The sequence below is a fragment of the Sorex fumeus genome, unplaced genomic scaffold, assembly GCF_029834395.1.
Source record: "Sorex fumeus unplaced genomic scaffold, SorFum_2.1 ptg000037l, whole genome shotgun sequence".
NCBI lineage: Eukaryota > Metazoa > Chordata > Mammalia > Eulipotyphla > Soricidae > Sorex > Sorex fumeus.
In genome coordinates, this window is record NW_026606094.1 from 62,266,866 (window position 1) to 62,411,044 (window position 144,179).

Genomic DNA, 144,179 nt, shown 5'->3' on the forward strand with positions numbered 1-144,179 from the left:
GGAGAGAGACAATCATTTTCTCCCAATCTGCTTCTGCTACCAAGGGATCGGTTGGGAAGATTGGAGCTGATAAAGTCTGCCACGAGCTCCTGTGTGGCATGCACCAGAGCCCAGCCAGCCCTACCAGGTGACTTGATCCCTGCCACCTCATTTCTCTGGAAGCCATGGACTCTGGCTGGAGAGAGGAAACACTCTTTGCAGGGAAGGAAAGTTAGTCCTAGGCCTTACAAGAGTTTTCAAGTACCTTGACTTTTCTCGTAGAAAAGAATTTAAGGCGTAGACAAGCAGTGAAATGAAAACAGATTTTTTTATTTGGAGGGTTTAGGAAGGGGAAGGAGGGACAGAAAGTGGGAGAGAGTAACAAGCTCAAGAGAAAACACCGGCTTCTCTAAAGGCGAAGAAAGCCCCTACATACATAGGCATTAGATACAAAAGCATGAAAGTACACACATCTCAATAGGGGAGATGGGGGAGAAACATGTACTCCACCACGTGGGCACAAGCGCACACCAGCTGGGGCTGGGGCATCATATGCATGCCCTTCTTTCTTCAAGGTGGCTTTTACAGGGTTTTCCCCAAGTGGTACGACCCACATGGGGCTTTCTAGCTAGGTAAAACGCTATTGCTAGAGTAGTTGCAAAGGGGTTGAGTTGGGTGTGGTCATGGTCTTCATTGATATTCATTTCCTGACCTTTGTTTCTGCTGGAGCTTCTCTTTGGTGTGGGGGTGGGGGGTAGGGAGGTGGATCCAGCCTTTTCTTCCGGGCCAGCACCAGGTAAAGGTCTTATCAGGTCTCAGTTCCTGTGTTCATAAAATGGGTCGGAACAGCCTTAGGGCTAGGTGGTTTTACTACTCCCTAGGAATTCGCTGCAAATGCCAGTTCCAGCCTAAGTTTTCGATGTCCGGGTTTATTAAACAGACACTTTCCATCCACTCGGTTAACAAAGAGAGAACAGGAAGAACAGAGAGAAGTCTCCTACTTGTTTTTGGAAATCCAAGTACGGAGAAGGAAACTATGAAATAAGCAGGGAAAGTCCCTCATATTTCACCTTGACCTGGCTGGAGTGTGGTAAGAGGCAAATGCCCTATCGCGCTGTTCCGAAGAGCTCCTGGAAAAGCTCCTGGAAAGCCTAGCGGTCAGACGGCACTCCGGGGAAGCACTCCTGCCCCTAGAGGAAAACCAGAGCCATCACCGGGGGGCTCAGAAGGAAAGCAGAGCCTTCTTTGCAATCGGGGTTCCCTCCCTCTGCCTAAGGTGTTAACGTCAGGACCCTATCAGGCGAGCTACTGCCCCGCCGGGTAGGGGGTGCCCAGTCTAGCAGCCTCGTCCGCTCGCACCTACTGCTCTGCTCTGCGAGCGAACAGGCAAAAACACCGCTCCTCTAGCCCAGCTTCGCCGCCCTCAGGAACTTCTTTGTTCCGTTTACGAAAGAAGAAGGTGCCGCTTAAGGTCAAAGACCGGGCTTACTAACAAAACCCCGGGGCTCCCCCCAAAGAGCCCGGGGAGAACAGGTCCTCCAGCAAGGTTTGGCACTGATGCTGTCTCTGAACCGAGAAGCCCCGAGAAGTCTCCGTCCAGCAGTGCGGGGGGACAGCTCTCCCGGACTCACCCAACTCTCCAGGGGTTGGGGACACGCCACACACTCTCGGGCCCGGGGCGAGGGTGCGCTCCCAACTCTGGAAGCGAATCGGACGGTGCGCACCCCCGGAACACCGCGGGTGGAGGAATCGCGGGCCGGGGACGCGCTCGGTGCGCGGCGGCAGCTGCGGGCAGCGAGGACCCCCTGGAACAAAGGCCCCTGCAAACGCCCGGGATCGAGGCAGGGGTTTGGGCTCAGCTGCCACTAGCGCCGAGCGGGTCTTGCACACCCGCCAGACCAGCAAGCTTTGGGGGGTGCGGAGGGGGAGAAAGGGTTAGGGTCCGGGCGACTCCGGGGGCGCGGCGACGCCTCGGGACTGCTCGGGAATGATAGGAATAGCACTTCTCGGAGCCAAGAGGGCAGAAAAAGAGCTGGAGTGAGCAAAACAAAGAGCGAGTGTGGGCCGCGGTGACTTCATGCCTTACCAATGTCCCGCCCACGCCCGGGCTGAGCTACGAGCCAGCGCCGCGGGCTCGCCTGCAGGCGGTCTGGGCAGGGCGCTCCGTAGCGTGGGGCGGTTTCCTAGCAACCCGCTGCCCCGAGCGAGCCCCGCTCACCCGCACGCACTTTGGGAGCCCCCCACCTCCAGGGCTCCGGGGTACGCCTCCCTCGCCCCGGGCCGGCCTCACCACCCTCACATCCTCGCCGGGTGCACCCCAGAACGAACCAGCTTGCCGGGGGCTCTGCACCGTAAGACGCCCGAGAAGGAGCTCACTAGGGCCAAGACCCCAGCACGCAGTTCCCGCCCTGAGAGGCTGGGCTCCTGCACTCCCCTGGCAGGGCTCGCCGTGCTGCGCCCCACTCCCAGCCGATCCGGGAGTTGCGGTGCCTAGCTGCGTGTCTGCACGCGCTGGAGGGAGCTTCTCCGGCTCTCCCGGAGGCGCCTCCACCCCCTGGCTGCTAGCACCCCGCGCTTCCTCTCCAAGACCTTGCCGCTTCGACTTGGCCCGCTGCACAGCTGACCAGGCTGCAAAAAAGAGGCAACTCGGTGGATCTGACCCCTGCCCACCTGTGGAAGAAGCTCGCACCGACAGATGCGCTCCCGACTTTTCCCCCACCGTGGGCCTCGCGGGCGTCCCCTCCCACCGAGGCAGCCGCTCCAGTGAATGTCCTTTAGGCTGGTTTTTCCCCCAGCTTCGGGCTTTGTTTGGGTTTGATTGTGTTTGGCTCTGCGCTAAGCTGATTTATGCAGCAGAAGCCCCAACGGCTGGGGAGAAACAAAAGCTCTTTTCTTTGTCCCAGAACGGGCTGCGGAGCCCTCGGTCGCGTCGCCGCCGCCCCGGGCCACTGGCCGTCGGAGGAGGCGCTTCTCGCGGAGATCTCGGGAGCCTCCGAGCAGAGCTGGGAGGGCCGAGCGGGCCCTGAGATGCAGAGCGGTGCTCGGGCCGGCGTACCTGCACCGCCAGTGGGGAGCCGCGGGAGCCGCCTGCCGGGCCTGCGGGAAACTTCCTAGCGACTCTCGGCCCGCGGGCCCCGAGGTGCGCCCGGGCGGCGCGAGCGCGCATCCGGAGAGCCGCCGGCCGGCGGGCGCGGTGCGGGCTGCTGTGCATTATGTGCCGCTTGGACCAGGCTTTTTTTACTGCCGCATTTGTCTGCCTGCAAAACTGCCGCCGAGGTCCTGCCCCCTTCCTCCGGGCGGCCTGGGTGTTTTCAGTTGTTCTTGGACTGGGCCAGAGTGGTAAGTGGTTTTGCTTTTTCTTCTGTCTCCTTCTCTTTCCCCAAAGGTGATGGGACTCGGGAAGAGAATCCCGGACAGGTAAGTCAGCCGCCCAGGGCCCTGATAACTGCAGAGGGGCGTTCTGTGTGGTGTGGCAGCGCAGATGGCGCTCTGGAGGCCAAGTGTCAAGTATTTCCGCCCCTTGTGACAGCAGTAACTGCTCCGGGGTGTTGGGGAAGTAGTAATAAAATGAAAATTTGGAACTGGGGGTGGGGTCGTACTGACAGAAGCCAATTCAGAGTTTCTGCTCCATCCTTAAAGACTTTAGGTCCTGGGTGGGTGCCTTGAAGACACTCCTCATCTCTCTAGATTTGAGGTCTACTTTCTACCTGCATGTATTTGATTCTTCCTAGGCTGAGGATGTCTATATGGGAGTGCGTCTTTTAGTTTTGCTTCCAAGAAAGAAAAGAACTGTAGCATCCAAAAGCACCCCCAAAACCCATCAAAGTGTTCAGCATGAATGAGCACTAAATACACTCAAGAAACATATATATTTTTTTAGGACACTTTTTGTTTTCAGGTTAAAAATTATTCTTAGCGAAACTGGCATCTCCCTGAAATCTCTCTCTTAAGCTGAATGCTGAACCAGGATTGGTAGTTTTGCATACAGGCCAGCTACTTCTCTCATAATTTAATTTCGAGAGATGATGCTTTATCAGGTGTATTGGCCTCACCTATAAGATGACACTAATAACACAGGTTCTCCCAAAATCACAAAGAAAAGCTGCTGTCACATAATGTATTGTCAGAAAAGTTGTTCTGACAATATTAATTATTTGCAAATATACGATGTCAGCTTGGGTTTGTTCGCAAATAGTAAAATATAGAGCAATAATAGTAGTGATAATTACTTTAAAGTGAGTTCTTACTGCTTTTCAGTATAGGCCACATGTTTATTTTTGTCAATCCAATGATTGTTGCCACTCTTTTTAAAAAGTTTTACATTTGCTGTATTTGGTCATCTTAGCTCTTGAACTCTATTGTAGCCCTTCTCTTACTGGTTCAAGGAGAATTCTTACTGTATTTTAAAATAAGATTTATTCCTATGCTGTAAACTGATGGGTTAACTTTCTGCCTGAAGCTAATTGAGTCTAGTAATAACCTTATATATAATTATTCATGTAAACATACAATTTTGCAGCAGTTTGTTTGTTATAGATTTAGCTGTCAATATTTGTTTCAGTGAGATTTGCACAAGTAAAATGAGAGCAATCAGTACATTTTTTCTTGTGGCATTTGGGGGGCCTATATATTAATTTCAAAGTAAAAGAAACTTAAGACAAACAAATTCCTTGTTCATTATCAGTAATCTTTTAAATAGAATGAACAGATTTTCCACCTGGTGCAGTTCCATCCTGTGTTAACAAGTGACATTTTGAAATTTAGTTAACACGTACATATGAGTAAAATGACCAAAATTGGATATATTATCCCCAATACAGAGGCAAATATCCAACGTGTCTTTAGAATTTGTTAATAATGATGATTTTTAATATTCATTGTGCTTATAAAGATTAGATATGTTCTCATATTCTAGCATTGTAATTCAAATCAGTGACTCCTTTAGTTTGAAGCAAGTACTATGAATGGGCTCCCTTGCACCTGCAGTTTTGAAAAGGGAATGCTTATCTGAAATCAGAACAAGGCATCCTTTTCCCAGTCTCTGTCAATATACAAAGGTTTTTGATGTATATTGGTCTGCATTGCAGTTAAAAACATGCAAAAAATTTAAATTATAGCCAGCACAACTCAGAAAATTAGAGATCAGCTTAAACTGTTGTACTTTGGTGATAGAGCTACAAATCTCAAATTATATGTTTTCACAGTGCAAATTAGATGCTTAAAGGGGAATAGAAATTTAGGTATCAATTACAATGGAAATCTTGTTTCTTTGCTCAGTAGTTTACACCAAGAACAAGTTGAAGGCAATAAAGCCATATAAAAGAAGCTGTAAACTGAAGAAGAACTTATGTTTGGGTTTAATTTTTGAAGTAGATTTTATAGTTTGCCAATATAGTTTAAACTTTTAATGATGATTATGTAGTGAACAGGCAGGGGTGCTGTTAATATAATCTGAATGTTTTTCTGACCTCGAAAAAATGATTGGGGTTGGTTTTTCACCTTTACCTGGTGGAAATTAACGGCAATTACAGAAACAATAATACTATGGTTAATGGTTAATGTGTTACTGAGATATACTAAAGAATACCTAACGGTTAATATTTGAAGAGTTAATGATGTAACACTATTGTTTCTATCTTTGCTAGTTTTTAAGGTCGTTAGTATTTTTAATCTATAGTGGGATTGAACATTTTAAGAATTTATTTTAAAAAGTAGTTGAGAAATTTTTTTTCTGTTCATAATCAACTATTTGTATAGAATAACTTTACCTCAAAACATTCTTCATAAAGTATACTGAAAAAAATCTTCATAGTTACTTAAAAACTGAAAATATAGCTAAGTGAATGAAAGCTTCATTAAAAAAAAATCCAGCTTTCCAGAATGAGTATCCAAATTAATTATATCTTAAAGAAACAGAGAAATGACCCGATTAGTTGAAAACTAATCTGTGTTTGCCCGTATGAAAGCAAAGTACCTGATAAGATTTTTTAAATGCCAGAAAAATTTCTGTACCTTCAAATAGCACCTTTTTGAGTTACCAAATTATCAGAAATAGTATCATTTAATGTAGTGAGCATGTGCTGGCCATTTGTTTCTTTTAATTTTTTAACCTTATATCATGGAGCCATAGCACAGCGGTAGGGCATTTGCCTTGCACGTGGCCAACCTGGCCAACCCAGGTTCGATTCCTCTGCCCCTCTCAGAGAGCCCGGCAAGCTACCGAGAGTATCTCGCCCGCAAGGCAAAGCCTGGCAAGCTACCCATGACATATTTGATATGCCAAACACAGTAACAAGTCTCACAATGGAGACGTTACTGGGCCCGCTCAAGCAAATTGAAGAACAACAGGAGGACAGTGGACAGTGACAGCGATATCATGGAAAATGTCAAACACCGTGATGTAAGTAAGGAATTGCCACACACCCAGAATGCAGCTTCGATACTAATAAGTCAAGGGCAAGTTATGCCATGTTTTTTACCCACAAAATTCCTCTTCTTCTCTCCAAGTAGATTATTTTGAATCACTTTTCACATATCATTTTTATCTTAATGTAATCAAAATAATCAAACATGGCAATGAAATGCAGTGTCATTAATCCCAAAGCATAATATTTTAGCTGATATTTAGGACCATAAGAATATACACAGTATTTAAATGGAGAACTATGAAAGTGAGAGTGGCAAGGAAAGACAATGAGTTTTGACCGTTTACTTTCTTCCTACTATGACTCCATTAGAAATATTTTTCATAGAAGTATGTATATGTAGCAGCTTTTGGGTATACTTGTATATGATAAAAAATGAACATGAATAAATATACTTCCCAAGACAAAATGGGAACTTAGCTTAGTGGAACCAAAGAAGATATACTTTGTTTGAATTTCAGTTTTAAGGTTCTCCTGAGTGCAAAAGAGACCTTAAGCTCTCTTGTAGTATCAGTTTTCTTTTTGGGTCATTTTTAGCATACATATATCTAGACATACACTAATCTTCATCTTCTATATGTCACTCCAGTCTAAAATCCTTTAGAGCATGTTTATATTTGCTGTTTACCAAGGGTGACAGCACCTCATTTTCCTCACCTCATCTTTGAGTTGGCTGCCCTGAAGCCTGCTTTAGTACCCTGCTGTGACACCACTCTGTCAGGACCATGATGATTTAGGGGCAGGAGAGGAGGTCAGTGAAAGGGTGCGGAGTTTTAGCAATATGATGAATAAATTACAAGGGTGAATAAGTTACATTGACAGCAGTTAACCACATAATACAGCAAGCTTCATAGATACTGGAGAGAAAAGCTTTAATATTTCCGTCATGACAGTAACAACAAAATGGAAATTGTGTGAGGTGAAGAAAATACTAAGTCACTCTACTATGAAAAATATTTTCCATATATGCTATATGTATTGTGTGTGTGTGTGTGTGTGTGTGTGTGTGTAATGTCATCACATTGTATACTGTACACAATTTCGTATCAGTTCAATCTCAGTAAAGCTAGGGAGGAAAAAAAGCTCTCCATGACTTCTCCATTGTAAAATCTGATGACTTTTTTTAGCCTTTATCTTACCTGACCTATCCAGTCAATGAGCTGACATTGTTGACCGTTTCCTTTTTACTTTTGGATTCCTAGGCCTACTTTCTCTTAGTATGAGCTCATATTCCATGTGCGCGTATCATCTTTCCTAATGCCTCAACCTCCAAATAAAGAAGTAGCCCAGGCATCAATCCTTGATCTGTTTCTTCTCAATATGCACTAAATCATTATCATCATCAGGAGGATTGATTTACTGTTGAATCTTAAATACCATCCATTCATCTGCTGACAACTTTAGTCTTAACCTTCAGACTTACTGATCTCAGAGGGGACCACAAACTGACTATTCAACTTTTCTACTGTATGTCTAAAGGCAAAATCAACCCCCAGATATTCCAAACTGAACTTTCCCTTTTATCCCTTAGACTTGTTTGTTTTACACTCTTTATCATCTCTGTATATGATAAGTTGGTTTTCCAGTAAGTAAGTTTAGGATAACCTCCACTCTCATAGTACCCTTGATTTTCCCCTCATGTTTATCATAAATTCACTGCTCCCACAATTACACTCCCAATTACACTCTGGTCCATGCCCTTTTTTGCTTGACTTCTTGAATGCCTGCTGAACTGACTTCCTTGCTCTACAATACATCCAGACTTACTTTAAAAAAATGTGTCTCACACTTGCCAGCCCTCCACTCAGAACTCTACATGGTTTCCCATCTTTCTCAGATGGAAGATCAAGTCTTCACATGACTTTCAAGATCTGGCTGTCCTTCTGACCTCCCCTTCTTCCCGCCCTTCTATCTCATCTCTCTTAATCCCAGCATTGGCCCTTGTGTTTCAGATTCAGTAAGTACAGTCCTGTCACCAATCTTGAACACACTTTTCCTTTGCCCAGAATGCGCTTCCATGAGTTACCTTGCTGATTTTAGTTCTCTATTCAAATATCACTTCATCAAAAAGACTTCTTTGTCTTTCTTATCAGAACTATTTGGCCCACTTAGCTTGCTTCTTGTTCTTTTATAGCCCTTAACATTTCTGGTATGTAATATATTTGTTTATTGTTTTTCACTCCTTCCAACCCAGCATCAAAATGAGATTACTGCTTATGAGGGAAAGTACAGTGTTCTATTTCCAGCTATGGAAGTGCCAGCTATGTAAAAACTCTTGATATACTCTGTTGAACTAATGAAAGAATTCACACATATGTCTTTTCCACTTTATCACCAGTTCATTACAAGATAGGGCTTTTTCCCCCTAGCAGTCTGTCTTGTCTTTGTAACAGACAAGTTGAAGAGTCAAGTTCTAGTATATTTATTAAAATATAAATTTTTTTTCTAAAATAAAAACAGAGGTATTTCTGCATTTAGAATGCACAGGCAAAATATTAGTTATGTATAACCATAATGTCATCCAAGGTTTATTGACATAATCCATTATAATCGTAGTCTTTCCAATTGCGTAGAGCCTATTATACGTTATCTATTAATCTAAATTGTCAGGGTATAAGTTAAATTCCTTACGTTCCTTAGCACCATCATCATACCCAGGCCATTTTACTAACCACTACAATGGGTGTCTGAGGGCACTGTTTTGATCTAAGGCTGCTTTAACTTTAGGTTCCTTTAACTTTAACAGATAGATCTTAGTCCTATATAGAGACCATCTAGTTTTCTTGAAAATTAACAAACTACTTGCTTTGTGGCAGTCTTTCTTATTTCTCATTACTAAGCAAAGATGTTTAAAGCATTTTTCTGGAAAATACCCAATAACATTCACAGTCATTCTAAATTTTATTTTCTTGGTTTTATAAATCTCTGTGAGTAGCTGATAGAAAAATTACTAGTAACATTCTTGAAGCTTGACAGATTGACATAAGGAAATTTTCTTTTGTTCTGTTTTGTTTGGGGGCCACACCCAGGAATGCTCAAGGGTTACTCCTGGCTCTCATTCAGGAATTACTCCAGGCAGTGGTTGAAGAACCTGGATGCCAGGAATGGAACCTGGGTTGGCTGCATGCAAAGCAAGCACCCTACCCACTGTACTATCTCTCTAGCCTTTGAATAGTTTTATATGTTCATTTTTATTATAGTCAGTCTTATATTTCATGCACTCTATATTTTTGGGACTTCTTGGTCCTCAAAATTCTAGTTCCTATTTCAACCAATTCTACACATTTAGAGCAGTTTTGCAGCATGAATCTCCAATTATATATTAAGTGCATTCTGGAAATTAGATATTTATTAGTAAAGAACAGAAAAGTAACATTTCATATTAAAGAATATTGCATTTTACTAAATTGAACAATTAAATTCTGAACTGCCTATGTAGGTCACATAATTGTTAATCTCCAGAAATGAAACTTTTCTAGTTGTTTAATAAAGATGTTGTGTATGTATAGTGAAAAGAAAGTAGTGTAATGCTCATTTAATTTATAAAGACCTGAGTACCTGTGCCATACACTGATATAAATGATTAACCATATTATTTAATCAACATATGGAAATTATAAAAAGGTATATTTATTTTCCCTATTTTAGAACTGAGGAAACTGAAGCACAGAGAAGTCCAAATAACTCACTTACAGTTACCTGGCTACTAAGTAGAAGAAATGGAATCCAAACTACTATTTTGCCTATTGTCAAACTATTTCTCAAAAGATTTCTGGATGTTCTAAGTTACACATTCACTATGAAAATCAGATACATTCCTTCCTTAGGGGATCCTAGACTTCTGCTTGTGGCTCTGTCACACTGTTGCTTTCACAAAATAACTTCAAATGCCAGGACAAAGACTTGGCTGGTTGGCTGGGGGTTGAGGGGGGAGGGGACCAGGGGGATGCTGGGAGAGGGGTTGTCAGGGAGGGCTTTAGTTAAAACATCCCTCCTGTCATAGCCCCCAGATACCCTCAACTCACCATAACTGCACCTTACTGTGGTTGTTTTAATATCAGATTGAGAAAAGGAGGGAAAATAAACAATAAATGTGTCTTTATGGAAGTCATCCATAATGAAACTAACCTACTAAGCTGATCAGAAGTGCTCAAAGTGATAAAATTATGGTAACACGAGTTAGACTATTGATTAGCCTAGGAGTCATAGCATTCTAGCTATTGTAGCTACTCTATTATAATTTAATTGCCTAAATTTAACATATTACTGTTAAACCTCTTACCTACAAATGTTGACTAAAAGGTATGTTTGTGGCTGTGATAGAAATACTTGTAGTGGTTAGTTAAATTTAGTAGTATTAACTATTTAGCTATGACATGTCCAATAAATGCCAGACTAAAGGCATAATGCTATGCTTCGGAAAGATTTTCTTTCTTTTTTTGCGTGTGGTTTTCTAACTTTGACAAAAAGGGTTAATTGTTCATCCACATGGAGTGGAGACTTTTGAAAGCAGTGGCGGGTACACTGGTAACCGATGCAAAAAATTTTTGAGTGAACCTGATCTTCCGGCCTTCTGAACAACCCTATGTGAATACATTATGGTATAATCCTTATTCCTTTGGCCCAGAAAGCTTTCTTTTGAGCCTGGAATCCTTGTGCACATCTGGAATTCCCATCTTCTTCGTGGCAAATTTCCAGCTCTCTATGAGTGCCCAAGGGACACACTCCTTAAAGTCCACTCCGTGTATGCGCTTATGAATGCCAAAGATGTATTCTCTGGTCAGCACCTCGCTGAGGGTGAATGACCTCTAGTCTTTCTGTGACTTTTCTTTGTGGGAGCCATTCTGTGGAAAGGAAGAGTGTGAGAAATTGTGTCTCTCCAGCTAGAATTTTGGTACTGAGACATCAAAAACTCAGTTCTGAGCACTGGAATACAGCAGAGAACAGTCACATCCCTACTCTTGTGATATCCACATTCTAAAAGAAGAGGATAAATGTATGTAGGGAAATGTATGAGAGTAAATGTGTTATATGTATGTTATATGTATGTAGGCCTATGTGTATACATATGTAGATATATGTATATGTCATAGAGATGATTAAATAAAATTGAAAGTGAAAAATAATGCAGAGTGAGAGAAGGGACGTGAGGGACAAGGCTGTTATTATATATAGGTCAGAACAGAGATTTGAATAACTTGACATTAGGCTTAATTTTTCTTTATCTAGTCCACTTTAGCACTTCCCACTTTTTCTTATAGTTTAGCTCCTCCTGAGAAAAGGGGGAAATGGCCTCCACTCTATGAGCCTTCTAACTACTTTCCAACATTTTCTAATACTTGCTTACGTTACCGCTAAGCTTAGAACCTTTCACAGTTCCCATTGTCTTATGCTCCTCCACGGACCTTATAAATCTATACCAGAATGTTATGCAAGGTTCTCTGTTCATCCCTGTCCCAGCATGTACCTGGGACCTCCTTGAGAAAAAAATATGTTTCTATGGTTGCTGTGTTTCCAGTAGTATACAGTAGTTCCTAATAAACTATGTATAAATTGCTCAATGAATAAGGTGTTAAGTTTCTCAATAGGCAGCTAAATAACTAGCCTCTATTCAGATCTAACCTACAACAGAATTTTAGTTTCCTAAAACATTAGATTTTGGGGCTAACTCTTGCTGGCTCAGCCTCTGACACTACATAGGGTTCCCTGAGAACAGTCAAGCGAGTTTCCAGAGCACGAAGCCACAAGCAAGCCCTAAGTAAGGTCAGGTGTAAACTTAATGCACCCCACCACAGCACACAAAGCCCCAAACCCCATAACAATGGTTTCTAACAATTATAAAAGTTGTTACTATTTTTTCCATTCAATTCTAAAAAGCAAGCACCTTATTCCATAGACAAATGTTTAGCAAAGATCGAAACAGAGATAATGCTTTTCATTGTGTTTTGCTTTCAAATTTGTAATAATTTTAACTGCTGTGAATTATATATTCAAATAAAAATGATCTCGATCCTTTGCTATTTAGATACTGTTTACTTTTTTTTTCTTTTTTAGATTATGTACAAGGGGCTGGAGTGATAGCATAGCGGGTAGGGCATTTGCCTCTCATGCGGCTGACCCAGGTTCAATTCCCAGCATCCCATATGGCCCCCTAAGCACCGCCAGGGGTAATTCCTGAGTGCAGAACCACAAGTAATCCCTGTGCATCACCGGGTGTAACACCCCCCCAAAAAAAAGCCAAAAAATACAAAAATAAAAATAGATTATATACGAATAGGGATTTATAGTCACTTTAAGCAAGTACTGGAGAAAAGTAATGAAAAGACTAGTTAACTTTTCTGAAGTATTCTTTGTATGCCAGGCAGTCTTGGACTTACAGCACCGAATTATATTATACCCTTTAATAACCACAACTCTCTGAGGTATAGATTCTGACTACTCCCACTTTACAGATATTCAGACTAATTTACATGGACTGTGGATAACTTTTTCAGGCTCACTAGCTGACATGTAAAGAAAACATAATTCAAACCTGTGTGGTTTCAATCACCGCTCTCAGTCACCATTCCAGATTATCTCCCTGGGACCTGGGACGGATGCCACCCTGAGCCCCGCCCCTCCACAGAAGCAAGGAGAACCTGCTGTGTATTCTGAGCAGTCTTCAACTCCCCTCTAGACCATTTCCACAATTCTCCACTTAAATAGCCTCAAGTTGTTTTCAAGGCATCCTGTGGCTAGACCATCACCATCTCTAGGCTAAACCCTGTGAGAAGGGAAGTAAACAGGGCCTGCAAGTGCAGGCTGATGAGAGGCAGTTTACAATGCAGAATAAAGCGACAAGTGAAAGAGAAGAGAAGCAGATTGAGGGCTGGAAGAGTTGTGCTTCAAATACTGCCAAGTTTCCAATCAGAAGTCTAACGAGGATAAGATTTTAAATTCAGACCTTGCCTCCTCGGTATATTTTTCAAAGTAAAAACTGTAACGTATTTTACTCAATGATAATAAGTGATAGCAAAATGGGTTTCTCTTTGGTTTTATTCAATAGTTTCTTAGCCTGGTTTTAATTATAAAATAATTTACTGCCCACTACTATTTTTACTCTCATTCCTGTTCCTGAGAAGATTGGGTTTAGACTTGTCATATAATTGCAATATTACTAGTGGAGATAGTTACAAACAATGAAAAATGCTAACACTGAGAAGGAGAACTAGTTCATGTCATAGTCATTTTTTTATGTTTGTAAATAAATGCCTTTTGGTAAACACTTGGATGTATACTGAATATGTGAATTTATAGATTATATTGAATTTTATTTTCTTGCTAATAGTATTATGGTTAAAGTTTAGTGTACACATATCTTAAACTTAGTTTAAGTTTTTATTTTTCCTTATTTATATAAAGTTTGTTACAGAAAAGGATATTTTATTGACATGAATTACCTAAATTTGATTCGGTTATTCAGCTTACATATATTGAATATTTAAAATGAATGAATCCATATTATAAACATTGCCACACTGCCTTCAGGAACTAAATGGACTGCTTTTCAAATTTAAAATCAGTCTTAATGTGAACTCCTTTCTATTTCCACAATAAATTAATATAATTCTCTTACCAAAGAAAAATATAATAAAAGTCAGAATGGTCTCCATTGGGATTTTTTAATTTAAACAGTACTACTTTCTTGTAAGGAAACTACTAATATTAAATAGATATAGTAAAATTAACTTTCTGGGTTCTTGAAAAGGTTCCCAACAAAAATCAATTTATATTTAGATAAATGTTCTTTTTCTCTTTCGACTTCATCAATGAGACAGCCGTTACTATTATAGCACTTACCAAGATGTGTTTTATTTTTTCAGGTGTTTTTGTTGTAAATAAACCAAAACATAAAAAGTTGTGCATTTGTCAAAAAAAATCTGCTGTTATTCCATATTAGTACTGATACACTTTGATTATTCTAGAGAATTGACCTCCGAATCATAGGTCCAGTTAGTGTAGAATAAGGAAATTAGAATAAGGAAGCAGAGATGGTTGCCAAGGACTAGGTCGAATTTAATTCCATGGGAGAGACTAAGTTTAGAATTTGAGAGAAAGCTTGATAATGAATCCAGGGAAATCGAAGATTTAAAAATATGTCAGCTCTGAAGAAACTTGCTAAACATTCTTGTTAGTTCTGTGAGGCATACACTGAATTTTTCCGAGGCATGTTTTTATGATTCTTTTTCTTGTGGTTTTGGAGACTTTCCTTTTAGTATAGAAAAGGCTAAAGATTTAAGCTACACCAGTAGTAAAATTCAGTAGTGTTTGAGTTACTATCCCTCCCTCAGATACATATGGCACCAGCATCCTATCTTTGGAAGGGAACCCCATCTTCCCAGGTACAAACATTTCACCTATTTCAACAATAGATATATTTAGTATAATTCTCTAAAAGCTATTACATCCACTGGGCAGGAAAAAAAGCTGGGCAGGAAACCTCATCCTTATGAAATAAGAGACTTGCCATTATCCTGCAAAGGGGCTTTAGATTATTAAGAGTTTACTTGAAGAAAATCTTTAAAAGAAAAATTTTAATTTCTACACATCTGGGCTTACAGGAGGTATCTTAAGTGGGTTACGGAATGTCTTTTGGAATTTTCTGCTCAAGTGTGGATAAGATGCCAGTCCTGTAAGGTATTCATTGACTGCGGTAGAACGAAGAATGTAGGAAAGTTTTTGGGTGTGCAGGATTTGCTGTAGAACTGGCTGTTCTAGTTGGAAACAAAGAAGTCATTGTAGCAGAACTGAATTATTGGCAGGAAAACGACCTAGATGGTCGTTCTTAGTACAGGGCATACCTCCTAAGGTATGCCTTTGCCCCATTGTCTTTGTGCATTTGGTTTCAATTTTTATGGTGAATTGAAGACAAGAAAACCAAAATTTGTAAAACAAAACTCTCTAGAAATGATAGATGGGGCTCAAGTTCAAGGGAATTTATCTGGAAGACAGCAGCTTAGAAAAAAGAAATTCAAGAGTCTGTTTCAGGCATTCTGAATTTTGGTTAAAACCATTGAATAACAAGCATCTAGAATAAGACTCATAAGGTGAGGATCAAGGTATATAATCTTAGTGCCTTACCTCTATGTTGGCAATGGAAATCCGAGGTTTACAAAAAGCTGTTAGTATCAGCCCCTCATTAGAGGAGGTAGAATGTTTAATGCCTCTTGAAGAATCTAAGGTCACTGGTATTTGGTAACTGATGAGGTCAGCTATAGGGATAGGGGTCAGGGAAGAGGACTCCTGAACACATTCCCACACCCTGCTTAAGGCAGCAGGGCACATCAGGAGAGTGGGGTCCGTGCTGTTTGCTGGAGTAAACATGGTATTGATATACATTTTCAGAGCTGACCCTTGGCAATGAAGAGGGCAGCTGAGCGTTAATGCTGGAGGACGCTGCTTTCTGAGAAGAGGGTAGAAGACTAGCTTATTGGGTCATGAACTTTTAGTGGGTGCAAAATCGGCTTATGAGAAAATTCAGATATTAGGGTTTAGAGACCAGTTCCGCTCTGAAGAGATGTATATATCTTTGAAGTTTTTGCTTGTGACTAAATTACTTGGCAACTTAAATAATGGTTTGCTATGACTGGGATCAAACCCAAGACCTCACATATATAATGTTTGGTCAGTTCCAACTATTCTGGATATTCTAACTCTTTTCCCTATAGATGGACTTTTTAAATACCGCCCACATGGCCTGGATTTTTCTTCTTTTACATAGGATGATTATCAATTCCTGTGGGTTTAGTTTTTTTTAAACAAACAAAAATAATACAATGTACGGGATCAGGGTTTTCTTGGCCTTCACCCAGTTAAATGTTTTTATGCCTCTGCAAAAGAGTTCAAGGTCCAGAGTACACTAAAATTGGACCACCAAGCTGTCACAGCAGCCGAGAACTCACTAAATCAGGAGCCTATTTTAGATTACTTGTTAGGAATCCTTATTGATAACAGGAAACTAAATACACAAGGAAATGTCAAAAAATGCAGAAGTACTAAAGTTTGGGAGTCCACCTTTCCAGCATAATGAATTTCTTGTTAGTAATTTAGGTTTCCAAGAATTTTGCCCTTAAAAGCACCTTTTAGGCCTTTTTTTTTTCCTTTTTGGATGACACCCAGCGACGCTCAGGGGTCACTCTTGGTTCTGCACTCAGGAATTCCTCCTGGCAGTGCTTGGGGGACCATATGGGATGCTGGGGATCAAACCCAGGTCAGCTGCGTGCAAGGCAAATGTCCTACCCGCTGTGCTATGACTCCAGCCCCCCTTTCAGGCCTTTGAGGAAGCTGTATACTAAGTGGTCCAGGATGGTCCAAATAAGTTGGAGATTAAAGGCAAGTTATTGGGGGTTGCCAGGTACAGTGATCCTCTTCAGCCAGATCTCAGAAATAGGGGATGTGATTCAGTAATATAGTGCCTGCCTTGCATGTGTGAGGTTCGGGTTCAATCCCTGGTACCACCCCCCGCCCCAAGCCCCACCGTACACACTCATAGGAAAAACCATAGGAACACTGAAACTGCCAACTAATTCCAGATGCTGGGAGAACATGATCATTAACTTACACACCCATAATTTATTTGGGGGAAGGTCTTTTATTCATAAACTTCCCAAATTGTTGGTGTACAAAAAGTGAAGTGTGGTGAAAATAAGGATGCTTTAAAAGGCAAGAAATTAATGGGCATAAAGTGAATGCTGCAGGTAAGAGCATAGAAACCATTAATTTGGGAATAAAACAGGCCAGGAGGAGTAGGTTAACTGGGCAACATATAAGTTTCTGTGTACTCAGTGGATCTCTGAGCAGGCGAAAAAACACATCATTGCCTCAATTATGGTGAGGGAGGAGCCCCTGTACCCACTCAAATATAGTCCTATTTGATTGTCTATTTAAAAAAGTAGCCTGAGGGATTTTAGTAGAAGTACAGGGAGAATGAAAGAGCTAGTTAGTTAAGTATTAGAAGATATAAGAAATATGAAGTCTAGGGGCTGGAGCAATAGCACAGGGAGTAAGGTGTTTTCCTTGCACGCCTCTGATCCGGGTTCAATTCCCAGCATCCCATATGGTTCCCAGAGCACCACCAGGAGTAATTTCTGAGTGCATGAGCCAGGAGTAAGCCCTGTGCATAGCCGTGTGTGACCCAAAAAGCAAAAAGAAAAAGAAATATGAAGTCCAAGGGGTAAGATGGGTACAGAATAGAGGGTTTCAGTAGGAAAGATTAGCCCTGGGTGTTGAATACTGGGGATGGTTTTATTTCTGTCTGGGTTGCTGCTATTTCTTCATCTTTGACACACATGAATAGGCTCACTCAATAGCAGACCAACAATACTGTGAGATTTGAACAGACAGCATGTACTCAGGAATCAGGCAGAACAGAGATTCATCTATTATATAGTCAAAGGACCTGGCCAATTCCTCAAAGAAATTTTCTCTCACTTCTTCATTTCCTCCTTGAAATGACATCTTCCTGTTGTTTGGTGCTATAAAAACAACCTTGCATGTTCCTTTTCAAAGTACACTTATTAGGGTTCTGTCATGTGTCAGTTTTTGCTGTTATTCTAACATATACAGGGAGATAGCCCTAATCTTTAATTGAAGTAAATTTGGTTTATAAGACTATGTTTTAGGAATATGATTTTACTTTTCTTCTATATATGTTACTACATCACACCCATTGTCAAAAGACTGATATTTCTTCATCACATTTCATTACACCCCCTTGCTGCTTGGGTCACTTCAGTTCTTATGGCCAGAGGCCATGAGTTTTTATTTTGCTTTGTCTGTTACTTTTCTTGGCTTTTCCATATCCGACATACGATTGAGATCATCGGGTATTTTTTCTTTTCTTCTAACTTATTTCACTTAGCGTGGCTTAATTCTGTTCAGTCCTAGTGTCACAAAAGTCAAGATTTTATCCTTCCTTACATCTGAGTAGTACACATACCACATATACACACAGACACACACACAGACACACACACACACACACACCACAGTTTCCTTATCTACTCTTCTGTTGTTGGGGACTTAGGTGTTTCCAGATATTGATTACTGTAAATAGAGCATTAATGAACAGAGATGTGTTTATATTTTTTCAAATTAGGATTTTTAAGTATCAGCTAGCTACTTAGAGTAGACTTCCTGAAACATTCACATCTATTTTGAGTTTGAGCAATCTCCATGCTGGTTTCCATGAAGAGCCTGCACCAACTGGACCACCAGCGACAGTGAATGTTGAGGGTCTATTTCCCTCCACACTTCTACCAGCCCTTGTTCTGGCCTTTTTGATGGAAGCCATTCTCATTGGTATGAGGCCATACCTTTGTCATTTTTATTTGCATTTCCCTGAAAACTATCTAAGATTACCACTTTACACAGTGCCGTGGTTATTGTGTAAACACAAAAAGAGCGGGCAAGGGGACGGCAGCAGCCTATGTCTCCCACCGCCGGCTTTCGGTAGTCTCAGGCCATTTCCCCACTCCAGGGAGGTCAATGGCAATGGGCAGGCGAAGAAAGGAAGGGCCAGGCTGGTTGGTCTTGGTAGCAGTTTATTACATGGAAGAAATGAATGTCATAGAGGGCCCAGGATCTCTCAAGCATGTGCTCCCCAGGTAATCTCAGGCCTGTGCTCCCCATTCTCTCAATTCTCTCAAACATGTGTTCCTCTAGATTCAGCCTGCATCCCCATTCTCTCAGACCTGTCTCTTCGGTTCTCTCAGCCCCGTCTTCCCAGGTTCTCCAAAGTGCGTTTTCCCTAAGAGCCCCGAAAATCTCCTTATATAGATCATGGTACCTCTAAAGGGCTCAATACAGTGATGTCATCAAAAGGAGGCTGCAAAACATATATTGTTTCTTTACATCTGCAGGCCAGTACTTTTGGCGGGGAGGGGGGGGGGGGAGGATACAAAACCAAGACTAAAACCTTTCACAAGCACTTTCACAAGCTACAAGCACTTGGATTTGCATCCCAAAGATCAGTCTGCTATAGCTTGGAATCTACATCCCAAAGAGGAGTATCTGAGCTTTACATCCCAAAGACTAGGAAGAGCCTGGAATCTACATCCCAAAGATCAGGCCTGGCTAACACCTGAGATTTGTGAGAAAAGGAAAACTGCCTCTTACAATATACTGAAATTATTTACTGAAGGCAGTTTGAAGGGGAGAAATGTTCAGCCTCATCCAAACTAGTCAGGACACATGGGAAAGCTGCTTCTAGGACGGATTCTCATTTAGCAGATCAACCCACCTTAGAACAGAATGCCCTGGGTGTGTTTCTCCTCTCCTTGTCCAACAAACATATAACCATATGTAATATGAATCAATTTGTATGGACACAGTAAGAAATACTTTAAGCTTATAGAATTGCTCTCCTAGGGCCATCTCGATCTCAGACTGCAGTGCTCAGGCCAGATAGTCCTTCCTATCCCTAGCAGGGCCCTAGTCTCGTCGTTACTTTTGGATCACGACAGCATTTGTCTATGATCAAACTCCTAACTTATAGTTAAGAATCGTGGCACTTTGGCCTGGCCCATCTTGATGCCAGGGTAGCAACTAGCTTACCTGCTTGCCCTGGTTCCATCCAGTCCCTTGTCGGGACCCTGCTTTTGGGGGTGCTAGGAAGTGAGGGCAACTGAGGCTTAAGTTGAGAAAGCAGATGCCCGGGAGTGAATAATATTCAAAACCAATTAAATCCTAAGTTACAAAGCATAATATTAATTGTCTTCCTGTATCTATACAAAAAGGACATTGCATTAAACTATCCAAAAGACATAGGGAGAGGAGAAAGGCAATATTAACTTACAGTATAAGTTCAGTGTCCTAGAAGGATTTGACCTTACAAATTAACAGATTCTGTCTGATTGGGAAAAAACTGATTAACTGGTTGGGGAAGAGAGCATGGAAGTGATTACAGACAAACAAAGGAATGGAAGTGACTCGGGAGCGCTGTGCTGTGATGAGTGTAACCTGATAAACCTAAGTTCCTTGTATTCCAACAGTTATAGCCAGTGATAAATTATTAAATCATTCAAGGATGGATAAACGTTATACAAATAATTACAACTTCAATATTCCTTATGAAGCAGAGTTTTCTGCTTCCTTTTTCCAGATGCCAATATCATCTTCTCCTTTGACCACATGAGAACCTATCCATTCTTTCTAATCAAGACATATTTTTTGTTTGTTTTGTTTTATTTTATTGAATCACCATAAGATAGAGCATTACAAAGCTGTTCATGATTGGTTTTTAGTCATATAATGTTCCAACACTCATCCCTCCACCAGTGTAATTTCCCAGCACCAGTGTCCCCAGTTTCCCTCCCACTCCCACATCCCTCAAACTACCCCACCCCCTCCTGCCTCTATGGTAGGCAACTCAGTTCTCTCTCTCTCTCTCTCTCTCTCTCTCTCTCTCTCTCTCTCTCTCTCTCTCTCTCTCTCTCTGTCTGTCTTACTTTCAACACTCAGTTCATGTCCAGAGTGATCATTCCCAACTAATATTGTCATAATGGACCCTCCTCTGTCTTAACTACCCGTCACCCCCCACACCCTTGTGGTAATATTCAACCATTGACCAGTCCTCCTGGCCTGTTTTCCCTGGTCTTGGGTATTAGTTTCATAATTTTTTTAAATATCCCACAAATAAATGCAGTCATTCTATATTTGACCCTTTCTTTCTGATTCATTTCATTCAGCATGATATTATCCAAGTCCATCCACTTATAGGTAAATTTCATGACCTAATTTTTGCTAATAGTTGTGTAGTATTCTATTGTGTAGATGTACCATAGTTTCTTTACCCAGTTGTAATTAAGACAGAGTTTACTAATATTGATATAGTTCATGAGGTAAAAGAACAATTATAATAAAATCCTGGGCACTTAGGATCAATTTGAAAGGTGATATTTAATTTCATATAAGTCATTCATATTTTACCTCATGAATATCATCTTAATATCCATAAAATTTCCTATCTTAAAAGTTAGAACACTCAAACTATTAAATTTGAAGACTATCACAGTTTTCAAACCAACAAATCAAAATGTATTGTTGAGGACTTATATGATGCATTCGGCATTATGGTGGTTGTAGGTAAGGAGAAGAAATTAGAAGTCAACTATGTAGAATAGCTGTGCCTGAGGAAGTAGGTGAGTATACAATGTAAGATAGTAATTAAGAGATAAGGCAGGTGATCTGGGATTTTTTTAGTGCTTGTTGGGCTTTACTATTATAAGCAGAAAGGACATAGCTCAAATGTCTATTAATGTCAAGAGGGACTTAAAAAGCTCTTCCAGGGGGCTGGAGCAATAGTACAGAAAGTAGGTCATTTGCTTTATATGTGACTGACCAGGTTCGAGTCCCATATCCCATATGATCCCCGGAGTACCACCAGGTATGATCTTAGTGCACAGAGCCAGAAATAAGTCCTGAGCACTCCAGGTGTGGCCCCCAAAACAAACAAAAAGCTCTTTCAGATATCAATACTTAGTTTTAATCTTTCCTCTACTTCAGACAAGATTGAAGATTTCAACTACTTAGATTTCACTATACATATGATTTGCCTTTTTTTTTTTTGGCTTTTTGGGTCACACCCGGCAATGCACAGGGGTTATTCCTGGCTCTGCACTCAGGAATTACTTCTGGCAGTAGCTCAGGGGACCATATGGGATGTTGGGAATCGAACCCGGGTCGGCCACGTGCAAGGCAAACGCCCTACCCGCTGTGCTATCACTCCAGCCCCTGATTCGCATTTTTAAGTCACATCATATTCCAAGACAGTCACAAAATGCATAAATATGGCATACAGATTGTGTGCCATGTATGCTACCTATGCTACCAGTATACATGATTTCGTCAATGCGTAGTACTCACGTTGTTTTTAGTTATTAGCAGAACTGTTGACGAGCATATGAAAACAGGAAGAACAGAAGCATAATGAATAATTTATCAAGTGAATAGACTAGGGTTAGCAAAGCACAACATTCAGGGGCAACCTGCTAAACAAACAGTATGGTATCTGAGTGCTGGAGAGCAGTGCAAGATGCCAGAGAGAGCAAGTGCAGTAATAGGACAGCCCTCCCCCAGGAAAGGATCTGAACTCTGCTCCAGAGCGGACTGACAGTAGGCACCCTAGGGAAAAAGTTACCTAAGAGCACAAACTCATCAAAAAGAGGGAGCACATAGAATGTCATTTTGGTCAATGCCGAAGGACATTAACTCATTTCCTCATTCATCAGATGGACACCAAGGCCTGAAGAGAGTACAGTGAACAAAAAAGACAAAAATGCATGTCCTCATAGATTTAAATCCTAACAAGAGGAGACAGAAAACTAAAATGGAATGTGAAGCATGTCGGAAGGTACTACACACACACACACACACACACACACACACACACACACACACACACAGATAGCTAGATAGGAAAACATATATATATATGTGTACATATATGTATATATACAGATAGAAAGACACACATACACACAACACACATATTTACAGATAGGAAGACATGTACAGACAGATATATAGACAGATAGGCAAAAATAAACAGAGAGGAAGAAAGAAGTGCTGGAGAGAGATGTGACAGGTGAGTATTCCTTACCCCTTTCTGTGTTCCTTTTACTGCAAGGAAGGACTAGACACAAGCAACTCCCAGCTTACCCTCATACCTTCTATATATCTTGTCAAGTGTCTGCCTTCTCCCTTTGGATGTGAGATCTAAGCTAAGTCCCTATACTTGGAAAGCAAAGTAAAAACAGTGGCATCTGTCTTGATATATTGCTGTAAGGGAGGAGATAGATACAAAATATACAATCAATAGTTTCTAGATTAAAACTTTAATCTAGTGTTAATCAACAAACATATATTTCAAATATCTGTTATTTGATTATTGTTTAAAAGCCTTATAAATGTGCCAGAGAGAACATAGAGGGGTTAGGGCATTTGTGTGCATACCACCAATTCTGGCTTAGTCCCAACACTCTATGGTTACTCAAGCACTCCACTCACTCCTGAGCACAGAGCCAGGGATACTCTCTGAGCACTGCTAGTTGTGGCCCCCCAACTAAAAGCAAAACATAAAGCAAAAGTCATATGAAATAGTTGTATAGGCTGTCAGTTCTACCAAGTAATAGTCCACATAATATTTTTTTTTCTTTTTTGAGTTATACCCAGTGATGCTCAGGGGTGACTCCTGGCTCTGTATTCAGGAATTAATCCTGACAGTGCTCAGGGGACCATGTGGGATGCTGGGGTAGCCCATATAATTTAAATAGCAATTTTAAGTGAACTCTATTGATATAAGGTTTTAACAAATCAAAAGATCTGTATTAGAGCTCTATCACCACAAAACAAAGTGAATGCATAAAAATCATGCAAAATATATACCTTAATTTCCCCAATTTTATTTATGCCTCATGTTGACAATGTGAAAACACAGAATGTAAGAGATTCTGCATTCTGAGAGACATACCTACTATGTAGAATTTGGTGTAAGCATTCAAAATAAATTTCTTGTTTTGCGGTTTTTGTTGGGCAGTGGTGCGGGGAGGGGGGCACATCCAGCAGTGCTCATGAATTATTCCTCACTCTGTGCTCAAGTAGGTGCTCAGGGGAAATTATGCAGTGCCCTGAATTGAAACAGGATCAGCTGAGTGGAATGCAAACACCTTAACCTCTATACTATCTCCACAGCTCCTCAAAATAAATACTTTTTTGATATTTTGAGATAGTTTTGACAAACTATCTCAAAATATTCCCCTAAACTAACAGACTTGTATCAGATAAATATTCTCTACCAATCATATCATTTTAATGAGTACTCTACCTTTTCAAGTATTTTTGCAGCTCAGTGGATGAACACAATCCGTAAAGAAGGGAAAAGTTTCTTCTACTTTATCAGCAAGGAAGAAAAACCTCAGCAAAATAAAACTCATGAAGTCAAGGTCAGACAATAAGCAGAGTTAGGACAAGAACAAGTTGCTTGCATCCCTTTTCCAAATTTGGCATCCAGGGAAGAACTGGAAATTCACAAATGCAAACACCATTTCAAGTGCTTCTGCCTAATTAGCATGCAGCACTGTGCTTTCCTCTGGCAAAACTTTGGGGAAACACTGTTGTAAAAAGGCGAAGAAAGTGCCAACCATTCTGATTCAGGCACTCTGTGAGACTTGGTGGGAAGTCAGGCTGGGACTTTACTGTTAAGATTCAAAGTTTCCTTGTGCATAGAAATAAAATGAACCTCTGAAAGGGCACTGAAGTACTTTGGGAGGTCTTTTGGCACTGAGGATCGAAAGTGATCGTACTAGGGAAAATCAAACATTCAAATCCCTAGTGTCACTGATGATAGAAGTAATGACTTTCTATTTGTATGAAACAATTATCTTGGGCTACATGGGAATTATTATCAAGTCATCACTTAAGAACTAATCATAATTTTAATTAGCAAGAGTTTTAAATGATTCTTTGGTATTAATCATAGTTTGGGGATAGTTTGTCTTATATTCCACAGAGGACAGTGTTTTAAGAGTAAAGGCTCTGCTGTAGTTAGATTGAGTTGTACATGACCTGTAGCTAGGTAATTGTGCCCAAGTTCTAACTTCCCATCCCTAAAGTAGGCATAAAAATGCTTTCTTCATAAGACTCTTTTTAAATGTTCAATAGAAAAATATACATGCTTTGGTTTAGGACCCAAACAGTAATCATTTAATAAGTATGTTATTTTGGGGGTTTTTCTTTAATGTATTTATGATTTTTTTAAGTTGCAGATCAAACATATAAGTCTGTTTGGTCTTGGAAATATAAGTATATAAAAATCAAATGTTAAGTGAACTAAAATTCACTTTGTTTTATTTATTTTTTTATGTGGGACAAGAGTCTGTCCATTAAAGAGGGTTGCTTTGCTGCTCTAAAATAAGTAGGCACTTGCCATGTAACTTTAGGTTTAAAAAACACAATAAAATAACACTGTACTGGAGAGATTGTATGGGGGTATGCCTTGTCCTTGTATGCAGCCAACATGGTTTGATCCCTGATAACACATAATGTACACTGAGCACCTGCAGGATTGAGCCCTGAGCACAGAACAAGGAGTAAGCATTGAGCATAGCCCAATGTGACACCAACACATATATAAATATATACTCACACGTAAAATGTGTTTTGTTTGTATGTGTGTATTTATACATACACACACATGCACTCACACACACACACACACATATATATATACAAAAATATATGTATATGCACACACATTTAGAAAATGCATTATTTCTGTCCTAGGCATTCTTGTACCCCTTTAACTTTGCTGCCTGAAGTGGTGACATGAGTACTGGTGTACTTTTCTATGTGGGGAAAAGAGAGACAGATCTGCCCAGAGTTGGAAAGGGAACTAGGAAGAAGCCCTGTTACTCCAAGGTGTTCAATTAAAAACACTATTTAGAGGAATTGAGTGGGAAACCGGTGAATATTTGGCTTTTATAAAAAAGGGAGTGTGCCTCATAAACAGAACAGTTGGAATGTATGGAAAAGTTCCAGTTAAAACAAGACAAAAAACACATGACTAATGTTGCTTTTCCAAGCTAGACAAATGTAGCCTAACCAGAGTTTTGCCTTAGAGGGGCCTCTGCAGCCCTCCTTGAATCTTGAGATTTTGTCCCATTTTGAAAGTCTCAGTCTGCAGTCAGAAAGGTATACTAAGAGATGCTAAGTTTTTGACCCTCATCTTTCTTCCTGAGTTTCTCTCACATCCCATAAATTGCCACTGGGGAAGTTAGAAAACTGATGAGCTCAGGTAAAGAGAAATCAATGCAAAGCCTAACCTAGTATTCCCCAGGAATAATTTTTGTGGTATGTTGAATACCAAATTTGTGCAGCAGGAGAGGTTTCCCTGTCTTGGACATAATATGAATTTCAAAGTGACTGTAAATTGTAAATGACAAATATTCTTTTACTATTTCATCTCATTCCCATATAAAGGATTATATGTCAGGAAGTAAGATAAAAATATAAGAACCCACGAAATTAACAATTGTTGGACTACCACGGTGTAAAAGCTATGTAGAAAAAAGTATTTCATGTTTTGAAACTTGAGTTTTTCCTGGACTAGCAATATGTGATAACATACTGCATAATAATGCCAGGCAGGATCAGTGGATCATAGCCCACACTCATCATGGAGGGACCAATCCCTGGTAGAGTACTAGAATGTGTTCTTTCTAAGCACATTTATGTGAGGCTAGGATGAACTACGATATTTGGCAGATCAAGTCTATTAAATTTATTTTCAACTTTGCAAAGTACAAAGGATTTATCTGGATGTAACCCTATCTTAAGTCAAATGAGGAAACAAATGAGGAAATTAAAAACAAATTTCATCCAGATTTTGTACTATGCTGATCCTTTCAAACTTGCCAGATCCTCCTTTATGTGAAGAGAATTTGTCATTACTAATTCATAGCATTCTTTCTCCTCTTACATTTCCTGTCAGCCCAGCATGGTTTGCCTTGTCTATTGTTCTAATTTCTTGTTTTACATTGATAAATTATTGTGCATTTAGGATGACTGAAAGCCTCAGCTTGCCTGGGAAGTTCTAATTTACACCTACTGTACCAGTGCAATTAATAATGACCTCTTTCAAGCTGGAAAGTATTCTGATGTAGAGCCCAACTATACAATCATTCAATGGATGCTGCAATCAGAATATTTTCAAAATGAAGCTGATTTAATGTATCTAAATTTTATCTCAAGCAAAGGATCCGATATACTACCAGACCAGATCTTATAATATCCCACCAGACCAGACCTTATAATAACAGTTTTAGCACAAATGAGTGTCATTAGTGACCTAATGATTGGTCTGCTTGTAAAAGCCATTGTGAACTAAAGTTTGATTTGTGCCATTCAGCCCACTAGAAGTACTGATTCATGCTGGTTGCCCCAAACAGGAGCAGGACAGACTAATGAAATGTATAGCATTGCTCAGACATTTCTTAACCTGCCCAGCCTTGAAAGTGTATTTTCTCTTTTGTCATCCAAAAATTCTAATGCTTGCACAAAGTCCTATTGTACTTACATGACTTAATTTTATTATGAAAGAAGGGAGGTTGAAACTTGTTCTAAAATGTAAAGATTATCTATAATAATAAACTTGGTTGAAGTCAGGAGCAATAATAAAGTGCGTCAGGCACATACCTTGCATGCAGGAAACTAAGTTGGATCTCCAAAAGATTCCCTGAGACAGCCAGGAGTGATCCTTGAGTGCAGAGCCAGGAATAAACCCTGAGCACTGCTAGGTGTGCCCTTCCTAAGAAGTGTCTTGGGCTGGAGCAAGAAGGGCATTTGCCTTACCCATAACCACCCTGAGTTTTATCCCTGCATACCATAAGTTTCCCTGAACCCACTAGGAGTGATCTCTGATCGCAGAGCCAGGAGTACGCTCTGAGCATTGCTGGGTGTAACCCCCTCTCCCAATAAAAAAGAAAAAAAAACTTGGTTGATAAAGAGATATTAGTGTTCACACACTGACATTTAATATTCTTCTCTATAAGAAATATTCACTTTTGTAGGGGCAAAGAACACTTGTTGGGTGAAATTTTATTTAGAGCTGAGCAGCATATATAAAATAAGTGAAGAAATAAGTACATATGTTGGGCTTGTATCTAATAATGGCTGCATTAAAAATTGCTGTTTTATTTAGTATCACTCCACCATATGTTCAGCATTTTATAAGAAAAAAAAGACTTTCTTTAAATAAGACTTTAAACTAAGAAAGGCAAATGTAAAGACAAAATATTTTTTCTTGTAAGTATGCTTTTTTCCCCCCACCTTTGGAGACATCAATGTGTGCATCCATTTGTGTTTCATTAATTTAACAATTTTATTTTGTGATAAAAGTTTCAGGAATAAAACTTGACAGATGAAACTTTAACTTAGAATATTATTTATTCATCACATACTTATTGAATCTATACCAATTTCTAGGTTCAGATACTGAAGATATAAAGAAAATATGTTTAACAATTTATTCCTAGGAAATTGGCAGTCTAATAGTCCGTTTTAAGAAAAAAGTATGAGAAAAGCACCTTTTTTCAGAGTATATCTACATCATAAAAGTAATGTTATGTGAGTATGAGTGATAGTAAGAAGGTAGAGTGCTTGCCTTATACACAGCCAACCTGGCTTCTATCCCTGGCACCCCATGCAGTCCCTAAGCCTGCCATGAATGATCCCTGGGCTTGGAGCCAGGAGAAAGCCCTGAGCAAGGCTGTGCATGTCCCCAAAACAAAACAAAACAAAATAATGGTATGCTCCTTATACTTAGTGTCTCAAAAAATATTTATATTAATACCTGCCAAGGTTTTCTTGTTAATCTTTCAAATCCCATCTGAAATTTTATCAATTAGAAATTATATATACCTGCTAATAATTGGTCTTTAAAATCGGAAGTTTGAATAAAGAAAAAAACACTGGGGTGAATTTTCCTCATATCAGCAACAGTTCTGAGAGAAAGCCCAGAATGGGGGCACAACTAGGTGATGTTGAGACTAGCCTGGTGACCCCAGCATCATCCTCAGTACTGACTCCCAGAAGTGACATTCTCTCAGGTCTGAAGATGCCTGCTATTGCTTCAGACATCATACTTATATTCCAGGCAGGAAGAAACAGGAAGGACATAGGTCAAAAAAGGGACATTCCAACCCCTCGTCCCCTGCTTTTTTAGAAACTTTGAAAGAAGCCCCATTAAGGAACTTCTGCCTCACCTCTATCCCAGTCTTTACAATTAGTCATATGATCCCCATTAACACAAGACAGGATGAAAAATGTAGTGTTTCCGTTCTTAATGCCATCATCATCAAAAGTAGGATACCATTTGTCAGCAAAGAACAGGAGGGCAAATAATACTCTGTACCCAAGATTCTAATTAGCAGTCACTCTCGGCTCCCTCCTCGGAAATAGTAGTTATTGCTAGGCCCTGATGCTCCAATCTGCCATTCTTGACTCTGCTATTTATGGCTTACAAAAGTCACCTTCTCAGAAGTGGATTCCACCAAAGTGAACCACAGTGGTTTAGAAATGCTTGGGAGATTAACCCAGGCTGCCCTACCCTACAAACCCCTAAGCCCCCCTAAACCAGGAACTGACTGGTGGGAAAGTATGATGGCCAGACACCAGCCCTTCCTTATTTCAAAATGAGCAGTTTCTGCTTTTATTTGTGTTCCATGTTCTAGGTGGGATCATACTAAGACCAGATTTTGCCTATACCAATATCTTTTCTTGACTTTCTTATCACACATTCCTTCTTGGTAAATCACTTGCCAAGAATCTCTATTTCAGGTTCTTCCTCTGGATAACCAAGATGATGTATTTTTCTTATGGTGTTCGCATTCCCTTGCCCTTTGTCCTGATCACTGTTTAAGAATTGAGTGTTAGGGGCTGGATCGATGGCACAGTGGGTAGGGTGTTTGCCTTGCATGCAGCCGACCCGGATTCAATTCCCAGCATCCCATATGGTCCCCTGAGCACCGCCAAGAGTAATTCCTGAGTGAAGAGTCAGGAGTAACCTCTGTGTATAGCCAGATGTGACCCCAAAAAGGGAAAAAAATTGAATGTTATTATGCTACTGTGTTTTTTTTTTTCCAGTACACTTTAGACTATCAAATCTAATCACTGGAAAAACTAACTGAAAGATTCCTAACTGTTGTTTACTAAACATAGATGTTAGTGAATGCATTTTAGAGTGACAGTAGAAACTAAATTATCTGTGAGGAAATGGTTTTCCCCATGAATATAGTTATTTTCATAGGCTGAATGCTAATTTGGTGCAAATCTGAAACAGATTAAGCAGGGTGGAAGGAGCAGAGAATTTGCCAAAGTTGCAGCTAGAGAGTAATATTTCCTGGATATATCACTAAGTGGTGAACTACAAATATTACAGCAAATCTTTGAGTTAATTCTGTATGTGCACAGTTAAAATGCACATTTGTTGCATGAAAAATATTTTAGTAATAGTTTGCCACAGATATACTATTAAATCCTCTCTATCACAGGAAACAATAGCACAATGGGTACAATATTTGCCTTGCATCAAGCCAGGTCAACCCGGATTCGATCCCTGGTGCCATCCAGGAGTGATCCCTGAGCACAGAACCAGTAATAATCCCTGAGCACAGTTGGGTGTGGCCCCAAACTCCAAAATAAATAGGTAGAAATAAATCCTTTATATCTGCTGGTTTCAACAGTAAAAGTTATGTTTCATATATTCTAAACATTAGCAGACAAATGAAAAATGATGAAAAGGCTGGTGAGTAAATACAGTGAGCAAGGTGCTTGTATTGCAAGCTGCTGACTAATCCATACCTGACACCACATATATTCCCCTAAGCACTGTCTGATGTGACCCCCAAGCAAACAAAAACGTGCTGATAAGGAGTCAAACAATACAATGGGTAGGACAGTTGCATTGCATGTGGCTGACCTGAGTATGGTTTCTGGCACCACACATGGTCCCCCAGCCCTAACAGGAGTGATCTCTGAGCACAAAGTCAAGAGTAAGTCCCAAAAATTCCTGAGTGTGCCCCCCCTCTAAAAAATTCCCCCCCAAGTGCTGATAAATACTGTGATTTTTGGATTAAATATGTATGAAGTCCAAGGGGAAAAAATAGGGCAGAAATAAACACCAGTAGTTTGTGTTTCTTTGTTTTTGTTTCCTTTTGTGTGTGTGTGTGTGTGTGTATATGTTTTCAGAAGCCACTTTGGACATTAATTTCCCTGTACTGTATTCTTAGTTCTTCTGAGCATCCTGGTTGGATTTGCCTTTTCCATAGAGCTTCTCTTATGCTTCAACCTTTTCTCCCATTCTCCTTTATGTCATCCTTAGTAAAGCTGATCAGACTTTGGTTTGGTTTCCTGTGTCTAATTTTCAAAGTAGTAGCATCAACTACCTCTTCCCTCTCTGTATTTTTGTAGATTTTCTTTTAATGATTAATTTCTATTAGAAACACTGATTTACAGTTTTTCATTATACTGTTGTGTCAAGCATTGAGTGTTCCAGTATCACCAGTTAAACCTTCCTTCCACCAATATCCCAATTTCCTCCCAACCCCAATTTGCCCCCATAGACAAATAGCAAATTTACTTTGCTTATTCCAACAAAACTTTAAGAAATGTCAGACAGAATGATCAGAAAATAGATCAGTAAGAGCCAATTTATGATTACTAATTGATTTTGACCCAGGAAAATAAAAAAAATAAGAACAATTAAAACAATACAACAAAATTCCAATTCTCATTTACATATATAAGTTCTCAACTCTGGATTTTGTAGGGCCTTTAAAGAACTAATTCCTCAGTCAAAGCTTGAAAATCCGCAGTCAAAACTTGGCAATTGAGAATGATTCAAACTGGAAGGATGCTGGGTACATTGGTGAAGGGAAATGTACAGTAGTTGAGGCATGGATATTGAAACATTGTAGGACTGTAATTGTGTATATCACTGTGATTCATTAAAAATATTTTTTAAAGTAACCTTTTCATCATTTTACTTGTTATATTAAGTCATAGAACATGTTAAATTTCTGTGCAAATGACAATTTTCAAAAATCAAGTCATGTGTATTGAAGATACCCATAATGTTTACTGGACCATAAGGCCCTCCCGTTGATCGTCGATTTGCTCGAGCGGGCCCAGTAACGTCTCCATTGGAGACTTTGTTGTTACTGTGTCTGGCATTTCGAATACTCTCGGTAGCTTGCCAGGCTCTCCGAGAGGGGCGGAGGAATCGAACTCGGGTCGGCCATGTTGGCCGCTTAGTAAGGCAAACGCCCTACCCGCTGTACTGGACCATAATATACATTAAAAAAAAGGAACCTCCGAAGTTAGAGTCCACACTTTATTCTGTGAGTACTAAATTTGTCTGATTTTGAGTGCCATTACCATAGTACATGTGCTCATTAAAACAGTGCTTACTTTGCTATTTATTTCAATTTGGTTTGGGGGCCATACCCAGTGCTGGTTAGGGACTACTCCCGGCAGTGTTGTGGACACCACTTAGTGTTGGAACTGAGCCTCAGACTCTTACATGCCAAGCATGCACTCTAGCCCTTCAAAGTATTTCTCTGGTCCCTACTTTGTTGTTTTCTGAAAGAAAATAGTTTTTATATAATGAGTCAAGTTTATATAATGATTCAACTTTAATATGCTTATATAATGATCCAATTTGTTGTAGTAAGCTCAGTAAGGAAAGGGTTACTGCTTGGATAAAGAAGTGTATCTGTATTTTTCACAAATAATTTGCCCTAGAAATAATGAGAAAATCTGTAAGTATGAATAGCAAGAACTATAATCTCGGTCTGTTTTAATGATCTTTTCTGCCAGATAACTGTGGATATCCTTTAAATCTTGTTGACCTTTTCTGCAGTATAGGCTTTTGAGCAGAAAAATGTTAGACATGTTTCCTGAAATTTTCACTTGAACTGATTACTTTACATGGGAAGATCTCAGCCTAAACATTGTTTTATTCTATTATATTTTTCAGTTGATGCTAGTTTCTTTCTGTCCCTTTTCTACTTTCTCTCACTTCCATAGACTAAACATTCTCAAAATGATATAAAAAAAAAAACAACACACCATCTAAAACAGAATACTCGAGTGTTAGAGTACAGTTTCCTGATTTTTATATCTCTATCTTGCTGCTAATAATCTTTAGCATAGTTAATGACAGAGACATGCTTTCACATGTGTCATGAACATTTAATTCTGGAAAATGATTTTTGAAATTCAGATGAGGTCTGGGGCCAGAGTAATAGTATGGTGGATAGAGCCTTGCATTTCACGTGGCTCACTTGGATTTGATCCTAGACATCCCATATGGTCTCCCAAGCATGGCCAGTAATGATCCATGAGCTCAGAGCCAGGAGTAAGCCCTGAGCATTGTGAGTAGCACTGTAGCACTGTCATCCCGTTGTTCATCGATTTACTCAAGTGGGCACCAGTAATGTCTCCATTGGGAGAGTTGGTGTTACTGTTTTTGGCATATCGAATACACCACGGGGAGCTTGCCAGGCTCTGCCGTGAGGCCAGGATACTCTCAGTAGCTTGCCAGACTCAGAGGGACAGAGGAATCAAACACAGGTTGACTACGTGGAGGGCAAACACCCTACCTGCTGTGCTATCACTCCAGCCCATGGGCATGACCCAAAAACAAACAAGCAAGCAAAAAAATCGGATGAAGTCAACATTCACTTTGCAAAACATGAACATGCAAAGGTATTCTAAGAGACTTTCAATAATACATTTATATATTGTTCCCAAATTGCTTTAGGTTTGATGTATTTGTGTGTACTTGCCTAAACTGACTTTTGAGTATCATTTTTGTTCACATTTTTGTCAAGAATTTGTTAATGTATATACTCTGGAAATAATGAACATGAACTGATCTGTGTGAATAGATTGTAAATGGTTTGTGTTACTGAGCCATCCACTTAGCTAAGAATAGTGCTGTGGATTGGGAGATGGCTCACAAGGTTGGAATGCGTACTTTACGTATGGGTACCCTGGGTTTGATGCTCACTACTGCATACCTCCACTCTCAGTTTTCCTGCATGTGACCCCCAAACTAAAGAAATATGTGTGATAAATTAATAGGCCTAGAATTGAGAGTCTACCTATGGACTTTCATCCTTAATTCTTTGTTCCCCTTTAAATCTTGTGAATGCTGGTTAATTAACATTCCCCAGTGCCCCTTACTGGATTCCTGATACCCCCTTTCCTCCTATAAATATTACATAATACTTTTCTTTTTGGGGCTGGAGCGATAGCACAGTGGGTAGGGTGTTTGCCTTGCACGCGGCCGAGTTTGATTCCTCTGTCCCTCTCGGAGAGCCCGGCAAGCTACCAAGAGTATCTCGCCCACACGGCAAAGCCTGGCAAGCTACCTGTGATGTATTCGATATACCAAACACAGTAACAAGTCTCACAATGGAGACATTACTGGGCCCACTAGAGCAAATCGATGAACAATGGGATGACAGTGCTGCAGTGCTTTAAACGACATTAAAATCATAATTTTTCACTTAATACTTTGACATAATAGCTATGTTATTCAAACTTTGTCTTTATGAATTAGAGGCCTTTCATTTTATAGATAACCAATTACATTTAAAACAAACTTAAAGACACATATTTTCTCTTTTTGGGGGATAGAACTAAATATCATTGGTATGTTTATCTGCATACTCGACAAGTGTATATTCACATATAACTCATTTTAGTATTCAGTTTTGGTATCATTACTTAAAATGTTATAAGTGTCTCCTATGCTTTATGCACCATAGCTGGGCATGATTATACTTTCATTTTATCGAATAGCTATATTTTGATAATAATAGTCCTATTTTACAGTACAAAAAAAAAGCCTCAGAGAATTCAGAAAACATGCCCTTCAGACTAAGGGCAACTGACTGATAAGTTGCAGTGCTATGATGATTTAGAAATTTGCTCCCAGTAATCATTTCAGTTGTGTTCATAGGTCAAGGAATAGAATTTTTCAGGATGTACATCATGATATGTGATACTAACCCTTTATTAATTTCTGTCATAGCAGCACATTTCAAAAAACTTAATTTTTAAAACAAATGTTCTTTAAAATTTTTTTTTTTTACTGTGGAAACAGAGAGATAGTACAGTAGATAGAGCATTTTTGTCTTGAACCCAGCCAACCTGGGTTTGATCCCCAGCATTCCATATGGTCCTCCAACCATGCCGGGCTCTCAGTGCAGAGCCAGGAGGAAGCTCTGAGCACTGCCAGATGTTGTCCATAAAACCAAGAAAAAATTTATTTTATTTTTTTACTGTTACAGTAGGTAAGGTGTTTTTCTTGCATTTGACATGGTCCCCGGAGTGCTATCAGGACTGATCCCTGAGTGCAGAGACAGATCCCTGAGTGCTGTGAGCACCCACAGGGTGTGACCCCCAAACCAAACAAAACTTTTATTGTCAGTGTCTAATGTTTTTAACTTTGGCTTAGAAGTGGAGTTTCATAACTCTTCAAATGTATGTTACCATACTCTATTAGGGTCATGAAGATGTTGAGGCATTGAGAAAAAAAGAATTGGCACAAAAGAGGGTGCTGAGAGTGCATTTTTAAAAAGAATATTTGAAATATTGTAATTCTGTTTATATTGGCTGAATCTTTTTATTAGGATTCATCAAAACTAACCTTACTAGAAACACAAAGTACTAAAACATAAAGTATAAGGTGCTTAAAACCACATACTGGACAAATAGCTGAACAAGCAGCTCCCAGTGCCATGGACTGGGAGGCATCACCCTGGGCACACCCCTGCCTGGGCTGTCAGCCCTGGGACTGCTGGGTAACCACTCCTGGAAAGCAGCTCTCCTGAGCTGTTGCAACAATGACGAGATAGTGAATGCACCAGTATACAGAAGCAGGTAACAAACTGCCAGTATCTCTAAGGAGCCCTCATGCCTTGATGTGTGTACAGGTTAAGGAAAGTTTCTAATCCCACACAAGGGGTGTGTGCAGGCATGTGTGTGTGTGTGTGTGTGTGTGTGTGTGTGTGTGTCTGTGTGTGTGTGTGTATGTCTGTGTCTGTGTCTGTGAGTGTGTCTGACAAATGCATTCCTAAAACATAATAGTCCCGACCACTCTGCATAATTGCTGAAACTGACGTGATATTGTGTGTTAAGGTATTTGCTCAACCACATATTTTAAAATTTCTTTCAAGACAGTTCAATTATGGTCCATTACCATTGTCTAAAGTATATTTAGTGTGTCTAACCAAGAGACTTTCCAGCAATCCTATTTGACATCATTCCCATGAAGTTCAACTGTGGCCTTCCTCCAGGCCTGTAGACTCCTTAGGCCCACCTCTTCCATAGTCACAGAGGGCACTTTTCCTATAGTTATGTAGAATCTCAGAGATGATAGCCCTAGAACCTGGAATGTGTTGACTGAACCAAAGTCTCTATTCCAACTCAGTCATTATCCTTAGGGTTGGAAGATAGAATTTTGCTCTAGAACATTGTACAGGAAGTAGTCAGAAAGCAGACTACAAAGAAAACAGAATTTTGCTTGTAATGTTATTATTTACCACATGTGCTATGGGAGCAGGAGCCTGAATTGAACTTGGATCTGGGTTATTTTAGGACAATGTCAGGCAGCCACTACAAAGTCCAGAGTCTTACAATCTGTAGATTTCCTCTAGGACTCCGTGAGCTTGACTGCCAGGGCAAAAGTCCTACCTATTGAGTGAAAGTTTGGTCAAGACTAATGTGAAATAGACTAAATTCCATGGTCCAGTTGGGTTAAATTTAAAGGTTGGTAAAGGTCAACTTGGGTCTGCAGATGTACTTTATTTCTAGACCTAAATTTTTTTTTTCAGGAGACAAAACTAAAAAGGTCACCCTTTCTTCATAATCCTTCAGGAATGAACCAATTTTATAGTTTTGCAGGGTAAGCCAGATGAACAGGTTTTAGGCTAGTGGTCACATTGGTAAGAAAGGGAGCAAAAAGCATTGGTTATATTTAGACCCTGAATTTCTAAGCCATCGCATTTAGATCTGCTGCAAAAGGTTTGGGATGGTATGTTTTAAAAGTTGATCAAAAACCTTGAGCAAAAGGTAGATTGGGACACAGAAGGGAGGCAATAAAATAGCAAGGGTGTCAGAGAAGGGTGTTTAGACTTAACTATTAAGTATCTGGTGAAATAGAAAGGGTGGGCTCACTCCCACCTCAGGGAATCCAACTCGGCCGTGTATATACCTCTGTAGTTCCTACTACCCATACCATGTTACTTACATAAACCAGTTTTTGGTTGTTTGGGGGAGTAACACCTGGTTGTGCTCAGGACTTATTCCTAGGTCTGTCTTCAGGAATTATTCCTGAGGGAGTCAGGGGACCATATGCAGTGCCAAGGATCCAATCTGAGTCAAGCACAAGCAAGGAAAATGCCTTACCTGTTGTATGGCACATAGAAACAAAATATGTTTACCCTGTATTCTAGAATGTAGTAGCAAGCCAAGAGAGAAAAGGAAAAGAGAAAGCAATTGATGAGAATAGCTAGAGATCTTGTGGGCCGCATGACCTTTCTACTCCTGTCATGCTCATGTGTAATCATGCGCACACACACACACACACACACACACACACACACAAAACCATGAATTATCTTCATTCATGCCTATCATTAAAAAAAAAATAAATACACGAGAAGAAATATGATGGGAGGGAGACATAACAGGTATCTCTGGCTCTGGTGAGCCATCTTTAAATATGCTCTCTTTTCCCTCTGCTGAAACCCCCTCACTGTGCTTCATTGGTGCTTTGATATTATTTTTCTTATGCTTATAATGCCACATGTTATTGTTCACTTATGTAGTTCCTTACTTAAACTGTGGGATGCTTCTAGCCAGAATGTCTGTGTTCTTTACTGTTCATTACTGGTCAGTGAAATGTCTGTGGCTGGAATAATGTGATTTCCAGTATCCTTGGGATATTTCATAGTGCAGTACAAATTATAGAATGTATGTGTCTTATTCCACTAAAAAGTCATGATTGAACAATCTGACTCTCTTCATCCCCTTGTACATGTTAAAGCCTATAAATATGGACCTCTTTTAATGGTACCTAGAGAGTGGTGATAGTGATAAAAGTAGTTTCCTTGCACAACTGTTACAGAAATGTTTAAAAAAAGTATAAGAATCTATTGAAAAGTATATATTTCATAATTATAAGTGATCCAATAGAATAAATAAAATTATCTTAACTAAAATAACTCAGTAATTTCAACCAGATTAATTCTAAAACACTGAATCATACTATTAAATATATAGATCTGATAGACTTCAAGCCAAAATAATATTAACACAATCAGAATCCCCACGTTAATTATTCTATGTGTCTATCAATATTGTCTCAGAAATACTATCATTAAACTTGGGCTTATGTGTTGAAACCGGGTCTGTAATGATTATTTTTATAGGACAAAAATCTAGATCTCAAAACACTTCATTGATTCAAATATTAGAAAATACAATGAGACTTAAGCATACCAAAAAAAAAGAGTTGTGTTGCAAAATTCGTGTTACATGCCAAAATAACTAAATTTACATTTTTTATTGACTTTGTCCTAGCTTTATAGAAACAAATAAACCAAGTAGTGACTATCTGGGAAATACTGTGTCTATTAGTTGCCATGAGCAGATTAATATTGCTAAATTATATGTACATGTATACATACTAAAACTGTTGATTAGATTTCTTTACTTTTCAAAATACATGGTGGTTGAGAGTTTCACATACTTCCCTATGAGAAAATAAACCATAACACCTCATTTTATCCTCCATTACAGAAGACAATAGATGTGCATCTTCGAATACAGCATCCTGCGCCAAGTGCCTCGCTCTGGGTCCAGAATGTGGATGGTGTGCTCAAGAGGTGTGCCTTTTTAAAAATTTTCCTCAACCTTCTTTCTAACAAGATTTCATAGAAATAATAATGTCTTGAAGGTACATTGGGGGAAAAAAAGATACTGTTGAGCATCAGGAAAATCTTATTTTGGTTTTTGCTTGGAAATAACATAGCTGACTGAATATAAAGTAAATTATAACCTTTTATTAGGAAAATTATGATCATTTTAAAATGAAGTGCAAACAGTTTTATGTTTTCCATCTGTTCTATAGAGAGAACAAAGTAATTGGCAAACACAGTGACTTTTGATATGTCAGTGGGAAGATTTGCTACAGCTTAGGACATTAGGTTGCATGCCCAAGTTATATGATTTTTGTATACTTGCTTATTAAAGGAAATCCAGATAATTTATTGGCATAGTGCTTTTGTTTTTATTTTTCAAGTACTTGAAGATTAATTATTTCCTTCATTTCAAAACATAGTGTATCAGTTCCTTGGTTGCTCATTTTTCACTTGTGGGATATACTCTGTAGAATGGAGAATAATCCAGTGTTTATTGATCAATAAAAGTATTTTTGTATTCTATCAAGATAAATATTCCAATAACAAATTTCTTAGTAAAATGAGTATAATTTTAATGTATTTCTTCCATACTTGGTGCTAGTGTAGTTTTGTGAGTCATTCCTTTGGTTGATAGATAACCTTCAACCAAAAGACCTATTATAATTTTTACTTAGTAAGCAATCTATTAATTTGTTTTCTTATGAGACTGTCTAGGTAGTTTAATTTTTATTTATATAGCTCATGGGAAGTTGGACAAAGGTTTCTTTAATAATCTTACATGACATGAAGAGATATCTCTAGTTTTTGTTTTCTGATTTAGCTCAAAAACTATACCTACCATAACCTTACTAACTTCTCTTACTGTTTTCCCTGATAGGAGAAAATAGAAAGATAAGAAGTAGGAAAGGACAGTAGAAAAAGAAATTAGGAAAGAAGTAAATGAGGTTGATTAAATAGCAGTCAAGCCTGAAAGTTAGTGTCCTTCCTACAACTTGCTTCCTTGATACACTCTGGGTTCTACCAGTGAGAAAGTCAAGTGTCATTCTACAGTAGGAAATGCTTTACTCTAAGAATTCTAGTTCTAGGTTCTAGGTAACTAGAACTAGAGTTCTGTAGATAGGACAATTCCAGAATTTCTGGGACTAATTTCATCCCTTCTTAGGAGTCAAAATACCAGACAGAATTAATTCTATTCTTCAAATCTTTTTCTTAGCTCTGAAACCTTAATTTTGGAGTTTACATCTATGTTTTTCTTTTTCAAGAATGTTTCCTGGCTTGTTAAGTACTAATTCTTGACCAGTATTCCACTATAGATATTATTGTATCATTAGGGAAGGTCCCTAAAACATGACATTTGTGCTAATTTGTTATCAGTTGCTGAGAACTTCAGAGAATCTAGTTAAGAAAAACTTCAAAACTGGTTAAGAAACTCAGTTGGATAGTCACATTTAAAACCAGCTATATAGACTGCCAGGCTCCAAAGGGATCCCTTCTTTGTTTCTTACATCACTGGCACTAACAATCTGGAAAATCACCGTTATGAGAATAGCGGTGTCACTCTCATTGTAGAAGGGGGGAACATGAATAGTCATTGCAACAGATGGTCAAATGGAAGGAGGCAAACTAAGGAGGCAAAGAGGAGTAACTGCTAGAGAAGCAACTGGTGTTCGACTATTTTTTTAGAAGGGAATTCCAGGAAGCATTCAGAAACCACTTGGTTCTTATATCCAAAGTATTCTTCTATGTAGTGCAGAGTCATCTAATTTGTTTTGGAAAAAGCAGCACTGAATGAGATGAATTGCATTTAGATCCCAGAATCATTGGTTTCTAACTTATAAACTTGGACATATTAGCCTAACCACTCTGAACTTCACTTTTCCCTAGTTCTAAACTAAAAATAAAAACTGTACCTATGATGCTGTTATGAAGGGTAAATAAAACAGATGAAACTGCCTAAGAATAGGAGTCACGGTCCCTGAGCACAGTAAGCCATGAGCACTGCCAAGAGTATCCCCAAAACAAAAACTAAACTAATATAAAGAATGGTAGTGTTTATTATAAGATCTTGGATAAGATGCCAGAGTAACGCATTCAAATTTTTAAGAAAGTAAAACAACTTCCTTAGAGGAAGCAGGCAGTATTAGAACCCAACCACCTGTCACATCATTAAGAAGAGGAGCTGTCCACAGCCTGCAGGTTGACTTGATATCCTTGAGAGAAAGAAAATTAGTTTTGAAATACAGTCCTTGAGGCACATATGCAACTGATTTTTAACTCAACCAAAAAAGGGTGGGAAGTCAAGAAAGGGTAAGATGATTTTTCTCTATTTATGATTATCAGATAAATGGTAACAAGATGAACCTAGTTTATACAATGTTCAATGCTGGTCACAAGTTAAAAAAAATTAGATAGGGTAGACAAAATTTGCTATGAATTATTATGTTGCATGTTAATCTGAAATTCTACAAATTTTTCCTCTCTTTTTCTCTACACCACTACAAGGAAATGACTGGAAATACTAAGGATGAAGAAGATCTAATCCCAATTATCTAGTACAATGCCTCACATTTCATTGTTGCTGGGGATCAAACCCAGGACTTAATAAGTATGATATATGAGCTGTACCACTAAGCTACATCCTGATCTTTTACAAGTTTCTTTTAATATATATGAATGTCATGACAATTTTTGAGATCTTCTATTATTCTCATGCTTATATAAAGGATACGGGGTATGACTTTGGAACATAGTTATACTAAAATATATGAAGGGCACTTATTGTCCAAAGAAAGATGACAGATTTCTTTAATTTCTGTGCAAAGTGCTATCTTTGAAAGTCAGGAAGATTCAGAAAGGGGTAGTAGAACTAGCTTTTCCTATTTATATATCTTCATATTAATATATTAAATGGATGAAAATAACTGATGTAAAGCCAACTAGAGGAACGTCAACCTGGGCTTTCATTTTCAAATAGGTTTTAGATGCAGCTCCTTGCTACCTGAGTTTTCTTACATATTTATTATAGAAAAAAAGAGTAAGATTTAAGAATTAGTAGAAATAAAAATGACAAAACACAAATAATTAAGAGGGTGTGGTTTTAGATTCTTTCCTTTATTACAAAGTGGAAAGTAGGCCACCATGGGTAGGGGTAGGATTCTGTTTCTTATTTTGATGCCATGGTCTTTTCTTCCCTTTTCAAATCTAATTGACAAATTGGCAAAGATTCTATAACTTAGTTTTTTTTTACACTGGAATAAAAACAGGCATGCTGATTCAGACATTGCAAAATAATTGAGACAGAGGCCTATTTCAGCAAAAAAGGAAGAAAAAAGAGTTGACATTTAAAGGTCAAATGGCATCGCTTGATGTATAGAGACAGAAATTAACCACATTCCTCTTCCATTCTTATATACCAAAAATAAAATTCCTGGATCAAAAGGAAATGTTGAGGTTTTTGTACTTCATTTTCTTTCCATCATTTAAGTCTTTGGGTTTCTACATTTTTAGATTTCATTAGACTTTGTGTGTTTCTTCTGAAGTGAAAGAGTGAACACATAGTTACCAAGACAGTGTGCCCTTAGTACTTCCCAGGCTCCTAGACAGGTAGAACCCCACTAGGAAACCTTGAAGCATTCTAAGGGAAACTAGCATATCAATATATATAACTTTTCTGTAAGGAACTCCAAGTTGTTTATTTAGACTTAACCTTACATTTGATACCTCTGCGGGGTCATTACTAGAGAATGAATTTGAATACAAGAAATTAGGGATTTAAACATTTTAAGGTTCAGAATGAAATCTAATTGTATAGCAAAGTAAATTAAATGTTTCGGCTCCCAAGAAAGCAAATTACAAACTGATGATTGAAAATTTTTATTGGAAAGGATAATAAAGATCATGTTCTCTATTGTCTTTTAATCATATTAATATTGTATGTATACTCCATGTTCTAATTCAGCATCAGGTCTGTTAAGTTACTATCAGACATTCTTCCTTTGAATTGTTTCCCAGTCCTCCAAAACTTAGTAAGTGGGCCAGGGATATGACCCAATGGTAGAGCATATCCCTTGCACATGTTTTTCCCCTAGTATGAGCTATAGTACCACCAATAAAAAATAAAATGGAATAACATTTTAGCACTTAATTTATATAGAAACAGGCCATGAACTCTATTCCACTCTTTGGTTTCTCAGCCCCCATGCTACAAATTGAAAGAGGAATTAAATGAAAATCCTTGCATGAATCTTTTAATATTGTCTGCCACCATCCCATCTTATTAATCACCATGGACCATCATCTCCACCCATGGAATGGATATGAGTGGTGAACTCATATTCAACCATTATTAAAATTGATAATCTTCTTTATCTACAATGTGATGACATTTTGTGATTCCCTTAAGTTTATTGCCCATAAATAATTACATTTGTCTTCTAATGACTGCATTCAAGAATTATCTGCTGAATCTTTGATGACAGATTCTGTCTATTCCAGTCCGTGTTCTTGGCACCTAAAATACTATTATGTCTGAATATTCAATCAGCACTGTTCGGTTAAATGATTAATTTATTGGAGATCCAATGATTTGAAATGGTTGCGATCTAATGATTTCAAACTGTTTTCATCTGGCTTTTCAGATGAAACAGTTTCTCTTTTACTAAAAACCAGATGAAAACAGTTACTTCCAGGAAGATCGCTGAGCAAATATCCAGCTGTGTATAAGAAAAATACTCCCCCAATTTTAAAAAGATTTTATTTTCATCAACTTGATTTACAATTTGTGATACTGTCAATAATAGCATTTTCATGCATCTAATACTCCAATACCACAACCTGCCTTAGAATTACTGTTCCTTCCACCATTATTTCAGGGGCCCCCAATTTACTAACCCTTCCTCAACATCCCGCTACTTAAACACATCTCACTACCCTGGTACACTCCATCTGATCTGTCCTTAGATTCTGTTATGTTTGGACACTTGCTATTCCCTTACTATGTTTCTTTATACCCCTCTATAAGAGAGATCATTCGGTCTGCCTCCTGGCTGGCTTCTCTTAGCGTGAACCCCTCCAGTCATAGCAGCAAATTGCATAATTTCATCTTATAGTAAAATAATAGTCCATTGTGTTTATTATATATTTTTATATTATTTTATGCGGATTTTGGAGACACTGGGGTTAGATTTTCAGAAATGGGATTTCTGGATTATGTAAAATCTCAATTCTTAAGATTTTTTTAAAATATGAACAATGGGAGGACAGTGCTATATTATTTTTAAAAAGTGGCTGAATCAGTCAAATTTCCATTGACAGTAGAAAAGAGCTCCTTTTCCTCCACATCCCCACCAACGTGGATTATTTTCATTCCTTTTGATATATGCCAGACTTGTAGTTAGGAGGTGATATCTTATGGTAGTTTTTATTTGAGTTTCCCTGGTAATCAGTGATGGTGAGCAGTTTTTCCATATACTTATTGGCAATAAGCATATGGCCACGAGTCATACACCTCCCAAATTTTAGGTCAGTACTATGTGCAATAAAACATTTTCTTCCACTTTCATTGTATTTCTAATTCTTGGGGAAATGCCTGGATGTTTACATACAATTAAAAAATAACTTTATTTTCAGTCAAGATAAATTAAATTTGTTTTATTTTATTTTGATTTGTTGCTTTGTTTTTTGTCTCATGCCTAGCTGTGCTCAGGACTTACTTCTCACTCTATGCTCAAGCATCATTGCTGGTGGTGTTCAGTGTACTATAGATGGTGCCAAAGATGGAAATAGGGTTGGGTACATGCAAGACAAGAGGCTTACCCACTGTGCTATTTCTGTTTCCAAAATAAGTTACATTTTAAACTTGTGCCATTAATTCCAGGTTTGTTGGATCACTATGATATGTCCATCAATTAGCCAACGTTCGATGGTAATAGAGGTTTTAGGTTCACTTACAAAATCAGAGTTTAAGCTGCAGTTTCATAGCTTTCAATCCTGTTATAAACATCTTACCTGGTTTATGGAATTGCTTACAGGCTACCATATATATAAGAAGCTGTATTTGCGGGCCATAGAGATAGTACAAGGGTTGTGGTGCTTTCCTTGCATACAACCAACCCTGATTCAACACTTAATAAGCATGTAATTTCTAGGAATTTATTTTTAGATTCCAAACATAATAACATATACTAAGCATCCACCTAGGATATTTGGAACCATGTAATGGTCTATTTTGGCTACATAGCCTTATGGAGAAATCTATCTGAAGTAAAATATATATAAATAATTAAATTGGTATCATTTTACAGTGCTAAGTAAATAATATATTTTAAATACTTGGTGTAAATTCCCCTCTTAATGTTAATTTTCTTCTTTTAAAAACACTTAGAAACTTAATCTTTATATAAGACAAGTTGCAAGCTTTTTATAGGAAATATACAGTTATGGTGAATCATTGCATAATTTCTGTAATGTTACAAATGGCTTATAGGCTACCTTTTTTTATATATTTTTTGTTTCAATTGACAGTAAAAAAAAATCACTAACTTTCCTTCTTTTAAATAGGATTTTATTTCGGGTGGCTCCAGGAGTGAACGCTGTGATACTGTTTCCAATTTAATAAGCAAAGGCTGTTTGATTGATTCGATTGAATATCCATCCATACGTGTAATACCCAGTGAAAATGAAGTTAATACCCAGGTGACTCCTGGAGAAGTGTTGCTCCAGCTGCGTCCAGGTTTGATTATTTTCAGTTAAATCTATGCTGATATTTAATTTTAAATTACACCTATTTTTCTTATTTGTACTTATATTTACCCTTCTGTGGCAGACAGTCCTGTTGGAATAGAAATGACAGTAGCCTCAGAATCAATACAACAGAATTTTAATCTTCATTATTCCTAGAGCCAGCTAGCTGTGTGGCCTTGAACATTTTCTGCAAACCTGACCACACTGTATTATAATTGTGCTCCCAAACTTGATCACATTGTAGTATAATTGTCTTCAGACTTCACTGCCAGCTCTGAAGAGAGTATGTTTTATTCTGTTCTGTTTCTTCAATGCCTAGCAAACTATGGTAAATACTCCTTAAGTACTATTGAATTTATCCGTTGGTCGAATAATTTGTAGGAGATGTAAATTAAGTTCTTTGTTATGAACTTTTAAACAAAACTATAATTCAAAATTATGATAACTTCCTTGGGTTGCTTTTGTGGTATCCCATAAAATTAACCTATACCTTTTTTTCCTTATTCCCTTGTACTGCTCTTATGTACATTGTGTTCCACAAATTTTGCATATTTTGTAAACTTCTAGATATTACTCATTTTACTCTGGTGCTAGAGAATTCCAGACAAGCTGCATATGATAAGTTGAAGCAAACAGCCATCACTCAATTAGATTCATTTAATTTCTGTAGTATGTAATAACTGACTGCATACTAAAATGTATGTAATGTAAAATGTATGTAAAGATAATGAAATAATTAAGTTTCATTATTTCATTCTGGGTGGTCTTGTCCTGGCATTAAATTCTTAAATAACTGTATCAGCACACAGCTTCCTTATTCCAAAGCTGAACTATTCCAAACTCTTTGATTACCAGAAAAACAAAGCTCATTTCTTTCTTGGCACTAAATATATAGCTAGCTTCCAATTAAAACTGGGCTCATCACCACATAAAACAATTATACAACCTAATATGGACATATATGAGCAGCATTTGAAAGAGATGTACAAAACTGAAATTAGGTTAGCAAGGTTATGGTATTTTCCTCAAGTATTGCAAAAAAAAAAAAACATGGTTAATGAGTCCTTTCATTAGAAAAGATAAAAGTAATATGCCTTTTCTCAAATAATTCTAACTTAGAATATTTACTACATACTCTTGTAGGAAGAGTCTTTTAGTGATATGGTTGCCGAACCATCTTTAATGATTATTTTTCTCTTCCTGTTATTCTTATAAATGAACTATCTCAGTTTTTCCAGTCATCTGGGTCTACCAGGGTCTTTTCCTGAAGCTGCTTCTTGAATTTCTAATTTCATGCACATTTCCATTTTTCTAGCAACAATGTCATCTGGAGTCCTCCCCATTGTTCATCCACAAGATTCTTCAGAATCTTAATCCAAGTCATCTCCCCTTTCAGGCTAAATTAACATTTATAAGTGCAACACATGTAACTCATTATATGCCAACTTTCTAACTCAGAAAAGTCTAGGAATATTTCCAGCTCATACTTGACTTTGGGAAAAAGTTACTAATGTTATCTTTACTATAAATCTTCCTTCCAGTGTTCGAAATTCTTATTTCTCCACAGTCCATTTTCCTTCAATGGGATTTTCAAAATAGGAGTTTTTTAAAAAAAAACTCAAAGTATTTAAAGATTACATAAATGGGAATTCTATAAAACAAAAAAAATAATAAAATTAAAAAATAAATAAATGTGAAGCCTTACGTCTATTCGAGTTGCCATAACAAAATTTTATCTAGTAGGTGGCTTAAACATAGAACTTCTCACTGTTCTAGAGGCTAAGAAATCAATGATCAATGTGCTGGCTGATTTAGATGTTAGAAAGTGAGACAGACATAGAGAAAAGAGAGAGAAATAATTTGGGGATTTGGGGTGTTTCCTCTTACGGCAATAATTTCATCATGATCTCAGACCTCATAACCTCCTCTCAAACTAATTATTTCTCAAAGACCCCATCTACAAACTCTGCTTTCAGTTCTTGGACCTTGACATGTGATGTTGGGGAAGGCCATTCAGTTCAAAGCAGTTAATATCTAAAATAATATTTGCAAAGGCATAGATTTTAAAAAAAAGAAATAGTGATATTTTAGAAAATAGTGATATTTTATTTATTTTTGCAAGAAAACTGAATTGCAAAAATAGAAACTTTTTTTATAATCCCAGTATCCCTTAGTACTTACTGTTAAATGAAACTTAAAGCCAATAAAACAATAAATAATAGAGAAACTAAGGAACATGTCTCATAAGTTAGTTCTGTCTCAAAAGAATAAGCCAAAATTAGTCATAGACTAATTAGGACAATAATCACCACAACATATGTTAAGATATATGGGAAGTGACTGGGTGCTCTAAGAAAAATTCAAAATTATATTTATTAAAATAATAAATTATTTAAAAAAATACACAGTGGATAAAGGACCAAACATGATGACCTCTCAGTATCTGTATTGCAAACCATAATTCTTAATAGTAAATGCCATAGAGGCAGGGGTGGGGTGGCAAAAAGGATGCTGGGGATATTGGTGGTGGAAAGTCTACACAGCAGAGTGATGGGTGTTCGATCATTGTGTGACTAAAACTCAATCATGAAAGCTCTGTAACTATATCTCACAGTGATTTAATAAAATAAAATGCACAAAAATGAATCAAGAATCCAAATAAAGACACGAGAACAACAAAGAACAAATGACCATAGGAAAACAAAGATATAGTAAGTTAAAAAATTAGTAATAGGCAAAATTAAAATTAAAGCATGGGGCCGGCAAGATGTATAGTGATGAAGGTGCTTGGTTAACAAGCAGCCAACCGTGGTTTGATCCCCAGTTTCACATATGCACCCCTGACTCCAGGACCATCAGGAATGATCCTTGAGCACAGAGCCAGGAGTAAGCCCTGAGCACCACAGAATATGACCCCCACCATAAATTTTTTTTAATTAATATATAAATTCATAGATTGGTTCTTTGTAAAGCCCAATGAAAGAAAGGGAAAGTGCTGGAAAAATTAAGAAGACAAAATGCCAATAACCTAATAATGTAATTTATCATCATTAAAAAAGAGAGAAAAAGAAGATTCTGACATAGTCAATCCAAAAATCTACAGCAAAATGCAAATATTTTGATGAGAAAATGATTTCCAGAAAATCAAACTATAATTCACTAAAGATGAAGGAGAACCGTAGATAACCTAAGAAATAGTGACATTAACAAAATTGTGTTTAAAACTACTCCCTAAAAATTATTTCTAAATATTTCTCATGGAAGAAAGAATTTGATGTTCACTCAAATTTTCAAGATATACATTATTCCTATGTGAAAGATAAGAATAACACTATGTATACTATGGTATAAATATATCAGTTTTTGAGACTTATAAAGTACTCTGTTTTTACAGGTTTACCTAAACACCTATATAAAATCCTTAATAACACTTTAAGAAACAAAATTAAATTGTGAAAGTAAGGAAAAATACCATCAAAATATCTAGATTAAATGTAATTTAGCCAGAGAGTTTATAAAGTCATGTACTTTTCTCACCTCAATTGGCCAAAATTAGAAAAATGCATGTTGTTATCTCAACAGAAGTTGAACAATGTGATTAAAGTTAAATGTCCATTACTCCCAAAGCCAAAATTAAAGGGTGATTGTGTGTCATATATTATAATTCTTCTGGAAATTTTACATATAATCAGATAAAAATAACTATGGCCACTTTGGAAAGAGCAAGCAAATATATAATTGTACACTTATTTGAAAAGTCCAAGCCAAGTAATAAAACTGTAAAATTAAAAACAAAAAGTTGCATGTTGTTTTTTTAAATTTAAAAATGAGTAAGTTTCCACTGTATTTTTAATATAATTTAAAAATAGAAATTCATAGCAGTAACCTAAAGTATAAGTTGTCTAATGATGAACTTTTAAAATGTTTGAGGATTCACTGGCTTACTCGAAGAAGGTATGAATAAACACAGAATATAATGTTTTGTGTAGGAAGACAATATCATGCAACATATTTTTCTTTTTTATGAGGAGTGAGTCACACCTAGCTGTGCTCAGGGCTTCATCCTGGCTCTGAACTCACGAATGACTCTTGGCAGGGCTCAAGCGATGCTGGGGATGGAACCCTGGTTTGCCACAATCTCCCTGTCCTCTATACTGTCTCTTCAGCTTTGCCAGTAAATTTTTCTATAAACATGCTTAGTCTACAACTGTGATAAAGTTGAAGTGAATCCATAACTGCAGTGCAATTTCAGTCAAATTTGAATGCAGTTTTTCAAAGCAGATCTTCAGTGAAATGTGGACATGTTTCTTTGCTTATTATAGCATATTTGTTTAGGATACATTCCTAGAAGAGATTTACTAAGTCAAGTGTATTAAAATTTATGTAGGTTTTATTTTATTTTTATTTATTTTTATTTTTTTTCTCTCTCTCTTTTTTTTATTAGTGAGACACCATGAGGTACAGTTTGTAGACTTAAAAATTTTGTGCTTGGGTTTCAATTATACAATGATCAAATAGCCATCCCTCCACCAGTGCCCATTTCCCACCACCATGGATCCCAGTATCCCTTCCACCCCCCATCCCCCCACCCAACCCTGTCTCTAAGGCAGGGCATTCCCCTCTGTTTTCTCTCTCCTTTAAGGTGTTGTTTTATGTAGGTTTTAAATGTAAATTATCACATTGTTCACAAGAAAGACTTATTTCCAGTTTATGCTTGTTAACCTCATGCTTATTCTTTTTAATTGTGTCAGTTTAACTATTCTATGGCTATTTTCTTTTTTCTTTCCTGTCATACTAAAAAGTTTGAATTTTGTTTGATTGTTTTCGGGACCACACCCAGCAATGCTCAGAGCTTATTCCTAACTGTGCTCAGAGATAACTCCTGGCAGGACTCAGGGGACTAAATAGGGTGGCAGGGATTAAATCTGGGTTAGGCTTTGTGCAAGGCAAGCACCCTACCTACTGTATTTTCTTTGGGGCCCCAGAAATAGAAAGTTTGAACTCCTTTTCTAAGCGTATTATTTTTAGGAGTGGCAGAGGTAGTATGTCTATACAAATATGCCTAGTTTTCTAATTGAATATTAATTTCTAGCAGCTTCCAAATGAAGCTTATTATGCATTATCTGCCTGCCTGTTGCAAACGACTTCAATCTTTTTCTTTTCTTTCCATTTTTTGGGTCACACACAGTGATACTTAGGGGTTACTCCTGGCTCTGCATTCAGGAATTACTCCTGGCGGTGCTCAGGGAACCATCTGGGATGCTGGGACTCAAACCCCGGTAGGCCGCATGCAAGGCAAATGCTCTACCCGCTGTACTATCACTCCAGCCCCCATGACTTCAATCTGTAAAATGGTTCTTTTTGTTGTTGGGGAGGTTGGAGTAGGGGTAGAGGAGAGGCCACTCCTGGCTTATCCTGGCTTTGTGCTCAGGGAACCATTTGCGATGCTCAGGATCAAACTAGGGTCAGCTGCATGCAAAGAACATGTCCTAACCTCTGTACTATCACTCTAGCCTCATTGCTCTTAAAATTAATAGATTAGAAAATTTAGATGCATTTGTTCTACTTGTGTATTACATTTACATTTCTATACTTCCGTAAATTTACCTTATTTTCTGTTTAATATAATGGTGGTAGAATCCTCCCGAGACTTCAAGTTAACAGTTCCAAAGTCGGGAAATGTTTCAGTGCTATAGACAAGCAACCACAGAGATCTATGATGGGGAAGAATATCCAGGGGTTGGTGAAGAGAGTCCTGGTTGGTGATGGGACACCTGGTCTCTGCTCCCTGTGGAAAAGCTGTACTGAGTCTAAACCAGAACACCTTAATTTGAAGTCAAAACTAAACCTACATGAGGCTGAAATTCAAGGGAGTGGTACAGGTTAAGATTAATATAAGATAATAGTGGAGGCATAAGTGGATCATAAGAGGAGTAGGAGATTGAAAAGCTGTTTAATCACTATATCACTATCATCCTGTTGTTCATCGATTTCCTCAAGCAGGCACCAGTAACGTCTCCGTCGTCCTAGCCCTGAGATTTTAGCAAGTGCCACATTGGAGGCTCTTTCAGGGTCAGGGTAATGAGACCCATCATTGTTACTGGTTTTTGGCATATTGAATATGCCATGGGGAGTTTGCAAGACTCTGTCATGCGGGCAGGATACTTTCGGTTGCCTACCAGGTTCTCCAGAGTAAGAACTAGATAAAAAGATGCGGCCACGAATGCAGACACACCCTTCCAGGAGCTGGGTTTTATAATCTCTGGGTCTTGACCATTGATGGGATTACACGGTGCCAGGGCAATTGGTGGGTGTAACGCCTACATGCTGGAAGATGGGGCATCTGGGTGGAGGAGGCCCAGTCCCAATCCGGGCAGACTTGGAGATCTCAGCCCCAGATCCTGCATGCCTGGGTTCCTCTGTCAGTTCCTTCACGCGTGAGACTCGTTTGAATGTGTGGAGAGTGGTCTCAGCATGGCTGTGGCTGGTTCCGGAGGTGTTCTGTTTAATATCTATGTCAATTGTTAATGGGGTTTGATCTTATTCAGTTTCCCACTACTTAAAATTTTGTGTGGAAGAGAGTGTAATTATTATGTAAATCATCTTTCCAACACACAAAAATTATATTTTATAATCTACGTACAAAGCAAATGCTTGTTAGATTAATATGGTCATCAAAAAACTGAATTTGGGCATCAAGGGTAAATCAGCCTTGAGACATAATCTATTGAAAATTGTATTTTACTAACTCCAGGTATGTGGGAAAATCATTTATGTTGTCAGCCTTCTTAATTTACTTATTTTTGGCTTTTAACACATGGGTGATGCTCAGGGCTTACTCCTAGCTCTATGCTTAGAGGTCACTCCTGGGAGTGCTCAAGGAACCATATATAATATCAGGGATCAAGCCAGGGTCAGCTGCATGAAAGGCAAGCACCTTAACACTTGGCCTTCTTTTTTCTACCACAACACAAAAGGGCAAGGTTATAACTGAATACATGCCTAAAATGTATTTTTTCTTTAATACTGATTTTTATTGATTTACTTTAGAGCTGTCCTTTGTTCTTATCTGATAAAAAAGTTAAAATCAACATTGCATCTATTAGGAAATTTAAAATTTTTGATTAACATTTCTGTTATATACTAAGTAAAAATTTTAAAAATTTTATTAGGACTATATAAATATACATATATGTTTAAAATGAGATTTTTTTTAAAAATTCAGTTTAACTATTTAAAGTATTGCTTTATATTTTCCCTTATACAAAAAAAATAACAGAAGTAGACTACTAATCTAGTTGATGTTCTAGTTTTTATTATCTAGAATTATTAAGATCTATACTAATTCCAAGTAATGTTTTGAGCTTGATTCACTTTTTATTGCAATGAGAAAATTAAGTATTTTCATTTAGCATAGCTAGTTTTTTTAGACATTATTCCTCAGTTTAAAAAACTTAAAAATAGAAGTGCTACATTTCCCCCTCTCCATCTCTGGAAACAAATTCTGTTTTATCTCCCACAGAAATGCAGAAATGTGCTGGGTCTTACTTCACAGCAGTCACAGTGTGCAACCTTCTCCTTTGCCTGCTCAAGGATTATGAATAGAATTGGGCTGCCCTTTCTTCCTGCTATAGTTCCCTGCATTTTTCAAAGGATTTTTCCAGTTTCATCTTATGTGGAAATGTTTTGTGCTACCTTTTCTTAATGTTCACTCGTGTTTACTGCAGGAAGAACTTCCAAGATGCACAAACCATTATCTGCATGATTTAAAATGCATCTTAACAACTTTTCCTTTCTTGAGCTATTCAAACAAGAACTGGCAATAGCCTTAAGTAGGTCTCAAGTTTCCTCCAAGTCCTCTTTTCATTTTTTTTTATTTAATGTCACAAACTCCCTTCTTCCCCTTAAAGAGAAATTGAAGGAAATAAAGTTTTAAGCCTCAATAATCTCAGATGTATGAGCATGGAAATATCCTAAAGATAATATAAGTGGCAACATAAATATTTTTGGACTAGACGTTATGCTTCCTCTTAAATAGAGAAATTTTTTTTCTTTGTTGTGGGAAAGAAGTCATAGATAAACACTCTTTTGCTGTTTTATAATGTGGGCCTTTCAAAATGTGCTTGAAATATAGTTTAGTTAAAAAATACTTGAATGGCTTTGTAAGTACCAAAGCCAGATGCTTTATAGATGAATAAACAGCACTTAACCTAACATTGCTTACACTTTAGTAATAATAATATTGCTAATCGTTATAAATATGCATCACATACATGCTGTCACAAGTGCTATGGTAACTAATTTAGATATATCACCTCAATTAATTGGCTTTTAGCACTGAAAGGACATAGCTCCACATGCCCTTTCTCAAACCTTTATACCTTCACGTCCTTTCTCAAAGTAGCATTTAAGACACTTCTGCCTACAATTGATAACATTACAATGATGGTTGCATGTATTGTCATATTTCTACATGTGCTTCTTTTTCACATAGTTATATTCAAATCTTCTTTAACATCATCTTTCAGCCTGGTGCTGGTGACACCCCTATTATGAACAGAGTAGGAATTTTATCTCTGGACATAAATGCTATGTTTTTAGAAAAAGATATTTCTATGTCTCCCTGAGGAGACTCACATATCTATTAGATCCCCACATATCAATGAGATGGAATTATATAATTGGAAGTCAACCTGTGAACATATACGGATAGTATGTCAATCTCATGGGTAGAAGATAGTGATGCTTGTGTGGCCCTGTCTTCCTTAACCAGGCAGAGTAGGGCTTGGGGTCAGCACCTTTAAGGCTGTTAGAACATGTTTAAGGAACTAGATCATCATGGCAAACTCAACTTATCAAAATTTTAAAGCAGCAGCCTATCTATATATGAAAGATTGTCTTTCCCACTTTTCCATTTGTCTTACTGAGGTCTCTGTCCATGAAAAAAATATTCAACTGACCCAGATGTATGTGTTAATGTCTGCATTTGGGTAATCCAAAATCAAGCATCAGCAACCTACACCTTCCAATCCTAACCATTTTTCAAGTCTCCTAGTGCTCTTGTTTGCTGAGAGTAAATAGACCAGGATTTGCTTGCTAGACTAACAGCAGCTCAGGTGTACTGTGAGCCCCTGGGTGTCTACTGTTCAGTCGGAGTGCCCCTGGTTGATGCTATCCAGACTATAGCTTGGCTCAGATAACCTAAGAGAAATCTAAAAATTTGCACAGTAAACTGATCCTTAATCAGTAAACTGATTGTAAAAATAGCCATTCATCTTTGGAAAGGGTTATCATAAATTACAGTGATCTACTAAAATATCTGTTGTTAAGTGCCTGATACCTTTTGCTATTTGATTAAGTCTGCATTAAACAAGTGTTTTTAACATTCTTTTAAATGTGGATTCACAGGGCTGGAGCAGTAGCACAGCGGGTAGGGTGTTTACCTTACACACGGCTGACCCGGGTTCGATTCCCAGCATCCCGTATGGTCCCCTGAGCACTGCCAACATTCCTGAGTGCATGAGCCAGGAACAACACCTGTGTATTGCCGGGTTTGACCCAAAAAGCAAAAGAAAAAGAAAAAGAAAAATGTAGGCTCACACACAAGTTCCTCCACATCAACCATGATTCCCAGTTATGCTCTGTTTACATTACTCAGCAATCTGGGCTGTCTTTTAGATTCTAATATTCTCCTGAAATGAAATTCTCCACCCAGTTGCAGGACATTTCCACAGCAACAAGTTCAACACGTAGAACTAAATGCGTATTCTCTAGAAGCAGTTAAACTCCTATCGGAAGGAGTGAGTGAGTTGGCTGGACTGAATTGCACATACCCAATTTCTCCTCCAAAATTCTTGGGGTTTTTGTAGGAGAGTTACAATAATGAGGTTCTGTGATCCCTCCTCAACAACTGTTTCTGAGTACCCACAATGAGCGGGACAAATGCTGTCCCTTACATTACCAAGACGGTGAATGTGGCACTGCTGTGTATCATTTAAACCATTCTACTTTTCATAACAAATTGCTGGGAGAAATATTATCAACTGATTAATGAGTAAGTTAATATTATCAACTGATTAATGATAATTTTTTTAAATTAGTTTATAGAACTAAATAACAGTTTTCACATATCATGTAAAAATGCCTTAATCTAAAAGAATGAATTTGCATTTACATACAACAAGAGGTAATTTTTCTTAAGATACGATTACGATTTTCTTCAAACTGGAATGTCATTGGATAGTTACCTCCTTCAAGCACACTCTCTCTAGATAAAGAATCCTACTTATTGTTTTATGTTATGGTTTTCTAGATACAAATTGAAATAATGGTTCTTATGGTAATAAATTATCTCCCCATTTTGCTTATATAGCTAATGCATTATTATCTCGATCTGTCCTATAGAATTATGAAAAATATATCATAGAATTTAGAGACAAACATATTGTAGTTATCAGTTTGCCTTTGAGTTATTCCAGACTCACTTAACTTTATTTATTTTGCACAAATTTGTAATAATTGTTCTCTATTTAAACTGTAACTGATTTAGCACACAGAAATAGAAAAAACACTATGTGCTATTTGTCTTCCTCTGGACTAGGAGCTGAAGCTAACTTCATGCTGAAAATCCATCCTCTCAAGAAATATCCCGTTGATCTTTATTATCTGGTTGATGTCTCAGCATCAATGCACAATAATATTGAAAAACTAAATTCAGTTGGAAATGATTTGTCAAGAAAAATGGCATTGCTTTCCCGTGACTTCCGCCTTGGATTTGGATCATATGTTGATAAAACAGTCTCACCATACATTAGCATCCACCCAGAGAGGATCCATAACCAATGCAGGTATCTAGTGTTATATGTGGATTTCATAATTCTAAGTGAGATTTTTTTTCTTATAAAATTTTACTTTTACTGATTATTGATGTATACATTTTTTCTTATTAAATAAGAAAGACAAATATTTGGAGAAAGGGTGTGTACCTGTCTTAAAACTTTTGAGATTATCTCTAGCTTGGACTCCTATTTCTTCAGCTATTATTGACTTCATTTTTAATCACAAAAATCATAGTAATACTAGTAGAGTTAAATAATCTCAGTAATCAAGCTACAATTGATAGGCCCCTGAAAAGAAACACATATATATATGTATCTATATGAATATATATATGTGTATTATTGAGTTAACATTGGTTTACAAGATTGTAAATGGTCATATATTTTAGGGGTATAATGTTACCTACCACACCCATGTCCCATGTCCTCTACCATGTACCAGCATCCCTCCACCACTGTCCATGGTGGACCCTTCTCTTCTACTCTACTCTGACATTGGCAACCTCAATTCTGTTGTCAGAACTATGGGAGTTTTTTATTCCATCTTTTCAGAGTGTTAAAAAGTTGTTGAAATTAGATGTATCTAGCTTATGTTGCAATACTACATCTGTTTTTCCCATAACTGTGTTGTGATTGTGTTTATAATTATGGTGCTTATGATGAAACTTCAAAGACAGCTCAGCTTGAACATGAAAAATAGGTCTAAAGATGAAACTACAGCTCTTTAAAAACTTCCTCTTTTGGGGGGGGCTTGAGTGATAGCATAGAGGGTAGGGTGTTTGCCTAGCACGAGACTGACCTGGGTTCAATTCCCAGCATCCCATATGGTCCCCTGAGCACTACCAAGAGTAATTCCTGATTGCAGAGCCAGGAGTAACCCCTGTGCATTGCCTGGTGTGACCTAAAACCTTTTTCTTATTTTGAAATTCTGGTTGTAAATGTATATGTCTTACCATAAAAGAAAACTATCTTTATTGGTTTTATTTTGAGTTTTTGTTTGGGGGCCACACCCAGCAGTGACCAGGATTTACTCCTGGCTCAAGGTCTGTTTACAACTTGAGCTAAGGGATCTAAGAGTCTCTGAGCTTATCAGGAGTGATGGACTTAGGTACTACATGTGATACCACAAATTGAACCTGGGTTGCCCATGTACAAAGCAAATGCCCTGTCTGCTGTACTGTCACTCTGCCCAAAGAACTGATCTATAAATTGAAGTTTTTCCACACAGTATTCTAATTCACCTATTGAACTTTCAGTAACAAATGGCTGTTTTGCTTACATAAAACCTTTCATTTTTATTTTAGCCACGACATAGCATAGTACAATTGAGAATAAATATTAACAACATTTATGAAGCACATAATTCCAGCCCGATTTAATTAATATGTTTAATTAATACATTGCTCATTTTATTTGGTACCACAGACTCAAATTTATAGAAACAGCTCTACTATCTGTTGTAGTAGAACAGAACATGCCTCTCCTGATGTTACATCCTATTTTCCCTGACTGTGGATATGCATGTAATTGAAGATTCTCACTTTCTGAATATCATAAAACTCCCAAAACAATTTTAATAAAGTTTATTTTATCAATAATTCCATATTATGATTCTCCTATTTTAAAACAGCTTAAAAATATTTAACAATAGTCTGTCACTATCACTGTCACTGCCCTCCCGTTGTTCATCGATTTGCTCCAGCGGGCCCAGCAACATCTCCAATGTGAGACTTGTTGTTACTGTGTTTGGCAGCAATGTCTCCATTGTGAGACTTGTTGTTACTGTGTTTGGCATATTGAATATATCATGGGTAGCTTGCCAGGCTTAGCCATGCAGTCGAGATACTCTCGGTAGCTTGCCGGGCTCTCCAAGAGAGGCGGAGGAATCGAACTCGGGTTGGCAATGTTGGCTGTCTGCAACGCAAGCGCCCTACCCGCTGTGCTATCGCTCCAGCCCTACTACTTTAAATATCTCATTTCCAAAAAATAATTTTGAGATCTGTCTCTTGGTTACATGTGATAGAACATCAACGACAATTCTAACCTCCTCTTAGAAATTCATAGTGCAGTTTGATATATTAAACCCCATCTGTGATTTATATTAAAGAAACATGTGTAACCATCCTAATTTATTGAATACCATATCATTCTTTCTATATTTCCTGCAAAGAAACATTTACCAATATCATCTTTTCTCTAATTTTATAACATACAGTTTTACTTTCTTTAATAAGACTTAAGTGGCAAAAAGAACCCAAAGGACTCCTTTCTTATCAACAATATAGTTTTACAATGAGTAGTACTTTAGACGGTTGAAAGAATGAAATGTAAATTTCTGTACTTTTTTCCAATTTAGTGACTACAATTTAGACTGTATGCCTCCCCATGGATACATTCATGTGCTGTCTTTAACGGAGAACATCACGGAATTTGAAAAAGCTGTTCACAGACAAAAGATTTCAGGAAACATAGATACACCAGAGGGAGGTTTTGACGCCATGCTGCAGGCAGCTGTTTGCGAGGTAATAAGTTTCACATTATTAAATGTTTCTTCATATGCGGAAATGCCCAAGAATTCAGAATTTATTTTATCCTAGATTTAATGAATGAATATACTACACTGTAGCACTGTCCTCCCATTGTTCATCGATTTGCTGGAGCAGACACCAGTAACGTCTCCATTGTGAGACTTGTTGTTACTGTTTTTGGCATATTGAGTACATCACGGATGGCTTGCCAGCTTTGCCGTGTGGGCGGGATACTCTCGGTAGCTTGCTAGGCTCTCCGAGAGGGGTGCAGGAAATTAATATACAGTATAAAAATATGTATGTTTCCAATCTTTTATTCAGCACCAATGTTCTTCATTTGTTATGTGTTTAGGGCATAGAGTCTAAACTGGGAAAGGGCTATAAGCAGGAAAAGATATAAGGGAGAAAATAACTTCTTTCCAAAGACTCTCTCTTTTTACTCACCATTCTCCAAGTATGAACCAAATATAGCAGTTGCCTTACTCACATCAAGTTGGGTACTGTGCATTTTGTAAACCTGACTTGTTCATCTTCCAGGAGAACAAGAAATCTCTGGTCAGGACATAGCATAATAAAATTGAGAAAGGATAAATGTTAATTTCATTTATGAAGCAGTATTATATTTATGTTCATAATTATAGCCTGATTCAATCTTTGTTAAACATAACACTTACTTGAGATAAACAGATCTCTTACTGATCAATGTCTAATTCCATGTTTATTTTAAGAGTCATATTGGATGGCGAAAAGAAGCTAAACGACTGCTTTTGGTGATGACTGACCAGACATCTCATCTTGCACTTGATAGCAAATTGGCAGGCATAGTGGTGCCAAATGACGGCAACTGCCATCTGAAAAACAATGTCTATGTGAGATCAACAAGCATGGTAATGTAGCATGCCTCTTGGTGATTATGTCTCTTGTTTGAAGTCGAAGTTTCAATTGGAAATTCACTTATACCAAGAATTACCTAAAGGAGAGGTTCTAGGGGATAGCTCTAAATTGCCTTTCTTGCAGGCAGTGTATATGAGTTCTATTTCTGGCGTTACATGTGCCAAGTACAGTCCCAACATCTCTGCAGTTTGGAATTTCCAGTACTGCAAAAATGTGCAGTCTCTTGTCTGTCAGGTGTGTCTGCGAAGTCAAAGTGAAGTGCGGGAACCCCCTGGTGAGCACTGCCAGTAAAGATGTGAGAGCACTGCAAATGGAAGTGTGCATGACTCCTGGTGAGCATGTATGTGGTCACCACAGCAACCCTCAGTGAGAACCACAACCAGATGTGATCCCTAGCAAGTATCAGAACCAGTGAGTGAGCACCTTAACCAAGCATATGTGATTACTGGGTACCACAGCAATAAAGGGAAGGAAAAGGAAGAGGGAAGAGTGCCTAAAGGAGTGTGTTAGGATAAGCCAATGGAAAGAATAATGGGACAATGTAATCTATAAATTCTGGCCAATAAAATACGAGGTTAGAGTACTTTGGAAACAGTAGCTGATTCTCTGATGTGCTACAAATCACTATTACTTATGAAAATAAGGGATTAATTGTGAAAATAAAAGGAGTCAGAGATATAGCTCAAGTGGTAGATCATGTGTTCAGCATGTGTGAGACCCTAAGTTTGATCCTCAGCATTGACTGGCCCTTAAGCACCATCAGGTCAGATTCCAGTTTAAAAAAGTTGTAAGACTTTACTTTTTATGCAAACTGAAGAACCTTAAAAGGAATATATATATATATGTGTATGTATATACACACATATATATACATGTCCATATATATAGAATGTGTAATATATTTAGAATGTGTAATATATATACATATATATTTTTCCTTTATAAAAATTAACTGGCTTTTCAGTTTTCATAAGAAACATTCATTTGCCTAAAAGAATCCTCACAGACACAAGCAGAATCTAGAGATTGGAAAATAAAGAAGTAAAACAAGATATGCTTTAATTATTTTGCACCTCACTCTTTCCCTCTGAAGTTTTTCTATGTTTCTATTAAAAAATGGGGGGCTTCCTTTTTTTTTTAATTGGTGAATATATGATTGCCTCTCAAGGATTAGTTTAAGCTCTGAATTGTGTTTTTAAATATGATATCCTAGACTCACATGTTTCCCAACATTAGCTAATTCTACATGTGAAAAAATCAACTGCACAAAACTTTTCTTCCTGTCATTGACACCTTTACATGTTTACACAAATACTAGAACAACTTCTAAACTTTCTTAGACCTTAAGTCTTTAATATCTAAGAAAATTTTATATGATGTCCCAGATCTAAACAAGCCAACAAATCCTAAGTAATTAGGCTCAAATAGCTAAACTGTTATTAGTAAATAGTTTACTAGTGGGAACTTCCCAAACCTGGAGATCATATTAGAAATTATCACCCTTATTTCCTATTCCACATTGATTTTCATGTTGCCTTGCTCTTCAAAGACACAGTGCCATCTATAATAACAGTGTTAATATATTAAATATCAACTACCTCTAGTATATGGGTACTCAAGAGATGCCAGGTATTATTGTGTTACCTTGATAATTTAAGATTATTTAAAAAATTCGGGGCTGCTGAATGCATTATGATGCTGCAACACACCTCACTCACAGTTTGGGAACTGTAATGTTAGAATCACATGAATTTTTGGATGAATTTGTATTGTTCCCGAGTAAAATTAAAGTAGTTTTAAATTTAGTTAATCTGAACTACCCTTACAGATTTACTGAAATTATAGAACAATATTAGCAAATGAAACCTGTCCAGCCATTTGTTAAAGTAGTCTTTTAAAAGTAGTCTCAAGATGTAAAGATTTTAAAAGTAACTGGAATTTGGATTTAAATTTTGGGAATTTAGAGTAATTGCACTAATGTATTTTTCTTTACTAATTCTGTTCACTGGGTCACAGTCTACTTTAGAATACCCAGCCAGTTCAATTTAGTCATTTCTTATCTTCCCTTCTTTGTATGTAACCTCTTTAGTCTCAGATGGGGCTCTAATTTATTTACTAGGGAGTGGGAGAGAAGACAAGAGGAACTAATCTACTGTGACACAATGTGAAGCTTTTTTCAAAGAATCACATTATTCTCAAATTGCCTTGCATTAGTTTTTGAAGTATTGCCAAAACATTGAAGTCATCTCTTCATAATTGTCTTTGTTGCTTATCTAGGAAGGATTTTTGAAGGCCACAAAATTCACTCATAATTTTAAATGTATATGCATGCCCTATAATCTTAAAGAAATAAACTATAATTCTTGGGGAATTTTATGCAGTGTTTGGGATCATACAATATCAGGAACTTGGACAACCTTGCATGAAATTAATTTGCCTTCTAGAACACTGTTCCACCTACTTGAAAAGATAAGCCTTCAATGTCACTGATGTATATTAAGTAAACCACGTAGCAGTCTGTTTATTAATACCTTAGAATAATACTTTTGTTTTTTCTAGGTCTTCATTTTTAAGGAAACCTCTTCCTAAGAATGGTTCTGTTAATTTTAGGGACAGTGACATTTGACATTAGAAACTGCAACTTTTATGTTGACCTCTTGACCGTGTATTTAAGTAAACAAGGTGTACTCTACTCTAAAACTCCTATTTCTAAGGCTATCTTATTTGTTTGTTTGTTTGTTTGGGGTGGGGTCACATCCAGCTATGCTCAGGGCTTACTGACTCTGCTCCTAGGACCTTCTAGGGTACAGGGGATCAAACCTAGGTTGGACACACAAAGGATACATGCAAGACAAGTACCCTGCCCTGCTATACTCTCTCTGATCCTTCAAAGGCTATCTTGAACTTGACCTCAATAATTTGCCTATTTATCATTTGAACATGACTCTCAGCATTTACCTAATTATCCTTTAAAATGCTCTTTGCTCTTTATGGTTTCTGTTTTGGCCATTGTAGATGGATTTTTAGAGGATATACATTAAATAAGTAATGAAAATACTGCATCCCTGGCTTTATCTCCAGCTGTCAACACCAGTAATGCTAAATGGTTTGTGAGCTTCTTGGCTCAAGATTCAGGTTCTTTTATTTAAAAGGAAATGATGATGAAAGTCTAACATCTAGGCGCTTTGCCTTCTGCATTAGTCCACTTTCTCTTGAACACATCACCATTTCTTTCTCTTTCTCTCCCCCTCCTTGTATTACCTAAATAAAAATGTATATATATATTTTTTATTTTAAAAGAGGCTGCAGCCTAAATTACATGGGACAGAGTTTGCTTTTCTCCATAGCTCTTTTCAGTGTGAACTCCATAACAATAACTACCCTTCAAAAATACTAATTAATTGTAATCACCATAACACTATATGGAGCAGCATTTCTCAACTGGGCAGGGGCTGGTGATGCCACAGGTGAAAATCATGTAAATGGGCATTATGACACGAGACCAAGGAGCTAACTAATAGGACAGAAGAACTACAGGAAAGAAGCATTTTAAAATGACCTTCATAATCTCCACTTCGGCCATTAGAGATAGGGTTTGAAAGATGTAAGTTAAATAAGTAATGAAAACTCTGTTCAACTTGTCTCTGTCAATAATCTTAATATTAAATGGTATGTGAATTTCTTGGCACAGACAAAATTCATGTAAGCGAACCGGTGACCTAAGAGTAAGTAGGATTCAGTAGACTAGGAGAACCATAGGAAGGAAGCAAAACCAGAAAAAGATTAAGAACCATAGAATCTGGTACCAGATTTCTCTTTGCAACTCTGTTTGGGATTCATAAACATATATCCTATATAAAAAAGAAAAACAGGGTAGAAGGTGGTAATAAATTGATTAAGATCAAGAAAAAGTGGCAGAGCTGGACCAAAGTTCAGTTCATTCATAAAAAAAAAAACAAAAAACAACTACATATAAATCTTATACATAATATGTTTCACTTTTTTCAAAGATAGTAAACAGAGATAAAATAAAGAAGTTCTTGGTATAATTTTTACTCTTTCTGGTTTGCATTCTTAGTTATGAAAAAAATAAACAAGTGAGTTACCTCAGCAAACTAGCAATACATAACTAAAATTAATTCGTATTGATTCATTGTTACATTTCTATATAGGCAGTTGGCAAATGATTTTAAGCCACTGAATAAATTATATTTCCATTGGTTTTTTTCCCCATTTGGTTTGCTTATTTTTGAGCTATGCCCAGCAATCTCAAAAGTTACTCCAGGTAGTGTTCTAGGGAAAAAAAACAGTGCCAAGATTTGAATCTAGCTGTCCCGCTTGCAAAGTATGCAACTAGATCATTGAGCAATATCTGTAGCCTCAATGTCAAATATTTGGAAGAAGGCTGAAGTGATGGTACACTGGCTTGCACACAGTAAACCTGGGTTCTATTCCTTGCATTCCCAATTGGTCCATGGAGCTCTGCCAGGAGTGATCAGCCAGGAGTAAGCCCTGAGCACCACTGTGCATTGCCCCCAAACCAAACAAACTGAAAGAAATATTTGGAAGCAGTACACAGTCATACAATAAGCCTTAATTAGTAAGATTGTCAAGTATCGCTATGAATTCAGTCCTACATGGAGTGATTCAAATAGGTAAGATCCTACCACACTCCCAATTACTTTGATTAGCTTAGGTTTAGCATTTCTTATTCTGTTCAGCCTTTTGTGTGAGCTTTAAGATTCTTTTTTAATCCTATTATAAAACTTAGAATTCCATGACTGCTAGATTCACACTTACTTTTCCCTCTTCTGCAACCTCATTTGACTAGGCCAGCAACTGAATTGATTAGTATCTTAGAGGACTGAAACTGAATTACAGGAGGCATAATAGGCCTTACTTAAGCATTTTCCTTCCACATCAGTAAAAACAGTCTATCTCTGACTTCTTATGCAACTTTCTTACTATTTCTTTATTTAGTCACTTATGAAGTTTTATTTTAGTTATGGATCTTATGTTATATTACGTCATAACTCTTTTCCTTAGAACTGCAGTAAAAGAATGAGGGCTAGAGAAGATACTTTATAGATATGTAATTTTGCTGCCTAAGTTAATAAACTTACTTTCATTTTTTGGGGGGAGGGGGAGAGAGTTTTCCACATCTGGAGATGCTCAGGGCTTACTGCTTACTCCTGACTCTTCTCTCAGGGATTTCTCCTGGTGGGATTTAGAGTATATATGTGGTGCTGGGGATTGAACCAACATTGACTGTAAGACCATATATGCTATACTATATCTCTGGTCACAACTTACACTATTATTATACTTATTTGTGTTCCTTTTTCTTCTGAAACCTATCTCTGATATTTTCAAAGTCTGGGAGATGAGAAATGAATGTATATTCATTTAAAAAAACAATTAAAATCTTTTAGTAGAAACTTGTTTTTGTTGCTCTGTGACTAAGAAATAATATAACTTCAGAGAATGTTAAATGTTCCCTTATCTCATCTTGTCTCAGACAATGTCACTGTCCTCCCTATTCATTGATTTGCTCAAGCAGACCCAGTAACCTCAATTTTTGAGACTTGTTGTTACTATGTTTTGGCATATTGAATACGTCTCGGTAGCTTGCTGGGCTCTCCAAGAGGGGTGGAGGAATTGAACCCAGCTCGGCCAGTCTGGCTGCGTGCAAGTCCTACTGCTGTTAATTCAATGAGCAGTTATTTTGTGCTGGGCATTGTTCTGAGTATGTTGGTTCTGCTATCTCATGCAGTCTTCATTACAAGCCCTGCTGTAGATGAAGTCAGAGATTAGTCATTTGATTATTTAAAATCACAGAGTAACTACAAAGCAGGTCAAGAGCTACAACTTCACTTCCTAATGAATCTATCAGTGTCCTTCAAATTGATGTCTCAGTTTAGTAACACAGAATCTGAATTATGCAAGCTGCCAGTCTTCAGATTCCTTAGTTCACTAAATTTCCATCATACTTATCTATCATGGATATGGGAGAGAGTGAGTATTTTGCCCAATGTACTGGCTTCTTCAATATCTATTTTTTCCTCTATACCAGTTTTCACACTTAGTATTTGCAGCCTTTTCAGAAAACCAGCAAATATAAATGCTTTTGATGAAAGTGAATTGGGGACCACATTTTTATGGGGGGGTGTGAGTTTTAAATTGTTTTTAAATATTCAACTTCAGTGATTCTTCCCAAAATAATTATTCTTCTAGCTACTTTAAGAACTGGAAAAGATATATTTCTTAAACCTAAGTTTATTTAGTATTCCCAATTATTTACTATACTGAATTCTAGATATTAAAAAAAAATACAGTAACACCAAATCTGTACCCTTTGTCAGAGCCTAAGACTTGACTGCTTAATAGCTATTAAAAGTCAATTGTGAGTATGCCAAAACGTTATCTTAGAGGGGAAAAAGTATTTTTATTTAATCCTATGGAAATGATGAATCTGTAATTATGAAAGAACAGTGACTTAGTGGCCAGAGAGATAGCACAGGGGTTAAAGCAAGCACTTGCTTCCCATGCAGCCAACCTGGGTTTGATCCCTGGAACTGAATATGTCTCCAGAGCACTGCCAGGAGCGATCCCTGAGCGCAGTCAGGAGTTCAGCCCAGTGCACAGCCAGGAGTGCTCCCAGCCAAAAAACAAGAACAAAAAAAATCAGCAATTCTAATACAGTCAAACTAAAGCATATAATAATTCTTACAGTTGTTTTTGCTCACCTTAACACTGCATAAAAATATATCTTCTAAAATTAATTAAAGAGATACAGTCACTTCAGGGTGTTAGCACTTGGGGGTTTTGTGAATATGGCAATCGGTAATTGAAAGAAACGATTATTCAAGTAGCCTTTTAAGTTCATGTTCAGTTTTTATATTAAATGTTGTTATAGAGTTTAAACTAAAAAAGTGCTTGCTTTCAGTTTACTGTTCTCTGAACTGTTCAGCTGTAAATGTTGTAAGAATAATGGCTTCAATAAGAACTTTAAAATAGAACTCTTTCTAATGCTTTTCACACTCACAGAAAAGTAACTAGAAAATGATGCCTATAAACAATATTTCACCTTTTTTCTTTTTAATTGAAAGCAAAAGTTGCACCCAGAAACACCAGGGTCAGTCTCTTAGTAGTCTAAAAACGTTTTTCTGATGGTTCAGAAATGATGAAAAACAGTGCACTGCAAAAGTAGTGCAGTCATAAACAGAATTTGGTGTAAATATTTACAAACTAGAGTGTTCCCATTAAATTATAGCTCTTGGTTAAATCATTTTAAGCAGAAAGCATTTTATTTCCACTCTAATTGAAAACCTCACAAAATTTATTTGTCTGTGTCCCGGACTTTTAAGTAACTAGAATCTCTGATTCACATTGATAGGGATCCATAATGGAAAGTCATAAATGAAGCAAGTCAAACAAGCATATGCTAGAGCCAACATCTAGCCTGCAGAAAAAGTCTCCAAATGTCTTCGTTAAGCACTTCTGCACCATTTCCTTTTATATTTATATACCACCAACTTGCATCCATGTGGGATGAAGATATATCTACTCCTTACATTCTACAAGTGAGAAAATAGAAGCACTAAAAATAAAAGGGACTTGTATCAAGTCATGTAGCCTTACAGTGTCTAAAGTAAATGCCAGGGGCTGAAGCGATAGTACAGCAGGTAGGGCATTTGCCTTGCATGCAGCCGACCTGGGTTTAATTCCCAGTATCCCATATTGTCCCCTGAGCACCGCCAGGAGTAATTCCTGAGTGCAGAGCAGGAGTAACACCTGTGAGTTGCAGGGTGTGACCCAAAAAGCAAATAAATAAATAAATAAAGTAAATGCCAGGGAGTGTGATCAAAACAGAAGTTTCTTATCATATTCAATCCAAGCTTTATAGTTAGAGTGGCACACAAAAGCCTTCACACCTTCTGGCCTATACAATCCCCACCTTCATTCTAAGTGGTACTTATTTATACCTGTCAAATACGTGTGAAAACTGGACTACAGAGAGGTTAAGAGAGGTGCCCAGTGTGACATCGTAGTAATGGCAGTACCAGGAGTTGAAGCCCCTGGGTCTCTTTTCTAACTATTCTTGGTATGCTTCTCAGCTGGAGGGATCTTGCTGCCTAGAGGACATTTCAATATTCATAGATATTTTAGTGGTTCCTTCTGGGAGAGGTTGTTGATACTGGTCTCTAATGAGTAAAGTGGTTCCTTCTGGGTTGGTGATACTGGTCTCTAATGAGTAAAGCCAGGGATGTTACTAGATATTGTACAGCGCACAAATCCGTAGTGCAGAAAAAACAGTCCCAAATGTCAGGAACACCACTGATGAGAAATCTGGTCTATATAGTGCTATATTCTATAGAGACAGAAATTTAATTATAAGGATAGATGTAGAATGACAATCCAAAATTTGTAGACATCATCTCTATATAAACCTCTCTTAAAGATTGTTTTCATATTATGTATCTCTTTACTATAGCACAGTGGGTAGGGTGTTTGCCTTGCATGCAGCTGACCCGATTCGACTCCTCTGTCCTTCTCGAAGAGCCTGGCAAGCTACTGAGAGTATCCCGCCTGCACAGCAGAGCCTAGCAAGGTCCCCATGGCGTATTCAGTATGCCAAAAACAGTAACAACAAGTCTCACAGTAGAGACATTACTGGTGCCCTCTTGAGCAAATTGATGAACAATGGAAAGACAGTGATACAGTGCTACAGTATCTCTTTAAGGGTTGGAGCTATAGCACAGCAGGTAGGGAGTTTGCCTTGCAGGAAGTCGACCAGGTTTGATTCCTCCGACTCTCTCTTGAAGAGCCCGGCAAGCTACCGAGAGTATACCGCCCACGTTGCAGAGCCTGGCAAGCTACCCATGATGTGACATATTCCATATTCCAAAAACAGTAACAATAAGTCTCACAATGGAGACATTATTGGTGCCCGCTGGAAATGGATAAACAACAGGAGGACAGTGCTACAGTATCTCTTTAAAAGCAAACTCAAGAAAAAAATAATAACCAGCTGACTGAAATATTGTTTCAGACTGTTGGACTGTTTCTTTTTGTATCTTATGATATATGAAGAGAATTCATTGTCTCTGACATCTGCAATTGGTAAAATTCTCCCATGTATCTCCACATAGCTATCTCTTAAACCAGGATTGCCCCCAGTGAATCTTTCTGGCCTCTTCGCTCCTTTTGACACTTAGAAGTTATTTCCCATGAGGCACTGTGAAGGTGTCAGTGAAGAAGAATGTGAAAGGAGTCCTTTGCCCTTCATTTCTTCAGCACTGTCTTAGCACATAGCTTTCCCTTTCCTCTTTCTGCCCTTCAAATGCCTGTTATCTCTATTAATTATTTTCAGAATTTGAAGAAATTCTACTTAATGGGTTAGACAGAGGGGGAGTTAAAGTGGAGGAGTAGTGACATCACCAGAACAGGACAGCTGGCTAAAGGGAGTGTTCCTGCTAGTGAAATACAAGTACAAGACATGAAAGATAAAGTCCTTAACAGATAATATGCTTCATGGAAGAGAGATGGGGCCTCAACAATGTCCATTAATCCACAGCTCTCCTGTCAGTGGTGATTTATTTAAACATCTGTTCAACATTTGCAACTTTAACAAATCTACCTTGAGTTATTTTGAATGGTATGAGAAATTTCTTTCTAGGGTTCAAAAAATTAGTTCTTTTAAGCTTCAAAATGCAAGAGACTTTTTAAATGAGCTCCTGCCAAGCTAGGATTTTCTAGATTTAAAATATGTGTACTTTTGGTTAATGTAACTTCCTGTTTTTGAAAGAGGGAAATGGATTAAGAAGCATCCATAAACTACTTACGTACTGAACTGTTCTTTAACTTTTCATTTTATGTGATTTAAGTATAAGCTAGTTCAAGGCATATGGATTAATTTTTTTTTAATTATGAGTAGTTTTAAAATATTAAGAAAGGGGAATAAATAGTTGCAAAGTGTGTTTTTTTTCTGTCAAAGCCAAATTGTTTTATAAAACGATTTTTCCCATAAAAAAACCCCAAAGAACTAGATTTACCCTTCCTTTACTTGTTTTCTTTAATTCTCTAACCTTAAGCAAATGGCCATAAATGCACTTTTAAAATACACATGTTGTTATGATAAGGACTAAGATTTATCTGACAGAGCTTCTAGTTTAGTGAATGTTTTTCTGTTTCTTTAAAATTATGTTCCTAACAATTGCACCAGACAGAAATTTTCTCATGCAAATTAATGTGGTACTACTTTGTAGACCTCTTCATAAAGTTGGTTTCACAGCACATTTAACTGCAGTTCATGAAAAATTAATTCTATGAACGATTTTAGATTATGTAGAAATAAAAGGATATTAATTATGGCTGTTAGTCCATGTGGGCTGCTATAACAAACAGCAGAAACTGTGATAAACAATAAAGAGTTCTTGCTCATAGACACTGGCAGATTTGGTGTCTGGTGAAAGCCTACTTTCTGGTTCACAGCTGGTATCTTCTAGACCTGAGCTCACATAATGGAAGAAGCTAGCACTCTCCTGGGTTTCTTTTAAAAAAATAAATAAATAAAATTTCCCTTTTTTTGAACTCCATGAGATACATAGTTAAAGAGTTATTCATAACTGGACTTCAGTCATACATTGTTCCAACCCATCCCTTCACCACTGTACATTTCCTGCCACCACTGTCCCCAGTTTCCCTCAGCCCTCATCCCAGCCTGTCTTTATGGCAGATATCCCCTCTCCCCCTACCGCCGCTCTCTCTGCCCCTCTCTCTCCCTTACCATCCCCTCTTCCCGTTCCCTCTTCTTTTTCCCTCTTAGACTCTATGGTATACAATAGTTTTACTGAAAGATTATTATGTATATCACTTTCAGTTCTTGTCCGCAGTGATTATTTCCAACCATCATTGTCATAGTGGTCCCTTCTCTGTCCTAACCCTCAAATATATGATCATTTAATCCTCATACAGTAGCAAGAAATATGAAGGGGAGCAAGGGAAGCCTCTTTAATAAATGGTTCTGGGAAAACTGGGTATCTAGTCAAACCTCTTTCTAAAACCATTCACAGAATTCAAATCAAAATGGACCAAAGACCTTGATATCAAACCATATTCATAAGGTGCATAGAGGAAAACATAAGCAGAACTCTCCATTACACTGAAGCTAAAGGCATCTTCTAAGACGAAAGTCCACAGTCCACTGAATTTCTTTTATGAGGGCAATAATCTCATTCATAGGGCTCTACTTTCATGATCAAAATAGTCTCCCAAAGGCCTGGCCTCCTAACACTGTAAATTTGTAGGTTAGCATTTATATATATATATATATATATATGAAGAGAGGACATAAATATTCAGATTGGAACAGTTACTGATGCCAATGATCATAACTTTAAGCACAAGCCTGCAGCTTCTCTCTATGTACATAAGCTTAATATATGGCTCACAGAGTTGTCGGAGTACATAAATGTTAACCAGCATGATTTAGCAAGATGTTTCGCCTTAAAGAAAACACATTGCTATTTATGTGCAAAGGGAAAGAGAAATACAGGAAAATAAACCTACTCAAACTTGTAATTTGAACTGAATCATAAATTACATGGACTCAGTCACACAATTAGTTGGCCCATACAATTACATACCAAGTGCAACTTTCACAGTTGAAGTTGAATATTATCTTTCTGAGAGGTGGTTAGTAGAAGAGCATTTCTAGAAAGTACAGTGTATACCTATCTCAGTAGCAATGTCTGTAATAGCAATATTTACTAGATTTCTCTTTACTAAATTTTTCTTCCTTCTTTCCTCTTTCTCCATCCCTTTTCATTTTCTAATGTCTTATCTTTCAAAGTAAAACAGATTTATAATTTATATATGAGAAAAGGTTAAGTACAATGGAAAGTTTAGAGAGCTATAACATACACCTATAAGCATTTGAAAGTAAAACTTGATAATTGCTATTATTTTGAATACCAATGTATTTATATAAACTAAATTACATGAAAAAGTCATATACTATCCTTTTCAATGTTCTCAGTCTTGCCCAGAAACATGGAAGGCAGTTTCTATTCATTTCTTATAGAGGATGGACCTGAGACAGAATTTTTATTATTAAACCTAGTATTTTTTTGTTACTTATTCTTGGATCTCCTGAGGATTACTTCTGACTCTTCTCGGACATCACTTGTAATGGGATTCTGGGGACCATATGTGCTGCTGGTGACCAAACCTGAGTTAGTCATGAGCAAGGCAAGCAACTTACCTTTTATGCTCTCTCTCCAAACCTACTATCTAGGATTTAAACACAGGATTTCCTGCTCTTAAACAGTTTATGCTATATCCGTGATATGTAAAATATTAAATCATACATATGTACTGGAGCACTGTAGCACTGTCCTCCCGTTGTTCATTGATTTGCTTGAGCGGGCACCAGTAACGTCTCCATTGTGAGACTTGTTACTATTTTTGGCATATTGAATATGTCAGGGGTAGCTTGCCAGGCTTTGCTGTTAGGGTGGAATACTCTCGGTAGCTTGCTGGGCTCTCCTAGAGGGGAGGAGGAATCGGACCCGGGTCAGCTGAGAGAAAAGGAAACGCCCTTCCCGCTATGCTATCACTCCGACCCTATGCAAATACCTTCATATTTTGCATTTCAAGACTTATTTCTGAATTTATCCTCAAAATGTTATTTTCACTAATATCTATTTCTAATATTAAATTGCCTTTCAATGGGGGCCACAGAGAGTACAGCAGGTAAAGCACTTACTTTAGAAGCTAGTGACATAGGTTTGATCCTTGACTCCACATATGGTCCCCCCTGAGATCTCCAGGAGTGATCCCTGAGTACAGAGCTAGAAGTAAGACCTGAGCACAGCCAGGTGTGCACCCCCCACACCCCAGAGTGCCAAAAAAGATCTTTTAATTATACTGTTTTGAATGTGATGTTTATATAAAGAAATCATTATCATTGACAACATTGACAAGGAATACAATCTACTGGTTCAGCACCTCCATGATTGTGTGAAGAATGCCGAGGGATAGCCACAAAAAGAAGCCTGTCTTGGAAAACTCTCCAGCTTATTCACCAACGTGGCTTGGCGCAAGCTTCAGGCAACTGCAAGCGAACGTCCAAGCTCACAAAGCAGTGCAGAGAAGCGATAAAGGAAAACCTCAAACAGAGAAGAGCAGCAGTGCTGGCAGATGTGGCAGAAGCTGGGAAAAGCATTCACAACACCCGCCTGTCCTTCGCCAACTACAAGACTAAGGTGACTGGCCTCTGACGTCCTCGTGGATCTATGACATCTTCCAGAAGGGCAATGGAGAAGATTATCCATGACATCTACTGGGATCTCTTTGATAGCCATGTCCACCTGCCCACATACCAAATTCTGCAGGATAGGTATGTCATTCCCAGCATTCTCCCTTCTGAAATCCGACACGCCATTTCATTGGTAAAGAAGCGAACAGCACCCGTCCCAGACAAGGTCAGACCTGAACACCTGAAGAACCTGCCATCAATACTCATCAACACACTGGCTCAGCTCTTCACATGCTACCTGTCTGAATGCAAGGTTCCATCTCAATGGAAAACTAGCAGGACTGTAGTATTGTACAAGAAGGGAGACATCTGCGACATTGGCAACTATCACTTGATCTGCCTGTTATCTGTTGTCTACAGCTGTTCACTCAAGTCATCCTGAATAGGATTGGCAGAACACTATAAAGGACAACCATGAGAGCAAGCCAGTTTCAGCACAATCGACCATATCCACATGATATCCAAGTTCACTGAGGTTTCTCAGGAGTTCAAGATGCCGCTCTGTTTAACATTCATTGATTTCAAGAAACTTTTGATTCTGTTGAGACTGAAGCGGTCATCGAAGCCCTAGCCAAACAGAGCGTTCAAACTCAATACATCAGGATCTTCCATGAGCTGTATTGCGGATTCACTACCAGGGTCTCACCATTCTACAGGGAGGCAATCATTGATGTCAAGAGAGGGGTTCTGAAGGGTGATACCATTTCACTGAAATGTAAATGGTACCCTCATAAATGTCATGCGATGACTGGAATGGGAAGGAATGGGAGTGAAGATAGATGGTAGGCAACTACACCACCTCTGCTTCGCTGATGACATCGTTCTAATAACACCAAACATCAACTAAGTGGCACAAATGCTGGCCAACTTCGACCGTGAGTGTGGAAAGGTCGGACCACAGCTGAATCTCACAGACAATGTTTATGAAAAAAGGTCTCGTTCCTGATGTTCCATTAGCTCTCAATGGGACAAATTCTCCGAATGCAACAGCTATGTGTACCTAGGTCGAGAAGTCAACATGACGAATGACCTGGCACCTGAGTTGCTCTGGAGGAAGAGAGTGGCTTGGAATGCCTTCAAGAGTGTCGAAGAAATAGCTAAGAGGATGAAGATCCTAGGCTCCGGGCACATCTCTTTGATTCCACTGTTCTTCCTGCATTATCATATGCCTCAGAAACCTGGGCCCTACGAAAACAGGATGAGAATGCTATTCAGGTCTCCCAAAGAGGAATCAAACGAGCTCTGCTTGAAGTATCACGCTTCACTCAAATGAGAGAAAGAATTTGGAGTTCTGACCTCCAACAATGGTCAAGAATCAGGTGTGCTGTCTCGTTTGCCAAGGCATCAAAAATCAGATGGGCTGGACACATAATGAAATTGGAGACGACTGCTGGACTAGAGCCATTACCGACTGGATTCCACGGGATGTCAAAAGATCACGTGGCCGCCTATGAGATGGTCAGACTTCTTCGTCAAGACCCTGAATGATCAGTTTGAGGCTCTTCGTGTTCCTAGAAAGAGAAGACGCCATTGGGTTACATTATCATGTGACATGGACGAATGGAGGCGTTGCTGGCGCCCGCTGGAGCAAATTGATGAGTAATGGGATGTCAAGTGATCAAATGATAAAGAAATCTTAAACACTTTTTGAACTCTGTTGAATTCAACTCTTTATTTTTCTAAGTTAACTATTTTTATTGGACTTTTCCAATAAAACAACATTAAAATGCTAATGTCAATATTTCTTCTGCCACTCCTCCTTTTAATGTCAATATTTTAAAGCAAATTTAAATGCCTCTAATTAAAACCATTATCCTTTGCAATAAAGTTTTTATGCCAGTCATATACTTTTCTCCATGATTGATATTTAGATAGGTGTGGTATTGAAATACTAATATTCACTGTTTTTTTTTCATTATATGTTACAGGAACATCCCTCATTAGGTCAACTTTCAGAAAAATTAATAGACAACAACATTAATGTTATTTTTGCTGTTCAAGGAAAACAATTTCAATGGTATAAGGTATGTTTATTCTAAAATAGAAAGATTTAGATGTTTGTGTGGACTGAAACTTGGACATATCTTAGATCCATGGTAAAGACACTAAGGTCATTATAATTAGTAGAATTGCACTGAGCATTGTGCTCCCGCTGTTCATCGATTTGCTCAAGTGGGCACCAGTAACATCTCCAGTGTGAGACTTATTGTTACTGTTTCTGTCATATTGTTTTTGGCTTATTGAATATGGCATGGGGAGCTTGCCAGGCTCTGCCATGCAGGCGGGATAGTCTCGATAGCTTGCCAACTATAAATTTGATATTGTGTTAAGTAATACACATTATTTTCTCTTAATTATAAACTCCATGTTTATAATATCTAGAACCAAATGTGGACACTTTTAGGAGTATAGTACTATGAAATGGTAATATTGGAGCGTTTTTATCAGGTGAAAAGTAGTTCAGTTCACACTCCAACTCCGTATAGTTCATTTCCAGAATTCCACTTATAGTCAGGCACATGGGAATAACCCTATTAAACACTAAGATTGGGGAATAACAGAGAGTGATTTGGTTTAATAGAGGAACGAAAGGAATCATGGAATGGCTAACACTATCAGTGCTTTCACAAAGAATAATCTTGTTCTTGTTCAGAATCCTTTGGTCAGAACCATGGTTAGAACAGACAGTATGTCACTCTGGCTGTTCCAAAGACTACCAACCAACACACACCACTCCAGACACACAGACTGCTTTTCAATGTCCTGCTATAGCTTTCTGTGAATAGTCTTCTTACCTCTTTTTCTTCCTGCAATCTGTTTTCTTTATTTCCATGACACTGTGATGACTTCTTCCATTGACTCCCGATGAATACTTTAATATGTTTTTATTTTCCTGTAGGCTGGTATTCCCTCCACAAGCTTACCCAACTACCACATTTATTGTTTGAAAGCATTACTTTATTTTGCATAATTTTTTTAAAAAATGTAATCGCTAAACTAAGAATTACAAAGTTATTCATTATTAAGTTTCAGGCATACAATGTTCCAGCACCAATCCCTTCACTAGTTTCCACTTCCCTCAGTCAATGTCTCCAGTTTTTCTCTCATCTCCAACCTACTTCTAGAGCAGGCACTTTTCCCTTCCACTATTGTCCTAGTGTTCCTCTCCCTAATTCATTCCCCCAACTCCACTACAGAGGCAGGCTTCCTACTGCAGAACTGTTTTCCTGCTCCTTGTTTCTATTGCCTTTTGGCCGTGGTTATTCTCTCATGAAGTTTCTGCACATCCAACATATGAAAGAGATCGTTCTGTGTCTGTCCCTTTCCATCCGACTAACTTCACTCAATATGACACTTTCCATATCCATCCATGGAGCAACAATTTGCATGACTTTATCTTTTCTTCCTGCTGAGTAGTATTCCATTGTGTCTACATACCCAAGTTTCTTTATCCTGTCATCTGTTCTTTTCTTCCTGCTGAGTAGTATTCCATTGTGTCTACATACCCGAGTTTCTTTATCCTGTCATCTGTTCTTAGGCACTTGGGCTGTTCCCAGACTTTGGCTATTGTGAATAGTGCTGCAATGAACATAGGCATGCAGATGGCACAAGACAAGGTTGCCTACTCTCACCACTTCTATTTAATATAGAAGGGAAGTACTTTCAATAGCAAGTAGGCAAGAAAAAGATATCAAGGAAATCCAGATAGCAAAGGAAGAAGTCAAGCTTTTACTATTTACATGTGACAGATGATATTTAGAAAATCCTAAAGACTATGAAAAATGTTCCTAGAAACAATGGAGTTGAGTAGTAAAGTGGCAAGCTACAAAATGAACACACAAAAGTTAATGGCTTTCCTGTAAACAAATAATGAAATAGAAGAAAGAGATGTTAAAAAATCAATCCCACTCAAAATTGTACCTCAGAAAATCAAGCACCTAGGAATCCACTTAAGAGGTGAAAGACCTATACAAAGAAAACAACAAAACACTTCTTAAAGAAATAAGATATTAGGAAATGGAAATATATCTCCTGCTTATGAATTGGGAAGATTAACATTGTCAAGATGGCAGTATTCCCAAAAGTATTATACAGATTCAATGCATTCCCTGTAAGGATACCCATGACATTTTTCAAAGAAATAGATAAAACATTCATGAATTTCATACACACCCCTCCCCAGTCAAAGCGATCCTTAGGAAAAAGAAAATTAGAAGTATCACTTTTCCTAACTTTAAAGTGTACTGCAAAGCAGTGATAATAGACCCTCAGATCAATGGAATAGAACTGAAAACATTACTTTAATAACACAGTTTCTTCCCATAGAAATTGGCAATGCAACTTTAATTCCCTATTTTCCCAAATTTACATATAATTTAAATTTTTAAGTGTAACGTCCACTGACATCCTTAAAAATTGGACTTCTGGCCAAATAAAATGACCCAAACATTTCTGATGATGATAATATCCTCTACTCATTATGTATTTACTCTTGACAGGTACTGAGTTTATTGACATTACTTCATTTCTTTTAAAAACTCATAAAATTCAGCACAGCATAATTAATATACCCATTTTTAAATATGAAGAAGCAAATTCAGGGTGGTTGTATACTTCATCTGAAGTTTCCATTTTCTAACTACCCAAATTCTGTATTTAATCAGTAGGAACTTAATAGTGGAGTTTTTTTCTTAGTTATGCTTCTGCCTCTTTTTTCTGCTATTGTTTCTTGATGTTATCAGTTCTATTGTTTCTCCCTCTCATTTCTAAACATATTTCGCTGACTGATAGACCACAATGCCAAATTTATTATTAAATGAATGAAGAATGAAAAAGCACAGGCTCTGAAAGCCTGACAAGATCCAAGAGTCCTGTGTGTGCCCTTGCGGTCACATATTTTGGTTACCTAGAATTATTTTCATCAAACACTTTCTGGGTTGTAATAGCCTTCAAATTCATTGCCCAAACTCATTTTCCACCTGCCTGCCAAGATGACCTACATAATTCACAAGTGTGACCACAGTACTCCCGGGAGTATTCAAATGCCTTCCTCTGATTTAGAGGACCAACTCTTTAATGTGGCAAATTATGCCATCTAGTCTCTCCTGGTCTTTCTCATTTCACCCCCACTCTACTCTGCCTTGCTCTTCTCCATCCAGTCATGCTTCTTATCTTCCTATACACACACACATTCTCCAAACTCTTTTTGTTGTGCTTCCCTCAATGCCTGTGAGCCCCTTTTCTCTCAGTTCCTGACAGCTGTTGCCCAGCCCTCAACTACTTGCTGGTCATCTTGTTAGAGTTTATGCAAATCTGTTGCAACACACATAACATTTTTTATTCAAATGTATATATTTTTTTAAATTGCCATTTTAAATTCCTGTGAGAGCCTTAAGAATGAAAAATAGGTAGCTTACTAATTTAGCATCTCCAAAGTGGTATACAAGTACCTTAATAAGAATAGATAAATAGTTGTTAAATTTCTGCAAGTGATACATTTTCCCTGTTATCTGAAAGACCAGATTGTTAGCGGCTAAGAAATAGCTGGTTGAGAAAAGGAACTTGATGGTCATTGTTTTGAACAGTAAAGTGAGTTTTAAGAATTTTTAGTCTGATTTCTTATAAATGTGTATCCTTCACTTCAGTTTCTTCTGTGTTCTTACTTTGGTCTACAACTCAGATAAACCTGTGCATATAGTCCCATATAAGTCACGTGCATATACTACTGCAAGTCCACATACTCATTACCATTCAAGATTATATGCTTGACCTATCATCCTAGATTACTTATATATTTCATATGATGTACAACTTATTCATATGTTCCATTCAGCTATATATTCTATTCATATATTCATATTTAGCTCACTGTTAAAGATAAGAATTTTAATGTTTTGTTGCTCACTAAAGCATTGTATCCTACTGTCACTATATAAATTTTGGATATTTTCTAGGACCTTCTACCTCTCCTGCCTGGTACCATTGCTGGGGAAATTGAATCAAAGGCTGCAAACCTCAATAATTTAGTTGTAGAAGCCTACAAGGTATGCATATACTGTGCACTTTATTTTTTCAAACATACCTTAATCCCAAATTCTGTGACAAGGCACAAACTGGCACCATGCCACTTTAAAAAGAGTGGTGGTAAGAGCATTGGTTTAGGGATTAAAAGCTGGAGGATAATCCTGGTTCTGCTGCTAACTTGTCGTGATACCTTGGGGAAATTATTTTAGCTTTCTTTTCCTCATTTGTCTCATGAGCAGGAAATGTAGGGGGACTGGAAGCTACCTAAATTTTCTTCCAAATAAAACATTAAATGAGATACTCAATTATAGCTCTAGAATTCAGTTTATAACCAAGAAATTTCATAATACCTGATGCAATACTTTCTAAAGATAAAGTAAGAAATTCACTTTTTTTTTAAAGCTATAACCATTTCGGATAAAAACAAACTAGCCTGGATTCTCTTAGGAAAATCACTAAATTATTGACAGTTATTTTACCATGTTTATCAAATCCAGTTGATTAAAAAGAAATGCAGAAAAAATACTCTATTTATTGATTTGATGGTTGTATATTGTCTCCAGTATGTGGAAGAGGGTGAGAGATGAAAAGATTGCTCTCTCAACCTAGGTCATTGGTCTCTCAGTACAGGTCATTCCGGTATAAAAGTCTCTGTTAAATTCTTGTCATTATAGTAAATGCTAACTTAATCAGACTAAGAAACAGCTACTTGCTGTACATTTACTACACATCCCACAAGGAGTAGTTCTCCTATATATGTGTGGAAATTTAAAAAAACTAAGCAATTTAACAAACAGTGGAACAGTTAACAAGCAAAACACACAGAATCAGAAAGCATATCTTTCCTTGATTCCAGGCCCCAGGTGCTTTCTCCTGTGAAATAACACCCACTTTTCTTGTTTTACATGATGTCCAAAAAAGGAGCGATAGCACAGCGGGTAGGGCGTTCGCCTTACAAGCGGCCAACATGGCCGACCCGAGTTCTATTCCTCCGCCCCTCTCGGAGAGCCCGGCAAGCTACTGAGAGTATTCAATATGCCAGACACAGTAACAACAAAGTCTCCAATGGAGACGTTACTGGGCCCGCTCGAGCAAATCGACGATCAACGGGAGGGCCTTTACCTTTACCTTTACCTTACCTTGAATTAGGGTCTATAGGTACAGCCCCACTTTCCAAAATGCTGATTTCCTTCCTAATACAATAGCCAAACGGTGTAAATGCTCAAACATTTGTGGAAAATCTTAGATGACTTTTCTCAGAATTTTTTTTTCAGTACAACTTTTGCTTCAATTCAGTTACAGAAAGAAAAATAAGGCTATAGACATAGGATAAAAATGAATGACATATAACATTTAAATTTTTCTCTTTTAAGAGGAAAACATATTGCAAAAAGAAATTGGGGGAAGCCAACAATTTTTCTGCATCTGAAAATACACTGGGTGAAATAAAGAATAGAATCTTAATTCTATTTCTTTCTAGTGTTACAAAAGAAATTAGGGCCAAAGGCAAGCCTAGAGAACTTACAAGAAAAAATCAAGGATGTGTACAATTCATTTCCACTAGTAGCGTTTTCTTAAGAATAATTAAGATAGAGGCTATAGAGATGGTACCAGGGTAAGGGATGTGCCTGGTTTACAGCTTTCCCAGTTCTATTCCTGGCACCATGTATAACGCCCCCCCACACACACTGCCAGGAGTGATCCCTGAGCACTGCCAGGTGTGGCGGAAAAACCAAAAGCAAAATGAAACTAAACAACAAAAGAAAAAGGAAGAATCAAAATGGGAAGGAGCTTACAGTGTTAGAAGTCACCTCATTTTTATAGCATGAAACCAAACAAGATACATAAATAATAAATTTACCTACACCAATAGGAAGAAAAACAGCAGCATATGGTTTCCTGTTCTTTTTTTGCCGAGAACAAGTACGTGATTCTTACTGTGGTTCTTCTTAATCTTAAACAATGGGGGGAGAAACATTAAAAATACAGCAAAAACTTATTATAGATAGTTTTCTTAGTTTAGGGTTTTATTATTTTTTCTCTATTTTCATAAGTCATTTAAATTTTGTTTTGTCTTTCTAGTACAACAAAAACAATTCACAATTTCTTGGATAATTATAAATCATAAAAATGAGTATTTTTGCTGCATTTGTTAGATATTAGAATAGTAAAAATTGGCCTCTGGCTTAATTTCTAGATCCTCAAAATGGATAAAACTTTAGGTACTTTTCACCTATATAAAAATTATTAGTGTAACTAGTTTAAGATTTTTAAGAGAAGCATAATTTCTGAACACTCATTACACTACTAATTTCCTTCTATTTTCCTGGGGAGAGCATACCTGCTGTGCTCAGGGCTCACTACTGATAGTGCTCAGGGGACCATATGGGGTGCCAGAGATTAAACCCAGGTCAGTCTAGTCCATACCAAGCACACTTCCCACTGCACTATTACCCTGGCCCCAGGAGTTTTCCTCTGGTCTATCATCAGAAGTTTCTGTTGGTTCATTGAAATTATTTAATTACGAGATTGATTATACTATTTGATCTCTCTCAGAAATAAGAATGCAGTAATATTATCTCCCCTGATCCAAACAAAATTCACTAATATTAAGAAGTATCTTGTTGTGGAATTTACAATCAGAAATCCAAAGTCAATTATTAATTATAAGAATTGTAATTATACACTTGAGGTAGAAACATTACTTATTAAAGATTTAGAAGTCACTGGAATTTTTTTTTATATCTTTCTACCCACTCACCTTTGGTACATACTTCAGCATTTCCAGTCTTTTTATTTAGAAGTGTAAATTAACAGTTCTGCTCAGTTTCTAAAACTATGAGGTTTAGACTCATTTTAGTCTAGACTAAGTTTACTCAGTTTAGACTAAAATGAGTCTAAACCTCATAGTTTCTAAAACTAAGATTCTTAGTTTTAGAAAATAAAGTACACATAGCTGTGTATATATACACATATATGCATATATGGTACATAAAAATAATTTATATATAATTTATATATTGTAGAAAAATAATTCTATGTACCATATATATAATACATAGAAATAAAATATTTATTATACTTAACCTCTTTTTTTTTTTTTTTTTGGTTTTTGGGTCACACCTGGCAATGAACAGGGGTTACTCCTGGTTCATGCACTCAGGAATTATTCCTGGCGGTGCTCAGGGGACCATATGGGATGCTGGGAATTGAACCCGGGTTGGCTGCGTGCAAGGCAAACGCCCTACCCGCTGTGCTATTGCTCCAGCCCCTTATACTTAACCTCTTATATGTTAAATATATATATATATGGTTATATAATAGCATACTATATTTCTGCTTAATACATGATAGGCACCATATAGATGTTTTTGAATGAATTTATAAATGTATAAAAAAATTTTCTGCCAGGTAAGGAGCCCAATTATGGTAGAAAACATTAGAATAAATTTGATTTACATTAACAATCACCAAGGACTTGGAAAAATCCTAGTAATTTTAGAAAACATCTAGGATTGTAACTACAAGTTGTTCTTATACCTACAGTTTAAACATGACTTCCACCAAGTTTAGTTTTTAAATTTTATCAGTAAAACACACTTTAGCTTTCACAATAGTTTAGTGTGTTTGAAACTAAAATGCTTCTTTAACAGCTATGTCAGAAGCATGTTTGTTTTTAAACTGCCATGATTATACATGTGTTTTCAATGCTTTACTAAAATTTTATTAAGAAATATTTACCAGATTTAAAATAATTATTTTTGTAATACAGGTGAGTGACTTTTGGCATGATCAAAATCCATCATAAAAATGAGTGAAAAATAATATATGTAATGTAATTCAATATTTTTATAGTTCAGTATTTTTATGTATTCCATATATTCAGGTCATTATGTAGAAATTTTATTCATACTTACATAAAAGCAGATTTTGACTCCATTAAAAATTAAATCTAAGCTCAGCCACTAGAAACACAGTAGCCAATAACTCATAAGCCTATCTTAACTCACACTGCATATCAAGGAGAATAGTAACAGTGAACGTGAAGGACTAAACCACACCTCTCACAATGGTAAAGCAACGCAAAAGTCCACCAAACTTTCATATTGAAGAGTCCAGCCCAGATGACACCAACAGTACTGTAGTGTTAGACAACCTCTCTGACAAGGAATTCAGAAGGGAGCTACTTAGGATGCTTAGGGAATTAAAAGAAACAATGGAAAGCAATGCCAATAGAAGACAAGAGGATCTGAAGGCAGAAATGAGGAAAATGCAATCAGAAATGTCAGACCTGAAAAATCTCGTAGGCGAATTGAAAAGCTCAGTGGAAGGCCTCAGCAGCAGAGTAACAGCCGCTGAGAACAGAATCAGTGAGCTCGAAGATGAAGTTCAGAGACTTTCCAGAAAAGAGCAGAAAATGGAAAAGAGACTCACAATTCGGGAACAGATGGCAAGAGAAGATCGTGATGAAGCCAAGAGGGGTAACATAAGAATTATTGGAGTCCCAGAGGGACAGGAAGAAAACCTCGATGAAGAAGAAACTGTCAAAGAAATCATTGCTACAACATTTCCAGAGCTGAAGAAAACTTGTGACCACATTCAGGAGACCCGAAGGGTACCAGCTAGAAGAAATCCGAATAAAAATACCCCAAGACACATTTTGATCAAAATGACCAAAACCTTAGACAGAGACAAAATTCTGAAAGCAGCAAGATCGAAGAAAGAAATCTCCTACAAAGGAGCATCCTTAAAATTCACAGCTGATTTTTCTGATGAAACCCTCATGGCCCGAAAACAGTGGTGGGACATAGTAAAAAGACTCATTGAAATAAATGCCTCCCCAAAAATACTTTTCCCAGCAAGACTCTCATTCATAATAGAAGGAACAACACACAGTTTCACAGACAAACAACAGCTCAGGAACTTCATAGACTCAAAACCATGGTTACAAGAACAACTAAATGGGCTACTTTAAGGCAAGAAAGGCCCCTCAAATACACCAAATTTTAACAGAACAATGGGACAAAATCCCATAACAATAATCTCTCTCAGTGTCAATGGGCTAAACGCACCAATTAAAAGACATAGAGTGGCAGGATGGATTAGAAAATTGAACCCAACATTCTGCTGCCTGCAAGAAACGCATCTCAATAGTCAAAGCAAACACAGACTCAGAGTCAAAGGCTGGAAAACAATCCTACAGGCAAACAGCTCCCATAAAAAAGCTGGGGTAGCCATCCTTATATCAGACCACATCGATTTCAGAGTGAGGAAGGTCATAAGAGACAGTGAAGGCCATTTCTTATTGATCAAAGGATCTGTACAACAGGAAGAACTTACAATAATAAATGTATATGCACCTAATGAGAGACCAGCAAAGTACTTAAAACAACTACTCATAGATTTGGAAAAAGACATCAATAGCAACACAATACTAGTGGGAGACTTCAACACTGCTTTGTCACCTCTTGATAGATCAACCAGACTCAAGCTTAGCAAGGACATACTTCATTTGAGGGAAACAATGGAAGAAAGGGACTTAGTAGATATATACAGGACACTTCATCCACAAAAAGCTGAATACACATTCTTCTCAAGCGTACATGGAACATTCTCCAAGATAGACCACATGCTGAGCCACAAAACATGCCTCCATAAAATTAAGAAGGTAGAGATTGTATCAACAATCTTCTCAGACCATAGTGCGCTGAAATTAGAAGTAAATCACACACAAAAACAGAAAACTAAATCAAACACCTGGAAATTAAACAGTGCACTATTGAACAACGAGTGGATTAGACAGGAAATCAAAGAGGAAATCAAAAGATTCCTAGAAACGAATGAAAATGAGAACACGAGTTACCAAAACTTATGGGACACAGCAAAGGCTGTGTTAAGAGGAAAGTTTATAGCTCTACAAGCATTCCTCAGGAAAGAGGAGCGAGCACACATAAGTAACCTAACCTCACACCTTAAGAGCTTGGAGAAGGACCAAAAAAAGGAGCACAACCCGAACAGGAGAAAGGAAATAATAAAACTCAGAGCAGAGATTAACGAGATGGAAACCCAAAAAACAATCCGAAAGATCAACGAAACCAAACGCTGGTTCTTTGAGAAAATTAACAAGATCGATAAGCCTCTAGCAAAACTCACAAAGAAAGGGAGAGAGAAAACCCTAATAAACCGAATCAGAAATGAAAAGGGGGTCATTACAACAGAAACCACAGAAATTCAGAGGATCTTCAGGGAGTACTTTGAGAAGCTTTATGCCACGGAACATCAAAACTTCGAGGAAATGGATAAATTCCTAGACTCCTACAGACTCCCAAGGCTGAACCAAGAAGACCTGGAATACCTGAACAGACCTATCACCATCAAGGAAATTGAAATGGTAATAAAAAGTCTCCCCAAGCACAGAAGTCCTGGCCCGGATGGATTCACTAGTGAATTCTTCCAAATCTTTAAAGAGGACTTACTCCCGATGCTCTTTAAGCTTTTCCACGAAATTGAAATATCAAAAACACTTCCGAACAGTTTCTACGAAGCAAATATCACACTGATACCAAAAGCAGACAGAGATACCACAAAGAAAGAGAATTACAGGCCGATATCCCTGATGAACACAGATGCAAAGATCCTCAACAAACTACTAGCAAATAGAATCCAACTACTCATCAAAAAGATCATACACTATGACCAAGTAGGATTCATCCCAGGGATGCAAGGATGGTTTAACATTCGGAAATCAATCAACATAATCCACCATATCAACAAAAGAAAAGATATAAAGCATATGATCATATCATTAGATGCAGAGAAAGCATTTGATAAGATCCAGCACCCCTTTATGATGAAAACCCTAGCCAAAATGGGTATAGAGGGGACCTTCCTCAACATAATTAAAGCCATCTACCACAAGCCTACAGCAAGCATCATCCTCAATGGGGAGAAACTGAGAGCCTTCCCTCTAAGATCAGGGACGAGACAGGGATGCCCACTCTCTCCACTGCTGTTCAATATAGTACTGGAAGTACTTGCAATAGCGATTAGGCAGGAAAAAGGTATTAAGGGCATTCAGGTAGGAAAGGAAGAAATCAAGCTCTCACTATTCGCAGATGATATGATACTCTACTTAGAGAACCCAATAACTTCCACCAAAAAACTCCTAGAAACAATAGACTCGTATAGTAAAGTTGCAGGTTATAAAATCAATACCCAAAAGTCCATGGCTTTCCTATACGCAAACAGTGAGAGAGAAGAAAGCAACATGAAAAAAACAATCCCGTTCACAATTGTGCCCCAGAAAATCAAGTACCTAGGAATCAGCTTAACTAAGGAAGTAAAGGACCTGTACAAAGAAAACTACAAAACGCTACTTCAGGAAATAAAAGAGGACATGAGGAAATGGAAAGATATCCCCTGCTCATGGGTCGGGAGACTTAACATTGTCAAAATGGCAATACTACCGAAAGCATTGTACAAATTCAATGCAATCCCTATAAGGATACCCATGACATTCTTCAAAGAAATGGAGCAAACACTCCTGAAATTTATATGGAACAATAAGCCCCCACGAATAGCTAAAGCAATTCTTGGGAAAAAGAAAATGGGAGGAATCAATCTCCCGAACTTCAAACTGTACTACAAAGCAGTAATAATTAAAACAGCATGGTACTGGAACAAAGGCAGAACTGCAGACCAATGGAACAGGGTTGAATACACTGACATCTCTCCTCAATCATATGCTCATCTAATCTTTGATAAAGGTGCAAGTAATGTGAAGTGGAGTAAGGAAAGCCTCTTTAATAAATTGTGTTGGCATCACTGGACGGCTACATGCAAAAAAATAGGCTCAGAACTCTGCCTAACACCATGTACAAAAGTAAGATCAAAATGGATTAAAGACCTCAACATCAGACCAGAAACCATAAGGTACATTGAAGATAAAGTTGGCAAAACCCTCCATGACATTGAAGCTAATGGTATCTTCAAAGATGCCACGCCACTGGCCGAGCAAGTGAAAACAGAGATAGATAAGTGGGACTATCTTAAACTAAAAAGCTTCTGCACCTCCAAAGAAACAGTGACCAAAATACAAAGACAGTCTACAGAATGGGAAAGGATATTCACCGAATACACATCTGACAAGGGGTTGATATCCAGGATATACAAAATACTGGTTAAACTCCACAAGAAGAAAACATCCAACCCCATCCAAAAATGGGGCAATGAAATGAACAGAAACTTTCTCAAAAAAGAAATCCGAATGGCAAAAAAGCACATGAGAAAATGCTCTACATCATTAATCATCAGAGAGATGCAGATCAAAACCACAATGAGATACCATCTCACACCTCAGAGACTGGCCCACATTCAAAAGAACAAAAGCAACCGATGCTGGCGTGGATGTGGCGAGAAAGGGACACTCCTTCACTGTTGGTGGGAATGTCGACTGGTTCAGCCCTTCTGGAAAACAGTATGGACGATTCTCAAAAAATTAGAAATTGAGCTCCCATTTGACCCAGCAATACCACTCCTGGGAATATATCCCAGAGAGGCAAAAATGTATAGTCGAAGTGACATCTGCACTTGTTTGTTCATTGCAGCCCTCTTTACAATAGCCAGAAACTGGAAGAAACCTGAATGCCCAAGAACAGATGACTGGTTAAAGAAACTTTGGTACATCTACACAATGGAGTACTATGTAGCTGTTAGAAAAGATGAAGTCATGAAATTTACATACAAGTGGTACAATATGGAAAGTATCATGCTAAGCGAAATGAGTCAGAAAGAGAGGGATAGACATAGAAAGATTGCATTCATCTGGGGGATATAAAGTAACAAAGTATGAGATTAATACCCAAGAATAGCTGAGATCAGCACCAGGAGGATTACTCCATAACTTAGAGGCCAGCCGGGTATCCTAGAGGAAAGGGCAGTTCAGATAGAGAAGGGAGCACCAAATAAAGGATGTTTGGAGGATCCTCCCAGGAGGGGAGATGCATGTCGAAAGTAGACTATGGACTGAACATGTTTGCCACTCAATGCCTCTTTTGCAGACCACAACACCCAAAAGGAGAGAGAGAACACAGGGCATTGCCCTGCCACAGAGACAGGGGGGATGGGGGGATGGGGGTGGGAGGGATATTATCCATGGTGGTGGAAAATGGGCACTGGTGGAGGGATGGGTATCTGATCATTGTATAATTGAAACCAAAGCACAAAAAATTGTAAATCTACAACTTTAAAAAATAAAATAAAGGGAAAAAAATTTTAAAAAAAATTAAATCTAAAATTATTTAATAGCTTGACTGTTCAACTGCTTACATTAAACTGCTATATTGTATGTAATTTAAAAATAATGTCTCTGCAGAAACTCATTTCAGAAGTCAAAGTTCAGGTGGAAAACCAGGTAAAAGGTGTCTATTTTAATATAACTGCAATCTGTCCAGATGGAGCCAGAAAACCAGGGACAGAGGGATGCCGGAATGTAACAAGCAATGATGAGGTATGTGAATGAGCAATTTTTCTATTTAAAATAAAAAGAGATGACCAGAGAATGAACAGAACCAAAGGTGAAAAAAACCTTGGTTCTAGACTATAGGAATGACAAGACCATGGATGAGAAATGAACTGGGGAAATAAGAAGAAGGTGAACAGAAGTTAACAGGCGAAAGAGTCCAGGGCCTTTGATACATCAATGGTGTAGAGGTATGAAATTGGTATATATAAGTATAAATCACGGAACTATATATGCAGCAAGCATGGGACCCAACTTACAATAATTCAACTTTAAATGGCTAGAGGTAGGAGGGAACCTGGGGATAATGGTGAAAGGAAGTTGATACTGCTTGTGGGATTGGTCTTGGAACAGTGTTTTGAACACATTTGTGAATCAGGGTTCCTATTTTTTTAATTTGTTCAAAAAGATAAAACAAAGGAAGCTGTTTAGCATGCCATGTTACACAAAACATAAGCCATTCTAAAAATCTTTTTTTGCTACTGTCTCCATGAATCTTATTCACTTTAAAATAAATTCCTTGGATCTTCTCAAGATTCCTATTTATTTTAACTCTCAAATAAAATATGTATTGTATCAAGTGCTTATTTAATGATAACTTTAAATTTAGGTATCAGTCATTACAGTTTTAAAAATCATATCTCAAACACAACGTGGTTCACTGATAACTTTTAATTCAAATTTGAATTTTTTCAAAGTGATGTAAAATAAAAGAATCCATAGAAGAGAATGAGAGTGAAGGGACAGTTGATAGACTGTAGCACCATAGCATTGTCCTCCCATTGTTCATTGATTTGCTTGAGCGGGCCCAGTAATCTCTCCATTGTGAGACTTGTTATTGTGTTTGGCATATCGAATACTTCACTGGTAGCTTGCCAGGCTTTGCCATGTGGGCGGAGTACTCTCAGTAGCTTGCTGGGCTCTCCAAGAGGGGAGGAGGAATCGAACCCGGGTCGCCTGGGTCAGCCGCGTGCAAGGCAAACCCCCTACCTACTATGCTATCGCTCCAACCCAGTTGATAGACTAAAATTATAAAATCTTTTATGCTATGATTCCCCCTATATATTCATAATGATTAAGGAGGAGGAAGGGAAATTTAAGAACAATTAAAAAGAAGTGACATCATTTAGCTTAAAGGAGATAAGATTCAAAACATGAGGCGGCCAACCCGGGTTCGATTCCCAGCATCCCATAAGGTCCTCTGAGCACTGCCAGTAGTAATTCCTGAGTGCAGAGCCAGAAGTAACCCCTGTGCATCGCCAGGTGTGACCCAAAAAGCAAAAAAAAAAAAAAAAAAAAAAGTAAAGCCCAGATTATAGTATCATCAGGAAACAGGGCAGGGAGCTAGGGATTCTACTTGGATAGGCATAACAGAGAGCAAATACACAGAAATCTACTATCAAAGGGAATTCTTATTGGATGAATTGATTTCCAGTTGAGTCAGTTACTTCTGTTTTAATTACCTCATTTTTAAATGTGTAGGTGACAAGAGGTTTCTTCTTTTCACCTCTATAAAGTTATATACTATTTTAGCAGTGTCGTAGCACTGTGCTCCCGTTGTTCATCGATTTGCTAGAGGGCACCTGAAACGTTTCCATTGCAAGACTTGTTACTGTTTTTGGCATATTGAATATGCCAAGGGGAGTTTACCAGGCTCTAGCGTATGGGCGGGATACTCTCGGTAGCGTGCCAGTCTCTCTGAGAGAGACGGAGGAATCGAACCTGGGTCATGCAAGGCAAACGCCCTACCTGCCTTGCTCTGGACATTATTTTATAGAAGGAAAAAAGAGTACTAAAAGAGATAAAAGGTCTTAGGGTTCTAAGATTGAACACAGAAAAATCTTCCTTCTCCTTTGGTTTGAATATATTTCTTAATCTTAGCAAATTTAAAATAATAATTGTTCCAATAAGCTTTCTATTTTAAACGAATTATTGCTAGTTTCTAATTCTGTAAGCCCCACCACCATTATCATGCCTGGGGTTTTGATCAAACAGCATTGTACACTTGTTTATTTAAAACATACTGATTTCTATTAAATATGAAGAAAATTTGTACTAATAAAAAGTAGCACTGTTTCATTCGTTCCTTTTTGTTTGTTTTTTTGTTTTGTTTTTGGTTCACACCTGGCAATGCTCAGAGCTTGCTCTTAACTCTTTGGCTGCTCAGCACTCATTCTGACACACTCAAGGGACTATATGGAGTGCCAGGAAATTACCTTTCCACTGTATTATCACTCAAGCCCCAGGCCTATTTCTTTTTGAGAAAGCATGTCCTCTTAGAAATAGCTCTTCCTTTCAAATTCAGTTTTTGCAAAATGATTTTCTTTATGTCTTAAATAAATCTTTACATCTCTTGTCCTTTGGTCAGCCTTTTTTCTCATATTCCACTGAGTAATACAAACAGTTTGATTCTCAGTAGTAGACATAGGTACTTTTACATATACATGTTTCAAGTTTTGTTCTCCTGTTATTGGCAACAAACACATTATGCTACACATCTATTAATTCTTAATGTTCTTTTATTTTTCAGAAACCTTAACACTCATAAGGACAAAAAAATCAACTATCCTAATTTTAATTTTATAAAACAATCTAGTCCAATTACATACATATAAGGGCTGGAGCAATCGCACAGTGGGTAGGGCATTTACCTTGTATGTGGTCAACCCGGGTTCGATTCCCAGCATCCCATATGGTCCCCTGAGCACCACCAGGGGTAATTACTAAGCGCAGAGCCAGGAATAACCCCTGTGCATCGCCGGATGTGATCCAAAAAGCCAAAAAAAATTACATATATAAATATAAAAGCTTAAATTTTTATATTTTAAATCATGTGTAGACATTTGGGCGGTTCATAGTATATAAATTTTGTTGGGGATTCATACATGCGATTTGCAATGTATACATGCATATAAAAATATATGTGATATCTATAAAAATATTAATCTCTATATTTATCTCTAACCCTATTTATCTCTGAATATGGTTGTCCAATAGGTTTTTCCCTTTCATCTCTAAAGTTATAGGACATTATTTTATAGAAGGAAAAAGAGTACTGAAAGAGATAAAGGGTCTTAGGATTCTAAGATTTAACAAGCAAATATGGTACATCCCAACTCAAAATCCTAGCATAAATTATTTTTGTTATAATAGATCTTAATCCAGTATGAAAAGAGATGATTTTATTTGCTAATGTATCTAAAAATCATAGGTGGCTTAAAATATATATGTATATTAAACAAACCAAATTGTACAATTAAAAAAAAGAAAAATTTTTCAGAAGAAATTCTATTCTCATGAAGAAAATTAATTATATTCAATGCAGCGCCTTAATTCTGGTCTATAATTTTACTGTGACACAGATACAACTTTGTATTTAAGATGTAAGAGCAAGAGCCTTAACTCTTTTCCTTTGAGTAACTCAGAAGAATCCTCATCTTTTTCTTCATTAGCACCGTGTATAAAATAAAATTTAACTCCAAAACTTTACTTGGACCCTAGAAAACAGGAGCAAAACTGCTCTTTTGGGCATTGCAATGAGTGTTTTAAACTAGTAGAACAATTTATCTTTGGTTAATTTAATATATCCTTACTGACAATATTCAATGATTCAGATTTTAAAGACAATGTAGAAAACAATCTATTCTCTGTAAATTTTAATAAGAAATCAATTGATAAACATAATCATTGGAAGTGAATTAAACATTTTATACCTTGTATTTATGTCTATGTAATGTTAAAATATGGGAAATTATTAATAATTGCATCCTTTAACTGCTGAATAAAAAATAAATCACATTTTAAAAGGATATTATATTTTACATTTGAAAGTATACATGAGCATTTTTACGGATAGTATCAATTTCTAAAGATGGTATATTAAAGAATGTCATTAAGAAATACAATGCTGGTAATTAGAACAACTAAGTTCTATGTTTTTTGTTTCAACCCCCCAATTTAGATTCTTTTCAATGTAACAGTTACCATGAAAAAATGTGATGTCACAGGAGGAAAAAGCTATGCAGTAATCAAACCTATTGGTTTCAATGAAACCACCAAAATTCATGTACACAGAAGCTGCAGCTGTCGGTGTGATGACAGCAGAGGACCCAAAAGAAAGTGTGTGGATGAAACTTTTCTAGATTCCAGGTGTTTCCAGTGTAACGAAAATAAATGTCACATTCACGAAGATCCATTTCCTTCTGAAAGCTGCAAGTCACACAAGGATCAACCTGTTTGCAGCGGTCGAGGAGTCTGTATTTGCGGGAAATGTTTATGTCACAAAATTAAACTTGGAAAAGTGTATGGAAAATACTGTGAAAAAGATGACTTTTCTTGTCCCTATCACCATGGAAATCTGTGTGCTGGTAAGTATAAATATATAATTACATCTTTTACTAGTCATTAAGCTCACATATAGTTTAAAATATCTTTAAATCACACCTTATAATTTCCAATTCTAAGTCAGATTTTTTTTTCACTCTAAATTTTCAGTCTGTGAAGATAGGCATGGGAGGCAAATTTACACATGGCTTGAATATTTTAAATTATTTTGTGCAGGAGATTTTTGAAAATGAAAACCCCAAATTAGTTATAATTCTCAAGTATTTTTTGACCTTGGACACAATACACACCAGAAAATGAAAATGACTGATGATGTCTGACAGGTTTATTCCAGAAAAATCTGATTCATTCTGATAGTCACCCCATCAAGTTTGCTCAAGGATAATGAGCTGTAAAAATACATTTTCATTCACTGGAAAATTCTTAATGCATTTTTGTAGGTTTGTAATAATTTACATTTCTTCAGTTTAGTTTTGGACCACCAAGAACTGAATTGTCAAAGGAGAGCATTATTCAAAAGTACTGCTTTAATATGTAATCCAGTCTAGTCTCAGAGGCCCTATATGGTCCAAATTTAAAACTGGAAGGCTGGAGCAATAGCACAGTGGGTAGGGCATTTGCCTTTCACGTGGCTGACTGGGTTTGATTCCCAGCATCCCATATGGTCCCCTGCGTACCGCCTGGGATAATTCCTGAGCGCAGAGCCAGGAGTAACCCCTGTGCATTGCCGGGTGTGATCTAAAAAGCAATAATTAATTAATTAATTAAAGAAATAAAACTGGGGGGAAAAAAAAACAACCCAAACTATCAATGTCCCTTTGGTTAATTCATCTTACTGCCACCTAGAGGATAGATTCCAGAAAACCTATGCCATTTTTGAAAATATTATGGAATACTGTTTTTCAATAAATCAGGTTTGCTTTTCTATCACAGTGTGCTAAATGCACTTACTATAAAAACACGATATTGTTTTCACTTTAGTAACAAATATTGACGAATTGTTATAAGCATATAGGAATTAGTAAACCTATACAAAATAAGTTTCCTTGTATAAACTAAATATTTGCTTATGTAAGTTACATATATAATTGCAAACTCTTATGTCCACAGAATATTTTATGTTCTGAATTTTATTCAATTGTACATGATATCATGAATAGAATAAATTATAGTTGACTTTAGAAAAAACTGTAAGGGCTGCTAATCAGAGCTAATCCTGTTTGGGACAGAGACGATAAATAATTTTGAGATAATTTATAGCTGCTAACTTCTCCAAAGAGTTAAATAGCTGCGTTATAGACATTTTAATACATCAAAAATCCCAGTCTCTGTTTAGAATGATATATCAAAAATCACCATGTTGGCTTTTTTATATGATCATGCATAGTTGAGAATCTGTTTTGAATTATTTCTGTATAACTTATGAGCACAAACTGTAGACTGACAAGCATTTTCTTCACTAGTCTCCTTTGGGAATAAAAACACATGTTCGCAGGTCAGCTGGCTAGGATTAGGCGTGCAGTTTGCATATGGGGATTAGAGTCTGGCAGGCATTTGTTTGGCCTGGATCTCATTAGTTTTACAGTTAGCAAATTAAACTGATCCAACAGTAGACGATGAAACAATTACTCTGTGAGGTGCTCAGCAATATCTGGAGGAGTACAGCTAGGAAAGGAGGAAGAGAGGGAAGGTAGGGAGGCAGAGTGGGCAGAACAAAGGAATAGGGAGAGGAGAAAGAATGTGGCCAAATAAATGCTATATAACACTGTAAAATGAGCCTTCTCTTGGAGATTTCCAGTTAAAACAGCATATTAAAGTTTTCATCCTTCCTTTATTCCAAAACTACATATTCTTTTCCTCAAATTGTCTGAAAATACCCCAGCCCAAAACATGCAGACACACTGTCTTGCTTTCACTTTTCTATTGGCATCTAGTAAGAGTTAAGAGCTTAGAATATGTCAGCTAATTAATTCCTAAATAATATCTTGAAGATTTGAAAATATTAGTTCCACTTCCAGAGATATGATGTTGAAACATGGCACTAGAATTAAAATACTAGAAGACTTTGCTCATATACCTTCAAAGTCACTTCAGGCCCTTTGCAATAATGAGAAATTCTGAGGATAAATTATGGATGTTATTAATCAAGTACCAGTATGCCAGATTTCAAGTGTGACAATTAACATCACTTTGGGTTTTGTAGCTTCTTTGTATTGGCATGTTTTAATTTAAAACTGACTGTACAGTGACCTTCAAGTCATCAGGCAATCTTTGCCACTGGGTGGACTTGACAACTACCGGCTTAACAAAGGAGCCTTGGGAGATTGTCTACAGTAGGACAGTTCTGAAAACGACCCTCCAAAGACCTGGCATTGTTTATGTCAGACAAATAGGAAACGAAGCTGTTTCCATTCACTTCACTGTCAGTGTGTTTCCATGGAGATGAGGAGAATCCATGTTTGAAAACACTTCACAAAGTCAATGACCCCAATAACTCAGGTCCTGGAGTGTCTTTGTTACAGGGCATGGAGAGTGTGAAGCAGGCAGGTGCCAGTGCTTCAGTGGCTGGGAAGGGGATCGGTGCCAGTGTCCGTCGGCATCGGCCCAGCACTGCGTCAACCCAAAGGGCCAAGTGTGTAGTGGCAGAGGGACATGTGTATGTGGCCGGTGTGAGTGTACCGATCCCAGGAGCATCGGGCGCTTCTGTGAGCACTGCCCCACATGTCACACGGCCTGCGGGGAGAACTGGTATGTATATTCTGATTCCAAACAGAAGCAATGCTCATTACAACTACATTTCTCTTTTATTTTTCTCCTGCCTTCCTTCTTCTTAGAATATCCGCATCTTCTCCAGATAAATTGAAATCATCATGCTAAAAAAGAAAAGGATGGGGGAAATATAGGAATTAGAGGACTCCAATCTTTGACCATTAAAGAACTGAAGAAGTATCAGACTTTTGGAAAACCCTGTCTTAGTATCTTTTTTTTTTAATCCTGCCCGCACTGCAGAGCCTGGCAAGCTCCCTGTGGCGTATTGGATACGCCATAAACAATAACAACAAGTCTCACAATGGAGACGTTACTGGTGGCCACTCGAGCAAAATCGAGGACAGTGCTACAGTGCTATATAATAATAATATTCATTGTTCATAAAAGCTCATTACGTATTTTTTGCCAGCATACATAGAACATTGTGTGAATACCTAATGTGATGATTTAAGTGCTTCATGCTTCCCAGCTTATCATTATTTCCTTATTCAAGCTAGAGCAAGTTGTTGAAATTCTCTAGCTGAGCATCTTGATTTTGAAAGTGAGGATACTAAGAATAATATAGGGCCAGTGATATGGTACAAAATCAAAAACCAAAATAGTTATAGTAATGACACTATTTTGCTCGTGTCCTGTGAAAAGAGAAATTAGCAAATTGCGGGTGATCGGACATACCCAGCTGTGTTAAGGGCTTACTCTGGCTCTGTGCTCAGTAAATCACTTTTGTCAGTACCGAAGAGACCATATTCAGTGTCGATCAAACTGCATTGGCTACATGAAGGCAAGTGCTAAACCCGCGTACTATTTATTCAGTCCCCAAAATTAGAATATTTATGTTAAACAAAGCAACAACTCACATTTGTAGTAGATCTATAATTAGAATGAAGTTACTAGGTATTACAGTCCTTTATTTTTATTATTTGAAATATAAAGAATGATAGGGACTATGAAGCACTCTAGAAATAAGTGATGAATAGTTGAAAGTAACTACATATTAAATTCCACTCCCTATGTTTTCATTTGTAAACTTTTTAGTTATAATATACTCTTTTCTAAAATACCTACACTCAGTTTGTTTGGGGGAGGTGGCAAGGATATCTTCATTTCCTAGAGATTTTGTCTTCAACACAGAAAATTCATGACTGTGATTTTATACATTATTATAGTATTTTAAATTATAAGAATAGAAACTTACCAGAGAATTCAGACAAAATTATTAATAAATGTCACATATTTCTTTCCCAGTTTTATAAGACTGCTGTCCTAAAGCAATATTCTGTTAGTTTCTTGCAGAAAATATTTTAGGCTACAACCCTTTAAATGAGTAAGTCTTTTCAATTCTCTTTCCCTGTACAGGAATTGCATGCAATGCCTTCACCCTCACAATCTGTCTCAGGCTCTACTTAATCAATGTAAAACTTCATGTGCTCTTGTGGAACCGCATTTTGTGGACCAAACAGCAGGTAAACAAAGTTTAATAATCAAGGCAGTAATGAGTATTTATAGAGATTCCTGTTTACCAAAAAGGCTCATATTTAGTATCCTACAAGAACTAACTGCATTGTATTTTTGTTTTCTCAAACACGGTACCCTATGAAATCAACTCAATATATTTACCATTGTTTGGTTGAATTATTAGGTCTCCAGTCTTAACTACCCTGCTAAATTGCCATGCAGTGCACCACCATGATAGTTTATAAAGCTGATTTTATTTTTCCTTCAAATTTTATTTTATTTATAGGGTTGTTCACAATAATTTATTACATTCAATATTCCAACACCAATCTCACCACCAAATTACACCTTACCTACCACCATTATTTTGAATTTCCAAACCATCACCCAAAACAGGCCCTAAATAATTTATTTTGTATTGCTTGTTATGAATGATTCTCTAAAAATGATCCCAAAAAGTTTCCTTAGAAGAAAGAGTGTGAAGATTGTTGTATTCCACCCTAGAGCCATTGAGCCCTTGTATAAGAGATTACTAATGTGTTGTTACAGGATGAGCCTTGTGCGCAATTTTTTTTTAAATTGAGATTGGTTGCATGCTATCCAATGTTTGTGGCTTCTGGTACATCAGTGGTAAATGTGACTGTGCAATACAGGAATTCTAAGATTTTTAAAAAGGTCATACAGCTGGAGTTAAATTTTTAACTGGATGGTGATTTTGGGTTCTGAGGCATCTCTGCAGTTAATTTTCTAGAGTTCATATTGACTGAAGAATAAGTTTCCTCTGTGGAGCTTATTTCTTCCTTATTGATGAGTTGTACCATATCATCTTTTGTAACACAAACTTGCTTCTGATTATGACCTTCCTCACATCAGATTAAAGACTTTTATGTTACAGTTGATGCCACAAAACTCTTAATATCAATGATTTGCTTTTAACAAATAAGCAACTTTCAAAAGGTCTGTTCCTTTCCTGTAGTTTCTATTCTGAAATGACTGAAATTAGGAGTTAATGATTATAAAGGTGGCACAATGGAAGGAATATAGAACCTCTAGGCTTAAAATGCTGCTTAAGGCAGGTCCTTTCAGGCTATTAGAAAACAAATATTTGTTCTTGTACAAAATTCCACAAGCCTCAGTTTCCTCATCTGTAAGAACAAGATGATATTAACTTCTGAAAGCCGTGTAAGATTAAGTAAACCCACGAGCATGAAAAAAGTTTGTAAAGTATGAACCAGAAAAATAGTACAGCAGGTAAGAGAGTTGGCTTACACACGACTGGCCCGAGTTCGATATTTGGCACCTTTAAGATCCCCTGAACCCCACCACAAGTAATCCCTGAGCGCAGAGCTTGAAGTAATCCCTGAGCTCTGCTGGGTATAGCACAAAAACAAAAAAAAAATATGTAAACTAAAAGGTCACACATAAAGGGGCATGGATGTGCAATCTGTGTTCAAAGATCATTATTAGATAAAAATTGGTTTGAACACCAAAAGCCAGCACCCACTTGATTCAAGGATAAGAAATTGAACTACATGTGAATTTGAAATTTGAAATGTCTTCATTGAAAATATTTCTTCCTATTCTAGTCTCTCCCCCAGCCTACAAATAATTCTAGCTTTTAGAGGGATTAAACAAAAAGGATAACTTTTTCCACAATTTTGCTTCTTTTCCCCCTTGTATCCATACTGATCTATCCATAATAAAGTTGGCTCTGAATAGAAACCATGTGCTGGCAGCTGGGGCTGCTGCAGTGACTTCAGAAAGCCAAGGGCCTTTTCTAATAAATAAAGTCTTACTGTTAACATGCCATTTATTATGTTAAGTAAACAACCCTTCTCTGACCTAAGTGTGATTACAAAAAATATTCCCTTAAAACTCCTCCAGTGAAGCCCTTGCTTGACCTAAACTAATAAAAGATTTGTGGCCGGAGCCACGTGGTTCTCCAGAATGATATTTAAAAGGGCAAATTTGTGTCTTGGAAGTGTGCTATTTACTAGTCCGTAAATTTATCAGTAGCTAGGGGGCTCCCCTCTCCATCACATTGATTGTGCCAGGAAAGGGCATTTGGTGGCCACCTCTATTATCTCTCTACTCAGTGACACTTGAAGGATGCTTTTTTTTTTCTGGCCATGTTCTTCCTAGGAGAAAACCTAGTAAATGGGATCAAGTTTTGTGCCTCCTTTGAGGATCTGCCTAAACTGACTGGATATTTCTAAGTCAGCAAAGGGAAATAACAGCCTTTCAGAATAAAAGGTGGTGATGTCACCTGTAGGGAACTGTGGAAGATTCCAAGGAGCCATTAATAGAGCACCTTTAATAGAGGATCTTGGATTTTTCTACCTGTTTGTGGCCAACAACAAAGGTAGACTTGCACTTGGAGCTTCTATTCTGATTTATAATTTCTTGTGCCTCCACATAGTCTTTGCTTCTAAGAACCTTATAATAACCGTAAGAAAATTGGGCTCTGTTAAATCTTCCCTCATCAGTGACTTGCCTTTGTTACTAAACTATTGGATTATTTACAAGCTTGCTTGGTCATCCCTGGGAAGTTAGACACAATTCACCCATGAATGCTCTGTTCTGAGCTTTGGCAGGTTCCCTTCTGAAAGACCATCTCAGAGAGATCTTCACACACACTGAGGTGAAGTCTCCAAGTCTGAGGAAAATACATGTCTCTAAAGGCTATGAAACAATTTTGTAAGTGTGGGGCAGTGTTGAATTTTGTGGAATTCTTGAAGCTTATGCAACCATGCTTTTCCAAGATTAGGATAATACCTCTGAGACCATAAAGCCTGCAGATTGCCCAAGTAGAGTTAATAGCCAAAAATCTGGTGTTAAAAGAGACCTAGCATTCTCTTCCTCCTACCACAGCATTTTCCTTTTCAAAAGCAATATTTAATCTTTAAACACACACACACACACACACATACACACACACACACACAGGAATTTTTATAGGCAAAATTGGATAGATTTAGTTGACAAGTAAAAAATAATTTTTTGAAAACTGAGACTTTTTGCGTTCTCCTGAACACTATTTTCTGAGCAAACCTTATGTAATATTGAAAACACATACTACAATTTCAAAGGAAATATTTGTCTATTAGAGAGTATAGATTTCCCTCACTCACCAGCCTGCATCCTTGATAGGCACGGTTTTAAGTTTTATTTTCCTATTTTGGATCTCATGCTTTTAGTTTTGTTTATTCTATGGTTCAAAAAGATATTTCACAGCTCTATGCCACCAATGTGTCCAAGACTCCTACCTTCACCTCTCCTCCCTGTTGCCTCTCATCCACTTCTTACTCCCCTCCTTAATGTATTTTCTTCCCTTTCCTCATTTCTGTAATTTATAAACCAAAGTAATCTGGGTATTCCACCCCCCTATTAATATCTGGCATTCCCTTGTCTTCTTGTTCTATATACTGTAGATTAATAAAATCATTCAATATTCGTCTTTCTTCTTCTGATTTACGTCACTTGACGTGATACCCTCCAGTGCAAGTTATAGTGAATTACATGTTTTCATTCTTCATTGCAGCTGCATAGAATTCTATTATATGTGCATACATAAATATACATATGCACACGCGTGTGTGTCTATATATATATTTATACATATCCCCCCCCCACACACACACGTATATAAATACCTTCACTAACCTTTCAACCATCATTGGACACATATCCTTTTGAACGAATTTTTAAATCTTATTTTACAGTTACTGATCAATATACACTTTACAAAAATTACCTTTCTCTCTGTCATGGACAAAATTATACCTTCTTAAGGGACTGGAACATATTCAAGTTACTATAACGAAAAGACTCAATCTGCAAAGAAATAATCTTACTAAATACTCTTTTGAGAGTTTACTATTAAACATTTAATGATATGTACTCATTCATTAACAGTATTGGAAACAACACACACAACTTAAAAGAGAAAAAAACAAAGGTTCCTGCCATAGAAACAGTCAGGGTTGTGGGAGGGAAACTGAGGCTATTGGTGGAGAGAAGTTGACACTTGTGAAGGGATTGGTGTTGGAACAGTGTATACATGAAACCCAATCATAAATAACTTTCTAATTCACAATGATTCAATAAAAAATTTTAAATGATAGTAATAAGTGTGTAATTAAACTTAGAGTTTAATTTTTGAATCAACAGGAATGGTATAAAAATATAAATCTATTTCTCTGATTCTATTAAATCAGATGATGAGCACTGTTTACTTGTTAGTTCCTCTGGTTAGCTCATTCCAGTTTTTCAAATAATTTATTTGTTTATTTCACTACAGAATGTTTCTCCAACCCAAGTTACTTGAGAATATTTTTCATCATCTTCATAGTTACATTTCTGATTGGTTTGCTTAAAGTCCTTATCATTAGGCAAGTGATACTACAATGGAATAGTAATAAAATTAAATCCTCAGCAGATTACAGAGTGTCAAACTCAAAAAAGGTCAGTAAATACTAAAAATGAAATACCATTGATATCTCATTATCTGTTTTTAATATTTTGGGCTTTAATTAATGATTATATTTCTTTTCCATCAAGGACAAGATGATCCTACAAAGCGTTTGCACAAGAGCAGTAACCTACCGACGTGAGAAACCCGAGGAAATAAAAATGGATATCAGCAAACTAAATGCTTGTGAAACTTTCAGGTGCAATTTCTGAAAAGATTCTTTAAGAATGTACTTTTTGGGAAACTGGATTTTTAATAATTGCTCCTAAAAAACACAGAAGTTTAAGAAGTCACAGGAAGATACAGTGTCTTCTAGATCAAGTTGGTTGCTGGTTGTCAATCCAAGACAGACAAGTATCCTCATCACCCTGTGACTCACATTGCTGCTCAATTTTTCAGAGGAAAACAACGTGTTTTACTACTGTTTGAGACTAGTGTCATTGTAGCACTTTACTGTAATATATAACTTATTTAGATCAGCATAGAATGTAGATCATCTGAAGAGCACTGATTACACTTTACAGGTACCTGCCATTTTTACACTTCCCAGAGAGACAATGCTGTGTGGGAGATTTGGCATTGTGTCACTACAAGGGTACAGTAATCCCTGCACCTAACATTCGGATGAAACAGAGATAACCAAGCAGATAGATACTAATATCGCCAAGTACATCATTAATTGGCAGAGAATAGATAAGAATAGCTAGATGAATAAATGGTTAGTGCTTCACTCCTTCAAGAGGTAAACAGATAAGACATTTGTCTTGAAAAATAGTGCTTTTGAAACTGTGGTTTTAGGCATTCTTTTTTCTTTTTACAAGATGGATACTAATTCCAATATTTTCTTCTCTTTGCCTACAAATTTTGTTTTTCTTTCTTACATGATAAGTTTATATATGTCACACATGACTGGATTAAATAAGTGCTATGTTACTACTGCCAGAAAAAAAAAAGTCTAATAATACAATGTCACTTTATTAGAATACTAGTTATAAAAGCTGAATGTTTAATAAGGGACACTGTATAATAACATCAAAATCTGAAGAGCTTTGTTTGCAGACATGTGGTTTTGTATCTTCTAATCTGTAACTTGGATGTTTCATCATTTTGTTTAATGAACAGGTTGAAATTCACAGATATTTAGAAACACTTCCTCATCAAAGTGCCACACCTTTGAGTGAGTTTGGTCAGATACATATATTCCAAGTAAATATCAATATTTTTCTAATTATAAGCTCTATTATTTTTGTCCTTCAGCACAACCTGACATTCTTTCCCTGAATCACAGCAACTTTCCCTTACAAGAATCGATAAAAATAAAAAAACTGGGAGAGGATAGATAATATCTTAGAAATAAGCTAATTCATCCCTTTAGTTAGTCAGGGAACTGAGACTCAGAAATTTTAAATGCTTTTTTAAAGACCTTCCAAGTGATTAAGTGGCGACATTTGAAAAGTACATCCATTTTCTTACTACCAGCCTAGTGTTGACTATACATATGCTACCTCGTGAATTTTAAAATAGTAAATTGGCAAGTACTTTTAAATGTGACTAACTAAAGTCTTGAGGCTTTGGATATGAAAAATTTTGAAAACAAAACAGAAAAGAATAATTCAAATTGAATTGTTCATAGTTGGCTTTCACTTGATCCTGCTAGTCAGCTTTTAGAAGACTATAGGGTCCTAAAGGAGGGGAATGACACCATCCATTTCCTGTACACAGAGAAGCTCCCCTCCCCCTTCCCCCCACCGTGTTACACAGTACTCAGCTTGAGAGCTTGATACAGGGGCTTTTGTCTTCATATGCAACCAATTTTATTGGCTTAAAGTCCAACAGTCCAAAGTTTCACAGAACTTTGCCTGTGGATAAAAAGAATTTATTTTAAATGTATAATTATCTTCCCAGATGTGCTGTCTTCCCACACTTGCATTAATCAAAGAGCTATCTATTTGCATTTCAATGAATATTCAACCCCACTCCATATTCTAAACTTAAAAAAGGATTTAAAGTGGTATAATAAGTATTGTTCTGGAGTCAATAAACACAGCAGCTACATCAGCCTCTTCCTACCATGAAGCAATTATGTGCTAAATTGAACTGTATTCCTTCCCCCAAACGAGAGACTGGGGACATTAACACACTTCAGTACAGTGACTCATTCCAGGAAGATATCTTAGATGAGTGGTTTTTAATCTCTGGTCTATAGACCACAGATATGTCTGGCCAATCCTCAAAAAAAATTGATTTTCCACCTCTAGTCCATAGACCAATGCTTGTCAACAGGTGTAAAAGACTGAAACCCACTGCATCAAGGATAATGTAAAAATATTCTGCAGTCTCCCTGTCACACAGAGCATCCTTTTGAAATAGAAACATAAATGGAAACCTTATATCCTACAAAAAGTGGAAAAGAAACGTTTATAAAAATGCTGCCATTAAAAAAACAAACAAAAAACATCTTGATGTCCATAAACTAATTTCCATGTGAAATAAATTACCAATAAGAGCATAATAAAATGAAACTCTTAAAATGTACACTCTCATTAGTTTGCACTAAAATTGTGATGAACCAAGGCTGTTATCACAGGAAGGGACAACTTTCTGAAAAACAATTCAATGCTAGATGAGGATTGTGGTTAAGCTTGCGATGTCTTGTGCTTCCTTTTTTAAAAATTCTTTTTACTTAAAGTTCTAATTCTTAATGGTTTTCGAGTTTATATCTTACTTGAATAATTGATATTTTTCTGTATAATGGCCTGTGAAAAGAAAATTAATATTTCACTAGTTAGAATCTATTAAAAGGTAATGGAAAACAGGGTACTCTTAGATTAAATAATTTATGTAAATAGAGGATTTTTAAAGTTAAGATGACCATAGGAGCCTTTTGAAATTCAGTGTATTAAACACAAGTAATAAAATTTTAAATGGCTAACAAAATTTAGAACTTGAAAAATACTTCTGGTACAACAGCATTTCTGTGCCCTAAAGTATGTAATGATTATAGAACTGTGCTATGCACGCACGCGTGCGCGCATATACACACACACACACACACACACACACACCAGAATATATTTGTATGCCTTTTATTCCTCTGGGGGCATCTTTATACTACACAGTGCATGGATCTATAAACATGTGATAGCTATATGGAATTTTATTAAGTATATTAAGTCATAAACATTTTCTGCAAAACAAAAAAATAAATCACAAAAAGTCATGTCATAACTATTCAATTTAGTTCTTTTTATAAAGTTTTTTTTTAATCTAAGGTTAAACAAAATAGACTTTTCTGGAGCCAAAATTTTCAAAACTCATGGTTAGTGGATACATGAGATGCACTACTTCACCACGGAATAAATTAAATTAAAAAAAATATATATATATATATGTATTTATCTTCATGGGCTGGAGTGATAGCACAGTGGGCAGGGCGTTTGCCTTGCACGCAGCCAACATGGCCAGCCTGAGTTCGATTCCTCTTGCCCCTCTCGGAGAGCCCAGCAAGCTACTGAGAGTAACTCACCCGCACGGCAAAACCTGGCAAACTACCCGTTGCTTATTCAATATGCCAAACACAGTAACAAGTCTCACAATGTTACCAGGCCCGCTCGAGCAAATTGATGAACAACTGGAGGACAGTGACAGTGACAGTGATTTATCTTCACAAAATCATGACAGTAGGCGTCCATGACACACCAGTATTATTGTGGTTTACACAAATTTTTCTCCACAGAAATTTATCTCTCCCAGTACCTGGTAGAATAGATTAGACAAAATAACTTTCCTTCCTATCCAGATTTTTAACCTTACATTTACCTAAGAGAGTGCCCCAAGGCTTCAGTTTCAGTAAAACTAATTGGAAAGATAACTGAATATATATAATATATTAAAAAGATATATTAAACAGTTCTTCATTTCCAAAAAAAAAATTATTCATTTTAAAATTGATTTAAATCTATGCTCCTAGACTAAGATTCATTAAAAACTAAACATTTTAGAACTTTTATCACTGCTTGAGTTTCTTTCAGTTTTAAGGAATTTGTAATCTATAAAATATCATAAAAGTATAAAATGAAATATAGCCAGATGTAAGTTGAATCATCTCCCTATTGTATTCTGTTTTATTTATTTTAACATTTAATTTATGATTATCTTATTTACATTGACCCCAAAAACTGTTTTATGTAATGCAAATTCAAATATATTTTCAAAGAAATATAAAACTTGTATTCTTTTAGATCATTTCCCTTTTCTTTTAAAATTCTACCATTGAAATTATTTTGTACAACTGATTAATATATTGACATTTCATTGATTTTAAGATTTTCACATTTTCAGATTTATATCTCTGAAATTATGATATAACTAGCAATCATTAACATATCTATGAAGTATTTAAAGTTGTGCCTGAACAAATAGTAAAGTAATTCATCATTAAATGTTCATGAAAACATTTATAAGTAATTCAGAACCCATATATGATAAAATGTAAAGTCAATTTTCAGTATAATTGAATCACATACAACTAAATAAACTGAATGTGAAGCTTAATATCTAATTATGAGCTCAGATGCTATAATCTTTAAGTTATGAGCTCTATAAACCTGCTGCCTATAATATAGGCTGGTGCTATAAATCAGCAAATTAAACAAAAAGAATGAGTATGTTTCTCTAAATTTTGTGAACAAAATTGTTTTCCCTTTGTTTCTTTCTAAAGACTCCTTTACTGTGATCATCTCACTTTTTTGATAGAATTAACTGGAAAATGTTACATAAAACCATCATAATTAGATTTACTAGCATCTTATATATCTTATTTATGCAAATGACAAGAGGAAAATATTGTATAATCTGTCAGTGATGTGGGACGATGGTGGGAATTTAGACTCCTACTACATTTTTTCATTCTCATTTGTGTTGTTCTTTCTTTTTTTCATTCTTTCATTAGTTCTGATAACTTGATGTTCAGTCTTTGTCAGTACTATCATACAACTGCATGTTTAAATTATTTTAATAATTTGAAACAATTGTTCAACCATCTAGGCAGCTGTTAATGAAATTTATTAGAGTAATAACACTACTCTTTCATCTACCTGAGAACTCTTACACATCAAATATATTGTAAGCTAACTCTATTAATCAGATTTTGATCTCTAGTTGTTACAATCTAACCCAACAACATTTAAAAATGCAGTTACTATGGATTAGAAAATTCTTATTTGTGCAAAGAACCTTTAATTATTTTATAGTGATACAAATAAGTAAGATCTTATACAGAATTCCATACAATGAGAATTATGGCACCATATTTTAAAGAATATTTAATATAAAATACTTCAATTCTAAATTATTGGAAAACATACATAACACGTGTTAATATAGAAATTAATTTTGAATACACTTAACATAGCTTTAAAACTATACATTGACCAGCTACTTCATTAAAGTTTTTTAAACCTCTGCAAAAAAAAGTGTTTTTAAATTATCAATGAAATAGCCTTACTTTGTTTCATTACGTAGTACTACTTTTGTAAAAAGAAAGTTAGTGTAAAATGTACTGATAGAGAAAATAATTGAATATAAAAACCCTCTAAGAAAGAAACATTCTCATTACACAATTTTCTTATTATTTCTGACTCTAAATTGAACTTGTAAAACTTCCTTAAATGAGACATAAGATTGGGGAACAACATAATTTCACATAATGTACTATGAACCTGTTCATATAATTCTGATTGACTACTAACTTATGTTTTATGTATTTATTAAAGAGCTGACACTGTAGTTTGTTGTGAGATGTTTATTTTTCTAACAGAGCTTATAACTGTTATGACAAGGCATTTAATTAATGCATCATTCTGTTTAAAAGTAGGTGTTAATATGAAATTTTACCTTTTAAAATAAAAATATAAAAACCTGAGAATGCACAGAATAGTTCTTTCTTCTTTTAATTATTGTATGTCCACGTGCGTGGCAACAGCACAGTCAAAGAAGGAAATGTAATATCTCTATGCTGTCATCATTAGAGGGCATTACATAATTCCAAGAAGCCACTACTCCTAGAAGTTTTCTATATGACACGGGGTCCTCCTAAATGCTTATGATAGTAGACTCATTAAAAAGTGACCTAATCACAAGTAACTGAGAAACAAAAAGATCAATCAGATTTTTCCCTTTTGGTCGGGGGAGGCGTTAGAAATGGGGAGTGGAGAGTTTGGATCACGCCCAGGGGTGCTCAGGGCTGTTCCTGGGTCTGTGCTCAAGAGCGACCCCTAGCTGCTGTGCACAGAGGATCATATTTGTACCAGAATTCAAACAGGGTCAGCCTAAGACAAGACAATACCTTCGCCTCAGCAGCATTGCATTTGATTGTTTTTGGTTCTTCATAGATGGAAAAAGTTAAGGGTCACATATATAAGTGCATGCAGCCAATAAGTCACGAAGACAAGATTCATTCAGACCTATTTTCTTTTCACACATGATCATAGATTTTTAATGCTTTGGGGGCCACACCCAGGGTGTTCGGGTTTACTCCTGGCTCAAGGATGACTCCTGGTAGGGCTCATGGGATCATATGGGGAACCGTAGATTAAAAACCTCGTCAGCCATATGCAAGGCAAGCTCTCTACTTCTGTACTACCTCTCCAGCCCATGGTCATATTTATAGTATGGAGATACTTTTACTATTTTACCTAACAGGTTAATCTATCTGCATGCCCTGTGAAATTTCAGGGCACAGAGGAGGCCAGGAGTTCAGTAACTAAGAATACAAGTACATAAATACTACATAGGAATAAATGAACAGAACTCAAAAGAGGAGTTTGTTAGTATAAACAACAAAATGATTAGTACACTCAGATGCAGATTTCAGCATTAAGAGATGCCAGATTTCAAAAATTTAGAGAAGGCTCATTGGAGATAGGATTTCACATTTCCTTTGAGGAAAGATTTTGATCTTCAGTGCACATCATAATGGTAAAGTCAGGAAGAGTTAGAGAAAATTATATAAAACTCATAAGCTGACCACACAGGCTACATTATTCATGCTGAAACATAACTTTTAGGGTAAACTCGAAATTCATCCAAATACTTAGCCAGACAAAACTAAATCTGTGAATTTTTAAACCATGTTAAATATCATACTTGCAAATATCAAAACAAACCTAGTATAAAATAAATAGCATCTCTTAAATCTAGTTACTTATAAATTAACAGTATGACTATATTTTGAAGTAGTGAGCTGCATAAGAAAAAGTTTAACTTGGTTTTAAGTTGGTAATTTTATCACTTACTTGTACTGGTGCATTATTTAACATATAGGCCTCAGGGACATTCAGACTGCTTCCAGTGAATTATTTCAGTCTTAAAAATTTATCAGGCTATTATAGTGCAAGTAAACTTTTTATTTATTGGAATTTGTCGTCATTTGTCCTGTTTTCCTCTACTGTAACTGCAAAATACCTTTGCTGTTGTTTCTTTGAGGGACAAATCCAGCATACTCTGGGCTACTCCTGGCTCTATTTCAATGTGTCAATGTCTCCATCACATTTAGAGACTTATTTTACATTTTTTTAAATATATATATAGTTCTCATCTTTTCTTTCTCTGAATCCCTGTCTATTCTCTCCCAATTCATTGTGTGTGTGTGTGTGAGAGAGAGAGAGAGAGAGAGAGAGAGAGAGAGAAAGAGAAAGAGAAAGAGAAAAAGAAAGAAAGAGAAAGAGGAGAAACAGAAAAACTGGAGGACAAACTGCCCTATCTCCTAGGGAACTTCTTGCATAGTCTAGCTTCACACTTCATCTTTATCCAAATAAACAATACTCACCCACCACCACAGACATCTAAAAGTTCAGGTTTGAGGAAATGAGAGCGAAAAATTAGTAAAAATTATAATTCAACTATAAAGAAATAAAACAAGACACAAAGAAAAAAAATACCTCACTCAGGATTGGAAGTACTAAAATTGCTAAAATTCCCATATTATCCGAAGTAATTTAGAGTGGAATAGAATTAAGTGCCCAAAGGAAGACTCTCAAATATATCATATGTCGACAGTTAACTGTATCCACAGTTTATTTTCAACAAAGAGGCTAGACATGTGAAATGGAAAAAAAAAATAACTTCAACAAGTGATGCTGGGAAAATCAGTTAGCTGCATGCAAGGAAAGGAAAGGAATGGAAAAGAAAGGGAAGGAAAGGGGAGAGAAAGAGGAGAGGGGAGAAGGAACGAAGGGTAGGGCAGGGACAGAAGGAAAAAGAAATCAGATCCATATCTCTTGCCATACACAAAGGTTAATTCAAAAACGGACTAAAGAACTTGATTAAAAAAAAACCATTCCCTGCTATTATTGCCATACTGGTCTCTACTCTATCTTACCTATCCTCAACCCCACACACACTTGTGGTTAGTTCTAACAATAATAGCAGGGAATGATCACACTGGACAAGATCTGAGTGTTAAAAATAGGTAAAGGGATGTTCTTAATAACCTTTCAATATTGTAAACCACAATGCCCAAGAGGAGAGAGAGACAGAGACAGAGTCAGAGACAAGACAGAGACAGAGACAGAGACAGAGAGAAAAGGGCCTGCCTTAGAGGCAGGCAGCGGGTGGGGGGTTGGGTGGAACCTGGGGACACTGGTACTGGGAAATGTACACTGGTGGAGGGATGGGTGTTGGAATACTGTATGACTGAAATCAAATTATGAACATCTCTGTAAGGGTCTATTTCATAGTGATTCATTAAAAAAGTAAAAAAATAAACAATCTTATTTCTCTTAAAAAAGAAAAAACCTGTCTCTATTAAACACACTGGAGGAAACACAGACAGGACTCTCCAAGATCTTTGACCTTAGGAGATCTTCAGTGATTCAACACCATTGGCAAAAAAAAAGTGGGGGGAGGAGAAATATACAAATGTGACTTAGTCAACCTTAAACACTTGTGCTCTCCAAAAGGAAGTGAGATGTAAAATGATAACTTACTGGGTAACAGATTTACTTGTGCATCATCCAGCCAACTAAGAGCTAATATCCGAGATAAATAAAGCATTTTAGCATTTTCAAAGCTCACCTACAATAAAGCAAATAACCCTATCAAAAATGTGGAGAAGAGATGAACAGAAATTTCTTCAAAGAAGACATAAACGGTCAATAGGCATACGAAAGTATGTTAATATTAACTGATTTTCAGAAAAATGTAATTTGAAATGGCAATGAGTTGTCAAATCCCACCAGTTAGAATAGTTCTATACTGTTAAAAAAAAACTGAAACATTAAGTGGTAGTGGGAATGTTACAAAAAAGAAACTATCATTCACTGCTGCTGGAATTGTTGCCTGTTTTCATCACCTGATGAAATTGTTTGGATATCTCCAAAAAATATAGATTAAATTTCCATATGACCATGTGATTCCACTCCTGGGCATCTGTCTCAAGAACACAAAATCATTCATTTGAAAAGATATATGCATACCTACAGCCATCACAGCATTATTTACAATAGCAAAAAGTTGAAAAAGATTCGAGTTAACAAAAGATGAGTATGCATAGAAATTGTGAGACTTTATATATATACATACATATACATAGACAGACAGAAATGTACACACACACACACACACACACACACACACACCCCACAATGGAATACTACTCATCTATGAGAAAAGAGGAAATTTTAGTTTGCTGTAACTAAAATGGAACTGGAGTCTGTCATACCAAGTGATGTGAATCAGAATGTGAAAAACAAATGCCAGATGATCTTGGTCTGCACCTTCTCTCTACCTTTCAGAGGACAAGAAAGAAAACAAATGGACTAGACAATCTCCAATGGAAACAAATCGTGAGATAGTTGATCAATAGAACTGGAAACTGAAGAGGTTGGGGCAGGGGTGGGGTAAGGGCGGAGGGTTCTTGGCATTAATGGAGGGTACTACAACAAGACTATTGTAAAATATGATAGCTCAATAAAAAGTATATTTAAAATATACAAGTCTGTTTGTTGTCTAAAAGGAAGAAGGACAGAGAATAACTTACAGAATAGCTGAACATAGCATTCCTTCCATTCCACTTGCAGTCAATAAAGCAGAATTTTTTTTGCAATTTTTCCTTTTAGGAATAGCATATATTCTTTATTTCAAATACTTCTTGTTCCAAACATCATTTTATCTACTTTTTTGTTTATTTTGTTTGCTTGAGTTTTTTTTAATTTTTATTAGAGAGCCATGATTTACAAAGCTTCTGACAGTTGTGTTTTAGACATACAGTAATTCAACACAAATCCCTTCACCAGTGCCAACTTCCCTCCACCAGTATTATTAGATTCTCTCCCCATCCAATTCCACCTGTCAACTTAACAGGCACACTACAAAATTTTAGTGGTTGCTGCTTAGCTCTCATATTTTCAGTTCTGTTGAAAAAGAATATTTTCGGTATCTAACTATACCCCTCACTCATGTCACAAGTATACTGAAGCCCTGATGCCTATTAACCTGTTACACCTGTTCTCTTCTTCCCCCTTGATTTCTTTCCTTCTCTATATGTCTAATTTCTAAACAGTGGGGGCAAGGATGATCTAAGCAGCCCCATTTTACTACAATAATTTTTCTCATACAGTAATCTATATTCCACAGAGAAGTGAAATCATCCTGTGTTTGTCTTTCTTATTCTTGTTTACTTCACTCAACATATCTTTCAGTCCCAACTGTGTTACAGCAAATTGCATAATTTCATTGTTCCTTGTAACTACATAATACTCCATTGTGTATATATATCACATCTGCATAATCCATTCATCTGTTGGACACCTAGATTGATTCCATATTTTAGCTATTATACTGAGTGCAGCAATAAATAATGGTGTACATATGTCCATTTGGAGAATGTTTTTATGTCCTGGGTATAGATGCCCAAAAGTGGAATTGCTGTGTTGTTCAATTCTAAGTTTATTTAGAACTCTCCATAGAGTTTTCCACAGGGGTTGTATGAGACAACATTCAACATTCCCACCAGCAGTGGATGAGTTCCTTTTTCAACACATGCACGCCAACAGAGATTGTTTCTGCTATTTTTAATATGTGTCATTCTCACTGGTGTGAGATGATATCTTATTGTTGTCTTGATTTGAATTTCTCTGATGATAATTGATGCTGAGCTTTTTTTCATGTGTCTACCGGCCATCTGCCTGTCTTCTTTTGAGAAGTGTCTATTCATCCCCTCTTCCCATTTGTTGATAAGGTTTTTAAATTTCTTTTCATCTATTTTTTTAGTATTTTTTACATCCTAGATATCAAATCTTTCTCTGATGTGTTGACTGCAAATATTTTTTTGTTAGATGTCTGAGTTTTACCCTGTGGATTTTTGGTGGGAGAGGCAGTGCTTGTTTGATTTTTGGCCACGCAGAAGCTCTTAAATTTTATGTAGTCCCATGTTTACTTTGAATTTTATTGCCTTTGCCAGTGATATCAGATCATTGAAGGCATCTTTGAGGTCCAAATATTGAAGTTTATTTTGCTTGTTGTTTGGGGTTATTTTGCCCCACACCCATGTGATGCTCAGGTCTTACTTTTGGCTCTGCACTCAAAAGAATACTTCCAGAGATGCTCCTAATGCTGGTCATGGGGCATCAAACTGAAGTCTGCCACATGCAATGTGAGCACCTTAACCCTCATACTATTCTCTGACTTTAATTGTTCTTGAGGGAATAAAAGAAAGAAACTAGTTCAACAAACATGTACCAAATGTGTCTCTATTGCACTAAGTTTTGATTTATTTGAATGCTATTTCTGTATTAAGGTGAGTTTAGAAAAGGGGAAAATCACCCTTATAAATCAATGAATAGCAAAGGAAGGGGAAATCAATATTCATGTATGTTCTATAAAGAGAGCCCCTCAAAAAAAGTGAACCTTGGGGAAAAAAAGAGAAATAACATATTTCCCAATTAGGTGAATGACTGAGTCAAGGTACAGCTAGGAGATCATCTGTTAACAGTGAAAGAAGGGAGAAGCAGGGGGTTAGCAGGTACTGAAGTGACGAAATATATAAACACAGAATGCATTACTTTGGCCAAATTAATTCTCCATGATTCTCCAACTGCAGATGAGTATCTAGGCACTTCAGATGTTATTTGTAGCTACATTTTCTATGAATGATTGATTTTTAAGTAACATCTTACACAGGAAATATCTCTAAGGATTATTTAGGATTTTGTGAAGAATTCCACTTTATCTTACAAGTACTTTGTACTTAGCTACAAAGAGTACATGGCTCTTTGCTAAATTTGGACAGGAATCTAGGCTAGATAAGGACCTCATCTCTAAAGAATGTTATTAAGAAATGAATCACAGATTGGTGTGTGCTAGTCTGTCCATGAATGAGTAAAAGATTATCAGGATTAGGTGTTTTTGTTCTTTCTAAAGGATACTGGGGTTTAACATGGATATCAATTTAATATTTGGGCCGAGGAAAGTTGTCATAAAAATTCACTTAAATCTCAAGAAATTCAAGCATGTGTGTAAATTATGAGCTAGTACCTACGTCAGTGTTCAAATGAGGCACATAACTAGTAGTTATCAAGATACTAAAGTTATTAAATTGACCTCTATTTGCATTTCCCATTTTTTGTTTTGTTTTAGGGTCACACTTGGCAGTGCTAAGAGCTACTCCTGGCTCTGTGCTCAGAGATCACTCCTGGCAGGCTCAACAAAAGCCCTACCTGCCATACTATCACTCCAGGCATGTTTCTTAGGTATTTTTAATGGTACTGAGAACGTGTTCCGAGACTCTAAACCCCTCTTGGTTTTGAAAAGGGTAGAAAAAAAGGGCAAAAAGAAGGAAAAGTAAATTTTCAAAAATAATTTTTGAGAGACTTTTACTTTTAGTTACAAGTCCACTTCATGGGAATAAGATTGCTAATCTCTTTAACTTGCAGCCTAGTGGAATTTCAAGAGAACCACCAGAAGCGTTTTTAGTGGATCTCCTACATTTGGCAGACAGAAAAAGCTGATGTCTGACTCATGCCAGAAGAGTCATTTTTATAGACCGGGGCCAACATCACAAGACTATAGTCCGGGTCCTGCCTTCTCTCAGAAAACTAAAGGAGTGAACAACTTGCACTCAGCACTAAGTTTCTAGTCTCTCTCTAAATTAAAATATCATTTCAAGTATAATAATGGTATTCTTCCACTTCCAAATATCAAAACAATGTATCAAACTTTTCAAGAATGATTTCAGATAACCATTTACAAATCCATTTCCCCTAGCCATAAAACATTTAAAACTCATTTTATTTTTATTAATTATAGGATAACATTGGTTTGTCCTTTCTCCCTTGCCACAAAGAGCTTAGGTTTATTAGGTTACACCCATCACAGTGCTCCCAAGACACTCCCATCGCTCTGTGTTTATTGGAATATAGCTATAAACATTTTAGGCTTAACATTGGTTTGTCCTTTCTCCCTGGCCGCAGAGAGTTTAGATTTACTGAGTTATACTCATCACAATGCTTCTGAGGTACTCCCATTACTCTGTGTTTATCTGAACTTTTTTCTTTGTGCTCTGCTTCTCCAACTGGTCTATCACCTTTATCTCCTAATCAGACTCTGTTAACTTGTAAGGTCAGATCCTTCTAAGGACACTGGACTTGTATTCATAAGTGAAATATTGCTTTTCTCTTCTCCTAATGTCCTTCACGTAATTACTTCAGAGCAATGTCCTTTATGTATAGACATAGGAAGATAGTTAATGCTATGCTTTTGTAACTTGGGAGTTAATTAACTCTGAATAATATTCACTCTTGGGCATCTGTTTTCTCGACTTAAGCCTCAGTTGCCCTTACTATCTAGCATTCCCAAAGCAGGGTCCTGACAAGGGACTGGATAGATCCAGGGCAAGCAGTGAGCTACCCCGGCATTGAAATGAGCCAGGCCAATGCTCCATAGTCACGGTCCAGTCACGGTCCTCCCGTTGTTAATCGATTTGCTCGAGCAGGCCCAGTAACATCTCCATCGTGAGACTTATTGTTACTGTGTTTGGCATATCGAATGCATCACGGGGAGCTTGCCAGGTTTTGCCATGTGAGCAAGATACTCTCGGTAGCTTGCTGGACTCTCCGAGAGGGGCGGAGGAATCGAACTCGGGTCCGCCATGTTGGCTGCGTGCAAGGTAAATGCCCTACCGCTGTGCTATCGCTCCAGCCCAAAGCTCCATAGTACTTAACTATAAGTTAAGAGCATTGTCATGGACAAATTCTGTTATAATCCAAAAGGTAACAACTAGATTAGGACCCTTCTAGGATTAGGAAAGATTAATCTGGCCTGAGCACTGTAGTTTGAGATCTATAGTGAGATGTCCCCAGAACAATCCTATAAGCTTAATGTATCTCTTACTGTGCCCACACAAAATGACTAATATTATTAAGGAGTAGAATTAATATGACTGTTTATGTGGTTGCTAGACTAAGAGAAGGAGAAATGCACACATAGATGGTATTTCATCCTTAGGCAGGTCATCTTGCTGAATAACAATCTGTCCTAGAAGAAACTTCCCCAGAGGGAAGGACTTTACATCTGTGGATTGTATGACAACACCTATGTGGAATTCCCAATCCCTCATGATTTGGGATATAACTAAGGCTGTAGGAGTGGGCAAGGGAAGAATCAAGGGAAAAAGAATTGGAGGGGACAGAGGCCCAGCTCTGGGCAACAAAGCTGAACGGCTCCAATTCCAACAGGTACAGCCCGCCCCCAAGGGCCTGGGTTCCTCTCTGGGCACGCGCAGCTAGAAACAGCCCCGAGACAGCCGGTTTTCAACCCCTGAGCCGCGTGGGACGGGCACAGAGGCCCAACTCTGGGCAACAAAGCTGAACGGCTCCAATTCCAACAGGTACAGCCCGCCCCCAAGGGCCTGGCTTCCTCTCTGGGCACGCGCAGCTAGAAACAGCCCCGATACAGCCGGTTTTCAACCCCTGAGCCGCGTGGGACGGGCACAGAGGCCCAGCTCTGGGCAACAAAGCTGAACGGCTCCAATTCCAACAGGTACAGCCCGCCCCCAAGGGCCTGGGTTCCTCTCTGGGCACGCGCAGCTAGAAACAGCCCCGAGACAGCCGGTTTTCAACCCCTGAGCCGCGTGGGACGGGCACAGAGGCCCAGCTCTGGGCAACAAAGCTGAACGGCTCCAATTCCAACAGGTACAGCCCGCCCCCAAGGGCCTGGGTTCCTCTCTGGGCACACGCAGCTAGAAACAGCCCCGAGACAGCCGGTTTTCAACCCCTGAGCCGCGTGGGACGGGCACAGAGGCCCAACTCTGGGCAACAAAGCTGAACGGCTCCAATTCCAACAGGTACAGCCCGCCCCCAAGGGCCTGGGTTCCTCTCTGGGCACGCGCAGCTAGAAACAGCCCCGAGACAGCCGGTTTTCAACCCCTGAGCCGCGTGGGACGGGCACAGAGGCCCAGCTCTGGGCAACAAAGCTGAACGGCTCCAATTCCAACAGGTACAGCCCGCCCCCAAGGGCCTGGGTTCCTCTCTGGGCACGCGCAGCTAGAAACAGCCCCGAGACAGCCGGTTTTCAACCCCTGAGCCGCGTGGGACGGGCACAGAGCCCCAGCTCTGGGCAACAAAGCTGAACGGCTCCAATTCCAACAGGTACAGCCCGCCCCCAAGGGCCTGGGTTCCTCTCTGGGCACGCGCAGCTAGAAACAGCCCCGAGACAGCCGGTATTCAACCCCTGAGCCGCGTGGGACGGGCACAGAGGCCCAGCTCTGGGCAACAAAGCTGAACGGCTCCAATTCCAACAGGTACAGCCCTCCCCCAAGGGCCTGGGTTCCTCTCTGGGCACGCGCAGCTAGAAACAGCCCCGAGACAGCCGGTTTTCAACCCCTGAGCCGCGTGGGACGGGCACAGAGGCCCAGCTCTGGGCAACAAAGCTGAACGGCTCCAATTCCAACAGGTACAGCCCGCCCCCAAGGGCCTGGGTTCCTCTCTGGGCACGCGCAGCTAGAAACAGCCCCGAGACAGCCGGTTTTCAACCCCTGAGCCGCGTGGGACGGGCACAGAGGCCCAACTCTGGGCAACAAAGCTGAACGGCTCCAATTCCAACAGGTACAGCCCGCCCCCAAGGGCCTGGGTTCCTCTCTGGGCACGCGCAGCTAGAAACAGCCCCGAGACAGCCGGTTTTCAACCCCTGAGCCGCGTGGGACGGGCACAGAGGCCCAGCTCTGGGCAACAAAGCTGAACGGCTCCAATTCCAACAGGTACAGCCCGCCCCCAAGGGCCTGGGTTCCTCTCTGGGCACGCGCAGCTAGAAACAGCCCCGAGACAGCCGGTTTTCAACCCCTGAGCCGCGTGGGACGGGCACAGAGGCCCAGCTCTGGGCAACAAAGCTGAACGGCTCCAATTCCAACAGGTACAGCCCGCCCCCAAGGGCCTGGGTTCCTCTCTGGGCACGCGCAGCTAGAAACAGCCCCGAGACAGCCGGTTTTCAACCCCTGAGCCGCGTGGGACGGGCACAGAGGCCCAACTCTGGGCAACAAAGCTGAACGGCTCCAATTCCAACAGGTACAGCCCGCCCCCAAGGGCCTGGGTTCCTCTCTGGGCACGCGCAGCTAGAAACAGCCCCGAGACAGCCGGTTTTCAACCCCTGAGCCGCGTGGGACGGGCACAGAGGCCCAGCTCTGGGCAACAAAGCTGAACGGCTCCAATTCCAACAGGTACAGCCCGCCCCCAAGGGCCTGGGTTCCTCTCTGGGCACGCGCAGCTAGAAACAGCCCCGAGACAGCCGGTTTTCAACCCCTGAGCCGCTTGGGACGGGCACAGAGGCCCAGCTCTGGGCAACAAAGCTGAACGGCTCCAATTCCAACAGGTACAGCCCGCCCCCAAGGGCCTGGGTTCCTCTCTGGGCACGCGCAGCTAGAAACAGCCCCGAGACAGCCGGTTTTCAACCCCTGAGCCGCGTGGGACGGGCACAGAGGCCCAACTCTGGGCAACAAAGCTGAACGGCTCCAATTCCAACAGGTACAGCCCGCCCCCAAGGGCCTGGGTTCCTCTCTGGGCACGCGCAGCTAGAAACAGCCCCGAGACAGCCGGTTTTCAACCCCTGAGCCGCGTGGGACGGGCACAGAGGCCCAGCTCTGGGCAACAAAGCTGAACGGCTCCAATTCCAACAGGTACAGCCCGCCCCCAAGGGCCTGGGTTCCTCTCTGGGCACGCGCAGCTAGAAACAGCCCCGAGACAGCCGGTTTTCAACCCCTGAGCCGCGTGGGACGGGCACAGAGGCCCAGCTCTGGGCAACAAAGCTGAACGGCTCCAATTCCAAACAGGAGACATTCCCAACTCCTCGCCCAGTGCCAGGGACTCTTTCCGGAGCCGCGGCCGCTAACGCGGCCGCGAAATATTTTCCCACTACATATGCCATAGGAACCATAAGCTAACTTCTTAGATGGAAACTTCTGTATTTTAGCTCAGCCACTAGAAATACAGTTGCCAATAACTCATAAGCCTATCTTAACTCAAACTGCATATCAAGCAGAATAGTATCCCTGAACGTGAAGGACTAAACCACACCTCTCACAATGGTAAAGCAACGCAAAAGCCCACCAAACATTCATATTGAAGAGTCTAGCCCAGATGACACCAACAGTACTGTAGTGTTAGACAACCTCTCTGACAAGGAATTCAGGAGGGAGCTACTTAGGATGCTTAGGGAATTAAAAGAAACAATGGAAAGCAATGCCAATAGAAGACAAGAGGATCTGAAGGCAGAAATGAGGAAAATGCAATCAGAAATGTCAGACCTGAAAAATCTCGTAGGCGAATTGAAAAGCTCAGTGGAAGGCCTCAGCAGCAGAGTAACAGCGGCTGAGAACAGAATCAGTGAGCTCGAAGATGAAGTTCAGAGACTCTCCCGAAAAGAGCAGAAAATGGAAAAGAGACTCACAATTCGGGAACAGATGGCAAGAGAAGATCGTGATGAAGCCAAGAGGGGTAACATAAGAATTATTGGAGTCCCTGAGGGACAGATAGAAAACCTCGATGAAGAAGAAACTGTCAAAGACATCATTGCTACAACATTTCCAGAGCTGAAGAAAACTTGTGACCACATTCAGGAGGCCCGAAGGGTACCAGCTAGAAGAAATCCGAATAAAAATACCCCAAGACACATTCTGATCAAAATAACCAAAACCTTAGACAGAGACAAAATTCTGAAAGCAGCAAGATCGAAGAAAGAAATCTCTTACAAAGGAGCATCCTTAAAATTCACAGCTGATTTTTCTGATGAAACCCTCATGGCCCGAAAACAGTGGTGGGACATAGTAAAAAAACTCAATGAAATAAATGCCTCCCCCAAAATACTTTTCCCAGCAAGACTCTCATTCATAATAGAAGGAACAACACACAGTTTCACAGACAAACAACAGCTAAGGAACTTCATAGACTCAAAACCATGGTTACAAGAACAACTAAATGGGCTACTTTAAGGCAAGAAAGGCCCCTCAAATACACCCAATTTTAACATAACAATGGGACAAAATCCCATAACAATAATCTCTCTCAATGTCAATGGGCTAAACGCACTAATTAAAAGACATAGAGTGGCAGGATGGATTAGAAAATTGAACCCAACATTCTGCTGCCTGCAAGAAACGCATCTCAATAGTCAAAGCAAACACAGACTCAGAGTCAAAGGCTGGAAAACAATCCTACAGGCAAACAGCTCCCATAAAAAAGCTGGGGTAGCCATCCTTATATCAGACCACATTGATTTCAGAGTGAGGAAGGTCATAAGAGACAGTGAAGGCCATTACTTATTGATCAGAGGATCTGTACAACAGGAAGAACTTACAATAATAAATGTATATGCACCTAATGAGAGACCAGCAAAGTACTTAAAACAACTACTCATAGATTTGGAAAAAGACATCAATAGCAACACAATACTAGTGGGAGACTTCAACACTGCTTTGTCACCTCTTGATAGATCAACCAGACTCAAGCTTAGCAAGGACATACTTCATTTGAGGGAAACAATGGAAGAAAGGGACTTAGTAGATATATACAGGACACTTCATCCACAAAAAGCTGAATACACATTCTTCTCAAGCGTACATGGAACATTCTCCAAGATAGACCACATGCTGAGCCACAAAACATGCCTCCATAAAATTAAGAAGGTAGAGATTGTATCAACAATCTTCTCAGACCATAATGCGCTGAAATTAGAAGTAAATCACACACAAAAACAGAAAACTAAATCAAACACCTGGAAATTAAACAGTGCACTATTGAACAACAAGTGGATTAGACAGGAAATCAAAGAGGAAATCAAAAGATTCCTAGAAACGAATGAAAATGAGAACACGAGTTACCAAAACTTATGGGACACAGCAAAGGCTGTGTTAAGAGGAAAGTTTATAGCTCTACAAGCATTCCTCAGGAAGGAGGAGCGAGCACACATAAGTAACCTCACCTCACAGCTTAAGAGCTTGGAGAAGGACCAAAAAAAGGAGCACAACCCGAACAGGAGAAAGGAAATAATAAAACTCAGAGCAGAGATTAACGAGATGGAAACCCAAAAAACAATCCGAAAGATCAATGAAACCAAGAGCTGGTTCTTTGAGAAAATTAACAAGATCGATAAGCCTCTAGCAAAACTCACAAAGAAAGGGAGAGAGAAAACCCTAATAAACCGAATCAGAAATGAAAAGGGGGTCATTACAACAGAAACCACAGAAATTCAGAGGATCCTCAGGGAGTACTTTGAGAAGCTTTATGCCACGGAACATCAAAACCTCGAGGAAATGGATAAATTCCTAGACTCCTACAGACTCCCAAGGCTGAACCAAGAAGACCTGGAATACCTGAACAGACCTATCACCATCAAGGAAATTGAAATGGTAATAAAAAGTCTCCCCAAGCACAAAAGTCCTGGCCCGGATGGATTCACTAGTGAATTCTTCCAAATCTTTAAAGAGGACTTACTCCCAATACTCTTTAAGCTTTTCCACGAAATTGAAATATCAAAAACACTTCCAAACAGTTTCTACGAAGCAAATATCACACTGATACCAAAAGCAGACAGAGATACCACAAAGAAAGAGAATTACAGGCCGATATCCCTGATGAACACAGATGCAAAGATCCTCAACAAACTACTAGCAAATAGAATCCAACTACTCATCAAAAAGATCATACACCATGACCAAGTAGGATTCATCCCAGGGATGCAAGGATGGTTCAACATTCGGAAATCAATCAACATAATCCACCATATCAACAAAAGAAAAGATAAAAAGCATATGATCATATCAATAGATGCAGAGAAAGCATTTGATAAGATCCAGCACCCCTTTATGATGAAAACCCTAGCCAAAATGGGTATAGAGGGGACCTTCCTCAACATAATTAAAGCCATCTACCACAAGCCTACAGCAAGCATCATCCTCAATGGGGAAAAACTGAGAGCCTTCCCTCTAAGATCAGGGACGAGACAGGGATGCCCACTCTCTCCACTGCTGTTCAATATAGTACTGGAAGTACTTGCAATAGCGATTAGGCAGGAAAAAGATATTAAGGGCATTCAGGTAGGAAAGGAAGAAATCAAGCTCTCACTATTCGCAGATGATATGATACTCTACTTAGAGAACCCAATAACTTCCATCAAAAAACTCTTAGAAACAATAGACTCGTATAGTAAAGTTGCAGGTTATAAAATCAATACCCAAAAGTCCATGGCTTTCCTATACGCAAACAGTGAGAGAGAAGAAAGCAACATGAAAAAAACAATCCCATTCACAATTGTGCCCCAGAAAATCAAGTACCTAGGAATCAGCTTAACTAAGGAAGTAAAGGACCTGTACAAAGAAAACTACAAAACGCTACTTCAGGAAATAAAAGAGGACATGAGGAAATGGAAAGATATCCCCTGCTCATGGGTCGGGAGACTTAACATTGTCAAAATGGCAATACTACCGAAAGCATTGTATAAATTCAATGCAATCCCTATAAGGATACCCATGACATTCTTCAAAGAAATGGAGCAAACACTCTTGAAATTTATATGGAACAATAAGCCCCCACGAATAGCTAAAGCAATTCTTGGGAAAAAGAAAATGGGAGGAATCAACCTCCCGAACTTCAAATTGTACTACAAAGCAGTAATAATTAAAACAGCATGGTACTGGAACAAAGGCAGAACTGCAGACCAATGGAACAGGATTGAATACACTGACATCTCTCCTCAATCATATGCTCATCTAATCTTTGATAAAGGTGCAAGTAATGTGAAGTGGAGTAAGGAAAGCCTCTTTAACAAATTGTGTTGGCATCACTGGACGGCTACATGCAAAAAAATAGGCTCAGAACTCTGCCTAACACCATGTACAAAAGTAAGATCAAAATGGATTAAAGACCTCAACATCAGACCAGAAACCATAAGGTACATTGAAGATAAAGTTGGCAAAACCCTCCATGACATTGAAGCTAATGGTATCTTCAAAGATGCCACGCCACTGGCCGAGCAAGTGAAAACAGAGATAGATAAATGGGACTATCTTAAACTAAGAAGCTTCTGCACCTCCAAAGAAACAGTGACCAAAATACAAAGACAGTCTACAGAATGGGAAAGGATATTCGCCGAATACACATCTGACAAAGGGTTGATATCCAGGATATACAAAATACTGGTTAAACTCCACAAGAAGAAAACATCCAACCCCATCCAAAAATGGGGCAATGAAATGAACAGAAACTTTCTCAAAGAAGAAATCCGAATGGCAAAAAAGCACATGAGAAAATGCTCTACATCATTAATCATCAGGGAGATGCAGATCAAAACCACAATGAGATACCATCTCACACCTCAGAGACTGGCCCAAATTCAAAAGAACAAAAGCAACCGATGCTGGCGTGGATGTGGCGAGAAAGGGACACTCCTTCACTGTTGGTGGGAATGTCCACTGGTTCAGCCCTTCTGGAAAACAGTATGGACGATTCTCAAAAAATTAGAAATTGAGCTCCCATTTGACCCAGCAATACCACTCCTGGGAATATATCCCAGAGAGGCAAAAATGTATAGTCGAAGTGACATCTGCACTTGTTTGTTCATTGCAGCCCTCTTTACAATAGCCAGAAACTGGAAGAAACCTGAATGCCCAAGAACAGATGACTGGTTAAAGAAACTTTGGTACATCTACACAATGGAGTACTATGTAGCTCTTAGAAAAGATGAGGTCATGAAATTTACATACAAGTGGTACAATATGGAAAGTATCATGCTAAGCGAAATGAGTCAGAAAGAGAGGGATAGACATAGAAAGATTGCATTCATCTGGGGGATATAAAGTAACAAAGTATGAGATTAATACCCAAGAATAGCTGAGATCAGCACCAGGAGGATTACTCCATAACTTAGAGGCCAGCCGGGTATCCTAGAGGAAAGGGCTATTCAGATAGAGAAGGGAGCACCAAATAAAGGATGTTTGGAGGATCCTCCCAGGAGGGGAGATGCATGTCGAAAGTAGACTATGGACTGAACATGTTTGCCACTCAATGCCTCTTTTGCAGACCACAACACCCGAAAGGAGAGAGAGAACACAGGGGATTGCCCTGCCACAGAGACGGGGGGATGGGGGGATGGGGGTGGGAGGGATATTATCCATGGTGGTGGAAAATGGGCACTGGTGGAGGGATGGGTATCTGATCATTGTATAATTGAAACCAAAGCACAAAAAATTGTAAATCTACAACTTTAAAAAAAATAAAATAAAATAAAGCGGGAAAAAAAAAAGAATTGGAGGGGTAGGATCTGAAGAGGGGGGATGAGGGGATGAGGGGAAGGGAGAATCAGGAGGAGGAATGGAGATAAGACTGGAATAAACTGCAATTAGGATACAACCATCCTGACCCTCGTTCCCTCCTTTGTGTGCCCATCGCCATTAGCTGTCCCAGGTAGAGGAAGGGGCCCGAGACCACTGAACACAGGCAGTGAGAGAGAGAGGGCTGCAAGATTTGTATTTATTTTTGAACACACAATTAATTATCAAATCACTGTGAGGTACAAAAAAAAGTTGTTCATGGCTGGGTTTCAGTCATACAATATTCCAACACCCATCTCCATCACCAGTGTACATTTCCCATCACCATGTACTTCAGCTAGCCACACCCAACCCCCTTCACCCCTCCCCTGACCCCCACAAGCCTGCCTCTATAGAAGGAACTTAAAAAATTATTTTAGGTGAAAGGACAGGTGTTGGAATATTATATGATTGAAACCCAATCATGATCAGTTTTGTAACTGTGTATCTCACTGTGGTTTAATTAAAAATAAAGAGAAAAAATTATTTTAAACATTTTTAATAATAGTGCTTATTTGTATCTTTGATCATTTTTATTGTCTTATTTATATTTAATTATTATTTATTTTTTATATGGGGGCTATATCTGACAGTACTCATATTTTACTCCTGGCTGGGCTCCGGAGACCATATATGGTACCAGACTGAAGCCTCATGAAATGAAAATTCCTTACCTGCTACACTATCTCTTGAGCCCCAATTACAGTTTGTTTCTTAATTTTTTAGATTACAGTGCATCTAAAATTTATTAGATTATTTTTCACAAGAAATTCACCTTAGTAGATTGATTTTGCAAATAATTTTGCAAGTCAGTTACTCTTCACTTGGTAATTTTCCATTTTATATAGGAACTTTCTTCTATTTTAAAAACAGAGGTACAGAATTTCTTTCCAACGTGTAAAGTGATTGCTGTGGTTCTGATTTACCCTTAGATAATTGCAAAAATAAAAGTTATCATGCTTCAAGATTTCATTACCTTAACCTCTCATGACATTTCTGTAATATATATATGCATATATATATGACTCAGTCAAAATTAGATGACTAAAATGTTTACTATATATGTCATCTCTTGAATTTCCTCTGTAATAAAAGATATACAATTTAAGATTCTTCCTAGCTCCTAAGAATAATCATACATCTTAACTCAATATTCCAACAATGGGTAGATAATGATCTAATTGGTTACCATTTGAAAACAAAAGTAGAATAAAAAGAAACCCACACACTTGCAAACAACTGGGGGAAAAGCAAATGCATTCTTTAATGATGGTTAGTGTCGGTGATATGAGTCTTTATGATAGTAAGTGCTTCAAAAATAAAGAATGGCCAAATAAAAAAATCTTCATCACATATCTACCAGTACCCCCCCAACACACACACATACTCTGTATGAAATTCATCTGTCATAACATAGCTGTCTAGAGCCCCCTTTAAATTTTTCTTATTTCTACTTTACATAAAATATTATGCAAATCTAACATTTACAACTGAAGAGCTTCAGTAAATTTATACATCTATGGAACCAACATTTTAATTAAGACGTAAAAATGTTCTATGTCTTTAAGGAAACTTTACATCTCATTGCAGTCAACCAATCCCCTTCTTTATTTTTTTTATAATGTCAACTTGATTGGGTAGTGTCTACACCATCCAGTAAATTATTATTATAGACAATTAATTTGCTCGAGCGGGCCCAGTAACGTCTCCATTGGAGACTTTTGTTGTTACTGTGTCTGGCATATCGAATACTCTCGGTAGCTTGCCGGGCTCTCCGAGAGGGGCGGAGGAATCGAACTCGGGTTGGCCATGTTGGCCGCGTGTAAGGCGAACGCCCTACCCGCTGTGCTATCGCTCCTGAGACTTACCTTTCTATCAGTAAAACTAAGTAAATTAAAATGCTGATGGTTATGGGGTATGGTGCCACCAGCATGTCAATCTGTACATGTGAGGCAAGTGCATCAGCAGCCTGATGGTGCCGTCAGACTTCCAGATACCCCAAAATTCCTGCTGTGACTTTGGCCAGAGCCTAACAACTTGGGGCCAAGTTTACCAAGAAAGTAAATGGCCAAAAGTTAGGTATGTGGGAGACACACCCACAAACCACCTCCAGCTCTAGCTGTATAATTGGAGGCAAGGCCTCTCTGGTTACTACCTAATGGCCATGATCCCAGGACTCAGAAACAAATCTCGGAACCCAGCGGCTTTTGGCAGAAATGCGTCGGGTCTCTGTAGTATGTTACCAGTGCCAGGCCACCCCAAGTGGGAATAGGTTTTGTGCCTTGGCCTGTTCCCCCTAGCGGCTCGGCGGCCAAAATCCTCCAGAGGTCATTGGATAGTCAGGTTTGGGCCCAGAGTGATGAAACACGTGGGACCCCAATGTATGGGGATGGAACCGGCCCTTTCCTCCCTGCCCCAATGAGACCCCGAGTCACCACCCACGAGCAGCCTCTCTAGTTCCTGATCAAGCTGCTTAACGGTCATGATGCCAGAGACTCAGGAACAAATCTCGGAATCCAGCAGGTTTTGGCAGAAATCCCTCCAGATTTAATTATTAAAATTTCAGAATTCCAAAATTGCGCATCCACTACTGCAGCCGCGTGACATGATATGTTATTCATAATCAGCAATAGAAAACAAATTGTCTACTGTTGCCTTTTTGGCAGGTATAAGTGTTGGGATAAAATCCCAAATAACAATGGTGGGTCTGGTGGTGTTGAAATATTGAATGTAATCGAAGTAGAGAGAGAGTAATGTGGAAATCATCTGCCCCACAGGTAGGGGGAGGAGGAGGGAGAGGGGGTAGACTGGGGTTTTTGGTGGTGGAAAATGGGCACTGGTGAAGGGATGGATGTTTCATCATTGCATGTCCGAGACTGCTTTGAAGTTACAAACTGCTTTGAAGTTACCCAAAAGCTTTGTAACTTCTCTCACGGTGATTCAATAAATCAATTTATAAAAAAGAAAAAAAAAAAGCTGATGGCTTCCTTCATCATGGGGGTTTGTCTCATTTAATCAGTTGAAGGCCTGAATAGAACAAAAGGGGAATTCCAGCAAGAATTCCAGTAAGTGGAATTTCTCAGACTGTTCTGTATTTGAACTCTCTTTTTGTTTTCTAATTAATTTTAATTAATTAACTATGAGCTACAAAGTTATTTGTGGCTGGATTTCAGGAGCACAATGTTTTAGTCACCAATCTCCACCTCCTTCCGCTAATCTTGCCCTCCCTCCTTTTGTTTCCCACCCATCAGCCTGCCTCTAGAAGAGGCACTTTTTTTTAAAAAAAAAAAAGCGCATAACTTTTGACATTGTGGATTATAGTACTGATGCCAATAGGGTTTCATACATAATGCTTTACTGCCTTTTAGCCTTCCTGTCCAATCCTTCCACCCAAGTGGCACATTTCCTACTGAAAATCAGTTCTCATGCTCTTTGTTTCTGTTGCCTTTGCATATTTGTTATTCCACCATGGTGTTTCATTGTTCTATATGTGAAAGAAACCATTCTATGTCCTTTTCTTTCCCTCTGACTAAATATTCACTCAGTATGATACTTTCCAGATCCATCCACATAATAGTAAATTACATGATTTTATCTTTTCTAATGACTGAGTAATATTTCATTGTGTACATGCCCTGAAGTTTCTTTATCTAGTTGTCTGTTCTTGGACATTTGGGCTGTTTCCAGATTGGGGCTATTGTGGATAGAATTCTGCAAGAAACACAGGGGTGCAAATGTCTTTTCTCCATTGCGATTTAGGGTCTTAAGTCTTTCCTGAGTCTCTGACAGGTTTTCAGTCCTGTCCTATCAAAGTTGGACTCACCTATACCTCCATAACTATGGGAGTTAGTTCATTTAAACAAATCCCACATAACTGTGGAGATACAGATATCCTGTTGTTACCTTTCTTGAAGAGATAATTGTTCGCAGAATAGCCTATTTCTTTCACTCTAACCAAATGGATTTCTTATCTGTAATTTACCAAAGAATTCATGGCCTCTCACTTGACATTTGCCCAAACCCAATTTTATAATAGCAATACCAAAAAACAGAAGCTACCATAATATTTAAATACCATTTCAAAGTAGAATATATTGTATCATAATTTAACCAGTAGAGAATTTTATTTTTTCTACATGCATCTCTTTGAATACATGCATATATTATGTAGTTATCACCACAAGCAAGATACGAAATATTTTTGTTACATTGATAATATGTTTGGTTTTCTCTTGTCTGCCTAGTCCCTGAAAAGCACATATCTGATTTCTGTTCCAAGATTCTCCCTTTTCCAGAACTTAATACAAATAAAATTATACCATATATGTCTTTTATGGACTGGAGCGATAGCACAGTGGTAGGGCGTTTGCATTGCAAGCAGCCAACATGGCCGATCCAAGTTTGATTCCTCTGCTTCTCTCGGAGAGCCCGGCAAGCTACCGAGAGTATCTTGCCGCACGGTAAAGACTGGCAAGCTACCCGTGATGTATTTGATATGCCAAACACAGTAACAATTGTCACAATGGAGACATTACTGGGCCCGCTCGAGCAAATCGATGAACAACAGGAGGACAGTGACAGTGATGCCTTTTATAGCTTCTTTGAAATTCTCAATTATTTTTTCTGAGATTCAACCATGATGGAAAGTCCAATTTTTTAAAATTATTATTGCTGAATTATAGAATTCCATTGTATAGGTATAAGCACAATTTTATGATCTAGTCACTGCTCAGCACTTGCACTATTTCCAGTTTGGGATGAGTATTAAGAAAATCTGCTCTAAACACTCTCATGAAGATTTGTGAGTGTGTGTGTGTGTGTGTGTGTGTGTGTGTGTGTGTGTGTGTTGTGTGTTTTGGTACATGAAGATTTTTAAACATACAAACATTTTTATTTCTCCTACTTAAATATTTAAGTAGAGAATTAATAGATCACAGTGTATGGTTAACTTTATCAGACACTACCAAACTAAATGACTCCTGATTTTCTGACCTACAAAACTGTGAGATAGTAAAAGTTTAAACCACCAAGTCATTTAGTAAATTATTATGCAAAAGTATATAATCACATAGCATATTTTTTCTCTAAGTGAAATGTCTACTAAACCTTAAATATATTGTACTAGGTTGTTTTCTTATTAAATTTAGATAGTTCCTTATATTTTGGGCGCATAAATATTTTTACAATACTTTCCCCTTGTACTTGACATTCTTTTTATCATCTTCTTACAACATATTTTAATATAATAATTAAGTATATTAATGCAGTCAAATTTTTCTATATTTTCCTTTTTAGTTTAATGTTTTCAGGGTCATATTTAAGAAATTTTAGCTTAGTAAATGGTTTCAATGATTTATCTTCATCTCTTCTAAAAATTTTATAAAGTTAGGTTTTACATTTAAACACATAAACCATTTTGAAGTTTTTATAAACATATGAGTTCATTTCTTTAAATTGTTTTAGCACTCTTTCTTAGGTCATTCTTTCTCCTTTAAATTCTGATACCTTTCACAATAACCAAATGACTACATGTGTGGTTTTGTGTCTGGACTCTATTCCATTCTATTAATCTATTTGTCTATGCTTTTACCAACATTGGTTTGACTTTACTACCCTAGCTTCAGAGTAAATCTTGAAATCAGATAAATGAATTTTCCAACGCTTTCTTTTTCAAAATTTCTTTTGCTAGTCTAGATATCTAAATAGTTTTTCTATATACGCTCTAAAATATATATTTCAGTTTTTACAAAAATAATCTTAGGGTTTGGATTAGTACTGAGTATACAGGTCAGTTTGTAGAAAATTAACATCTCAATAATCTTCATTCCCTTGGTTCATGAATAAAATATGTATCTCCATTTATTTAAATATCTTTGCTCTTTTTAATGAGCTACAGGCTTCAATGTATTCATCTTACATGTATTTTGTTAGATTTATTCCACAAATTTTATATTTAAATGTCATTTTAATGATAGTTCTACTAATTTTCCTATGTCATTATAGACAAAAACAATTGGTTGTGTATCGATTTGCTTTAATCATGTGATCTTGCTAACTCAGTAGTCTTATTAGTTGCTTATTTTTGAAGCTATTTGTGGGGGGAGATTACCTATATATCTATTTATTTATTTTTGGTTTGAGGGCCAAATCCAGCTTTGCTCAGCACTTACTCCTGGCTTTGTGCTTAGGGATCAATCCTGTCAGGGTTAGAGAAGAAATATGTGGTACCAGGGACTGAATGCTGTTATCATTAAGTCCCATGTAAAGAAAGAGGTGATTTCCCATTAGATAGAACATCTATAAATAAAGATAATACAATTTCTTTATTTCCAATCTACATGAATTTTACTTATCTTTCCTTATTTCATTGAATAGGTCCTCCAGTGCAGTGCTGAATAGGAATAGTAAGGGCAGAAATTTACATGGTCTAGAACTTTCTAATAAAACTATTCAATATTTTACCTTTAATATCAGTTATAGGTATATATAAATGGACTATATATATATATATATATATATACACACGTGTATGTATATATATCAAGTATCACTGTCCTCCTGTTGTTCATCTATTTGCTTGAGTGGGTCCAGTAACATTATGAGACTTGTTACTATGTTTGACATATCAAATACGTCACGGGAAGCTTGCCAGGCTTGCTGTGCGGATGAGATACTCTCGGTAGCTTGCCATGCTCTCCGAGAGGGGTGGAGGAATCGAACTCAGATCGGCCATGTTGGCTGCTTGCAAGGCAAACGCCCTACCCACTGAGCTATGGCTCCAGTCCATAAAAGAGAGTTTCATCAATTTGATAAAGTGTACGTATATATACACTTTATCAAATTGATGAAACTATCTTTTCCTAGTTTGCTGAAAGTTTTTTATAAGAAAGTTAATTTTTTTAAAAAAAATTTATAAGTATTATTGAAATGACCTTTTTTTTCTTTTTTGACTTGCTTGTATGACAGTTTACATTTATTGACTTAAAAATTCTAACAAACTTATCTGGAGGGATGGGTATCTAATCATTGTATAATCGAAACCCAAGCACAAAAATTGTAAATCTAGAACTGTACCTCATGGTGTTTCACTAATCAAAAAAAAAAAAAAAAAAAAGTTACGCACCAAGACCAGAGAAAGTGTTTTTGAGTAATAACAGTTTGTTGTAGAAGAATGACAGAACTTTGCCTGAGAAAGTTCTAATTCAACACAAGAATCACTCATTTCTTTTGAACAAATATGGACTGTAATATAATGAGTTGAGAAGGAATACATATGTCTTGCTAAAATGTTGTTCACTATGAGAGGCTTTAAATAAAAAGTGATAGAGTAAAATTTGGGAATTTGTATTTTATGTTAGGCGTATATTATCTAAGAATTCTATAATATGTTTCATGCTTTTATTAAATACTTGTTAAATGCCAAAAAAAAGACTCTTTGTGACCTAATCTCATCTGACATTTATCCATATTTTGCATGAGATGCAATCCCAAATCCCAAATTGTGGTGCTTTACTTTTCTGCTTGTCCAAAGTTCTTTGCCCAACAATGTCATTTACCCTTTACTATCTGAATCCCTTTCTCTCTTCAAGATTTGTGTTAATTCTGCATTCTCCAGGAAACTCTTCAGTAATCTAAATTCTCTCTTCAATGGTCATTCATTTGAACATGGCACTCTTCCAGTTCTTTTCTTTTCTTTTTTTTTTTTTAAAGCAGGACCTACTTCAAGAAGAGTTGAATTTTGCTGGTAATTGGGAATAGAAACAAGCATGAGTGGTAGTATTAGGGAGCACATCTAAATATTTCAACTGGTATTTTTCTCCTAATTCAGTAACACAGGGAATTTCTTGTTCTAGTTCTAGGGAGATTCCACTAATGTTATACACACAGATTATCCTCCTCCCACTTTTTATCAAACATTTCTGGAAGAATGTGCTCACTTTTTGTTGTTGTTGCTGTTTTGGTGGAACTGCTAAGATAAAGAGAACCTCCTCTTTGAAGATTTTTGGTAAAATTTAAATATAAAAGAAAATATAAATATCATATTACTTGTGTTTAAACCTTATTTCTCTTGTAGTTCCTTAACCCAGACAAACATATAGTTTCCCTCCGCCTATAGAAAAGTGCTACTCAATATACATATATAAGCTACATGTTCAAATGGCACATTAAATTAAATTAAATTAGCATTATTTTGAAAGTTTTTTTTATAAAATCAGCCTTCATAATCAAACGATTGTGAAATAAAATCCTTAGTTTGTAAAATACAACTCTGAATATTATTTATAATCTTTGAATAGAAAATTGATTAAAAGTATAACAAAGTGGTTTTAATTAAAAAGGAAAAGCACCCTCAACTAAAGCCAACTTTCAGGATTGAAACCATATGGAATTGTGCAGTCTCTGGTGCTGTCAAGAATTCTTATAATGAAACTGGTACCTGCTTTCATTAAGTATTTTGTCACCTATACTTTAGAACATTTCGTTTTAAACCTCAATAATAGTCTCCGTGTGATTATTAAATTGCCTGCATTAGGACTTGAAAATTATTTAATATTCTTTTTTGAACCTGTATTAGGAATTAAAATCATTAAATATTTTGTTTTGAAACGTATTTATCTTAGCATGGCAGACATAGTACAGAGTAACTACTTGGAAAAACAAATGTTCAAGTGTTGGATTACCACTCCCCTCCCAACTTCATCCAGCAAGACACACTCAGATCAGAATCATAAGACTCAAGAGCAAAACTTTGGTGATTTCCATGGTCCATGATGAAAAACAAAGGAAAAAGCTTTATACTATAAATGATAGTGGGGATTTTTCTTTCCTGTATTAGAATTTAACCTAGGTTCAGCTGGGATTTATAAGATTAAATGGTCTGAATCAAATATATGACTTGATTATAAATATAAGTAATTACAGCCAAAATAATAGTCTTGGATAATTCATGAATCTTGCTTATTATGTTAACATTTCATTTCATTTCATTTCATCATCCTGTTATTCGTCGATTGCCTTGAGCAGGCCCCAGTAACATCTCTTTCATCCTAGCCCTGAGATTATATTGAAGGCTCTTTAGGAGAATGAGACCCATCATTGTTACTGGTATTTGGCATATTTGGTATGCCACGGGGAGTGTGCCAGATTCTGCCCTGTGGGCAGGCTACATTCGATAGCCTGCAAGTTTGTCCAAAGTAGGAATGAGATAATAAGATGTCATAAAAAGATGTCATGATAAGACGTTGCGTGGCCGCATTTGCGGCCGCACGGTTCCGGGAGCTGGATTTTTTAGTCTCTGAGTCTTGGCTGTTGATGGGATTACACGGCCCCAAGGCCCAAGTCCAAGTCATTATGTTAACAGCACCTAATTTTTCTAGAACAATTCAGAAGTCATCTACCTGAGAAAATAGACATTTTCTTCTACTCTGTAATACTGGCTTTTAGCAGTTTTTTCTAGTTAAGATATGTCTACCCAATGTAAATAATCTACTGAATATGTGACAAAGGATAAATAAATAGCATAAGAGTTTATTAAAGAGATATTTTTGAAGTCTTCACCTATGTTAAAAGTATTCTTCAAGACTTATATATGTAAAAGTTATCCATGAAAACCAGTACAGGAAGAATATTACAGCTAAGAGGCAATGTAGTTAGTATCCACAGGAAAGAGGAATTCCTTGTTCAACTTCTGCAGCTCTTAGAGTCATTCTACATTGAGGAACTAAACTCTGCATATACACAGGAGTCACTTCTTTACATGTCCCCTGTGATCTCTCAATCCCTTCACACACTTTACTTTGTAAGTTGTTTTTACAGTCTTAATTGAGAATATTTAATTCTCTTGCAGAACAGAAGGAAACCAAACGTAATCAACGAAATTTATAAGAAACATTAAATACAAGAAGGAACTATCAAAGTAGCACATGAGGGCCAGAGATATAGTTAAGGCTCCTGTACTGCATGTGGCTGACCCCAGTTCAATATCCAGTACACCTTGAGCACTTCTAGTAGTGATTTTTGAACACATAATCAGGAGCAAGCCCTGAGAACTGCCAGATATAGCCTAAAAATAGCCACCAAAATATAGACTGTGGATATAGTAAAGCAGGTAGGGTGCTTGCCACATACCTAGTCTATATAGGTTTGATCCCTTTTTCCACATATGGTTCCCCAAACATCACCTCTGTAATCCCTGAGTACAAGAGCCAAGAATAAGCCCTGAGCACTGTCCGTTATGGTCTCAAAACCAATAAATAAATAAGTAGCTTTTGAGACACAAAAGAAACTTCAATGTGCCTAACAAAGTTAATGCTAATACCTTACATGTTATAAAGTTTTTCAAAGGTTTTAACAATAAACACAGGTGGAGATGGAACACTAAGCCTACCAGAAATGTGTAGAGTAGGGGAGATACAAAAATTTAATGTCCCACTAAATATTGGAGAAATCTCCAATATTTGTGGTATTCAATATTATGAGAAAATAAATTGTCACTCCCATCCATTGGGGAGAACCATGTCATCTCAAGTGTTCTGTAAAGCTTAAGATAAGCAGATAAAACTCTATAGTTGCTCAAAAAGTTTTAATAAGCAAGATACAGCTATGACCAGGCATTCTTCAACCAATACTCCCATAGCACAAATATTAATTATTGAACGTAGTCCCTTCCAGTGTCCGAATTTCTTACTCACTTTCAACATTGGTCCTTGTAACTATACTGACATTATGGATGGGGACATGAAGCAACCTAAAATTCACTTTTATTCTAAATCTCTCTCCCCAAATTTACGTGACAACACTTTTTTTCTTCTATTTCTCTCTGTTTTATAGTTTCATAAACCATAAGCATTGTTCAGTTATATTTAGTTTTTGGATCTTTCTGTATGCTTTTGTACTTGTGGACCATCATTACATCAAGGTCATTTCCCATATGATACTCCATTTCCACTCCTTCCAATGTAAAGCTCAGCCTTGCTACTTGAAATGACAGATGATTAAGAATTCTGCTAGGCTCCAATTGATGCTGCTGAACGCCTCAGACTTAGAAACTCTTTCAGACATCTATATATCCCTTAATAATAAAGTATCTCCTAGTCTTGAAACTTTTTACATTAGTATAGTTTATTTGGGCTGGAGCAATCGCACAGTGGTAGGGCATTTGCCTTGCATGCAGCCAACATGGCCGACCCGAGTTCGATTCCTCCACCCCTCTTGGAGAGCCCGGCAAGCTACCGAGAGTATCTCACCCGCATGGCAGAGCCTGGCAAGCTACCTGTGACGTATTCGATATGCCAAACACAGTAACAACAAAGTCTCCAATGGAGATGTTACTGTGCCCGCTCGAGCAAATCGATGAACAACGGGAGGACAGTGGACAGTGGACATAGTTTATTTATTCATATATACTATCTCTGATTTTTTCATAATTTTTAGATATCAGTCTTTTGTCTTATTAGTTTACTACAATAATCTTGCTCTCTTAGATTGGTATTAGAAATGAGTCTTATTAAGCTGTTGAAATCTTTCTCCTACTCCTGTCCCTAGTCAGTTTCCATCTCCACAAACACAAAATTTTTTTTTGAGAGAGATCACATAAATTAAAATGACTTAAAGCAATCTGTCACTGTCCTCCATTGTTCATCGATTTGCTCGAGCGGACCCCATTGTAAGACTTAAATTTAATTTTTATATGATTTCCAAATTCAGTGAAGCTTTAGAAAAAACAATTTAGCCAATATCCATCAAAACATATTTTAATTTTGTTAGTAATTATAAAAATAATTGAAAATATTTTTGTACTCTGCTATATGCAAATAAACTTCCAAGTCAAATCATTGAAACTTCTTGAGAAATAAATGTGTACTAAATGTATCATAACAGGCAAATTCCTTAATCTGTGTCTCAATTTTCTAATACCTTTGAAAGAAAATAATAGTACTGATCAAAAAAGATTAAGTACTAAAAATATGTATATAAAGAACAGTGGGCAGGGCTCTTGTCTTACCCACAGCTGGGTTCCATTCCCAGATCCCCATATGTTCCCCAAAGACCTCCAGGAGTAAATCAGAGGTGCAGAGCCAAGAGTAAGCTCTGTGCATCACAAGGTATAGCACAAAAATATGATGATGATGATGATGATGATGATGATGATAATGATTATGAGGAAAGCATATAGAATGTTTAGAATAAATCCTTGACATTGTATTTATTTAATATTTTTATTACTTGTGGGACTTGTTATTACTTGTGCTAAAATCTCAGGACTGGGATGAATGGAGACATTACTGGTGCTCACTTGAGTAAATCGATGAACAATGATACAGTGACAGTGATTATCTGTGGGATGTCACACCCTCCAGCGCTCAGGGCTTACTCCTCAATCTGTTGTGGCCAAGTCTTATTCCTGGAGAGATCATGGCCTCAATCCTGGAAATTGAGCCCAGGTTGGTTGCATTCAAGGCAAGTGCCCAATTCCCTGTAATATCCTGCCAGACCATAAAAACATGATATTTAATAATTCTTAAATCATGTTTTAGAATTTGTTCATGGCCCTTTTTAACATTTTTCTATTGTATGTACATTTTTTAAGGAACAAAAATGTTATTCAAGACCTGTGCCTTAACCCTTATACTATCTCTCCAGTTCAAAATTTTGTCTTTTAGCTCTTCTTTGAGATTTTTCATGTCTGGATGCATAAAACAAATTTAATCCCAAAGAATTGATTAAGTATGTTGTAAGTAGTCACTATTCACAAAACATATAAATAAGTAGTAAAGTTACTAAAGCTAAGATTTGGGTTTTATCAAACTCTTCTGGTATTACTGGCACCTTAAAAAAACTTTATCAACATTATCTCATTTAAGATGCAAACAACCTTCAGAGCACTTATTATTATTTAACAGAAAATAAAATGGAGATCTATCATGGCTAATTCATTCCCCCAAGTTGACACAGCTAATCCATTCTTAAACCAATAAGGTTATCCATTTCTGTCTCTAAAACCATGATGTTAATATTTGTGTTTAGAGTCCTCTGTCAAAACTTCTCAAAAGATTTCCACACTCTACAACAAAGGAAAGTCTTCTGAATGGGAAGAAGGAATAAGCAAGACACTTTGTCTTAAGAATAAATAAGAGCATTTAGTGAAGTGCCCATAATATCAACTAATGCAGGTCAATTTCAAGGGTAGGAGGAAGGGAGGAGGGGGGAAGAGGATCGGAGTGCACCAGAGGAGGCAGATGAGAGCCCTCCCTGCCCCAAGGGACCCAGCCCTGGAAGCCAAAAATCTCCAGAACCCAACCATCACTATGCTGGGATTCAGATCAGCCACTGGAGGATGACCTGACTTCAGCAATCAGATAAGGAGGGTGTATGGGGAAAGCTGAGACAAGCTACAATAGTGAGGCTCAGGGAATAGGAATGGGGACTGATGGCATCAACTTCTGCTCCAGTTGGTAAACAGAAAAGCTATTATTAGTCAGGAACCAACTTGAATGAATTGCTGAATTAGGGGTACTCTTCAGGAATGAGTCCTTCGTGGCTGCTCTGAATTAAGTGTGAATACTTAGTAGGATGATATATTCATCGGTGATCTTCCAATCAATTTATTCTTGTATTATTCCAATATTTTAATCACAATAGCTATGAATTTTAAGGCCAAAATAACTCTACTTTTAATATTTTTTATTAGAATTCTTTTTAACGTACATTCCACTCTGAAATTGCCTGCATCCCAACTTAGGTTTGTGTAATCCTTTTTTTTTATTCCATGGGATTCCTTCCAAGGCTTTTCTTTCTCATACTTCCTAAATGATTTCACCTTATTAAAACTTTTAAAATGCTTTTTAACCAATCTCATTCTTCCAGACAAAATTTGGAATTATGTATCAGATTAACACTAGATAAATATTTTTAAGAATTAGACTTGTGCTTGCTCTTCCTTCTTGATTGCTGCTTTGGGGGGGGGGATCTTAAAAAGTATCACTCATTGTCTTCATTAAATCTTTTGGCTATATATAGACTAAAAGTTTTGGTCTGGCTTATGAGTCACTATACACAATATCTTCTATGTCCATCCACTTTATTACATATGGTAGTGTGCAATGGCAAAATAAATGAGTGAGCGTGGTGGGTGGTGGCTTTCTCTCACCTGTCACGTGCATTCAGTGGTTATGAGCCACTTCCCCCACCCCGGCCTGAAGCCACTGTCAACAGACAAATGAACCATTTAAGCACTCATTTTAATTCTACTCTTTAATAATATTAGTCATTTTGTCTTCAATGTACCTTATGGATTTTGATCTCATGTTGAGATCTTTAATACATTCTGATCTGACTTTTTTCATGGTGTTAGGTCGAGGTCTAAGCCCATTTTTTGCATGTGGTTGTCCAGTTATGCCAGCACCATGTGTTAAAGAGGCTTTCCTTGCTCCACTTCACATTTCTTGATCCCTTACCAAAAATTAGATGTTCAGACATTTGGGGTTGTGTGTAATGCTATCCCACCCTGTTCCATTTGTCTGTGGCCCTGCATTTGTTCCAGTACCATGCTGTTTTAATTATTACCACTTTGTAGTAGAGTTTGATGTTGGGGAGGGTAATGCCTCCCCACATCTTTTTCCCAAGAATTGCTTTAGCTATCCGTGGGTGTTTGTTGTTCCATATGAATTTCAGGAGTGCTTGATCTATTTCTTTGAAGAATTTTATGGGTATTCTTATAGAGATTGTATTGAATCTGTATAATACTTTGGGGAGTATTGCCATTTTGACAATGTTAGTTCTTCCTATTCATGAACAGGGGATAGTTTTCCATTTCCTTGTGTCCTCTTTTATTTCATGGAACAGTGTTTTGTAGTTTTTGCTGTAGAGGTACTGTACCTCTTTAATTAGGCTGATTCCAAGGTACTTGATTTTCTGGGGCATGATTTTGAACAGTATTGTTTTTTTCCTGTCACTTTGCTCTGTCTCATTATTTGTGTATAGGAAGGCCATGGATTGTGGGGCATTAATTTTATAGCCTGTGACTTTACTGTACAAGTCTATTATTTCTAGGAGTTTCTTGGTAGAGTATTTAGTATTCTCCACATACAGCATCATATCTTCTGCAAATAGTGAGAACTTGATTTCTTCCTTTCCTATCTGGATGCCTTTAATGTCTTTTTCTTACCTAATCGCTATTGCAAGTATTTCCAGTGCTATATTGAACAGAAGTGGTGATAGTGGGCATCCTAGCCTTGTACCTGATCAAAGAGGGAAGACCCTTCGTTTTTCCTCCTTGGGGATAATGCTTGCCATGGGTTTGTCATAGATGACTTTGACTATCTTGAGGAAAGTTCCTTCAAAACCCATTTCGTGAGAGTTTTCATCATAAATAGGTGCTGGATCTTGTCAAAAGCTTTCTCTGTATCTATTGATATGGTTTTATCTTTACTTTTGTTGATATGATGGATTATGTTGATTGATTTCCAAATGTTAAACCATCCTTGCATCCCGGGATGAATCCCACTTGGTCGTGGTGTATGATCTTTTTGATGAGTTGTTGGATTCTATTTGCTAATATTTTGTTGAGGATATTCACATCTATGTTTACCAGGGATATTGGCCTATGGTTTTCTTTGTTGGTGGTCTTTGTTTGCTTTTGGTATTTGGGTGATATGTGCCTCATAGAAGCTGTTTGGGAGAGTTCTTGTTTTTTCAATCTCCTGGAAAAGCTTGAGGAGAAATGGCAATAGGTCTTCTTTAAATGTTTGGAAGAATTGACTAGTGAATTCATCTGGGCCTGGGATTTTGTTTTTGGGAAGACTTTTGATTAAAGTTTCAATTTGTGATAGCACAGCGGTAGGGTGTTTGCCTTGCACACAGCCGGCCCAGCCGAGCCGAGTTTGATTCCTCCGCCCCTCTCAGAGAGCCCGGCAAGCTACTGAGCATATCACGCCCACATGGCAAGCCTGGCAAGCTACTCCTGATGTATTCAATATGCCAAACACAGTAACAAGTTTCAAAATAAAGATGGTACTGGGCCAGCTCGAGCAAATTGATTAACAATGGGAAGACAGGACAGTGATATGAATGGGTCTATTCAGGTATTCCTAGTCTTCCTGGTTCAATCTTGGGAGATTATGGAATCCAGGAATTTATCCATTTCTTTTAAGTTCTCTTGTTTCGGGGCATGCAGACTCTCAATGTAGTCTCTGGTGATCTTTTGAATTGCATTGGTTTCTGATGTTATGTCCTCTTTTTCATTTCTGATTCTGTTTATTAGGGTTCTCTCTCTTTCTTTGTGAGTCTTGCTAGTGGTTTATCAATCTTGTTTATTTTCTCGAAGAACCAACTCTTAGTTTCATTGATCTTTTGGATTGTTTCCTTTGGTTTCCATGTCTTTAATTTCTGCTCTAAGTTTAATTATTTTTTTCCTGTGGCCAAATTTGGGTTCCTTTTGTTGGTCTTTTTCTAAGATCTTGAGCTGTGAGGTCAGGTTATCTATGTAGGTCCTTTCTTTCTTCCTTAGGAATGCTTGCAAAGCTATACATTTTCCTCTTTACACATGTGTCCCATAGGTTCTGGTACCTCGTGTCTTCATTCTCATTTGTTTCCAGGTATCTTTTGATTTTGCCGTTGACTTCCTTCCTGACCCACTCATTGTTGAACATTGAGTTGTTTAATTTCCAGGTGTTTGATATTTTTCTCCGTGTATGTGTGTGATTCGCTTCTATCTTCAGTGCATTGTGGTCTAAAAATATTGTTGATACTATTTCTATCTTCCTGATTCTAATGAGGTATGTTTGTGGCCTAGCACATGGTCTATTTTGAAAAATGTTCTGTGTGCACTGAAAAAGAATGCGTATTCTTTCTTTTTGGGGTGTAAAGCCCTGTATAGGTCTATTAGCCCTCTCTCTTCTATTTCTTCCTTCAAAGTAAATGTTTCCTTGCTGAATTTTGTTCTTGTTGATCTATTCAGAGGTGATAAGGAGATGTTGAAGTCTTTGACTACTACTGTCTTGCTAGCAATATCCTCCCTAAAATCTGTTAACAGTTGTTTTAAGTATTTAGCTGGTCCCTCATTAGGTGTGTAAACTTTCTCAAAGAACAAATCCGAATGGCTAAAAGGCACATGAAAAAATGCTCTTCATCACTAATCATCAGGGAGATGCAGATCATAACAACAATGAAATATCATCTCACACCACAGAGACGGGCCCATATCCAAAAGATCAAAAGCAACCGGTGTTGGCGTGGATGTGGTGAGAAAGGGACTCTCCTTCACTGCTGGTGAGAATGCCTACTGGTTCAGCCCTTTTGGAAAACAGTATGGACAATTCTCAAAACATTAGAAATTGAGCTCCCATTTGACACAGCAATGTCACTCCTGGGAATACATCCCAGAGTGGCAAAAAAGTATAGTCGAAATGACATCATCACTTCTATGTCCATTGCTGCACTGTTCACAATAGCCAAAAATCTGGAAAAAAACTGAGTGTCTGAGAACAGATGACTGGTTAAAGAAACTTTGGTACATCTACACAATGGAGTATGATGCAGCTGTTAGAAAAGATGAAGTCATGAAATTTACATACAAATGGTACTACATGGAAAGTATCATGGTAAGTGAAATGAGTCAGAAAGAGAGGGATAGCCATAGAAAGATTACATTCATCTTGGTAATATAAAGTAACAAAATAGGAGACTAATGCCCAAGAATAACCGAGATAAGTACCAAGATGTTCAGTCCATTGCCTGGAGGCCAGCCACACATGCTGGGGGGAAAGGGAGCTCAGATAGAGAAGGGAGCACCAAATTAAGGGTGAAGGGAAGATCCTCCCAGGATGGGAGATGCATGCTGAAAGTAGACTATAGACTGAACATGATTGCCACTCAATGCCTCTTTTGCAACCACAGCACCCATTAGTGTGAATTCACTAATAAAATCCTTCATATGAGGACATTTCATTGAAAAAAATGTATTAACAGGGAAATGCAATGGGATAAAGAAAAGGCTGGAGATTGTTTCTATACCCTTGAATGTAGGATATACACAAAGCTTTTAGTTTTAATTGGAGAAATATTAAAGAAAGCTTCCCTGTCCCTTGCTATGATGAAAAGAGAAGGTCCTGGTCCCCAGTGGCTTTCCACTAACCAATTTGGCACTTCTCCAAGTTTCCAGCTGGCTACTGCCTCCACTCTACTCAGAGAAAAGAACAGAGTGAAGAATGCTTTCTCAGAGCTTGGCTCAATACCCACACATTCTCTGAATTGCCTAGGATGCATACTGGGGATATGAATAACAGGATATTCTGGATTTGGTTACTGCACAAATGAATTATGAGTCACTTTGCTGAGATTCTGGCAGAATGTTACCCACAGAATTTTTAAGACTGTTTTATTTTTTTTATTCTAGCATTCCAAGATAAAAAGAATTTTTCAAAAATCATTGAAATTAAACATTACTAGAATGTTTAGATAAACAATTAGCAGTATTTCTAAATATATTATATATGTGTGTATATTAGAAGGAAGAAAGTCTATACCTGCAAATTTGAAACTTCTCTCTCATTGAGAACCATAGGGCTAAAAACAAGGATAAAAAAGGAATGAGTAAATGAGGAAGATAAAGAGAGAGGGAAAAAAGTGTAAAAACTGTTATATACATAGTATTCAAAGTGATTTATCTAATAAAAGAATTAAATGTAATTCTCATTACTGTATAGTATTCTATTCACCTTTAATTCACAAGCCTTTCTGAAAACCATTTTTCTAATTATCTTTGAGAAAAAAATTATTTGTGGAGTTCTCCATATGGCACCTTCCTGAAAACTAGCAAATTATTACCTTTAGAAAATATAAAGACTGCCAGAGACTGACTAACAAGAGTAAGTCATGGCTTCAGGGCTTCCGACGCTGTCGTTCAGTGAGCCAGTGACCTTTGAAGATGTGACCCAGGGCTTTACGCTGGAGGAGTGGGGTCTGCTTGACCTTGAACAGAAGTCCCTGTACAGGGCAGTGATGTTGGAAAACTACAGGAACCTGGTCACAGTGGAACATCAGCTGTCCAAACCAGATGTGGTATCTCAGTTAGAAGAGGTAGAAGAGCTCTGTTCCATGGAGAGAGGATTCACGGATCCTTTTCAGAATGTCCTGAGGCTCAGTTGAACTCTCAGTCCGATCTGCTTCATGCTGAGAATCCCCTGATGAAGATCAAGGTGGTTGAAGTCCTCACATTGAATGAGGAGGTAGCTCAGACCCGGAACGCACAGATACGGGCCGTTTATGCTGAAAATGAGGGCTTGAGCCCTGACTTCGGGGAGCCAACACAACAGCAGAGACAGTGTCCAGTGGACTCTACTGCTATTCAGCAGAGGTTCCTCGGATTTTGCTTTGACGAGGACACAGGACCTCGGGATGCCCTGGCCCAGTTGCGTGAGCTTTGCCACCAGTGGTTGCACCCTGAGATACACTCCAAAGAAAAGATTCTAGAGCTGCTGGTGCTGGAGCAG

The 144,179-nt window shown here is 37.8% G+C and overlaps 1 protein-coding gene and 1 pseudogene across 1 annotated transcript; both read left to right on the forward strand.

Moving 5' to 3' along the window:
- Positions 1-2,539: 2,539 nt before the first annotated feature.
- Positions 2,540-103,389, forward strand: ITGB8 (integrin subunit beta 8). The gene is made up of 14 exons (XM_056117986.1): positions 2,540-3,318; positions 38,814-38,899; positions 45,494-45,665; positions 56,277-56,523; positions 58,871-59,036; positions 59,771-59,929; positions 75,186-75,281; positions 79,212-79,301; positions 88,655-88,789; positions 92,763-93,168; positions 95,668-95,893; positions 97,271-97,377; positions 101,670-101,833; positions 101,930-103,389. Exons 1-14 carry the CDS (start codon positions 3,192-3,194, stop codon positions 102,050-102,052), a joined length of 2,304 nt encoding a protein of 767 aa, XP_055973961.1. The 5' UTR covers positions 2,540-3,191; the 3' UTR covers positions 102,053-103,389.
- Positions 103,390-143,562: 40,173 nt separating this feature from the next.
- The window catches only part of LOC130027716 (neurotrophin receptor-interacting factor homolog), a 1,840-nt pseudogene continuing 1,223 nt past the window's right edge, over positions 143,563-144,179 (forward strand).

Coding starts and splice junctions, on each gene's coding strand:
- ITGB8 (XM_056117986.1), top strand. CDS start 3,192: ATGTGCCGCTTGGACCAGGCTTTTTTTACTGCCGCATTTGTCTGCCTG. Junction 88,790..92,762: donor ATGTAACAAGCAATGATGAG/GTATGTGAATGA, acceptor CCCCCAATTTAG/ATTCTTTTCAATGTAACAGT. Junction 97,378..101,669: donor TTTTGTGGACCAAACAGCAG/GTAAACAAAGTT, acceptor ATTTCACTACAG/AATGTTTCTCCAACCCAAGT.